The 123,102-nt window shown below is 28.2% G+C and overlaps 10 protein-coding genes and 1 non-coding gene across 16 annotated transcripts; 4 read left to right on the forward strand and 7 right to left on the reverse strand.

Moving 5' to 3' along the window:
* The first annotated feature begins 6,937 nt into the window (after nucleotides 1-6,937).
* LOC149054814 (uncharacterized) lies at nucleotides 6,938-14,604 on the forward strand. Of its 2 annotated transcripts, XM_089228823.1 has the most exons (6): nucleotides 7,130-7,269; nucleotides 8,152-8,339; nucleotides 8,689-8,968; nucleotides 12,090-12,615; nucleotides 13,916-14,029; nucleotides 14,105-14,604. In XM_089228823.1, exons 3-6 carry the CDS (start codon nucleotides 8,698-8,700, stop codon nucleotides 14,217-14,219), a joined length of 1,026 nt encoding a protein of 341 aa, XP_089084949.1. In that variant the 5' UTR covers nucleotides 7,130-7,269; nucleotides 8,152-8,339; nucleotides 8,689-8,697; the 3' UTR covers nucleotides 14,220-14,604. The 2 variants fall into 2 exon arrangements, with proteins under 2 accessions (XP_089084948.1, XP_089084949.1); XM_089228822.1 differs by lacking the exon at nucleotides 8,152-8,339 and having other exon boundaries at nucleotides 6,938-7,269; nucleotides 8,692-8,968.
* Nucleotides 14,605-15,303: 699 nt separating this feature from the next.
* Nucleotides 15,304-19,741, reverse strand: LOC107163693 (ribosomal protein S4). The gene is made up of 6 exons (XM_015511233.2): nucleotides 19,585-19,741; nucleotides 18,917-19,175; nucleotides 17,682-17,779; nucleotides 17,444-17,615; nucleotides 17,236-17,365; nucleotides 15,304-15,493 (listed from the first exon to the last, which is right to left on the reverse strand). Exons 1-6 carry the CDS (start codon nucleotides 19,585-19,587, stop codon nucleotides 15,358-15,360), a joined length of 798 nt encoding a protein of 265 aa, XP_015366719.1. The 5' UTR covers nucleotides 19,588-19,741; the 3' UTR covers nucleotides 15,304-15,357.
* Nucleotides 19,742-21,150: 1,409 nt separating this feature from the next.
* On the reverse strand, nucleotides 21,151-24,097 carry LOC107163688 (sperm-associated antigen 7). The gene is made up of 6 exons (XM_015511228.2): nucleotides 23,665-24,097; nucleotides 23,362-23,429; nucleotides 23,060-23,148; nucleotides 22,825-22,996; nucleotides 21,635-21,809; nucleotides 21,151-21,556 (listed from the first exon to the last, which is right to left on the reverse strand). Exons 1-6 carry the CDS (start codon nucleotides 23,741-23,743, stop codon nucleotides 21,435-21,437), a joined length of 705 nt encoding a protein of 234 aa, XP_015366714.1. The 5' UTR covers nucleotides 23,744-24,097; the 3' UTR covers nucleotides 21,151-21,434.
* A 133-nt stretch (nucleotides 24,098-24,230) lies between these two features.
* On the forward strand, nucleotides 24,231-28,397 carry LOC107163681 (uncharacterized). Of its 2 annotated transcripts, none has more exons than XM_089228687.1 (10): nucleotides 24,231-24,582; nucleotides 24,626-24,919; nucleotides 25,021-25,152; nucleotides 26,188-26,323; nucleotides 26,381-26,504; nucleotides 26,806-27,003; nucleotides 27,075-27,184; nucleotides 27,252-27,461; nucleotides 27,533-27,884; nucleotides 27,951-28,397. In XM_089228687.1, exons 2-10 carry the CDS (start codon nucleotides 24,642-24,644, stop codon nucleotides 28,184-28,186), a joined length of 1,776 nt encoding a protein of 591 aa, XP_089084813.1. In that variant the 5' UTR covers nucleotides 24,231-24,582; nucleotides 24,626-24,641; the 3' UTR covers nucleotides 28,187-28,397. The 2 variants fall into 2 exon arrangements, with proteins under 2 accessions (XP_089084813.1, XP_089084812.1); XM_089228686.1 differs by having other exon boundaries at nucleotides 24,640-24,919.
* A 1,645-nt stretch (nucleotides 28,398-30,042) lies between these two features.
* LOC107163687 (putative ATP synthase subunit f, mitochondrial) lies at nucleotides 30,043-31,548 on the reverse strand. The gene is made up of 2 exons (XM_015511227.2): nucleotides 31,297-31,548; nucleotides 30,043-30,427 (listed from the first exon to the last, which is right to left on the reverse strand). The coding sequence occupies exons 1-2, from the start codon at nucleotides 31,408-31,410 to the stop codon at nucleotides 30,218-30,220; spliced, it is 324 nt and encodes a 107-aa protein (XP_015366713.1). The 5' UTR covers nucleotides 31,411-31,548; the 3' UTR covers nucleotides 30,043-30,217.
* Nucleotides 31,549-44,718: 13,170 nt separating this feature from the next.
* LOC107163683 (uncharacterized) lies at nucleotides 44,719-77,411 on the forward strand. 3 transcript variants are annotated; one of them, XM_089228308.1, is made up of 9 exons: nucleotides 44,719-45,024; nucleotides 50,074-50,174; nucleotides 59,021-59,181; nucleotides 60,152-60,297; nucleotides 60,639-60,841; nucleotides 61,697-61,826; nucleotides 62,281-62,421; nucleotides 68,521-69,088; nucleotides 77,278-77,411. In XM_089228308.1, the coding sequence occupies exons 1-8, from the start codon at nucleotides 44,976-44,978 to the stop codon at nucleotides 69,084-69,086; spliced, it is 1,497 nt and encodes a 498-aa protein (XP_089084434.1). In that variant the 5' UTR covers nucleotides 44,719-44,975; the 3' UTR covers nucleotides 69,087-69,088; nucleotides 77,278-77,411. The 3 variants fall into 3 exon arrangements, with proteins under 3 accessions (XP_089084434.1, XP_089084433.1, XP_089084435.1); XM_089228307.1 differs by lacking the exon at nucleotides 77,278-77,411 and having other exon boundaries at nucleotides 68,521-74,961; XM_089228309.1 differs by lacking the exons at nucleotides 62,281-62,421; nucleotides 77,278-77,411 and having other exon boundaries at nucleotides 68,521-74,961.
* LOC107170751 (TM2 and DnaJ domain-containing protein wurst) lies at nucleotides 73,819-81,990 on the reverse strand. Its single transcript, XM_089228310.1, has 5 exons — nucleotides 81,321-81,990; nucleotides 76,549-76,696; nucleotides 76,063-76,300; nucleotides 75,671-75,938; nucleotides 73,819-74,996 (listed from the first exon to the last, which is right to left on the reverse strand). The coding sequence occupies exons 1-5, from the start codon at nucleotides 81,666-81,668 to the stop codon at nucleotides 74,784-74,786; spliced, it is 1,215 nt and encodes a 404-aa protein (XP_089084436.1). The 5' UTR covers nucleotides 81,669-81,990; the 3' UTR covers nucleotides 73,819-74,783.
* On the reverse strand, nucleotides 77,514-77,821 carry LOC149054815 (RNase MRP). The gene has a single exon (XR_016192244.1).
* Nucleotides 81,991-89,385: 7,395 nt separating the features above from the next.
* On the forward strand, nucleotides 89,386-110,546 carry LOC107170753 (1-phosphatidylinositol 4,5-bisphosphate phosphodiesterase gamma-1-like). 2 transcript variants are annotated; one of them, XM_089228242.1, is made up of 20 exons: nucleotides 89,386-89,759; nucleotides 89,869-90,018; nucleotides 91,527-91,665; nucleotides 91,800-91,962; nucleotides 92,036-92,227; nucleotides 94,121-94,236; nucleotides 94,662-94,868; nucleotides 94,932-95,164; nucleotides 95,227-95,438; nucleotides 96,308-96,477; nucleotides 96,545-96,686; nucleotides 96,779-96,960; nucleotides 97,035-97,212; nucleotides 106,073-106,138; nucleotides 106,810-107,010; nucleotides 107,472-107,693; nucleotides 107,759-108,080; nucleotides 108,143-108,403; nucleotides 108,463-108,602; nucleotides 108,672-110,546. In XM_089228242.1, exons 1-20 carry the CDS (start codon nucleotides 89,555-89,557, stop codon nucleotides 108,825-108,827), a joined length of 3,657 nt encoding a protein of 1,218 aa, XP_089084368.1. In that variant the 5' UTR covers nucleotides 89,386-89,554; the 3' UTR covers nucleotides 108,828-110,546. The 2 variants fall into 2 exon arrangements, with proteins under 2 accessions (XP_089084368.1, XP_089084369.1); XM_089228243.1 differs by having other exon boundaries at nucleotides 89,619-89,778.
* LOC107170752 (adaptor protein complex 2, sigma subunit) lies at nucleotides 92,305-93,293 on the reverse strand. The gene has a single exon (XM_015520943.2). The coding sequence runs from the start codon at nucleotides 93,124-93,126 to the stop codon at nucleotides 92,698-92,700; it is 429 nt and encodes a 142-aa protein (XP_015376429.1). The 5' UTR covers nucleotides 93,127-93,293; the 3' UTR covers nucleotides 92,305-92,697.
* On the reverse strand, nucleotides 97,250-102,440 carry LOC107163692 (uncharacterized). Its single transcript, XM_089228244.1, has 3 exons — nucleotides 102,279-102,440; nucleotides 99,236-99,316; nucleotides 97,250-99,170 (listed from the first exon to the last, which is right to left on the reverse strand). The coding sequence occupies exons 1-3, from the start codon at nucleotides 102,315-102,317 to the stop codon at nucleotides 97,389-97,391; spliced, it is 1,902 nt and encodes a 633-aa protein (XP_089084370.1). The 5' UTR covers nucleotides 102,318-102,440; the 3' UTR covers nucleotides 97,250-97,388.
* Nucleotides 110,547-123,102: the final 12,556 nt, after the last annotated feature.

Here is a 123,102-nt window from a genome sequence, read left to right on the forward strand (position 1 = left end):
GAGTTAAATATAAATATAATAATAATTTATTACTATAAGTATATGTTTGGAGCAATAACCGCATAAATCCATAGGTTTCATAACTTTGAACAACTGTTGTATAAAAAAAAAACTAAATTTTAAGCCCACAGTATTATTTATTTTTTAATCATATTAATAATAGAAAAATTTAACTGTAATAGTTTTAGTAGTTTTAGTATCGATTAATCATGGAATAAAACGGTTTTTATCAGCCCTGAACAGTTTCAAAAGTAGACTTACCTTATTGTATTGTTCCAAGTCCTTCAATTATATGTGATTGACGTGGTTTTTATATTCGTTTTCGGAAGCACGAACGACGACAATCCATATACATACATATGGCTATATTATATATAGAGCTTGTTTGTTAAATTTTTTCAACATCGAAATCACCTTTCAGCATAATAGTAAAACTATAAAACTATATCAAAATGATCGAAAAGCCTGATATAAATAGGTAGGTGCTCCTTATACGACTGCAAGGCACTGGCTACCAGCTATTCGCTTGCGTTAAGGCGACTTCAAATCACTCCGTGAACCGTGATTTCCGGAAAAAAAATTCCGCTATGTGATTGGCTGAATCTAGTGGTTACTAAGCGGTATACGGTAAACCACTATATTTACATGTAAATACCACGTTATATTGCAGATACCAAAAAGTAAGATCTAATCCTACTCAAGTCAAATGTTTACAATTATGTGGTTACATGGTAATGAAAATATAAGAGGAAATTATATTGCGGAAAACGTTTGATAACGGAGAAGTTCGGATTGTCTGTTTGCTAAATGAAACCTAAGACGTTTGCAAATATTGCGAATGCCATAATCCAGCGTTTGGTCTGTTATCTACTATCACGATTAAAGGCGGGTTTCCACAACATACGTTCGCGCAAATACTTTGATATGATTGGGTGGTTGGGTAAGGTTACCACATGATTAACCACTTTACCATGTTGTTGGACATAGCTGAACATTTTACGTGTACATGGCACACGCGTATAGTGGATACCCGCCTTAACATTTTATATCGTAACCACGATTAAACAAAAACAACCGAGGTTAGGTTATACACGCTTATAAATTTAAATTTTACAAACTTTTCTAATTTTCAATAAAAACTGATAACAGGTAATAGGTGATTTTGCGATAACAAGAAACCAGATTACCACTTATAGTGTATTCACGTTCGCTGCAAAAAAACATAATTCAGGGAATTAACAGATTATTTATTTTCCGGAAATCACGGCTCACAATAAGTTGACGGAGCAGTGTGAAGTCGCGCCTTTAGACGTTTGTAAAAATTTCGATTCAACGGTAAGCAAATTTATACCGTGGTATAAACCAATTATATACATGCAATAAGAACCTACATTAAATAATATTATATTATGATTTTACTATACTTATTACAAAATAATATATTGAATTCGTGTTGGTTACCATTATTTTAGCGCTTTAATCATTTATTTATGAATATAAGCGACTGTTTTTCTAAGTTAATGACGTGGATGAATTGATATTTTTCTATCATTTTGTTATTATTTTTTTATTTTTTACTTTCACCGAAACCCTGCCCTTCGTCGCGTATATCCGGTTTCCGGGCGTATATAAACCCTCTTGCCACACAAGGATTTTAAATGCGTGTTCAGCAGCTGTAACAATCCTGTAAAAACTTTTGTCCGTGCTTAAATCCGTTCCGTAAACATTGGTTATGGTTAATCCTCGTTCGAGCACTTGAGCAATACAATTCGCCGCCAGCAACCCTTTCAGGTCTTTTGAACTACCCTGCCAGCAACGATTCTTCGCCGAAACCGTATATGTGTTCTTATATACATTATTATTACTATTATACGTATAGATCTTTATTGATGAATTCGGGTGACATGTCCGCTTTACGATTGCATTTGTTAAGCGATCGAATTTCGTATACATATAAATCCCCTTCCTCGTCAACACCGTTTTTGGGGGTTCGGGTTAATTGTTTCGAACTAAGATTTTCCGTTCAACAATCATTTTTTTAATTTTTTAGGGTGGATTTGTTAAACGAATTATAAACTTTATGTAATGAATACGAAATATAATCGTGGAATTATATAAGGTGGGTTGTATAATGTATATATATTATATAATATTATGTAAGTATAACTACACATAGTTGTACATTTATAATTGTTATTAATTATTATAAGTATGAAATTATGAAACACGTCGAATCCATAATCTCAAATATCAATTAATTTTCCTATCATAAATAAAATGCACGACATTTTATTAATCAGAATAATGACAACTTGTATAAATTTACACTATCGATTAAAATATTAAATAAAATATTGAATTTTAAATTTCTAAGCAACAAATAAATACTTGCATAATTTGATATTGAATTTTTTCCTCGATTTTAAATCTAAATCTACATTATTGTTATTGAAAAATTCTTTCTTTTTTAATTGTAATTATTTGAATATCATCATTAACTGGTATAATAAAAAAAAATCCAATAATACTGTATACATAGTAGAATATCAAAAAAATAAAATAAAATAAAAATAATAATTCTAATACCATATATTAAAAAGTTTTATTAGCTTATTACAATTAAAATGTTCCTAATATATGTACCCTATTTGATGGACTATTAGACATATCCGACATACTCTCTAGTATCTCCTTTAGAATTCCTTCACACAATACCCACAGCCAAGAGCAGTTCAATATACCTGCACCCTCTATATTATGTTATCATATGGCCATAACAACCCTATCCACCGCATACTCCGATCTTTCCACTATTTAAGCACATTTTATTATATTTGTATATATTGAGTACTAAATGCTTCATTTTCCACTATTTTACTATTTTACTATACATATATAATATGTATTGTAATGCCTCACCGGCGTATATTTTATAAATAAATAATTTTAAAAAATGACTACCTATAAGAGTATACCGATGATTTCTAATATTCAAAACATTTTTTCCTCCATCTTTTTTACTATTCAATTAGTTTGGAAGATTTTTTTGTTTTTCGAGTCATATAATATGTAAATTATCTACATGCACTCATGACTCACTAAAAAATCCTCACGACCCGAAACTCGTACCGCACACCAGCGCCTTTGGATTTTTAATCTAAAAATTTAAAATGGTTTTTTCCTTTTAAAATGAATTACTTCAAATTTTTTTATGAAACATTACTTTGTTAATTTACTAAACTTGACTTGTAAACCGCGGTCCCGCTGTAAAATACACTAAGTACGGCTGTGTCAATATAACCTTAAAAACTAGTTTAATATAGTTGAATGTCAATACCCTCTTGGTGTCATGCAATGGCCCATACAACCCCTATACATAGTAAATAAAACCATAGATACATTATACTTGCAGTATTTTAGTCAAAGGTCTGTAAGCATTAGTTAGGAAGAATGATTAAGTTTATTGAAGACACGAGAATTGCACGGATAGCTATAAAATGATTTCAGCACTTTGTGAGGATGTGTAAAAATTATCATTAGGTATACATCTTATTTATTTTAGTCAAGGATGAAAAAAATATATATTTTGGAATGTTTTATAATTATACAATATAGAAACATAAGTAACAAAGCTGCAATATGCACTGCAGTTCCGAAGTCACCTAACGTAGAACAGACTACAGAGTGGGTAAAACATAAAGTTAGACTTTTCGGAACAATCTAAAGGGTCTATATATCTATGTATATCATTATAATTATAATATAAGAAATAATAACAAATTTCATCTACGCATACATGATTCATAACATGTAACGCGTGTTACCACGTCATATCGTGAATGTTTAAAATCTTAAGCGGTCGGTGTGTGGTGTGTGTGTGTATGAATAGGGTGGCGGCGTGTGGTCGCTCAGGCGTGCATCAGCTATATATAATATTATTAAGGGGAGTCGATCGGATTCATTATATTATATTAAACCGAGCGCGGTTGTTGTCACCACACACGTGTGCATTTATGTGTGTGTGTGTGTATGTATGTATATGCATACTTACATATTTTACTATGTATATACGCGCAAAAATCGGTTCAATGGAAATCTAATTGCAGGCATTATATATTATGCGATGAGTCTGCTCGCGGGGGACGAACCTGAGGGATTTTCAAAAAAAAAATGGGCCGCCCGCAACCCCTACTACACATCATATTATATTATTGTACCGAATGTATATAGGAGCTTTTGTGCATGGGGTAGCTCTGTATATACATATATATAATAATGATGTACATGTACTCAAATGTGGCGCGCGCATTATGTTTTTTTGAATTTTATATTTGTCTATTATCATTTTTTTCGCCTTCCCCCCCCTCTTATTTTAGAGCGGTGAGGACGCGCATCGTGTACAAACACATAATAGCTATACGGCGTGTTCTGTCGGACGTGAAAGGATTTACACCTTTGCCGGACTCACAGAACACTTGTCGATCGCTGAAATCACGGGCGGGGCGCGCTGTGTATAGTGTTTGAACGCGTCGAGTACGTCGATGACCGATTTAATATGACATAATAGACGCATTAATATATAGATACCCTACATATGTGGGACTAGCCAAACCCATTGACGATGCAGATGGTCTTCTCTATGTGCTGTCAATTCGATTTTTTTTTTTTTTTTTGAGGACCACTCCGCACTCGTCGACATCCATAAATGCGCGGCGTAATTAATACCATATTATACTTACTTGTATATGTTATACATAATATAGTATATTATTTACACATATTAATATATATTTTATATTAAGGTTAAAATATATATGTAATGATCTACAGGATCCGCATCGTCATCGTACGACCGGATAAACCAACCAGGCTGTGCGCACGCTATTGAATTACCTAGATATACGTATTACCTATTACTGCCCTCCAAAGCCAAAAAGCAGTAAGCAACAATGTAGTAGTTTTGAGAAAAATACCTAACTTTTTCTGAATCATCTTGTTATTTTTATGATATTATAAAAATTAAATAATAAATTGATGATTCTTGAATAACTTTTCCTGTAGAATCCTGCAATAATACACATGGATAAACTTTACTCTAATAGGTATACCTAAATATGGTTATTGGTTATAGCCACCTAAACTATTTATAGCTATTATTAACGCATGTTCTGTTGTTGCCTATACGTGTAAACGCTTATAATTACACTTAAACCTTATAAACATTTTTTTAAATTATGTAAAAATAAAAAACTATAGATTTCCATTATTTTAATACAGAAATAAATCTATAGTTATATGTAACGATAAGACACATGTGAGATTAGATAGACAATCTTATGAAAAATTTATGCACTGGGTAAATGTACAATATCTATAATAATATACTATACTTATACTCAATATTACATATATGTATGTAAAAATAAATATATCTATGTATCGTAAGTAGAATCTATCTCTACAGAATTGGTATCCATGGTTGTGTATTATTCATAATAATTCCATATTATAATAAATTATATATTATTATTTATTGTATTATTAACTTAACGTTGAACCAATTTGAAGTCACTGCGGGTTTTATAGACTACCTATATACTGTTTTTTTACCTTCTATAGGCAATGTATAAGCACCAGTATCTTTTTTTAGGAGTCAACATAGCCAACATCTACGACGTGGTGTTTCCTGGGTTAGCTAGCTGCTGAAGGGGCTAATTTCGAGGAAGTAAAAAATATTTGTTGTTCTCAATTCCAACTACTCAAATCAAATAACTCAATTCAATATTGCCGATGATCATAATAACAATTAATCCACTGCATTGGTTCGTTATAGTTATGCAGCAATCTTGAACACAAATTCATTAGTCATTATTATACAGGAAAAAGTTTACAAACAAAAAAATTCGTAAAAAATAATTTTTTCGTTGCATTGAATTTTTTTGAATTTGAATTTGTTGAGCAAAATATGAATGAGTATAAAGTAACGACTAACAACCATTGGAATCACGCAACTGGTTGAAAACTATATACATACGTTTAATATATTAATATAAATATAACCGAATAGGTTAGCTGGTGACCATTTACACGTATACATATTAATATATTATTATCTACTTTTTTCAATTGGATAGTTACACAATTAAACAGCAAGGACAGTTATACCATGTAATAGTTGATGGCAGAACTCATTAAAGTGTTGGGCGGTTGACTCTCGTGGAATTTTTGAATTTTTCGGTAGAAAATAATACAAACACTAGTCAATTTTCCTCGTACAGCAGTTATTTGACAATTAATACGATTTCGGCAGTTCCCGCAAAAACTATTTTCCTATGATAAAATCAAAAATAATAATTAATTTACGCAATATGCATACATCGAAAATATATTATAATATATTTGGTTGCGAGCTGGTCTGGGTCGGGCCCTCTGCGTGCGATTCCTCCCCCTTCCAGCACGCCGAAACGAGGGTTGACGAATCGCGGGGATCTAGTGGTCCACCATCGCCACCATCGTAAGCCACCTCCACTACCAACGCCACCACCATAACTACCACCTCCACCGTACAAACGATGTATAATTTGAAACGTATATATATATACCAATATATACCTATATATTAAACGCCAAGGGTTGACGAAAAAAAAAATCAAAATTATTATGTCTGGGTGGTGTGGTGAGGAGGTCAGCTGCGACCGTGGCCGATTTGGTGTCGCACGTCATCGCGTTTAAGCATCATACAATACTATAATGTATACCATGTATAATATGTGTATATATATGAAACACGATGACGTCAAGGCGCTTTTCGATCGCCGCAAGGTGTTACACACCCTCAGCAGTGGGTGGGGGTGGTCCGAGGGGCCTTTGCGGTCACAGTCGCTCCACCCCCTACAGAAACGAAAGGGTCCACATGATGTGATGGAGAACAGGTTGTGGTGGCACCGACTGCACTTGCCGACCAGCGACCATCCGCCGAGCAGGTCCTCCACGCCACAACATTTCAATAAAGGAATATACTTATCTTGCATGATTGGAAAGACGCTCGCCGTTTATAGTGACCGCCGGAAAACTACAAGACTGCACATGCAACTGCACCGGGATCACACGCCGTCGGACGGCAGACAGACTTTCGTAGCCGCTTCGTACTTGCCGGCCAACTGCGGTACGGCAACCCTCGATATGGCGGATGTGCTCTGCAGCGGAAGTCTACACTCGTCGCAACCGGAAAATGATGATACATCTTCGTCGACGACCGGAAGTAATACGGTAAACGACTCGTTTATACTTAATAGATACAACTGTGTAGGTGTACACGACCAATGATGGGCATTAACAGTGTAAACATTTCAGGGGGTGGCGGGATAATAATAGTGATCCAAGTAAAGCTATAACCATCAGGACACAAAATCCTTAACATTTTTTAATGTCACACCCTTAATTCTCGACCTGAACTTAAATACTTACCAAATTAATTAAATTAATTAACTTATATAGTCAGTAAATTTATTGACGAGAACGCACACATTACCTACTGCGCTGAAAGTGTACTATATGAATAAAAACATTTTTAAAATGTTTATTTAGCGATTTATATTTTATACACTATATACAATTTTAAACTTTCATGATGATATAGTATAAGTAAAGACATTAAAACTTAAAAAGTATTGTGACTTGCAGTAAGTTTTGACTGGTAAGTATTGGAAACAACTTACGATGATATAGGTACTATAGGAAACTGCATTTCTACTGTTTATAGCAATGTTGATTTTGACAATATGTAGACAATAATATACACAGACTGCAATACCTCTTGCGGGAATTTTTAATGGACTTGAATGAACTTTTTTTCACATTTCTACTTTAGAAATTTAAATAATATACATATATCTGACTTTTCAATTAATAAAAGTTAAACCTCTAGCTTTCAACATAAAGTCAACCCTCTGATTATAATTTGAGTAGATTACCACCTGAACATTTTTCTTTATTTAAAATCTTCTAATATACTTACAGTAATAGGTAGGTACCTATCTAAAAACTTAAATCAAATATAACACCTAAAATTTTAAAATAATTAAATATTATATTATATTTAAATAATCAGAAAACAAAAAGTTTAATCGTAAAAAAATGTTCTAATTCTAGATTAAACATAAAAAAAAACTATTGCGATGATCATGTGTAGAGCCCATTTTCTTAAATTATTTTTAAGAGGACACCACATCCGCATGGCGTTGTCTCCGTCTTACAAACGTATAGAACATAGCAAAACAACTGTTCTCCCTCAGTATTTATAATAGAATTATCAGAATTTCACAACGGATAGCCGATAGGTAAGAACTTTATCTGTGTCATAACGTCATCATTTTGTTGATGGCACAAACCAATAATTTTTAATAATTAAATAATAAAATTGAAAAATATTTTTTTTTCTTAAGTTAATAACTTTAATTAGATATATTTATGTTATCAAAAAAATGACGAAAATATTTGAAGTATTTTAGGTATTAAAAACGATATAACTATAAATATTGGCTCATCACCAAAAATGACGACAATGAACACATGCAATAATATATTAAATTATATTAGATTACCCGATTTTAGTTACTATTATACATATTATAATTCTATGCTATTGATAATCATATTATTATCTATTATTATTGTTTTCCCTTGCAGCAGACGCTCATGGTGTCCGTGGACGACGCGGGACGATTGGTGTGCACGGCCGGCGACCGCTGTCCCGCGGCCGCGGCCGACTGCAGCTGTTGGATACTGTCCGTGCCGCTGGCCGACGACTGTCACGCGTACAACTGCCGGCTGTCGCTCCTGGCCGCCGGCACCTTGGGGCTGCACACCACCGCCGCCGTGATGCCCGGACAGCCGCTCAAGATGTGGTTCCCGCCGGATCTCCAACTAATGTTGCATGTGCCGTTTCTCACGCCCGTCAACATAAGAGGTGAGCGACATGGCGCGCAGCCGCGGGCCTGTACATATTATATTATGGCGCGATCGACGTATTGGCTAAACACGTCATTATCATGTACATAATAACATATGCCTGTACACGTCCGTTCAACGAACGACACTAATATTATTATTATTTCGGATTTTATAACGTGTTTTGCTAATAAATGTCATAGGATAAGTACATAGGCGCAAACAGTGGCGGTCTAACCCCCCCCCCTGGTTAAATATAAAATATAAAATTATTAGATAAAATACATTTTTTATGACTTCTATTTTTGAGTACTTATTGTATTATTTAATGTAAAAAATATTCCCCCCCCCTTGGACTTGTTCAAGGACGCCACTGGGCGCAAATCAACCAAAAACATTAGGGGGGGCTTAAGCACCAACAATGTTTGAGGAAATAGATCAAATTTCACGTTAATATCATAATTTCACAACAATTATTATTATTATATTACCTATGTCCTATATAATATGTTTTATATGTCATTGCAGTTTAATATATCCAGACGTAAACTCGATGACATATTATATTATAAATAATCAAATAAATATAAAACTGTTTCTGAATTTTTAATAAATGTAATTATTACGGAAATATGATGGTAATAGTACTATAAGTTATAACCACGGGATTCGGGGTGCTAGCATTAACATTCAAGGTGCTAAGCACCCTTAACACCCCTGCGATTAACGCCATATGGATAGGTAGCAGGGCCGGCCCAGGGTGTTTTGACGCCCCGGGTGATTTTTTGAAATGCGCCCTTAATCAAATGCTCCATAATACATTTAATACTTTTTATACTTACCTACATATTTTGTTTAAAATTATTCTTATATTTATGGATAGGTAAAGGATTGCAAAACTTATTTGGATACAATTTATAGACGTATCGACATCTGTAACACATACTTTTTTGGTTTTCCCGAGTTAATGATTACCTATTTATATTATTGTATATTATTTTTTAATTATTTGTAATTTAAAATCTATAAAAAAAATATATATATATAACATAATATTCTGTCACAGATAATTTAGTCATTTAGCTATATTATTGTCAATTTGAATAAATATTACGCTAAAATTTATAAAATATTCGTATATTAAAAGCATCCCTAAAAATGTAGCACCCCGGGCAACCGTCCGATTTACCTGTATCATGGGCCGGCTCTGATTAGGTAAATACATAATGCAGATAACAATGGCTGAGTGAGCTAATATACCTATATTTGTTTTGCGCATCGGTGATTCCGAATTTGTAATTTTTAAAACGATTAATAGTTGTGAAAATATATTCTTAAGCTACCTAAAATAATTTTCAAAAACATAAATTTTTAGGTATAAACTTTAAATAACAAAAGTGTCTCGGTTATTAATTTATTAAAATATGTACAATATATCAATGTATACCTATGATGTTTAATATATTGTATACATCGTACCTAACTTTATATGCATAATGCATATAGTTGCATGACGCAGTATGACCTCAAAAGTCCCACATCACCCAAAGTTATGTTCGTGGTAAGTCCATAAATGATATTTTTTTTTTTTAAATATGATGAAGAAATTCAGATTTAACAAAGTGAATTTCAAAACAAATGTAAGTAGGTACTAATAAAAAACTACATCAAAAAATTTGATTTACCACTGAAACATTTTGATGGACTACAATATGGAACTTTTAGACGTATCATATCCGTATGCTACCTACATTAAGTAGACTGCATATAAATTTGCATAGTATACCTACATAGGTCGTAGTATTGACTATGACTAAACTCTATTCATAAATCATAATTCATAATCTATGGTAGTAATAAATTATGTCATAAAATATTAAACGTAAAAAAATTTAATGTTTAGAAAAATATATGATATAATATTACGATTTATTGGCCCCTAGAACATGATAGACACTTAGAATTTGATCTTTTAGACTTCTGAATCAGCTTTTTCCTTTTGATTTGCGGGGCATTAAGAGCGGTGGATTGACTAAAAATGTTAGCTCTGGAAATTACCATGTGAAGGCACACCCAATAATTAATAATAATTTTCCATTCAAATTATTTTTCTTTATAAATTGTTTTCTTTATAATTTAATATAATATATAATATACATTCAGTGGCAGATCCAGGTCCAGATCCCTCCGTTCTCTAAAAAACTTCATATTCATGTAAAATTTATTGTGTATATTAATTATTCATTTTTGGAAACAGCCTCTATATTTACGTCTATGAAATACAACTGCCCCCCGTTATTTTTGGCTGGATCCACCACTGTATACATTTAACATGTAAGTAGGTACGTAGCTTATTTTTATGACCACCTAAATTACCAACTAACGATTCACTCTCCTAAAAGAACTGCAGATGCTGAAATAGAAGTTCAAAGCATTTTTAATAACTTCAAAAGCCAATGACAGTAAGAAAAAAAACACACTATTATAAATTTAAATTTATAAAGTCAATATTATGTTCGCATCGCTACGCGCAGAATAAAAATATATTAAAATACATTTTATAAAAACGCTGACGGTTTAAATTTATTAACGCATGTGTACAGTGTACTATACTAAGTGCAGCCAAAATAACATCCGAAATCATGATATGAGTATATACGACAACAAACTATGATGTATTGATGTACCTATTGGTAACACGTCGAAGTTAAATATCATCAAACAATTTATAATCCAAATAGGTACTTCAGCTCGTAGTCTAATTGATACGAGAATTGGCCAGACAGAAACTAATTTGGTTAGCCAATAGCCAAACCATCGCCAGAAGACAATACCATTATAATTTTAATTTATAATATCTAACCTATGTAAAATTACATAGTACGTAGTAGGTATATTACTTATAATTATATTATGATGTATACGCTGAGTTATGAGTTTATGACAAAAAGCTTAACAACAGACCAAATTTGTAATAAGCTAACATAGGTACAATAAGCACTACTTAATTTTTTCATGACATACCTACTTAGTACCCACAATCATATAATTTGTAAATAATTACAAATATTTGATTATTTGTGCGTATTACAATCACGTTTCTATTTTATATTATAAATTCATTTTTGTTTTGTTTCCAGACGAGAGAAAGTACGTCTGCCACAAGTGCGGTTACACGTGCGAAAAGCCCAATCCGCTGAAGATCCACATGGCGCTGGACTGCGGCAGACGACCGCGCGCCAAACTGTGGTCCAGGCTGGCGGCCGACCACTGCGCAAGCGGCCGGACGATCGAAGCGTCGTTCCGGTTCAGCTTGACGCCGGCCGAGTCGCGGGCGCCCTTGACGTCCGCCTCCGCAGACTCGGCGTTCCGGCCCTACTCGCCCGAGTCGTCGGCCAGCAGTGGCGGCGGTCCGGCGCCCCCGTCGCCACTGCGGCCTCCGCCGCCCACGCGGCTGTCGTCTACGTCCTCGTCGTCCGACCGAACGCCACTGCAGGACGGACCGCTCCGACAGTCGATCGGCGGCAGCGACACGGCGTTCTTCGACCGGCGCTGCGCCGAGATGGAAACCATCGTCAGCAACCTCGGCCACTCCGACCAAGGACACCTGTGCATATACTGCGGAAAAGTCTACTCCAGGAAGTACGGGCTCAAGATTCATATCAGGTACTGTCTACATGACTACATCACCTGTACTTGATTACCTTCCAAAACTTATCTATATTATACAGCAGAGGTGGCCACTTGGCCACGTGTCCAACTATCGACTGGCGTCTTATATTTTAAAAAAAACCAATGTTTATTTATTTACGATAACATTTAAAAAATTATAAATTGTATTTATAAAAATTTTGGCTCATGTTGACCACCACCATTAATTATTATGGAGAGAAAGTGTTTAAGTGTGTATGACGTGAGACAATTCCCGGCAATTCTATCGCTCTCGTGATTTTAAAATTTGGTTCATAGGTTATCCTGTAGGTAGTTTTTGAAAATTCCATGAAATTTAAAACTGTGAAACATTTCAATGTTACCTATAATTTTCATAACTTACCTTCGCTATTGATTAGTGGCGATTTTCTTTGGTCAGGTTATTGATAAATATTCATCATTAATATTTGTATTTGAAAAAATTTCAATATTTCACGATTTTGTAAAATATTTCATACTTCAAACTCTATGTCTCTATCCATAGATACCTGAGCATAATATTTTACACAGGGTTGGATCGTCGAAAAACAATTTTTTTTGTTCGCGCAATTTGAAAATCGGCTTAGAATTATGACAAATGTAGCTTTCAGACGACGCCATTATCGCGTATATTGTCTCAGTCTCACTAACGTACAACTTTACTCCCTTTGTATTTATAGTAGAGTATTATCTACTAAAATTCGCAATGCATAGTGAAGAACTCTATCTGTGTTATATCTCAGTTAGAGAACATTAGTTTTTTTTTCATTTAATTATTAAAAACTATCAGTTAGTACTATCGAAAAAATTAAGTCGCTGCAGTACAGATAAAGTGCTTCCCCAACACGTCGCATCATATAATTTCAGTAATTCTAGTATAAATACAAAGCGTGTTAAAGTTGTCCCGTGCAAAATCGTTGTTGGAATGTTGTACTTCATAAGACTACGGAGACAACATTAGCGGTTGTGGCGTCCTCTTAATGACTTAATATGTATAAATCATAATATATATAATTATAAGCCCGGGTAAGCCCATAATTAATATAAAAGTAAACCTAGCGGCCTGGCCTATCCCCTTTTAAGTACGTCACTGCAATCGTCTTGTGTAGATTTTCACATTTAATTTACACCATTGTATTAATATAATTTAACTGGCATACCTAGGATACTATAATATTATGACTTTGAAAAATTAAGTTATAAATGTTATAATCAATACAAGGGGATAAGAATTAAAACTAAAAGTATTCCATTTTTTTTTTTTTTTTTAATATAGAACTCACACCGGTTTTAAGCCGCTAAAATGCAAGTATTGCTACCGACCATTCGGAGACCCAAGCAATTTAAACAAACACGTACGATTGCACGCCGAAGGAGACACTCCTTATAAGTAAGTTCTTAAAATATTAATTTTTTATCCATCCAATTGAGTGTCATAATCGAAATTTTCGTTTTGTTTATTAAGGTGCGATTGTTGCGGGAAAATCCTGGTGCGCAAGAGAGACCTAGACAGACACATGAAATCAAGACACGCACAAGTTATGCAGAAAAACATTTATAAAATGCACGTACCTGTATGACAACGCACTATTTTTTTTCCTAAACAGTGGTTAATTTATAATTGATTGTTAAAAGGTTTGTGATATTTTATTCTTATAATTAAAATATATAATATTATTCAACATAATATAAAATTTGAAAAGATTCAATGTAATTGTCTATACAATGTTTATCTAGTCATGCTCAATACACCTAAGTTATATAATAAGACATCAAGATTGTTATTTTGTACACATAGTTTAATAAATAATATTATTAGTAGTGCCTGTACAGAAAAGTTTTTTGTAACAAATTTTATAATATAATTCTTACGTGTTTTTATTTTATTTATAAATTTGAGTTTTTATCTTTAAATGTATTTTGAAAATACACATAACCACCACAACCAAAAACAAATTAATAAATTTCAGAAGATACAAGATACAGATTAATCTAATATCCTTAACACATTTTAAGTTTCCAAATTGTGATTCGATTAATTTAAATTGTAAGACTTGGTATCCTTTCATTTAGTTAAGAAATTGTATAATTGAGTTTAATTGGATGAAAATCTGCATTTACCTCTTAGAATTATTACTTGAGTCAGTTATAAAATACAAGTTATAGGACATAATATTAAATATAAAAACAATTTAAAATAGTAGATGCATCAATATTCAATTACTGTTATTTCAGAACTCTTCATAGACATTTAATAGTTAGAGGTTATATATTAGGTCATACTAGATGATTCACGCATTGAACTATGACATATTTCTCATGGTTTATAAATTGTAACTAAGTTTTTGACAAACTATGATGAATATGTATTTAGAAACTGATTTTATAAATGTAGTGTTTTATTTTAAATAGAGGGTAATGGCACTTGTCTTTCTCAAAACTATCTGTTAAAAAATTTAGTAAAAAATGTAAGTAATTAATGAGGGCTAAAAAAGAAATAGTATTCCAGTAAATTTACAAACTGTCACTATAAAAAAACAGTAGTTATATTGAAAAGTATTTAGGTAAATAGGTATGAACCATTATAAACCAGTCACAAAAAATAATTTTATGTATACCATTTAGGATAAATAAGAATAAAATTAAAAATCAATCAAAAACACATTTGTGTTTTATAAGTCATTTATTCAAATCACATAAAAATGCAAAAACAAACTCTTAACGCCTGCTTGACTTGGTCTTGGCAGCCAAACGCTTGTCACGTTCTTCGGCAATAGTCAACTTAACTCCCTTACTCCTTGGTAGAGAAATGTAGTTCTTTTGACCTTTTCCAATAATAAAAACGTTGTTCATCCTATAAAATAAAATAAATTCATTTTAAACATGTACTAGTTTTGTATGAATATTAAATAGAATAAATCAGAAAACACATTTATAAGCTTGACACTATGTATATCATATATGAATAGGTTTCAAGATATGTAATCAAGATTAAGATTCTATAATTTTAACTAAACCAAGTCTTAAATATGAATATTCTAAGGCTGCAACTGATTAAGTTAAGTCTAAGTCTGATCATACCATTAAATAAATCAGTTTTGTTATCAGCTTTTACTAATACTTAAGGTCACATCCAAAAAATTATAACTTGTTAATTTTAGAATACTGAAAACTAGAGAATTGTCAAAATAATAAAGTAACACTTCCAAGAACCCAACACTCAGCAAGTGCTAACTACACTCTTTACTGCCTAAGGCAGCTTATTTTATTTAGATACAGAGTAAAGTGAATATCATCTGTTTAATATTCATTCAAGCATTTTTCTTTTTACTATGTACCATCATCACGGCATACCTTGATATAATATATAGTCTCATGGTATAAAATATTTACAAAAAGGTTACAAATGGATAGTGATTAGAAAATATGTACCAAATTACTGAAATTTTTAAAAATCTAGTGTATAATCATGTAATGGTCTAGATTAATAAATTGAAAATTGGATTTTCACTGGTTATTGCTGTAACTATTTGTATAATGTTGATAGAAAAACTACAAATGAGGAAACATGCATGATAAATTGATAACCATGAAAAGTAAAAAAAAAAAAACAAGTTAAGCAAGCAAGAGCATAATTAAATGTGAGAAAACGTAATATATATATTTTTTTTTTGAAGAACATTTAACAATCTGTACTCATGGTACAATTAGCTTAATAGATATTTGAATTACAATAGTAATAGAATTAATACAAATACAAACGCGACAGCATTCAATTTATATGTAACGCTATTCTTATTTTACATGAAAATCTTGAATTGAAGAGACTGTCGAGCAACAGCACTTTGGCAAGAATTTTTTTTTTTTATAATTAACGTATAGTCCTATGTATTATGCTAACCAGTCTCTGGGCCACTTATGCTGGAGTCTCCTTACCGTATTACCCGGAAGGGAGTGTGATGAAAGATCTTTAATGAGGGGATTGGTGTGGTTTTGTAGCCTGTTGTGGAATTTAAAGTAGTGATTTTTTGCGACTTCTTTGACATACAGTATGTTCAGGTCTGAGTGTAGAGTTTCATTCGAGACATATGGAGGGGCGTTAGTGATGAGACGGAGAGTTTTTGATTGGACTACTTGAATTTTGTTTATGTTTGTTTTTTTAGCAGCTCCATAGCTGAATCCCATACGTCCAGATGGGTTTTATTAGTAGTTTGTACAAGTTAATTTTTGATTTTAGGTTGAGCTTTGAGGTTTTGCCCATAGTACTACGGAGAATAGAGAGTCTTCGATTTAGTTTTAGTTTGGTCATATGAATGTGTTTGGCCCAGTTGAGTTTTTTGTCAAAGTATAATCCTAAATAATTGACTGTGTCCGAATTAGGGATTATTTCATTGTTTAGTGTGATACTGGAGGGGGTTGTTGCATTTTGAGGGAAAATGTGGTATTGATTAAGATTCGTTTATTTTTGTGTGCCATTGGAAGTACCAAGGGGAAAGTAGGTCAAGATGTTTTTGTAGTGATGTCGAGAGTAATAACATATTATAATATTACAATTTGACGATCAAATTAAAAAAAAAAAATTAATAATGAACTTACCGGGTGGCAAAAATATGTTCATTTGCATCCTTAATGTGAACAATATCAAAAGATCCTGGATGTCTTTCCCTGTTGGTAACAATACCAACACGCCCTAAATTGCGACCTCCAGTAATCATGCACAAGTTTCCTATAAAAAATATGAATAGTTATGTCAATTAATATTACACAAACATTATTGTATTTAAAAAAAAAGAATTTAACTTGCCAGTTTCAAAACGAATATGATCCAAAATTTTTGATGAAGCAATATCGTATCTAATAGTATCATTAACCTTGATGTTGGGATCAGGGTAGCGGATAGTACGGCCATCGTGAGTAGTTAAAAATGGCACTCCTTTGGGTCCAGTTTGTACCCTCTTTACTTTACAAAGCTTGTACTAAAATGCAATAAGAAAATAAATAACGAAACAATTAATTTCACTTCAAACTTGTAATTTAATTACTTTTGCTTCTTCTGGAGTAATTCTATGAATGGTGAAACGACCTTTTACATCATAGATCAATCTGAAGTGTTCACTGGTCTTTTGGATAGATATAACATCTGTAAGTATAATATAAATTTTAATTTGATTAAATTATTTACCTTCTTTATTCAACTTATTTACTATTGATTAAAAATGTGTATGGTAAAATACTTTATTTTAAACTATTTACTAGCATGCTTGATTTTAAAATAAGCAAAACCCGACCAGATTGGTTGTTTTCATTTTATAATCATACCAAAACAACAAATTCAGAATGATAAAATATAAGATACCTCATAACATTAAATAATATTCTAATTTTAAAATATTCTTAATTATCCTTATAATATGATTAAAAAATCCATGATATTATGAACTTAATATTTTAACCTCACATTTGAAACAAAGTAACTAGGCACAATTAAAGTTAAAAACTCTTACACATTATGAAACACAGCAAAAAAGCAATGACCCATCTTAAGAACTAAATTTTAGGCTTTTATGACAAAATAAGTGTATATATTAACTTAAAATCATAAATATAAACATAATTTCAAACCAAACTTTAGAAATAGTTATTCTTCAAAGGTTTATAATACTCAATGAATTTAAGGTTTAAAATCATAGAAATAACTACAAATGTGTTGTAGGGCGACAACAATTTAAAATATCACAGGTTTAATTAATAAATTTGTTTTTATTATTTAAAGTCAGTTAATAAATAAAATTGATAGTAGCAGGTGAAAAATATAAAATAATATGCTTATTTTTGATCAGTGAAATTTCTTTAAAAACAGAATTAACAACTAATTATATTCAAAATTGGAAAGAGTAAATAAATAGATAACTAATATATTTCAACAAGAAAATAAAATAAAAGATTTGAAAACAAATTCAAGAATACTAATTTGTATTACAAAATTGACATTTTAAAATTAAAATATACTTCTTTAAATTTGTAAACCATACCTTACTACTCAATACTTTTTACCCACAAGATAAATCTACGGATCATAAATATACTTTTGTCTATAAATAACCATTACAACAAAAACCTTCCTAAAAACGTAATCATGACAAAAAAAAAAAATCAAATCAATCAAATATTAATGCAGCATTCAAGGAAGATATATTAAATGGCTGATTGAAAAATTCAATACATTGGAATACAGCTATTTTAGATCGCACTTAAAAGTATGGAACGAGTCACTTACCCATAAAACCAGCTGGATAGTTAGGGTCGGTACGGACTTTGCCATCAACCTTGATTAATCTTTGCATGACAATCTTGGTGACTTCAGCACCAGTAAGTGCATACTTCAAACGATTACGCAAGAAAATCAATAACGGCAGTGATTCCCGGAGTTTGTGTGGACCGGTGCTTGGACGAGGGGCGAAGACACCTCCCAATTTGTCCAACATCCATGCTTTGGGTGCGTTTAAACGCTTCAAATGTTTCTTCGGACCTCTGGCCTAAAAATGATTTGCATTAGACATAGGATATTATCATTGTATAATAGAAGTAACTAAACAAGCCGTCTAGTCGACACAATGAAAATCAATAGCGGTTTGATGTCCAAACGTAAACATCTTTCAACATCAGAAGATCGTCGAAATAGGAATTATTCTAAAATTATCATTGTTTTAATATTAAAACTGTAACGGAATTCGTTAAGCATCGTTCGATTCAGATTGACGGACGACTATAAATTGTCCCGAAAATCGTATATTACGGTAGAGTTATAATCAGAAGACTTTGGACATAAACTATAATATGTAATATTTTAAACATTTTAATTTGTTTGGAAATTAATAGTGCAAACGTTTTGGCCGATGAGCAGATGGTTGCTTCGATTAAAATGGATAAAAATTAAAAACTTACCATTTTGACGGAAAAGTGTTACTGTACCAGACGCGAAAACTAGAAGAACATTTCAACAGAACACCAACATTCGGAAAGATAGTAGATTTTGATATTATAGGTTAGGTTTTTATAAACAAAATTCAGTCACACGGGAGGATAGATTTCAATTTATGCTCCGATCTCCTTGACTTTCACGTGGAGACTCAAAAACCAGTCTGATATGGTCGAATGTCTGAATACCAGCTGCTGATTAGACCATGGATTAGACAGTGTAATAATTGATCTAATATCACAGAATAGATATCACCATGATAATTGATTATAATTTATAAATTTTAAGTTTATAAACAATCCTATAGCCCATAGGCTATAGGCTATAATCCGATAATCGTGAATATCAATAATATCATTAATGTTAAGAAGGCACATAATACATAAACATTTATTTTTTTTAAACTGAGAAACTCGACACAGTCGACACTCTTTCTGCACTCTACAGTCAAGTTATCTAATTTTGAGTCGTCGACCATCGACTAATACCAAACACTAAAGTTGATATGTCATTTATAGTATTTGCTAATACTCCCCATAGAAGCGTTAGATTATTTGAGTAGGTCATTGACGTATTAAATTTTAATTTATTTAAAATTATAATTAAAAACAATTCAGAGTGATGACAGTGTGTCAGCCTCTATTCTTAAGGATATTTTATAATCATAATATTTACTATAGGTACTCTAATATTACTATTCATCAAATATTTAAATACTGTATTTTGGAATTAGTTATTTCTAATTCTAATTTCTATGTTATATTTCATCATAAACATCACACATTAAATATTAATACATCATATTATTATAAAATATAAATTACAACACAATGGCGGACAGTTTTTGAAGTTCCCTTAAATAACTGAAATTGTTGCAGTAGAAATTTCAGTCTGAATACCAAAAAAAATTTTCAAATAAAACCTTCATATTATGTCATTAAAAATATGTATCTTAAATTTAAGTATTGCCATAAGAAATTAATAAATAACTCATAACTGAAACATTACCTCAAACTTTCTAGCATTTTGGCCACAATTACTAACTTTTATCTCGCTGTTTATCATTGAACTGTATACACTTTCAAGTAATGTGAATTTGTAGATAAAATCAAATTAAGAAAATTAACTGATGCAAATACACAATGATAAACTAATTTCCAGTCTCTTAACAGTCTTAATGGAATATAAATAACACCTTTACACTAAAAGGAAACATCTCACACAGGAAATGTCTAAACTCTACTTACTAAAATTGAAATATTAAATTCAAACTGCAAATCAAGCACCACACAATAAAAACTATATCATTTGAATTTGATATAATCTTATGATATAATTATAACTTTAAGTGTGTGCATTCATGAGATTAATCCTGGTCGTTAACTGTTATTATGAAAATAACTTTTGATGTATTTACTCATACATGGTACTAGGAACACAATTTATTTTAAGATATGATTCTTAATTTGAATCAATAAAAGAAATTTAAAAAATGTTAAATCATAAAATTGCACATAATAAAACACAAACTATTTTTGATTACTTCTACATTTATTTCTAGGCTTACAAATTAACAGCTGATTTAGTTAAATAAATATCAAAAATATAATATTAAGTATTGCTTTCACGAATAATTTAAAACAAAATGAGTATATAATTATGAATAATTGTTCGAATAATACATTTAAATGTAAGAATTTTATTTTTACATTTCATTGTTTTAAGCAATTTTAATATGAGCTGTATTCCTATTTTGTCTGATTTAATCAATTTTTAAACTATACTTCATAAAAATGTGGGCTATAGGTAAGTAAAATTAGTCCATTTTTAAAGATTGACTTTGAGAGTTGTCATTTTCAATTTTCAATCTTTTTTTTTCACGTATGTCTGCTAGTGTTTGCTCGATTGACCTTTGATCTTTTTTATTTTCACTTGGAACTGAAAATAAATTTGTTTTATACAATATTTTATGATTAAATACTTATTGAGCTCAGACTAAAAATCGTTTTAACTTACCAAATCCATAAGATTTATTAGTTTCTGTCTTTCGTGCTGCTTGTTCAGCTGCTTCCAAACCAACAAGATGTTGGAATTTTTCTTTGTAATTATATTTAGGCTTATCTTGGTTAGTTCGCTTTAGCATCATTCGTTTTTCTTCATCTAACATTTTTTCAATTTTAACTTGTTCCCTCTAAACATTAATAAAAACAAATATTTATATTATATTATATTATATTTATAATTGTTAAATTTCTTTGTAATGTGATAATTTTTATTTTTCTGTACATCAAAAAAACTTAGTGCTTACTTATACCTATCATGATCTGATTTACAAAATATCAAAAACCTACTTCTGTATCCCTAAGCTTAAATGATCATTGTCAGGAAAACTTTAGATAGTAATAAATAATATCATATTATATTATATTAACTTTTCATATCTATTGAATACCAAAATGCTGATTTTTTAACACCAAGTGAAATAATACAAACTAAAATTTAAAACAAACACTATAGAAATAATAAAAAGTAGTAAACCATTAAATACTGTATTTAAATAAACTGAAAGGCTAGAAAAGAAAGCTTCATATAAAATCAACTATTCTGACTGCCTCCTTTTACAGAATGAACTTCTTCAATTTAACTTGTATGCAGAATGGTTTATACTTCACTTATAAAGTTATAAAGATATATTCTTATCCAGACTGGGTTTGTTATACACGTCTTTAATATAAAATATGCAATTATAAATACAGAATTATTGCTTCATAAGTTAATTAATATTCAATACCCATTAGAAATATACTATCAACACTTTAAGGGCACAATACTATTAGTATAAGTGTAATTGATAGTATACATGTACATAATAATCATGTTAATAAACTAACATGAGAAATATATAATATTGCTTTGGTTAGCTTTGATATAAGTAGTCATCTATTAATAAGTCACAATTTTTTTTTTTTATTGTTATTTAGAAGGATCGGAAGAGGCATAACTTACTTATCCTCCAATCCTTAAACAGAATTGATCCTAGGCCAGTATAAATGTGGGAGGGTTATGATGATCACAACATCATTTTTGTTTTAAACGTCTGAGCAAGGTTTTCAGGAATGGAAAGTACTACAATATTTTATATTAATGGGTTATTGTTGGAAGTCAACTTTAAAATTTAGTTTGTAGCTTAATAATATATTACAAACTTGTTCTGTTAATCTTTTAGCAATATCATCATTCCATTCTTGACCATTTCGGAGTGCATTTAATTCATCCTCAGAAGGTGGAGAGTCTTTCTTGAATATCATAATATAACGATCAACTTCTTCTTCTCCAAAAGAATAAGCTAACATTCCAGCATCCTCCGCAATTTCATGTCTATTTAAAAATATATTTTCTTAGTTTCCTACAAATAATGATTAAAATAATTAATGTACTCACACAATATTGCGTAGCACTTTATTCAAAGTAGGGAATTTCAAACGAGTCTGATGATCGTCTTGAACAAATGATGTCACTTTCTTCTCAGTCTAAAAATAAAATACCATATTTATTAAATTATATTTATATTTTAATTTAATGAATAAAAAAAAAAAATTAAATACCTAAATATTTAAAATTAATGAAAAAACATTCTTAAGATTATCTATTGTCTTATTTAATAATTTAAATTTTAAATTTATAGCTAACATTGAACAATAAAAACATACAAATCATGAAAATGTATAAATAATTAGAATTACTTCATTGCGGAACTGTATCATTCTTGCTTTTTCCCTATTCTGTTGTTTGATTAACACTTCTTGGGCTTCTAAAATGAAAAATTAAATGGAGATAACATTTATAGTTAATACGTTACCATAATATTATGACAAGGAAATATTGACTATGCTAAATTCATATCAAGTACATTCCTAGACATTTTGTAGACATTTTATATAATTACTATTCAGGCACTAAACGCATAATACAGAATTATTCACTTTACCGATAAACATGTAAAAATTTCAAAAAATAAAAAATAATGACATCCAATTAAGGCTTACTTTTTTGCCTTAGTTTCTCTTTGGTATCCACAGTAGGTGGTTTTTCCATTGATTTCATGATCGACCCAAGTAAATCCATGATTGCGAAATTCGGTAGTGTAAATAAAATGTTAACTCAAATTACATCCAAAAACAACAAAGATTAATTAATAAAACGCACTATTGATTTGATGTTACTGACTGTAGGCACTAGGCAGTAAGCAAAGACGGGCAGATCAATAACGCAATAAAACTTGAAGCCTTGAAGTCGATCGATGTTCAAAATTTAAATTCACAAACGTCAATGGAAAATAAAAAGTCTAAAATCTGTATAGTATAAATTAATAATGATGGCCACGATTGTTGAATGAACATTGGAAAAAATTGAACATCGACGAAATCACAGAACAAAATAATAATATGAAAAATTAAATGGAACACAACAAGACGGCGATATGGATGGACATGGGCTATTCAATTCCTGGCATTCCTGGGCTATCTTTATCTTAAATCGTGGTTTATCACTTATAAAAAACAAAAGTCGTTCTCTCGTTTATATAGTGATAACTATAAACTGATAAAGCAAATATTTCGGTTGACAGCAGCAGCTTAGATCATAATATCATAATATTAATATTAATATCATAATATAGTATATTATGTATAATATGATCTAAGGTAGGTAGCAAACAATTTTCGCAGTTCTGAGCTTCTGCCTTCTTTACCTACTAAACTATTTTTTATCAACTCATTTTTGAATAAATAGCCAAGTTAATAAATTTGTACTATATTTTGTTTTACCTCTCGGTATCTCCTTAAAAACACATTTATAATAATTATTATTCGCTGATAATTTTTTTAGTCATGATTTAAAATTTTTAACATCTAGATTAAATTTAAAGGCTTATAAACATTTTTTTTTTTTTGTGGTATATCACAGTAAGTATGGACATACTGTCAGTTGTGTAAGACCATTAAACAGGTATTATGTTCTAGAAATGGATTTACAAAATTTGGAGAACTATCCTGTGTACATATTAAATGTGATTCCGGAGCTGACTGAAGAAAGCAATGTACAACTACCACAACAAATTAATTCTGGAGAATTGATGTCTTACAACTTCTATGTTCCAAATGTAGACCATCAAGTTCCGACAGTCAGCACTGAGTGTATTCCACCAATAGTTTCTCACACAAATTCTACAAAATCTATCCAAAAAATATCTTATGACAAAACTATACACCACTCAGCAATCAAAAACGATCAATCTACAGAGTTAGTAATTAACCTAAGTATTGCATCTATTTTTGTTTTAGAATTTAAATTTTATAAAAACCAAATGTATTTAAATATTGATTATTATTGAATTATTTTAGACCACACATTATCACTTATTCAGATAAATTTGTTAAAGATGTATCGTTGTTACTTAAAGATGAAGATATGCTTAATGATGATAATAAAGTATTGAAATATGACTCAACAACTGATACTAATGTTATTGTCCAGTAAGTAAATTAAAATTCTTTAAATTTTAAAGACATTTAAATGTTTTATTATGGCTTGGACTTGTTGAATTTGCTTATTTTTATTGAATAGTCCAATAAATTGCCTAGTAAGACAGAAATTTGTTTCAACATGTAGCGAGTTAAAAACACTAAAGAAAAATTGCATTTTTTTAGAATAAACATTTTTTTAAGAATATAACATTCTATATTTTAAGAATATCATAGAATATTTCTTATAATAGCTGTAATAGTTTTCTGTTCATTATTGAAATCAATTACTATTGACAAAGTTCAATAATGATAAGATATTTTAAGAGTACATTTTGGTTTATTTTAAAAATAGTTTCCTATACAGCTTATTAGTATTCTGTTAGCTATACTGTCCATATATGAGTCTCATGCCTTATAGTCTTGTTTGAGTTATCATAATATTTAATTTTCTTTTTTGTGGAAAATTCCAATACATTTTAAATTTAATTTCGTTTTGTATCAAAAATTCCTAAACAAATAACGAATTTTTTAGTTGAAAATATACTACAGAGTTTGGGTTAGATACCGACTATGTATTGTGTTTGTGTATAGACATATGAATACAAATTTTCATTCACATTTTGATTATTTATATAATAATTATACTAATATTATTTATTATTATGTATTATCTATTAAATTCCATTTAAAATTAAAATAATAACTTATAATTATATATTTTAATGCATATAATTTTTTCTACTCTAATGCAGTTTTGCATGCATATTTTTATGATTTTCAATGCAACAACTCCGAGCTCTAGTTATTATTAATTTTTAAACTATTTTCTGTAATTTTTACTAATTAAAAAAATGAAAATGAAATAATTCATTTTATATTTCAACTTATAAGTACTTACTTAGTTACTTCAGCACATTGTAAATACATTTTTGTTGGCATTTATATTTTAAATACTTTCAATTTATTGAAGCTATGCATAAGGCATAACTAATAAATATTTTACACTAAAAAGCATATTATACAAATACATTAATTTTTGTTTAGTTTGGTAAGGCCAACTGATTTAGAAGCAAACTCTATTGAAATAAAAGTGCCTAAAAGAGGACGACCAAGAAAAGTCATGAGTGAATCAAATGAAATAAAACAAGATGAATCTTCAAAACAGTCAAAATCAGAAGATGTAATTCAATATACTTTAATATTTTCTTTTTTCTTAATAATTATTATATTTTTATAGATTATAGAGTATCCTGGAATATCTACAAAGTCTGGTCGCTTGTGTAAACCTCCAAAACATCTTTTAAATGGTGAAAACACAATGGAAACCAAAAAGAACTCATTTTTAATAGTCGACTATAATGGTATATACTTGTTTTCTATATTTAAATTACAAAGAATATATTAATGCATATGATTTATAGTATAAGGTCTAATTTAAATTCATCTATCAGAAAACTGATGATAGATTAGGTTTTAAATTTTGGCAAGCAAAGTGTATTCAATAGTGATTTCCCATGCAACCTATATGATGATTTTAATTTACTTAATCGTCAGAAAATACACTGGTTTGATATTATCAACACTGAATATGTCTAGTGTTATTTGTATATATTTTAAATATTTAAATAAAAACTTTAATAACATTAATATTTATTTTTTCAGACATTGGCAGAAAAAAAGTAAAATACAATGTTAAATCAGATTTTGTCTGTGGAGGATGTGGTAAAACTTATTTAGGACATAAAAGAATGCAAGAACATTTGGAAAGATTTCCTTCTCACAAGATGAATACTGCCAATAAACAAGTGGATTCAGAGTTACAAAATATTTTTCAAAACCTCCACGAAACACCGATGAATAGTAATACAATTTGAATATTTTAGAGAAAGTTAAGATGTTTTATTAAAACATTATATTTTATTATATTTCAGTTGATATAATTAATAGTAAAAAAGAAATTCATACTCAGACAGAAATTGTAAAAAATAGACATTGTGCTTATATAAGGTCTAAAAAAAATTTGCAGTTACATTTGAAACAAGTACAACAATATCATGAAATTCATTTCTGTAATTCAGTTTAATACATTTTTATTTGTATGTTATTAGATAATTAAACATCTGAAAAAAACCAACCTTATGAAATCATTGTCTGGAACAATATCTGTTTGGGATTTACTATCTAGTACACTTGAGAGTGGAGGTCTGCAAGCATTTTCCAAAGAGCTAAATACACTAATTATAAATTTAAGAAGTTTATCGAAATCTTTTAAAATTGTATCAAATTGTGAATCTAATTCCATTGATAACAATCATATTGTAAGATATATCAAATATCTGATCCTGCTAAAATTTAATTCTTTGTCTTAATATTTTATTAAATTCTTTAGTTTATAGATGATTCATTAGGACATTTGATGGGTTTACCAAAAGGCTCTTATACTTTAAGAGACATTCAGAATGATTATGAAATGGAGCCAGAATCTAGTGTTTGGACTATGGACTCTACAAAATCTATTGAACCCAAAGTGACACCTCAAAATTTAAATTGCCACTCTAGTCCTATTCATTTAAATATTTTTGATAGTCAATCATCTAAGGTAGATTTCTTACTGAGCTCTAGTATGGAAGAATCAATATTATGTGATGAAAATCAAGCTGTTTTGGAAAGTGTAGATGGTCTGGTATCTGAAAGGTTACGCTCAATGTCTGATCATTTGCACACAAATGTACCTATAATTGGTAGGTTATAATTATTATTGAGAATATATTTATACCTACTGATGTACAAAAAATAAATATTTTCAGATTATCCAATAGCATCCACATCATCTGCTACGAACGTCTCTCAATCAGATTCCTTTATGGGTCATGGAGTCTATGAAGTCTTCACTAATGAATTGAATCTAGTCCCAACATCTACTGAAGAGTTCATTAAAAGCTTAGAACAGTTTGAACCACTAAATGACACTGATAGCGCACTGAGTACAGAAACGAGAATGTTAGACTTTGAAGATCTTCAACACACGTTTCACACTTCTTAGGTTATTGAGACAAAATACCATCAATAATTGACCAATAGCTAAATCATATCTCAGTAGCTAAGAGAAATATATTTAATATTTATTTTAGTTTTTTTTGACATAAATTTATAGATGTTATTCATCATTGATAGATAAATCTATGGCTTTGAATAAGAATAAATCAGATGTAATTATTGAAAGTAAATACAAAAAATTGCATATTTTGTTAAAATTTTTTGATTTATATCATAGAGATATCAGTTAGGATGACATTTGAAGTCAATGTTTTGACTATATGCATACTCCAACATGAGAATGTTTGTTTTAGTTGATATCCCTATAATTACATTAGCATTGTCAAGGTGTTGTGCATATACAAGTATACCAACAGTACATGGTTCACAACTTGGGAGTCTGATGATAGCTCGAACCGCTAAATAAAGCTTTAGTAGCCAGCTGCCGCTTGTGGATAAGCACCTGACTGATACTTGTCTCCTGGTGTGGACTGGTAAAAAAGGCATGGGATGCTACATAATTTAAAGGGCAAATAAAAAAATTGTTTGAGGCAAATTTAAAATATGTAGATTATGTATAAAATATTGAAAATACTTAAAAATTGTAAATAGGTACCAAATTAAAACAAATATTCAAATGGGTGTTCAAACAAAATTATACAATAATAGATCAAATATATTTTAGGGCAAGAGATGTTGCACCCCAGCCAGTTTGCGCCTGCTTGTCTCCAATTTAACGATGCTTACAAACATTTAATATCTAGTTACGTTCACGTAATGGGAATAGATCTTTACAATGATCTCATCTTCCAATGTCAAATACTTAAAGAAACTCTATTTTATGTCATAGAAAATATTACCTGTCAACTACTATTATTATAGTAACATAAATATTTTTCAATTTTTCTCACATTTTAATAGCTTTAAAAAATTAAAATGTGATACTGTTAATTGATTCAGTTTTTTTTTTATACTTGTACAGTACTTTTTAATTTACAAAAAATAAAAAGTATAGTTTTGAGTGAAAAATAAGATTATTTAAGATAATTTGACTAACTAATTAACTAACTTAAATAATTAAATTGTATTTATGATCAACTACTAAACAAAGAAGATTAAATACAATCATATACATTAAACTGCTATATTTATAAATTATTGTGATAATATTTTGTGTTCCCATCAAAAAAATCAAGAAAAATAATAGTTTAGTTTACTTTTATAGATTCTAAAGCTATGATTCTAAATTATGATATAGGTTTGCGTTTTATATTATTTGTTTTTCATTGAAAATAAACATTTTCATAATACCTATATAAATATATGTATGTATAAAGTATTTTTATTAATTTTGTAAATAATTAAATCACCTATGATAATGCGTATTTTTACACACTTTAGGACTCATGGATTTTATTTGTAACTTTTAAGGGTGCTAATATTATGTTGTGGTCTGGGGGCACAGGTTATATAATTTGTAGATCCGGCACTGTTAGTGATCTATAAATAATACTTTAATTTTCATTCCAATCTAGAATTGTACCTATTAGTTGGTTACTGTGCTAAACTAAAACTAGCATATTTTACTTTTAATTAGTTAAAATTAAAATTTGAATTTAGATGTTATAATGATGGATAGCATTTATGATAACTGAAACAATCATCATAATATTTTTATTTGAAAATAATATCAATTTTAATAAATAGCCAATAAAACTTTTAAACTTTAATACATACCAAAATAAGCGTTAACCCTAAATTTTTAAAATAAATATTGTTATTCCTCTCGCAACTAAAAAGGCTTTGTATGAAATTATTGTTATAATAATCAACTGTACAACACATATAATAATAAATATAAAATTTTTCCTTCAAGTATAATTTTTTAATGTCTATAAATATTACAAATTGATACTAACTAAAAAAAAAAGATATTATGTTTTTTGAAATACATGTATTTTTATTTTATTGTATAAGTGTTTTAAACCATTTTTATTAATCTAATAATATAAATTCTGCTGTTAAATGTTTAACAATATTAATGGTACTTGTAGTTTCTATGATGCACAAATTTGCCATAGTTAATAGTGTAGAAGAACAACATTGAACCAGCAAGAATATGGATTAATGGAGCAACTGTTGTACGTTTTGGTTGAACATATTTATGTGACCAACGCCAATAGGCACGCGAAAATAATCCAGCAATTGCTTTTGGTGATTTGTTACGACGTCCCACCCATTCAGTGACCTGAAAAAATACATGATAAAAATATTGAATAAAAGGGATGATTATGAATAATAATTATTAAATTGAAATATTAAGTAGTTAAAATGTATTTTAGGTAGCTGGTATCTATTGTTACCTATTGAACAAATCAAAACTAATTTTTATATATAAATAACAATTTAACCAATACATTGAATTATACAAATGTAAATTAAGAATATTTTGCATTCATTCATAAAAACATTTAATCAAAAATATATTCATAATTAAAATAGTTTATACATAACTATAAGTAATATTAAATACAATTTTTTATACAAAAATTAAATAGGAATTAATTGTTAAATAATACATTTTCCACTATAAGTCTATAACTGATAATGTATCAAATGTCAAAAGTGTGAAAGTTATAAACAAGTATGAATTTTAATGAAGGACAAAAATTTTTTTCGATTATATTTTTGTTATCAAATATAGTAACACAAGCCATAAGTTTGGACTTAGGAGTAAAGATTAATGATACGAGCCATATTATGTTGGACATTAGTAAAGATAACCTGTGATCGATTTCCAATATTTTTAGAACTACTCGTAGGTCAAAGGCTAGTGGTTAAGTGGTTAACATTTTTTCATGCACCACTCTGAGATCACAACATAACTGTCAAACTTCAATCATCAAAAATTTGATTGTTGTCAGAATGTCAGATACTTAAATCACGGGCTATCGCCATTGACTACTATCCTTTCTACCACGCAACCGTTACACTTATATTATGGTACGTAAAAAAAAAATTCATCTAATGAATCGATTTCACAACAGCAAACATGAAACGTGTTTTCGATTCCTGGTTGCGAAGTTAGGTTAAACCGTCGAGAAAAAAAATAGTTACCTCTCCGAGTTTTAATTGGCTGAAAGGTGTATCGGGTGTTCCGTAGTAACGAGCAGGATCGTACGGTCCATGGACTTTTGGATTATACTCGGCCGGATAGTCACCGATTGCCATCTTGAACGATGCTGTAAAACGGACTGGATGGACCAGAAAAACAGCGATTTCGGTTGTCGCCCAACGATCACGAATGAAAAATCGTACAGCCGTCACCACCCGGTGAAGGTTAAACAGTCGACTTGCAAAGTCGCAAATTTAATAGCTATTATTATTATTATTTATTACGGATTTTTATCAATACCACCCAAACAGCTGATCCAAAACAGTGTGACCAGTTGTTGGCACGTGTACATTCAAAGGGGGAAATTATTATCTAACCTGCTTGCACGCGGGAAGTATAGTTTTCTCAATGGCGGGAAGACCACATTGTGAACCTTTTTTTTCGTAGACCATAGCCTGCTGATCCGACAGACTAATGGACTATAATTCAATTAGTGACTGCTTTTATTACATAATATAAAATACAAACTAAATAGTTCACCGAAAACAGATGAGCAAGACTCAGATCTCAGTTATAGCCAAGATTGAAGACTGAAGAGACAGTAATGGTACAATGTTGCAGTATTAGGTAATACAATTTATTTTGTAGCTTTTATACCACTACTAAGCCATTAAAGTACAAGAGCGCAAATTCGTTGTGTGCTTTTAGGTTATTGAGAAAAAAGTCGATTTGCGCTTTCGGGTTGCACTGTGCGTTGTTTTCGACGTTTTCGCATTATGCACTATAGCCACCACAATTATTATGTACCTGTAGTATAGTTAAGCTTAAGTTAGTAGGTATCCTATAGTAGCCACTAATCACTATATTAAAATATTAAATTATAATTTAATTGTTACCCTCTAGATTGTACCTATAAAATAAGTAGTATTGTCATACTGTAGATTAGCTATATAAAGCTGAGATTTTTCTGAAACTGATGTGCCTTAAAGTCAAGGATGAATTAATATGTATGCACATAATAGGAAAAAGATAATGACTGACTCGTTAATGTAACCGAACATATTTTATTCTATAATTCGATATATTTTACTCGTTATAAGTTATAATCATACTCGTTGTAGACGTACATCTATATTTTAACATGCATTTATATTTCATACCTGAGATGGACTCGTGCTGGGGCCTGGCCTAACGTTTTGATATTTGGTCGTAGTAATAAGCAGTATTTCGTTCTCGTTATAAGCGCTGCTCATCATAGTGATTTATGATTTATCCTATTCCTAGAGCTAAGTTAATTTTCAATATTACAGCGATAATATAAAATTGAAAGGTTTAGTTTTCTAATGATATTGTATTTGCCATCTAGCCATTTTAGGTATTTATGACGTATAAATTAATCGAAAAATATTATTCGATTATATCTTTTGAACATAGAATAATTATTTTTTGTTCCTTTTTGAACCATACTCACACTATAGCCATGAGCTTAAGCGAGTATACCAATACCAATCTTTAAATATCACAGAACAAATTATTCTTTGATAATATTATATTGCATATATGTAATCTCAATTGTATCAATGCGACAATGCATAATATTATGCATAGAGAAGGACCTGCACTGTTCCAAACCAGTAGAGAACTTCTTACAGTCAAGCACCTTCTTGTATACTAACAATTTAGACAATTTATAGTCACATTGTGCGGGAATATTAAGCAAAAATTCAAATCAAATAATTTTGACGATTAAAAACGATCATGCCACACTGACACAGAATAGTCAGATTTTTATCACAATGAAAATACTAAATAGCGTTTGATATTTAGGTATACTGAAGCCCTATTACAATATTGCTAAACTTATTAAAATTCTTGTGGTTCACTGCAGAACGTAAATAAGTATTTTAGATTCTGAGCGGAGCTAGGAATGTATTGATTTTACCATGATGTGTTTTTTTTGTCTGTCATCACGTTTTTAGGGCATTAAAACTGCTTTGATTTTTGACTTCAGTTCCTCGTTCGATTAGAAAGTGAATCTAGTTGGTACTTGGGGGGGGGGGGGGGGTCAAAAGAAAAAATTCTTAATATTTTTTTAAATAATCGGGGTAAAAAATTAAGGGGAAAACGGAAATTTTACGCACAATCAATTTTGGTTTTTGATGTAACTTTAAAAAAAATGACCATAGATACATGCATTTTTCACCGAATGTTTTAGATTCTGAACGAAGTGATGAATGTATTTATAAGTATATTTTATCCACCATACAATTTTCAAAAATGTTCGACTTAAGTTGAACTATTCATAGGCATATGCAATTTTCAATCATTATTATAGTTTTGTTTAAATGAATATCGATAAAAATTTATTTGTTGGGTAGAAAATCTTGAAAATTTAATGCAAGGTTCCTAACATATTGTTAAAATAGCAGTTGAAAAATAAAATAAATTCATAGTCACAATTTTTTTTTATAACCATTCAAAGTTTGAATTTTGACAAAATACGTAAAAATCACGAAAATTCACAAATTATTTTAAGCTAGAAATTCATAAAAAATTTTCTTTTTAAATCTAAGATTTGAAAATTTAGTACAAGATTCCTTACAAGTTAGTCAATCTTTATCCCAAAAAAAAATGTCCACCAGAAATTCAAATTAAATTTTTATGAGCGTTTGAAATTTAAACTTTTACAACATTGAATTTTCACTAACTTTTTCATTTAGCGATTTCCTTATTTTGGTGTAACTCTTAAACAAATGACCGCAGATGGCGCACATACTAAAATATTAAAATTTTCACTGAATGTTTACATAGTCATATTTTTCTATATTTGATAAAATTTTCAAAATATTTTGATTTGTTTTGAGCTGTTTACTGACATTTTAATTTTTCAACTTTTTTAGTTTTTTTTTTCTATAAATACCGATACAAATTTCCGCTCAGAATCGTTTTTCGTATATAATGATAAAATTATGTCATCGGATTCAAATTTAATTCCATACATTAGTCATTACAGTAACCCACTGGTAACCTACTGTAGGTAGGTACAGCAGAGCAACATCTACGACTTACCCGCTTTGTATATATTCAATTCAGTAAATTTAGAAACATAAAAAGAATAGATAATAATAATGAGAATGACAGTATCATACCAAATATAATAAATCACGATGATTAACTTTTGAAAAATCCCGAAGGTTAATTTTAAAATCCTATTATATTAAAACCATTTGGTAACGATGTGGAATTTTGATTACAATTTTAAATTCTAAGAGGAGCAATGCCATTGCTGCAATGGTACTGATTTTACTATGTGTTGGTTTTTCGTGTCTGCATAAAGTAGTCTGCAAATATTTACCACTACAGAAATAGTGTAAAACAACTATAGGTACGATATAATAATATCAGAGATTAGAATGTGTATATTGTATAGGTATTGTATTTTTATATATTTTTTCTTTCATTTTGTTTTTTTCCCGGAGGATTGAACGCTGGCAGACAGGCTGTCGTGCGCGCGCTATGCGAATTTGGCTCAGCTTAAACAATCGCAGTGCCGCCAACTCAGGGAGGGCGCATCGCTTCTCCACGACCTACTCGCCCGCTGCTGAAAATCCGAGATTTTAATTATAATATTATTGATTGTTTGCTTAACAATTGTTATTACTTATTTGTTATTACTTATTAGCACCACATTCATCCGTTGCTAGACGTGTAGCCGCGTTGGCGTAATCGATTCCTTCTTAACTTTTCTAGTCTATTCAGGTTTCGACCGATTCGTCAAGGTCGGACGAACTACGCGCGTGCCAAAATCTCACCGCGTCGGTCCAGTACTAGTATTCGAATAGTGTACTGATCTTTTATCTATCTATCTATGGTCCCATTTTCCAGATTATTTGCACCGATTTCAATACAACGTTGTTATAATATCAAGTGGCTAGTTGAAATCTGTGATTTTTGGTTTTTTTTTTTTTTTTCATTACTCTTCTGCCAAAATACCATTCCGTTTCTCAGACGCCATATCTATCACGAAATATGCGCCGGGTTGGGTCGTTCATGAAATTCATCGTGCGAGCGGCGCGTGCTCGATCAAGTTAGGAAGTAAGCACGGTGACGTGCATCGTAACCGCGGTCGACCACGCGCGTGGCTTACGAAAAGAAGCACCGTGCGCCGCCGCCGCCACATCACTTCCGTCCTGCGCCCTTTGTACGGCGTGTCTGATGACTGATACTCTCTGTCGACTGTTACTCTGACGTAGGACATCGTCCGAGCGATCGCGCGCGGCGTCTGCGTAGTGCGCGCTGCGTCGTATGTTGTCGTCACGTCAACATCCGCCGTTATTCGTTTTTCGGTTTTCCGGACGTCAGCGGCACGACAGACGTCATCGTTTTGGAGTTATTGCGATGGAAACGGGTCCAAAATAAGGTCGCTCGCATCTATTCTTCCGTACTGTAGATCTCACTGACCCCGCATTACGACGTTTATATAATATAATAATAATATTATGGCAGTCACGACATTTACAATATGATCGTATTGTAATAATAATATACTATGGTCGTCTTGACGTAAAAACGGTGTTATATTACAATTTTGTGGTAGCCGTCAAGTTTGAATGCAACTTGCAGTTTGCGGGTCGTATAATTTTCGGTTTTCGATTAGGTCATTAGGTGCGCCAACGCAAAAGTTGTCATCGATTGGAGAGAGGGACAGAGGAAAATATTATAATGTTATTTATCGTTGTATTTGTGCCAAAAATATTTATTTAAAATGTGTTTAAATACGTGTATTATTATATTATTTTGACATTTATAGTACATATTATAGGTATAGTAAACAGATACAACCACATATCCAGAAGATAACGTGTTGGCAGAGTGGTAGGGACTAGAGAGCGTGTGAAGAGGGAAAATGTAGATTCACAATTCTCCCATGGACGTAATTGTATGTGTATGTGATACATTAATATAGTCGAGTCTTGTGTAAAATATAACTTTTAAACAATATCACCTAATTGGCCTAATTACAAACCAAATCAATATACATAAATAACATTTGATAAATTAAATATATTATATTATCTATGTAAAAAATAAAAATGTTAATTAACATTAAATTATTAATAAAAAGTAATAATCATATTCGTAAGTCACAGATCACATTGTAATTAATAATAAATTGCTATACATTTTTTAAATTAATAATGGAATATTTACTATTTAGTTCTATAATCTAGTGTAATATAATTCTAACACTTCTAACTATATCTGGAAATGTTAACAAAATAGTTTTGATATAGCGTTTTAATTTAAAATGGTTATGTAGGTAACTCATTTTTGCAATTTAATTATCTTGTTTTTAATTATAGTGCTGACAAAGCATACTTTTATATGGTTTTCTACTTTTTTACATAGCCCATTCGTGGCTGATATATAAAACTGTAAAAGAAAAATACCTTTATCGATATATAAGTTGTTGTAGAGTTGGTTATTATAAATTTCTGGGATAATTTAGTATAGAGATATTTAAGCCAATGTTGTTGCATTTTACTGTTAGCCAATATTTTAATCCCCACGTGGCCGAAAAAAGTATTTTACACCTTGATGTACACTTGCAAGTTGCAATAATTGAATAAATAAATAATAATCGACTGAATTATTCAATTCTACATTGTATTGACTATTAATATTTGTTTCGAATTAATATTGACATTGACATTTTAAAATTTTTAAACTATTATACCACTCACACGCCGGACACACGATATAATATATTTTATAGAATGTTAATAAACTAAGTAAAGGTAATAGGGACAGTTAAAGAATGCTCTTTTTAAAATCCTTGTGGTATCAATGGAATGCACACCAGAGCTTGAATAAATTAATCGATTTTGTGGAATCATCCTTTAAAGTACTAAAACTACTTATAGTATAATAATAATATTACTTTATACATATATGTGAAATTTATGATTACCTATTTACCAATACAAATTTTCCTCCTCTCCGGGCTCCCCCATCCCCAAGACCGTCAATGTATTACATAAAATATTTCAATAGTCAATACATCATGGTTTTTACTATATTAATTATTAATTGCGATAAATTAAATTAAATTTTATAAAACAGAATTCGTAAAAATATCGGTATAGTGGAATACTGATACGTATTCGATTCATTATTTTTGAGCAAAAGTGGCATAATACTCTGCGACCTATGTGTCTGTTAATTTGATTATCAACATTATGTTAACCAAATTACTAGAATGAATTAGTGTATATTAAGTATTAATATATTATTAAACTAAGGTAAGAATATTATCTATGGGAATTTAAATTCCCATATTGTGATTCTAATTGTGATTAACATTTTAGGTAAAACTGACTTATCGTTGAACGGTGTATAACATAGATTCTGTATACGCATGATATACATCAAATCTACATAGTATACTCGTATATTATAATCTACAAAAAGCAATAGTTTAAAATCATTAAAAATATTTGAAAATCCCATTGCGTGTTGTAAAATATAGTAATAATATACTAATAATATACTTTAAAATGTCAAGTTCCCAGAAATATTTTTAAAAAACAGCAAAAACAACTAAAATCCTTATTTCCTGTTTAAAATATATATATATTCAATTTTTACAAAATTTGAACTTGAAATAATAAAAAACTGTGCTTACACATATTTTAAATTCTGAAAGAAGCGACGAATGTATTGATTTTACAATAATATGTGTTTTATTTTTTTTGTCTGCAGAAACTTTTTAAATATAAAAAACGCTTAGATTTTCAACATCAATATAATCTCATCTAATAGAAAGTAGAAAAGCGAATCTTTTATAGTTGGTATACTTTGGGTGGTCGAAAGACAAAATTAACAATTTTTTTTTTTTAATTAATAATTGAGAAATAAAATGACAATAGGTAGGTTATCGGGAACTTTATACTCAAAACCAATTTTTGACAAAATCCGTTTTCCTACTTTATTGTAGTTCAAAAACGAATATATCGTAGATACTATTGACATTTTTACTTAACCCTTAGGACTCTGACATAATATTATTAGACATAAACATTTCATAATATATTATTTTAAATATTTTGACTTTTTTTTGAAAAATTGTCTAATAATAAAAAGTGGACAATTGGGCATCACTCTATTGTACATTAGGTGCAATATAGGTCACTGTAATGGATGTGTTGAATTTGAATTCAATATTAAACTTAAAATCATTTATAAAAGAAAAAGTATTCGCTGATTGAAGAAGATCTGTTCAATATATCTGTTTCAATAATATTATTATGATTAAATTATTTCTATAAAAATAATTAATTTTAATACTATTATACATCAGTAATACAATAAGTTGAATTCATTTTCACCGGCAAAATGTTATTTTATGTATAATATACAAATCATATACTACTAGCTGAACCCATGCACTTCGTAGCCCGTTAAAAATCCTACATCTTATATGTCTCAAACTGTGTGTGTTAAATTAATTTCCTGTGATATGCTAGCAGTATATTTTTATATATATACTATATAGATAGATAACGGTTAAAATATACTAAGTAATAATCTCACAACGATATTCAATTATGTTTATCATTATGTAATTTTATTCATTTTATCGAGATAAGTCTGACAATTCAAACTAGTCTATTATCTGCTCATAGGTCTAATATATTTCTGTACCTACCTAATTTTGTCAAAATCGGTCCAGTCGTTTAGGAATGCGTAAATAACATACAAACAGACAGACAGACACAATAAAAATAAAAGTTTCAAGTACCCTTGAATAATATTTTTAAAATTACAACAATATCAAATTTATAAACTAAATCGATTTTGTTAAAAACTATTTAGCCTATTTTTTTCCTCCGACGTTTTTAAAAACTACTATAAATTTTTTACTATTGATCCACGGGTGCCCCCCCCTCCACCAAAAAAAGATCAACTAGATTCACTTTCCTAACGGAAAAATATTGAAGTTGAAGTTTGAAGCCATAACTGATCCAAAAGGCGATGACTGATAAGAAAAAAAATATTTCATAGTAAAATCTAAAACCTCAAGATATGTATATCAAAATATGGCACCGAATGTTAAGACTTAACAAACACTTAACCTCCCTCCCCTCTTCACCGCACCATAAATATGTATTTAATAATTAATGAATACCTAATAAATAATTATAATTTTAGTCAGGGTGATTTTGTATTGACGCTAAACTATGATTTGTTATGCTTGAATTATACATTTATTCAAATTCTAAATTTTGGAATTATTGAGAATAGTTTAGAATAGGTACTATTTAAATTAAATTAAAATGACATGGTCAAAAATTCAAAGAATACTAAAATAAATAATAATAATAGGTACTAAAAGCTTTGCTGTATGTAGGTAAACTAATTATGTGCAACAATACACTTAAATATCTTAAAATATCAACTTTTAATTGAACCACTAGACATTTATGTTTAAAGTACCATATACAAGCTCACCAGCACTTAAACCGTTAGTTTCAGCATACTCCTCTCAAAACATTCCTTATGTAGTTAATAAGTGTATAAATGACAGTGGACCTTTTAAAATGATTCCTACTACATCCCATGATTTTCAAAATATTGATCGTCTCTAGGTCATCTAACATCTTATGACATTTTATCACAAAAATATTGTATCACTTATTAACTTCTAGCTCTGCTATATAGCAAGTTCAAGTATGATAATACTATATTTTTTTTTAATTATTAAAAATAAGATTCTTTTCGTACTGTAATATCAAACTATTTATTAGTTTATGTATATCTATTGCTGCTTTATAATTTTCGACATAAATAAAAAAAAAAAATTTCTAGCCTTATCCTAACCTGACCTAACCTAACCTAACGTAACCTTGAATATGAAACATACTATTTGGTATGTATCAATTTTAGAATCTGAGTGAAGCGATTAATGTATTGATTTTTCAATGGTGATTTTTTTTTTCTTGTAGTGTTGTACACGATTTATACTCGTAGCTATTATAGCCGAAGAAATACTTCAATCTTATTCTTTGAGGGTAGTTAATGCTAGTTATACTGATAACAAATTAAATTTAGTTATTTTAATGTCAAAGTTTAAAATCTCAATTGGTACTTGTAAAATAATCGTGGGGTTAGGAAAAACTGTAAGAATTTAATTTTCTTTTTGAACCTTTTGTATGGTTAGTTGAATTTTTTAAATAAATGTTGATGATGGCATTTTCTATGCATTGTATACATTTAAATATATATATATATATTGTCTTATTATTACATCACCTACACGCTAAGCCTATACTGAGTTATTTGCTTACATTGTATCTGCATATTGTTTACAGTACAGTTTTTGCTTATAAACGTTTATATAATTCGATTTCTTCCTTTAAGAAGTTGACAATATATATTATATTTGCTTAGAGGTCGGGTCGTAAAGCTTCTCCTTGTATATGTGATATGTGATGTACCATATTTATGGTATCAAACTACTGAACACTGTAACCCATATTGGCGTATCTTCATAAGTTTCTTATGGGTAGATAATTGAAAAAAAACTTATCCTATAAAAATAAGACCAGCATTTTAAGGGATATATTATAGGGCCTTAAAAAAATCTATTACTCATTAATGCATGGAAAAATAATTTTAGGTAAGACCGAGTCCTCAAAATGCACTGTTTCCAACTATCATTATACTTTTGTTATTTTATATAATATACTTAAAGTTGTTCTTGTGGCTACAGTAAAATATTATAACTTATGAAGAATTATATTATTTTGTATATAATGTGAATGTAAAATATACTTTCCTATAGAGTTTAGTCGTCCTTGAATCGAATTCGTAGCTAATATTGCCACTAATCCTCGCCATGTAGCCTATGTATCTATCATAATTTATAATATTATTTGAAACAACACATTACCTATATAATTAAATAAGTAACGACTGCATTTTTTTATTAATATGAACAACAATTTTATGTTTTCAAGCTTTTTCTAAAACTCGTTATTTCACACTGAACCCTCTCACCACTCACCACATTTGGAATTTCTGATCACGTTCATATATTGTTTGGAATTTGTTTTTTATATTTTCCAGAATGGATTCGACATTATACGCAAGATGGCAGAATCTTGTGGATTTTTTTGTATCGAGGAGATTAAGAAATGTTTCCCCAGGGAGATACCGAAGGTCAAAAATTGTAATACCTATTTCAAACAATTCCTTGAAGACATTAGGGGATTTAGCTTCGTCTGCCCTTAAATATATGTGTTAAATAGAAGCGTAGTGAACCACTCGTTGATTATAAGTAAGTATATAATATCAACGATATGAAAAAAAGTCTAGGAAAATCAAACCGAATAAACGGGAGAAAAGTCCAAGAAAAAGTTATTAATGAATTATATTAAGTAAATAAGATTTCATTTGTAAAAAGGTTGGCAACTCCGCAACTATGCTATTGTCTATCACAATATAAAATAATATAGGTACCTATACTGTTAATCTATTTTATTAAATAATATTATTATGTACAAATAGTACAATATCGTTGATCGCCGGATGATTATCGAAAAAAATTAATTTTTTCATTTGATATATTTTACTATATTTAAATTGTTTTTCACAGTAGTCAGTCAAGCGTATAGTGGTGATGTTTATTTTATTTACCTAAGAAGACTGTAAATACAAGCATCGCGTCTAAATAATAAGATTACATTGAATTACAGCCTTTCCCGCATACAAACCGCCCACAGTTTACTTGTCGCTGATCGCCATTGCCCATTTATAATCGTGATGCTTTTCATCTGCGTATAAATAAAAAAAGGTTGGCTGAAAATATTTTATTATTTTAAAAATGTAATTATTTAGTTTATCTTTAAACATGATGTGATATATAATTAGGTACGTTGCAATACCACCCCATTGAGTATACATGGCATCTAATACAGTGTTTGGAAAGAACGTCGTTCATGAGCGCATGTTCACACGTTCACGTTCATAGTTAGTGAACGATACGCGAACGTGGCTCATTTTTTAAAAATAGAACGTGAACGTGAACGACGTTTATATTTGAATGAATTTGAACGATTTTGAAGACGCTCAATTTATTTACTATTTAATAAATATAATATGTTAATATGTATATAATTTAGATACTTTAGAAAATGTATATGCTCTAAAGTCTAAATTGTTTTTATTTATGGGTTGAGACCTATATGTTAATGTGTTTTTATACAAACTGCTGGTAAACTATTTATAAAAAAAAAATTATAGGAACAACCTTATAAACGCGTTCATTTTTTCAAAGAACGTGAACGTGAACGAGTTCCTTTTTTAATGACTGAACGTGAACGTGAAAGAATTCATTTTTTTAGTGAACGTTCCGAACACTGATCTAATATAATTATTAATTATATATAAAATTAACAACTATATCTATATCATAATATAAGGTATCACATCTATATAATGAAAAATATAACAAATTGAACAAATCTAAAAAATAGTAAGGGCGATTTACCTTATCAAGTTTTTTTTATCGGTGTAAGAAAAGTGTATGAGGAATTTGTTATTTTTGACCAACAAAATTATTTACTATAGATCTAATTTTTACTATAGACACCACCCTAAAAGTTATTTAAAGCATCTTCACCACTGCTCTTAAAAATGTTGTCAAGCCAACAAAAAGAAACCACTTACCTACCAATCAATGTTAATCCTATACAATATACATTCATCGCTCTCGATCCGAACCTAAAATGAAAATGTTTCACTTTAACAATTTGTGTGACGTATTCGTATGTACCTTTAGACATACACTTATTAAACAGATCAACAGATCAACCTTAGCCTACAAAATATGTATGCCAAACACATTTTAGAATGTCAGTAAGTACTTTTTGCCAAAATTTCAGTATTAAATAGTATTTTTAATTTGTACATCTAACATGATAGTGATGAGTAGGTTTAGTAGCTTAACGCGTAACTTATTAGTTTAATCATCACTATCTTAACTTTTGTTGTACAAAGCATGAAAAATAACTTATAATAATATGTGTACTATATATAATATACTTATGCATATATTATTATATAAATATTTTATCTTAACCCAAGTATAATCAACACTATAACGTATAATTTTTTCATATTATTACATATAAACAAATAAATTACACTATATTTTGTATTGTTATATTATTGACGAATGAATATGTACGAGTATTACCATTGATCAGATTTAAAAAAGTGTATAGATTGTAAACGCATTATATGTTATTTTATGAGCATAAATTTATATTAATTATAATATAAAATAGGTTTACTAATTTATTATACGTTCTGTTACCAATACTACACTTGCAGGTCAAATATCGTAATTATATAATATGGAGATCTAACTACCGCATTTTATGAAACATAATATTTTATATATTTAAAAATAAAATAGACTGTAAAGAGTGAGTTAAGAGTTAAGCAGTATGATTATTGTCACACCAAGTCTTACACGGTTAAAAGGAGTTCTAGGTATTTTAGAACACAAATAATTCATTTATTATATTTGCAGTGTTTTCATGATTTTAGTAGATAATTTTCACGGAAAGAAATATTAATTTTAAAAAGGCACGTTCGTGAACATTCATGTTGGTAAATTGCAATTTATTATTCGATCTGAACTTAATGACTATTGGTTAGTATAGTAACGAACATACATTTTATAAAACATATCAAATTATTATTAGGAATTTAGTATAGATATATGTATAACATTATTATTACTATTATTGCTGTAGATGAAATGACGGACCTAATCACACTAAGGCTTTGTAATTATCTTTGTCGATTATACATAATATAATTTTATAATAATTACTCATCCCGTTGAAAAAAGGCTGGTTATATTCTAAGTGTCACTATTGTTTTGTTTTGGAAGTTAAATCCAATATTTCCACGCGTGTATATTGTTGTCCCGTCGTAAAAAATACTCAGGATATTGACGACTTAAGTGGGTTGTGTAGCCTGTGTGTAACGATTTTCATTAGAGGGCTTCACACCCCGTCTTGTTTTAAGCGCATAAACAAAACAGCTCTCAGTTTTAATGCGGCATTTTATATTTTTAATCATATACAACGTTGCGTTTTTAATAAACACCCGTGAACATTGTTTGAAATTGTTTCCTACCCGTCAGTAACGTTTATATATATATATATGTATAATATGTCCTTCCACCGACACCAAAACCCACCCGCACATCGGTCGCCCCCGCCGAGAAACCCACCCCCAGACCGATCGACTGGATAGTGTTAATCACGCAAACGCGGGACGCCGGCCAAGTTCGGAACAAACGCCTATAGTGAAAATATATTTTTCTTCCCATACACACTCAGCTTTTGTCCGGCTCACCAGACACCGCGCTACCACCGCCGACGCCGGTATATGGTCGGTACTTGGTACCTCTATATATTATCATGTGAATTACAAAAGCTATACGCGTAGTTTACAAACGAGATAAAATATTTTCATACCATATTTAGTTTAATATTTAAGAGTTTCAAACTTGAAAAAAAAAATACATCAATAATACCGTTGTGATAAAATATCGCGATTTCATAAAATATGAACTGTGTTAATAGACATTAAATCCTTCAACATGTATGGGTTTACTGCCTATAAACTTCACACGGTTACTCCAAACCCATGTAAGTACATACCAATTCATTTTTTGATAGGTAGCTGTTAACTATTTTATTTTTCTAATAATAATAATATAATAATAAATTATTTATCACTAATCAATCAAAATTAATTATTTTCATTTTTCTCTGGAATATTTATAGATACATGGCGTGTACCTACCTAACTAATACTATTTTGGCTGTTTTAAAATGTTGTACTGAATTAATATAAAGTCATGATTTTAAGAAGATTTTAGTATCTAAATTAATGAATGATTAATTTTATTAATGGTACCTAATTAATTAATTCCATTATATACATAAATAAACAAACTGATAAATAATCAAGTGTCTATAGTTTAGATTTTATAAATTAAAATTTTTATTTATATTTATATTTAATTAAACTTCTAACTTTATAATTCTGAACAATATTGCATGGTGTAACATTATAATGATGTGTTTTGTTTTGGAAATACAGTGTTTGTGTTCCTTTTCAAGTACAAGTACTTCAAAGTTTCACGTAGCTCCCGCATAGCCCTATCTATAAATTGGAATTCTAACACATATGGTACTTTAGAAAGTCTTGCATTTTTGAAATGTTATATACGACAGAAACCCGAAAAAAAATTGTCCGCGCTTTGCTTGGAATAGTTTTCTAGGTACAAACAGTTTTAATTGCTTTAACTTTTATAAATTATAGCATAAAAATTAATTGCACTAAGTATAATTTATCTATTTTGTTCAAAAAAATGTTTTATCTTTTCAAATATTAATATAGTATTAAAATTAGAAATTTCTAGTTATATTGATAAAATTACTGAATTACATTATGTAAATTTATAAATGTATATTTTATAACATCATATTATTTTTGAATGTATGATATTTTTCTATATGCACAATATATATGTCATAGTATTATGATAGTATTATGACAGAATAATACTAACTACCTATATTATATCTTGATCAACACATTTTAATTATTGTATATTAACACTATTCCTGTTACAAAATGTTGTTATTTAATAACAAGGTACTAAGGTAGATAATACAGTATAGGCATAATATATACATTTAAATTCGAGAAATGTATATTAAAAACAATAGCGTCTAAAAAGAACACATAGGTAATAAATAATTATAACACCAATATTCTGAAGAGTCTGAACCCTCATCTATTCGATTGTTCATCATCACTGAATCCAAAACAGTAAATACAGCAAATCTTTAAAAATAAATTTGTTTTTTTAATTAAGACTGATTTTTTTTGCTAAAATAGGGTTATATTATCGAGTTAAATATGACCTAATCTCCAATAAACATTAATAATCAGTTAAAAATCTAACTTACTCGCCATAACCTAGGTATTTCCTTATCTCAGTGGTAAGTATCAAATCAAGTCGTTGAGCTGCCGTAATTATCTTGCGTGAGTAAGACGTTTTTCAATAATTAACCACTTGATTTCGTGATGCCGGATCGGCGAATCGTCATTTTTCAACACTATGAGACTAAATTAAGTATTTAATATAGCCATATAGGTATAGATTATACTGATTATAGTACCTACCTTTATGTATAAGCACTAGGAATTTCATATTATATTATTCAGTATTCTCTCTTGAATTTCTGAAGTTAAAAGACATTTGGATTATTAAAGAAATTAGTATATAATTTGTATAAATATTAAATACGGACAACAACTTTTTATGTTTACCATGGGATGGATCATTGGTTTTAAACCGGGCGAATGTAAGTTCCCACACGAGATATAGCAGGTAAAAATTACCCCTGGATATTCGTACGTAAGTTCCCACACGAAAAAAAATACACTTACACGTAAGTTCCTACACGAAAAAAAATTATACCAAACACCAAGGCTGGGCAAAGAAAAGTAACTTAACTTAATTTAAAGTTAAAATTTTCGTATTTTCAAAATTAAAATTTTAGACACATAACAATGTTTATAATATAAATTGCTTATAATTTTTTAAACTTTTAATTCGTTAATGCTCAGCCTTGCCAAACACAAACTTCCTTCCCACTTTATTCAGATTTAGGACTGACAAATAACTTATATAACTTTTATAACTTAAAAATAATAATTATATATTATTATTATTTTATACCTAAAAAAATTTAATTGGATTTTTTTTATCTAATACAAAAACAAAACAAATTTTAAGTTGTCATTCCTAAGTCTTAATAACTTAACTTTTTCCGTGTGGGAACTTACGTACGGCCGTAATTTTTTTCGAGTGGGAACTTACATATGTACTCACTTACCTGCTATGTTTCGTGTGGGAACTTACCAAGCCCCTTTAAACCAGCGTGTCACGTAGTGTAAAAAATGAATAGGGCACCTAACTTTATAATGCGAGAATGACAAATAACATCAATTATTTACCATTATTTTAAGTAGGTACCTATTTATTTTGAATGAATAAATTTATATTTATATTTTTACTTTTGTGTTTTTAATAAAATAATAAAGAATACAAGTGTGCATTATAAAAACGAAAAAATTAAATTTATAAATATTTTTAAACTGACTATTAAGAAGGTAGGTATACAAAAAAAAAAAGTACCTATTTAAATAGATATTTCTATACTACTTCTCTAATTTCATAAAATCAATTTCGTTTTAATTTTTTAAGTAATTATACAAAATTTTGAACAAATAGAGTAAACCCATAAATAAGTTGTTAGTATATTATAATTTGTATCTTTTATGAATTCATAGGTAGTTATTTATGGTAAATTAAAATAATCTGCATTATTTTCGTAAAATACCTATAATGATAATTGTGTAATTGTAGATTCTCACTTCATTACTTCGTTGTATAATTTTTCATGCAATATACTATGTATATACTGTATTCAAATACATAAATAAATAATGTATATTCTGTGCTACTATACTAAGAAATTAATAAGGATATAAGGGATAGGTTGGAAATATCAACATCAAAACTCTTTTAAGCAAACTTGAACAAAAACAAAATCTCTAAATAAATCTACCTATATACGGGACATTCTTTAAATGATATTCAGTCACTCGGTTGAATTTATATAATTTATTTTATCAGTCTTTTCAAATTTAATTAGTTAATTCTAAATCAGAATATATTTTGTCGAGTTCAAAGAATTTAATATTATTAATCTAATCGCTTTCGCTGGTTAGGTAGTACACATAAATATATTTAATTATTTTAAGTTCATTCATAATGAAGTTCATTATAAAAGGCCGTTGTTGTTACTATATATAGCTGTAAATTCTAATACCCCATCCCTAGAGTTTTCAATGATTCAGAAACAACCATGAATATAATTTTTCTCTTAAGTAAATTATCATGACTTGTGATAGTATGCTTTAATACAACGTTACATTATATTATAATATATTATGCATTATATTATAATATATCATGCATTTATTTAATAGGATTGCACATTGAAACTAATGATTAAAGATTGTATTCTACATTCACGCGTTAATGCATTTTTCATTTGAAAATACAACTTCTTTACATCTAAAATAAATAAATAAATCCTTTAGTAATTTAATTCATACCATATGGGACATGCGTATGCGATTTTTCATTTAAACTATATGATTACATTTTTTTTTTTTTTTTTTTTTTTTACTTCTAACGATATTAAAAATTAGAATTGTGATAACAATTATATTCTGTTAGATAAAAAAATATTTTCAAAAAAAAGTATTTATTTATAATGTAAAATATTTTAGACATATTTAAACAACAAGTTAACAACATGATTAATATATTTTCATGAATTATATTAATTTAACATTATATACTACCAGAATTTATAAAGATAAAAATATAATAAAAAGCAATATATGTATACATATAGGTACTTATAATAATAACTTTTCTTAACAATTAAATGTTTAGTGTTTTTATTTGCTATACAATTATTATAAAACTTATAAATGTTAATTCAAAAATTTTGAAGTCAATGTTCGTAATAATATTACTATTTCCGATAATTTTTATATAAAATCGAAATTGTTTCTGTGTAATAATTATAAACTAATTATTTATAATCATATTTGTTTTTGCAATTGCAGAAGATAATGCATTATAGTTAATTATTAATAAAATAATTTTAAAGCTGGTAAAATAAAAATAATAATATTATGAATTTCTTATGTATTCATATTATCATACAATATTATATACTTAAACTAGTGCATAGTTAAGTAATGTTATACTGATTCAAATAACTATATTATATAATACACAATTTACATATTATGAGGTAGACATTTAATAATACGAAAACACAGCGGCGTAGCCAGGATTTTTTTTCGGGGGGGGGGGGGGGCTGATCAATTTTTAAAATTAGTAAAATACAATTTAAGACTTTTTAATTGAATATTTGTAGACCATTACAATAATTTTTTTAAATTTTATTAACATTTCGGGGGGTGGGGGCTGCAGCCCCCTCAGCCCTCCCCCTGGCTACGCCACTGCGAAAACATAATATTTTCATTGCAGTATAGTGATTTGGGTTTTTTTTTAATGTTACAAGTTATAAAAAATAAATCTTATTTTATCTGTATTTCAGGTTAAAACACATTCTAAAGGATAATTTTTTAAATCCAGACTTTCTAAACATAATTATAATTAAATATAACATTTAAGCTATGCGTACCTATCGCTATCGTAGTTGAATAAATAATAAACATTTTAAGTTTTAAAAAATTACAGCTTTTTGAAATATAGATAAGTTACAAAATAGGACCTAATATTTATAGCAAATCTACTTTTTAATTACATTGTTTCGCACTAGTACGTATATGGTGGTTTTTAATAAATGTTTATACACATTATATGTTTATACTTTTTAACTTTTTATATTATATACGAATAAGTTGAAGTATACCTGCATTTATTATGAGTAGAAAATAGTGGACTTGTGGTTGAAAATATAATAGGTTCTGATTTTAAAATTTGATGTATACCTATGTTTTTTGTTCCTCTAATCTAACCGACAGGCTTATAGTATAATATACCTAATTAGCTTATTAATTTATTTCAGGTCGGTCTTCCGATACCGGACGAAAGACATCTGCAACCGTTCATTTCAATCCGAAAATCCCGTTCAACAGCGCTACGGATCATCCTTACAGAACAAAAGATGTGAGTATAAACAATCATATCTTAATTTTTTATTCATAAATATATTATTATTTAGATATCATTAAGAAGTACACTCAATACTTGTAGGAAATACCTACACAAGTTTCATCAGTACATTTTTGAAATGAAATTCAATTGTATCTTGTTATAAATATGCTGTCTTGTTCATAATGTTTTTTGGTACCTACAGATTTTTCTTTAATAAATAAAAAAAATGTTCTTATGTATACAACACTTCTAAAACCAATGTGGACCTATGGTCTTCAATTGTGGGGTACTGCTAAAGTATCTAATACCAACAAAATCCAACAGTTCCAGAATATTGCTCTTAGAAAAATTACAAATGCTCCACCTTTTGTGTCTAATTAATAATTATACCTTACATAAAGACCTCACAATGAAAACAGTGACAGAAGAAGCTGTAGATTTCTACTAACGCTTTCATAATCGCCAACAAACCCGCCAAAATCCCTTGATAAAGAGCCACTACACCCAAACCATACCGGGAAACCCGGGCGTCGTCTAAAAAGGAACTGGTGCCGTGACTTGTTATAAATAAAAAAAATGGTAAAAAAAAAAATGAATAATAAAAAAAAAAAACAAGTTCTAGACAGCGTAATTCTCAGCCAAGTGTCACCAATGGGTGACTTCTTAATTCAAAATATTCATTATATACTATTATAATATCATATATACTTATTGTGCTATGTTGTACAGATTGCGTATTTCAAATTGTAAAATAAAAATAATAAATAAATAAATAAAAATATCTGTAGGGAGGTATATGAACTATATGTGCTTAACAAATTTTATTCATAAATATTATTTATTTAAAAATAATATGATTATTAAATACTCTTTAAAATTGATATGTTAAGAGTTTTATTAGCCACATATTTACTTAAAGGCAGGTACTTAAAATACGCCATCATTGAAATATATTTTGACATAATATAATATTATTATTAATAATTAGTCGTAAAGATAGTACTAGATAGTTAATCGAGTTACAGCATACAATTATGAATTAATGACCCTGATGTTTAAAACGTTGCTCTGAGATTTTATTTTAAATGCAATTTAATAGCTTTATGACATTTCAAATAATAAATATTATTATTATATTATTTATGTAGCATAATAGTATTATAAAACTTATTAATAAATACTTAACACAGTTACCGATTGCATTTCGTTTAACAGTACCTAAATTATTGACAACAATACTTAATAGCATTTAAATTATAAATCATGTGTAGGTGATGAATGATGATGAATCAAATTAATACAAAATAAAGTATGAATATTAAGGTGTGAATATTTCTATTTTTTTTTTAATGATTTTTATGAGAGAAACATTGTTAAATAATTTTCTATAAAAAATATTATAATGTGCGATACTACACACTGTACGTTTTTATGTACTACAGACGATTATTTAATTTGCATAGTATGATGATGTATATTACAATATATTTGATACTGTACATAGTAATTAGTAATTATTATAGTTTCCCATCGGCTTTGATTGGCTAATAATAATTATACAATCATTATGTAGTATTGTTTAAGATTTCCATCATTTCTTTTGTGGCAAGTGGCAACACGTAGTTTTAATTTAGTATTTTAATGCTGAACGATTTTCTAATAAGTTTTAATTTATAAACATTGAATATTGAAGTAATATTATTTTACATATTCGCCTATAGGCTATATGCAATTTGTAAACTGCAAATCTTTGGCTCTGGTGGCACTACTCCGCTTATTACAAGTACAACCTATTAGTTGTTGAAATTGAAATTTTTTTATTTTTATATAAATATTCAATATAATGTATTGATACTCATATATTGTATAGATTACATTTTAAATTAACGTATTATAATTGACATGGCTATTAATTTTGTTTGTGGTGTCTATATGACTATATATATATGGTATATAATAAAAATACACACAATGTCAAAATTGAGTATGTGCAACGTACCTACTAATAATTTTTTTTGTCTTAAAAAAAATAAAAATATATTTCGACTTGTATGGATGGAAATGTCAAATAACATGTGACCTTTTTCGTACCCTTCTCTCTCCCCAAAGGTCTATTTACGACTTATCGTGCCCTTTGGGTATCTGGTTTTTTCGTCTTCTATCCCTGGATTTATCATCAAGCGCTTCGGGTGTCCTCCATCGAAAACGATTCCCCGGGGTTGGATAAAAAATTATCCTGCCATGACCTCTGTAAAAACAACAAATTTAACTCCAGTTGATTTTTCTGTGATTTGTTGATTGACCTAAATAGAAGAAGAAACATGGCGTAAATATCTATCTTATATTTATATAATATATATAATATTTCGATATTTTTTAAAACTTTTTCATATTTAAATTGTTTTTGAAACCTAGTTAAATATTCGAGTAATCACTAATCATGTATATTAATGGTTTAATAAAAATATAAGAACATAGTGCACACAAATAAAAAAAATATAAAATCTGTTCTTTAAATTAATTCTTTTTTGTTTCACCACCTTAATATTATAATTAATACACGATGACTCTGGAAGCTTTTATATTCATAAGTATTATAATATTGTTTACTTGATTATAAAATGTTTTATAATATTGGGTTGCAATTTTTTCAAATTGCGAGGAAAAATTTACTAAGTATAATATCAACAGGTAGATACTTTACATTTTTAGCATAACTTTATTAATTTGACATAAATATTTTTAAATCAAAATAAGTTACTAAAATCAACAAAGTTGTACTTTCCTACTCATAAATCATAATTTTACTCACTATATAATTAACTGTCAAAAATGGATTAATGTTAAGGAACTCTAAAGATTTTTAATACGTAAACAAGATAAAATAGGTACTGTGTAGGTAGTTTGGATAGATATCATCATTAATTTTACTATACCTACACTGAAATATAATTCAACACAATATATATATATTGGAAAATATTATTAATGATTAATGAATATAAACACACGTCATTAAAATGTACTGATAAACCTGGGGTATTCCAGCAATCAATATACAAATTAGACTTGATTTACTTAATTGTTTATAAATTATAAAATATTACCCTAATAATAATAATTAATAATATATTAACCATTGTACACCAATTTGTATATAAATATAAATTATAATAGTAAATAAAACCATTCAGTAAATTTTTATATAATTAATGTTATATTTTATTATAAAGCATGCTTAAACAATATATATATATATATATAATAGTTTTTATGATCATCCTTTGAATCCTATACAGGGTGATCCATTACGCATTACTCTCAACTCCAGGGATGATTTCCTTTAATAATAAAAAATAAAAATAAAAAGTTCTTATTTTTAGAAAAGTTGATTATATTTATTATTTGAGGATCATATTTTTAGATATTTAGATTTTTTATTGTCCAGTAGACCGTGGCTATACAAACTTGTTGTTTTTTCAAATAACAGCCAACTTTTTTACTAAAAATTGTTAACCGGGTGATTTTTTTTATAAATATTTTTATGCAAATAAATTTCAAGTTTTAATTTTCATGAAAAGTAGTTTTTGAGTTTTCAAAATATATATTCTAAATATAATATAGTTCTTAAAAATATTAAGTATACAATGTTATAAAATATTGATGCCCAGATTAGTATAAATATTACTAAAACATTCAAATAATCATAACCTTTTATATCATTATTATATCTTCCAAACTCATTATTATGGACCTAACCTTAACAAATTATAAAACTCGATTAGGTATCTAGGTACATGAACATTTTCATAAAATTTATCTTTTAATGGTTAGTATAAAAAAGTGATTTTCATTTACATGAAACATTCATTATAAACATTTCATGTTTCATGGACATAAGTAGGTATTATTCACTCTTTGAATTGTTTGAACTATAAAGAATCTAAGTATTTTAAAATATGGTACTAAATAGTATAGGTATTTGAAATTTCTAAAAATCAGAAATTTAACATGATTTATTGTTAATCACATTCATTTGATATTAATGTTTATTAATTCAAATAATAGTTTTAATAATTATAAATTGTTTGAGTTAAAATATTGTTTTTGTCAAACAAATTACAAGGCGAGTGAAAGGAAGCAGAATACAGTGAAGTATTAATGTTATAATAATTAATTATTATAAAATCGAAAGTAATTTTGGTAATATTATCACATTTCAAATTTGGAAAACCATAATTTTGCATAGTTTTATTAAAACTGCGCTGTTAAAATTATTGCAATATTAAAACTACAATTACTATAGTTTTTAGTTGATTCCCCCTTTACAAGTTAAGTTGCTGAGAAAATCGTAAAATGACCTATTTGAAGTACCAAATAGACTCGATTTCCGATCGATAAATAATTATAAGTTACTCGATACTTTTGTTGTACACTAAATTGTGGTTATAGAAAAAAACAACATCAAGCTATAAATTTTTAAAGCTTGCAGGACATCAGATTTCGATAATAATTTAAAATAATATAATCTATCATGATTTTTGTAAGTGAATGAATGTATAATGTATAATTTTTGTTTTTATTTCATTTATTTTAGATTCTGAGCGGAGCGATGAATGTATTGATTTTATCATGATGTGTGTTTTTTTATTTATTTTTTTTTGTGTCTGTCATCACGTTTTTAGGGCATTAAAACTGCTTCGATTTTCGACTTCAGTACCTCGTTCAATTAGAAAGTGAATCTAGTTGGTATTTTGGGGGTCAAAAGTAAAAAATTCTCAATATTTTTTATATAATCGAGAAAAACAAACTAAAAATTAAGGGAAAAACGGGAAATTTTACGCACACTCATTTTTCGACAAAATCGATTTTGGTTTTTGATGTAATTTTAAAACAAATGACCATAGAATTATACATGAATATACATGAATATACATGAATATACATGAATTTTCACCGAATGTTTATATAAGTATATTTTATCCACCATGCAATTTTCAAAAAATGTCGACTTAAGTTGAACTATTCATAGGCATATGCAATTTTCAATCATTATTATAGTTTTGTTTAAATTAATATCGATAAAAATTTATTTGTTGGGTAGAAAAGCTTGAAAATTTATTGCAAGGTTCCTAACATATTGTTAAAATAGCAGTTGAAAAATAAAATTAATTCATAGTCACAATTTTTTTTTATAAGCATTCAAAGTTTGAATTTTGACAAAATATGTACGTAAAAGTCACGAAAATTCTCAAATTATTTTAAGCTAGAAATTCATAAAAAATTTTCTTTTCAAATCTAAGATTTTAAAATGTATTACAAGATTCCTTAAATGTTTTTCAATCTTTATCTCAAATAAAAAGTCCACCGGAAATTCAAATTACATTTTTACAACATTGGATTTTCACTGGATTTCACATTTAGAAATTTTCTTATTTTGGTGTAACTCTAAGTCTAAAACTAATGACCGCAGATACTTGAAATTTTCTCTGAATGTTTATATAGGCATTTTCTATATTTGATAAAATTTTCAAAATATTTAGACTTTTTTTTTATTGATCTTTATAGCTTCGAAATATTTAGATTTTTTTTGAGCTGTTTACTGAAGAAAAGCTTGAAAATTTAATACAAGACTTCTAACACATTTTAACAATAGCAGTTGAAAAATAAAATAAATTCATAGTCACAATTTTTTTTACAATCACTCAAAGTTTGAATTTTTACAACATACGTAAAAATCACGAAAATTCATAAATTATTTTATGCTAGATATTCATAAAAAAATTTCCTTTTATACCTAAGATTTTAAAATTTAATATAAAGCTCCTAACATATTTTTACAATAGCAGGTGAAAAATAAAAGAAAAATATAGTTACAATTTTTTTACAAGCATTCAAAATTTGAATTTTGACAACATATGTAAAAATCTCGAAAATTCGCAAATTATTTTTAACTGGAAATTCATAAAAAAATTTCTTTTTTAATCTAAGATTTGAAAATTTTTAATAATCTATAATATATCCTAGACAGATAAACCGTCTTCGCTCAGAATCGTTTTTCGTATACAATGATATGATATCATTGGATTCAAATTTAATTCCATCCATTACAGTAGCCCACTTGTAACCTAGCTACTGTACAGCAGAGCAACATCCACGACTTACCCGCCTTTTTAAATACTATACTTAAATTCTTTACTATAGTATAGGTTTCCATTGATCTGTATACTCTGTATATATTTTACAACAATTTTTAGCTATTTACTAAAAAAGATATTAAGTTGCTTTAAGCTTGAATATATAATAAATAGTAATTTATACTTTTTAATAGTTTAGTAATGAAATCCATAAATAAATCATTTATACAGATTTAGTAGTTACTAAGAATTCATTATTAAGCTTACTGTGTAAGTACCTTTACAGTTATATACCGTTTGATCTATTTAATGCAAAATCTATTAAAATTTCTGAAAATATTTTAAATACATCATTTTAAATCGTTAAAAACAATATTTTCCCTATTTATAATCATCGTTTTTTAAATTTTATGAAGTACTTCGATGTATAAAAATCCAATTTTGGATGAGTAGAATGAGTCATAATACGTATATAAACATATGTAATTTAAATGTTGATGAGCGAATTTGAGTGGTACAGTCGTACAGGTGTATTCCACAAAATTTGTTTCCACTACTCTGCTAATTTAAATTTTAAATACTTATGACTCATATCTACTTTTCCAAAATTTGATTTTTATAGATTGAAAATACTCCGATTAATGTATTGTGCCAAGATACAAAATTAAATATTTAAGTTCGTAAAAGTAAAAACCTTAAAAATGATTATAATGTTAAAAAGTAACCATTTTAAACAATAGGTAATATTTACTTCCTTAACATGTTTTTTGTGACGACTAAACATTACGTAAAAGAAATACCTATGTCCTATATTAAAAAACATAATTGTTTTCTGAAATGAATGTTATACCTACGTTAAAATGGATCACTAATTTAATTCGTATAAATAACAAATATTACATAATCATTCATAATATAATAAAATTTGCTTATAAAGTTATAACATCTATTTAGTTTTTAAATTTAGATTTAACATTTCACATGAAATTACATGATAATCCCATAATGTGATTGTATATAATATAATTAAGTGATACAAACAAACAGTTATAAATATAATTTTATTATATCCAATAAATAAATATTAAAATATATAATCACAACATTATATTTATCAAGATATTGTTTATTACATAAAAGCATTAAGAACGAGTAAAAAGTATTTTTTGTAAATATATTATGCTCATTAAATGTTTGAAATTTACATTTCTTATTAAAGCCAGAGTTCACAAATTAAGATAAAAACGGCAATGCTTGTAATTGCATTTAATTGTAATACTATAAATATCTAAAAAGAAATTATGTTATAAGTTTGGATGTATATTTTATAATAAATATGTTTTACATTAAAAATGTATGAATAAATAATAAATAAATTAAAGAAGTAAGTAATTTAAAGTATGGTCTTTTCTACTTTATAAATAAAAGTTTAGTTTTCAACCTTCTGTAAAGTTAGACTCCATTAACTGTCGCTGTCATAGCATATGGCAGTGTCGAAATGTTCATTATCCTATTATGACTGAAATGTCTACCTTCCTTCTCTATGCTTCCTCTCCCTTCTCCTAGTTTTATATATAAATCGATTCGTGTCAATCATAATTGACCTATAAGCCTTGAATAAAATAACACCACTGCGATGAAAGTTTAGTGTAACGATTTTAATGGAAATAGCGAAATATTTTGTAGATACAAAAGGAAGTTTTAGGCTTTCAATATCAACTAAAATTATGAATTATAAGAATATACCTATTTATTTATTTATAAGATAATACTCACAAATATTTAATAAATATTTATAATATTACATTTTCTATATTATTACCTATTTACCTATTTATTCACATTTTTATTTAAACAATTTTGTATTCAATAATTTTATCGAGTAGTAGGAGTTTTTAAATGAATCAATTCAGGACGTTGTCCTTTTATAATATTAAAACTGAATGCATACCATAAATCAATATGACACGAGTTTATGACATTATGAATTTTGAATATAATCTAATCTTTATTGTTATCACAAGCTTAAATATTTTATAAGTACCTAATACTTAATATAGGCAGCAAGGAATGTAACCTACCTAAAGTAAATCAAGAAATGTGAAATAGTTTTATAAATATGTTGTTTAAAAAGACTACGATTTGTAAATATTTACATAATATTCTACTGTAGTAAATGTATTTTAAAACCAAAATATTTTGTTATTGATAAAGTTTCAATTTTTAAAAATTATAAATAAAATAAGTATTCAATAATAGATCGAATACTTTTAACCAAAAAATACAAAGGATATAAAAAACTTCTACTGAAGGGTTAAGACATAAAATATTTAACGAATAGTAGGTTGACATCTTAAATTATTTTGAATAATACATCATCTAGTCTACAAATTTAGTGTAACATAACTGTCAAAATTAGTATTGCGGTCTATTCTCAATTTAAAATAATATTAATATTAAAAAGTTCAAAAAGTGTAATGCAAAACATAAATCGATTCCATAAATGGTGTTAATATGGTTTAACATTTAAACCGAAAGTATGAATATAATATATTATACTTCTTACATTTGTAGGAAATATAACATTAAATACAAGTAGGTAGGTTATCTGTATCTTTACATCTGTCATAATATGTGCCCTAATACTCCTTAGTCATTACTCATTGTACATAATATATTGAACTATACAATTATTTATTTATATACTTTTAAAATTTTCAGAGTTTAAAATCTTCAACTGTGTCTTCTTCTACAGTCACGTGTCATAGACGTGGTGCGCCAAGATATGCTTTAGCAGATCAAAATAATACATCATATTTTGGTCGCGGGTCATTTCCAAACGATTACAATGATGACGGCCTTGATGATTATTTAAGTCACAGGTTAGTTATTACAGAGATAAAAATAAACTATAACATATTAAATATTTGTTGAATATTCTATAGACTTAACACAATATGTGTATCTATATTATATTATGATAATTAATAAGGTTATCCAGTATCCACCTCCAATTATACCACTGTTATTTATAATTATTGTTTTGTATTAAGTATAAACATATTTTCATAAATATAAATAAATATCACTATACAATAACACAAATGACGCATTTTTTTGTTCCTTAAATAAAGCTTTTATACAATCCATCTACTATCTACGCATTATATAATACACAACTACAACACTATTCGGATAATAATAAATATATTTCCTATATTCCCACATTCCCACCTGCTATTTTTTTTTTAAATTGCATGGGTACCGAAATTTATAAAAAAAATTATTTACCTGTAGTAGGTATATTATTTTATAAAATATTGTTCCATAAGAGTGGAGCGTGGACTGCAGATAAGAATAAACCTACCAAATTAATATGCCCGCTGCACAGTTAAAACTTTTAATATTCATCAAAACCTAAATCAGGTAGTAGTTGTCTCATCATTTTTTTAAAACGCCCTTGATATATTACTATACCGACTTATATCAACCTTGGACAGAGGTTGACGCATATGTGTGACGTGAGTAGCTTTCGGAAGTCTGTTGTGACTCTGATGCTTCTGTTAAGTAGTGATATTGTTAGTCCGATGTGTGCGCCACCGCTATATACTGTTATATTGTAGACAGTAGGAGTCCACGAACATTATAATTAGACCCACACACACATACGAATATTATTACAAAATAGTCTATCAAACCTCGCGTTATTTCGTGTTAAAATACAGACTATAACCCATTCATATTATTGTACTTTCATTTTAGACACTATACGCATTAATAATTAATAAATAAATAATTTAATATTTATGTATGTATTTATTTATTTATTTATTTTTTTTTTTTTGATGGAAGGCGATACTCAGCAGACGAATGTAGCTTAGATACAGGCAGAAAATTTTTTACGTTCGACTTATACGATAAGAAGTTCTCGGAGAGCATACACGACGTGCAAAAGAAATTTCATGAATTCACTGTATGCGAAAACAGCTCTGTGAAAGGTAAATATTTTTATAGTCATTTTATTAAGAAAAACCCTTTATAAAAATTTTTATTTTAATATAAAAATCTAGTTAATACTTACACAGTTACACTTAATTATTAGATGTACCTTGTATAGAGTGTACATATTATAATGTAATCTAAGTTATTTCTTTAATTTAAATAGTAATTCTTAAAAAATATATATATCTTTTCTATATTTTATGCATACAACAATGAAAATAATAAAAAAAAACGATACGAAAAAATTTGTTATTAGTATCCTCGAAATCATGTATAACGATATAGATTTCTCATTATCATTAAATTGGTAACAAAATATTCTGCAATGCTGTTTCAGAGATGACACCAGAAATACCAGATCCACGAGTGCGAACTCCACCAGAATTATCACGTGTAAATACCGATGACCCAGCCGAATGTGTAAAGCAGATGTTAAAAGCTGCTAGAGATATGGAGTTGGAATCGGTTGTTAAAATTTTAACAAGCCATGATGAAGAATTTTTTAGAAATCATATCAATGACACAGATTCTACTGGTCGAGTATGTATCTACAACTACTAAAATAATTATTTTAAAATGTGTATCTAATAACTGATAGAATACAGTGAAACGTAATTAGAACAAATGACCTTATATCTATATACATAATATATATGTATGAGTAAATAAGAAAAATAGTATATTACCTATACTGTCTTTAGGAGAACATAATGCTTTAAATTTAATCTATGTAGGTGACTTATAACTACAAAAAAAAAAGTAACTGGAAGAATTTTCCGATCTTAAAAAAAGTTGTCGCATAAAACTTTTAAGGCACCCTTCTACTACCATAAATTATAATAATATTGAAAATATATACCTACCTAAGTTGAGTGGTCCATCTAACTTATTACATTGATTTATATCTGTTAATGTTCAACATTTTGTAAAATTTATTTTATAAATTATAAAACTTCATTTTTTTTGTGTATTTTATTTTTCCGATACTTTCGTAGTTTTTAATCTCCGGTAAAAATGTGTATATCGTATTTATAAAATTATTAAAACCTATAAAATTTATGGAATAATGAGTGAATATATTTTTTTATATTTAGGTATAGAAATTTAAGTTTAAAAAAGTAGTGTAGACAGTGTAGTAATTTATAACATACGATTAGTACTAAATATTAATAATAATAATGCTTATAGAGTTACAAATAAGTATATTGTATTTATTTTTATTCATTATATACCTCTTTATATGTAATACTAATATGGTTGCTTAAAAATATTTGTGATCGGTCATCAAAATACTGGAAGAACAACTTATGATTAATTAAGTTTTAATTAATTTGATATTTATAATGTTTACATACTTATGTCTAATAATAATAATATGTATTTCTGTTGTTACAGACGCTATTGAGCTACGTGTCATCGAGTGGCAGCATCGAAATAGTCGAAGAGATATTTAGAGTGCCGGATTTGGATTATAACAAACCGGACAATGAAGACAACACTCCATTACATTTTGCATCGCAAGCAGGTTAGTATAATAGGTAGTTATAGTTTGAGCAATATATTTTTTCAAGAGTTTGTTTGTAAACCGTTTTTTTAAATTGTTTAATTGAAAATGAAAAGAGGAAATAGACTGGCTCAGAGAGACTACATATAATTTAAAATTTAAAATTAACATTGTAAATAGTTATTATTATTACTTTGGCAGTTTGGCTAGGGACTACATTAATTAACGTTATGGTCAATTAAGTTGATAGTAATTACTAATTTAATAATATAATGAAAATAATAAAATGGTTTTATTATTTTATATCATAAACAAGTTTTAAAAAATATTTCCATTGAACATTATTTTTCATATGCCTATTAATATCATGAATGTAAAATGTAGATAAGTATTTACCACATTTGCTGTTTTTTTCATCCAATGTCCAATAATTTTACTATACTTTATAACAGAAATGAACAACATTTACTTTTAGGTCAATCCGAAATTGTGTGTCTGTTATTAAACAACTGTCTAAAACTAGAGATTGATGCCAGAAACTGTTTGGGTTTCACACCACTAATGAAGGCTGCTCTTCAGGGGCGCACGAAATGCGCGAAATTTCTACTCTATGCAGGTATTACACTTAACACTTATTCAATACATAGTAGTTAATATGTTTAGGTTATATTCAATATATTCCAATCTTATGTTACTTTACCTTAAAGATAATGCATGTTAATTCATTGTGTTTCATAGAATAAAAATAATATCCAAAATATTGATAATAGGTTAAAAAAATATTTTTTACAGTGTGGTATTCATAGTTTATTACCAACTCGTAATTACTTTTTTACAGATTGGAAAATAAGAATTTAATATTGATTTATTTGTAAATTTTAAATTAGGTATCATTTAATATTACACTCGGAGAGTTTGGTGTTATATTAGATGCTATTGGATATTAAAATCTTGTTTTTGACTCTTTATGTACCTACACAGATTTAAATAACAATTATTTTGAGTATGAATATGAGCTTCATGGCTGTGTATTAACTCATTTCTTTATAGTAGTTTTAAAAAATATTTTAATGAGAATAAGCGATTGGATTATGTATATTGTAATGTGCATCAAAGGTTAAATAAAAAGTTGTAACTCTACGATTGTAGATATTGAATTGATACAAGGTCACAGGAATCGCATTATAGTTTTTCTTATCCAGTTATGAGGTTAGGATGGCTGATTCGGAGTCTATTAATAATAGTTTGAGAACCTACGCTTGGGAAAAGTAAAATCGTGATTCTGAGTGGAGTAGAACGGCTTAATTTATCTTAACTTACCGTTTGTGTTGTTTATACTGTAGGTATCTCCATTTTTTGTCATTGATTTTCTTTTTAGGTTATATATATAATATATATATAAGGTTTTTCTATTAAAGTGTTTTGTAGGCTCTGTGTTTCTGTATATCTATTTATTTTGTTTTTTGTCGGTTTTCTGTTTATTTTATTTATTTTTACTTTTTTTATGACGATATTGTTGTATCTAATAATCTAGACGAATGATAAAAATAAAAATATGTATGAAATTTCTCTCATTTTATTTGCTAAAATGTCTAATGCAATTAAAGAGTCCAGATATATAATTATTAATTGTTTTCTCATGTTGGGAGCGATTTAAGTTAGGTTGCTTTAGCAGTGTCAATAATTCTACGTCTTTTCTCTTTATATACCTTTAATTATTAATTTAGTATTAGATATACGTATGCCTACTATAAATGCACATATTATATAACAGTATAATGTTTAATCTATGACAATTTATCATTTTAATGTAAGGTAGGTATATCTTATTATTTTTTTTTTTATTTACACAATAATATATACAAACTGTACAATTATGCACAATTAGCATATTTGATAAAGGTTAAAATAATACACGAGTACATGAGTAAGAAGCCACCCACTAATGGCACTTGACTGGAATCTTATTATTTAAATTTTAAATGGTTAAATACTTAAAAACATTATTATTATTATTATATATACTATAATGTACAGTAATATCTAAAATTAATATTTGTTATATTATCCTTATTTTTTATGTATGACCAATTAATTGTTGAGGTATAATTTTTACAATTAACTTTTGGTAAAAAGCTAATAAATTAAAAATGTTTCAAAAAAAGTACTCCGCGGAACAACTATTATTATACTAGAAAAATGTATTTGATATTTCGTTGTTATCTGATATTATGATATTATGACAATTCTGGATCTGACGATGTTTTAGAACCATCTCGGTAAATGTCAGAGTTCGATAGTTTTTATCTTTGAAGGAAATAAATTAAAGATGTATGTGTGCATTGTCAGATGTAATTTTTTTTAAATGTATACTAAAATAAAGTGAATTAATTGATTTGGTATGTATCATGGATTTGATAAGAAATAACTTAATTTAAGTTTTTGGCATTGATATTTGTCTTCTTTATAAAGCTATAGATGTACAATTTCCATTATACTAGGCTGTATGTTGATTTATTCTAAGAATCTTTGTCTTTTTTTCTAGCAACATAAGTAAGTTAATAATGCTGTCAATTGGGCATCTACTGTAAGCTCCAACCGTCATTCTAAAACTTGCATTGTGAATAAATTGGGCCTTGTGTTTTTAGAACTGTCTTTTTGGACCGAGAATAAAATATTGAACCGTTTTCTAAGTTGAAAGGATTAAATCTTTATGAATGCATCTTTGAATAGTTATGTTTTCGTGGTGCTATAATTGGTAGGTACCTAATTAGTTTTATTTTATATTACTAAAGGTTAAAATTAAAGAATTAAGGTTTTAAAAATTACTATAGTAAAATGTAAAAATGGTTCTAAGTAGCTATGTAAGTACCAATTTTGAACTAATAAATTTATTTAGTATGCCTTATTGGATTCTATATAATAACATTTTTAATTTAAAACATAAAAATGCAAATGTTTAAATTACTATACTATTATTTTGTTTATTTTTGCTCTATACTCGTAATCAGATTTGAAACACTTTTTCTTAATTTCAATGGTATCTGTTTAACACGAACTTCGACTATATTAAATTTAGTGAATGCGTTAGAAAATAAGGGCGTCTCTAAGTCTTAGCTTTCTGAATATAAATATCATAAAATATTTTCTATATATTTATCACATGTTGTGCTTTTACGTGTAAGCAAAGAAGCAATGTGATCGAAAGTTACAAACTACTAACATCAAATTTACTTACTAATAAATACAATAATAAAATAAGTTAAAAGAGTTCCAATATACGTATAGTTGGTCTTATAGAATATTACAAACTGTTTATAGTTATAGTTTACTTACTTTTTTATTGCATTATAGTCTAATGACTAATAGTTAAATAACTATGAATATCAATACTACGTACGTTATAACTTTTATTTAATTTAATAGGCAATATGTAAATCGCAAATGTTTATGTTAATATTATGCATTGATTTTCAAAATAAATATATTGGATAGTTCAATAACCTCTATTAGAATTGATTTTGAAAGAGTTTTTGACAGTATTCTAATACTCAAACTGAAATTGAATATTTTGATAAAATATAGGTTTTCTTTGTGGTAACTAACTATATTATTATGTAAAGTTTCATCAATTCCGTAAATTAATTTACAACACCACGAACGCAATGTCTCAATTTTTTTTAGGTAACCTTATTCATTACGATATTATGCGGTCGGCAAAGTGTTGATTATCAACTAGGTAGGTTGTGATTAATGATTAATAATTTTTATTCCACTTATTGTCTGCTTGTTTATCTTATTTAACTTTAATTCGATCTTTTCAAAAATATGACTCCACAGTAGTTTAGTCTACAATATTGTATTATGTGAAAATAGATCATTGGAAAGTTTCCAGAACAGAGTTTTAGATTTTGTTGAGTATACTTTAAAAATAAATCACTCGCCTCTTGTTTGTGAGTCAGTAATGAAAATATTAGACTTGAATATCGGCAAATCCGTTAAAAAGAGATTAGTAAAGACTTTCAAAGGTTTTTTTTTCATATAGCCAATTCAGAAAAGTTCGATATCTATTATACTCCTAACGCATTGAACTAATTGGGCTCTAACAGTAGACTATATAATTATTCAATTTCAAAACATTTCCCATATCCAGATCTAATTTTTTAACAACGATTTCGCACATCGTGTGGTCGCGTTAAGCTCAAAACAGTATAAACGCTATAAATTAGTTTATCTCACAACCGCATTGCTCATCCTATTTATTTTTATTTCAGAGATTCTATTCAGAATTTCTATTTGACTGTTATATTATTTTTTTTAATTCATTTTTATGGTATTATATTTTTTATTAGTGTTATTACTTTTAAATGTTTTTGGTTATTGATAAAATTACGCGTATTTTACACTTCAGTAAATTCACAAAATGACGGTTTGTCGTAATTAAAAATTAATATATACAATTATGTCTGCGGCAAACTGCAGTTGTAGTATGGCAAAAGCATTTTTGGAGAAAGGCCGTTCAAAAATTGTTAAGTATTGTTACGTTCTAAATAGTAAATATATACTTAATTTGATATGTATTAATATTTATTAATATATTATATTATTTATAAATTTATAATGAACTAATTCTAAATTATATCTTTGCAGGATAGGTAAATCATATATGATACTATCATAGTAGATATCTGGGTAATATTATTAAATATTAAAGTATTAATAATTAAAACAACTATTAATTATTGGTATATTTCGTATTTTCGTTTAACTGGCTTGATGTACTATTTTTTATAATATTAAAAAAATATTAATCTTTTTATTTTAAGAATATAATTAGCTCTTTAAAACTAAAGACTAAAATTATACCCGGCATCTAAATGTTGTTATCTTTTTTCTGTGTTGGTATTAAGGTATAACAGCAGTTTATGTAATTTTTTATTAAAAATGTTATCAACCGGCAATGTAAATATTTTAGTGGTATCATTTGTGTAGATTATACTTTTATTTATTTGCATCAGTCATAAACAGTATAAATACGACGTCAAAACTTTTACCTTTTTATAATATTTCGATAAAGCTAAAAAAAAATATAAATAAATTGCCAGGGTTGTGAGTTTATTGCACTAAAACGTCTATACCCCATCTAATATATGCACTCAAAAATAACAAAATATTCAGTAAGAATTTCAAAATATGCAAAATGAATTCACAATTACAGTATAATAGTCTTGGAATGTAGGTTAGGTACTTACTAATAAATAATATAACACTGTAAAAGTCAAGTATTAAAATTGTAAATGAACAAATGTATATTAGGGGGAAAAAAGTAAATAATCTTTAAAATAAAGATAACGCTGAAAGAATTGATGCCGAGTAATTTTTAATTGCGCTAGTGCGCTACCTTGAACATTTTATGAAGAAAGCTGTATTAAATTGTATATATACAAGTACAATGAAAAGGAAAATTGAAATTTCTTTAAAATCTAGAAACCAATTCGGATATATATTTTGAAGAACAAGGGAACGAATTAGGAATTAATTCGAATATTTCAAAAAAAAAAAATCACCCGACATATCTAATATGACTTAAATGCTATGATCCTTGTAATTAGCGGACTGTTAAGGTTTAGTTCTGTATTATTAGTTGTTTTAATGATAATTCCAAATAAATACCAATTACTAACAAGTACTATACAAGCATTATTATAAAGCTAAAGACAAAGTTTTATAATATATCAATAAACTTATCGTTAGAAAGACTTTACTGAAAGAAAAATATTATTGTCATCGTATTCAACACATAATAATTTGAAAGTTCATTGTAAACGTGCAGTGGCCTGACTATAAAATTTTCCGACATCAATTTTAATTAAATATTTGATCAAGTCGTCTGATTTTTAATAGCGGCTCATGAGTAAATACTCAGAGGAGACTTAAATTATAAAACATAAATTCCATATAACAAAGAACCTAGAAAAACCTTTTTATTGAAAAAATAATATGAATAAAACGTGTATAACTATATAATTATACGAAAAACTACACGGCGCAGTGGTATGGCAATATTACTGTCGTGAACCCAGGTTCAATAGCGTCTATGATACGCAGCTTATTCTTCCCGACTCTCTTCGACCTACCAGCCATGCAATTACATGTTACGATTGCAACTTACTGACGAGCTTTAGTTTCACTGAACCGGCGACCGTCGTAATGAGCCGTAATGACTAAAATAGTAATTCTATCAAGTTTTCGATTTTGTGACTTTCAATTTATAATAATAAACAACGAAAACGATATAATATATTTTTAATTCAAATGAAAATATTTCTATACATTATTATTTTTAATTAATTATATTATTTGCAAGCAACTAGTTTATTTTTAAAGGGAGACGCAGTCTCAAAGTCTCCCCTAGTCTCCTGACGAGCCACTCCTTGCTGATTTTTGAAATGTTGATGTAAAATAATATTCACGGATGTATACTCTGTATATAATATATAGTTAGTATCAAATATCCATCTTATTTTTTTTTTAACTGTTTATATTTGTGTTATTTCAACATTATTTTGTATATATCATTATAATATTATCAAAAAATATAATTTAGTGTGTTTTTATATAAAAAGGGTTTATCCCGTTAATTTATGATAAAAATACACTACTATGGCAGGAGCTATATTATTATAAGAAGGTTTGACGTTTATTTACCTTTCAGGCGCATCGCCCACCATGCGGGACACCGGTCGGGGCCTGCGAGCCGAACAGTGGGCCAGATTCTGCGGCCGGTACAATTGCGCGGACGCGATCGAGAAACTAGCGCGCAACCGACTCCTGGAACGGACGACGTCGTATGGCCGGTGGGGCAGCGACCCGGAGTTGGGCCCGCACATGCTGATCAACGGTCGGCTGATGCAGCCGCCGGCCACGTCGGCGGTGGCCACACTCCAGCGCGCGGCCACGCAACACCACCGCTCGATCAAGTCGAAACTGAAGCGTGCGTTCCGCACGTCGTCCAATCCCGACTCGACCGCCGGCACCGCCAACCAGTATTCGCTGGTGTCGCAGCTCACCGGCGCGGCCCTGTGCGCAAGCAGTCCCGCGTTGCCGGTGCACACGCGCGCCAAGCCCATGGTCAAGTCGTTGCTCAGACCGTTGACCGTGCCAAAGGTGACCGTCACCGGAATGCAAGAACCGCTCCAACAGCAGCAGCAAACGCCCGTCCCGTCGTCACCGAACGCCACCGATTCTCGGAGCAAAAAACAGAAGAACAAAAAACGATGATGGTAATAACCGAGTAACCGACAAACGCCGCGGGTTACGGTTTAATATTATTATGATTATTACAATTATTTTTAAATGGTATATGAGTATACAATAAATATCGTGAATAGTGGCGTAGCCAGGGAAACGGCCGAGGGTGCTGCAACCTCCCCCCCCCCCCCCCGAGTTGTTGAGAAAATTTAAAAATTATTAATTTGATGGTCTATGAAAGTCGCTAAGAAAGTCTTAAATTGTATTTTTAAATTATAAAAAGAAAATTCATGGCTATTTTTAGTATTTTTTTCTACATGTTATGCTTATGCTGAAGAACCTAGGTAAACTATTGGTGTGTAAGAATTGATATCAACCCTTCCCCTGGAAGAATAATCCTGGCTACGTCACTGATCGTGAATAACCCAAATTTTTATATATAATGACGACTGAATTTGCTGCAGTATCTATACTATATACAGGATGTAACAGTACTATTTGACAAATATAGTAATATTTGTAATAGAACTCTGTTAAATAGTCTTGTTACACCTTAAATAATATAGTCGTAGACACCGTGTAGATAGATGCCATGATGGGTGGTAGTGGTGGTACTCGAGCTATATAGGCGCAACTAGGGGGTGCTCGGGGGTGCTTCAGCACCCCCAAATCAAAAATACCAAAAATGGAAAAATCATATGAAAAAAGTTTTCTTTGTTATACGTACGATTGTTTTTTATTTGGCGTTTTTGGTGGAAACTCAAATTATTTATGATGATTATAGTTATATAATATGTTGGGCGTATATCGATTGCGCCGAAATGACCTTTTTACCTGTGAAAAATCTATTGATTCCGCCGGCTATCGACTCCGCCGAAGTTTTCTTTTTATTGATTCCGCCGGTTAATATTTGTAAATTATTTATTTTAATGAAAACAAAATATAAAAGGCTTAAATTAATATACAATTAATTTTCAATTCACTAGTAAAAACACTCGTAGTCTTAGAGCATTACCTAAATATATAACTTGAATTTTGAATTCTCCAACTATACTAAACGTCTTAATCTCCCCTAACATATTCTATAATAATATACGTATAGCTATCGCATATTATCGTGTCGGTTTTATCTTAATCAATATAATCTATAAAATTGTATCGAAAAGAGACATATTTTATTACACGTAGGTACATCGGTATTATTAGAAATAAAAGTAAATATTGTACAATATGTTTTGTGTCCAAATGATCAACATTTAGTGACAGTTGTAGTCTTGTTCGCGTGTTGCATTATACATATACCAGATATCTCGACACCTCGTGTTAAAAATGAATTTTGAAATCGTTATTAGTGAAAGAAAAAATCAATTAATATCATATAAAAGTTTTAAATTTTATAACAAAGCGTACTATTACCTATTTATTTTATTTGTACTAAATTATATTATTTTTGCATTTTTGGCGTTTTTAAAATAAATTGTAGAACATTTGATTATTATTTACTATTACCTATTTATTTTATTTGTACTAAATTATATTATTTTTGCTTTTTTGGCGTTAACTAAATAAATTTTATATCATTATTTTACTATTTTAATACATTTTACTTACAAAAATGTTTGAATTATTTTTTGAAATATTTATATTTAAACTTTAAAAAAATTGATTTAAAAATACATAGTCGGTGGAATCGATAGCCGGCGGAATCAATAAATAAAAAAGTTCGGCGGAATCGATAGCCGGCGGAATCAATAAATAAAAAAGCTCGGCGGAGTCGATAGCCGGCGGAATTGATATTAAAACGGCGGAATCGATAAAACCCCAATATGTTTGTATCAAAAATTAGTCATGTAACATTGACATTTTTATCTGTTTATAGGTACTAGGTCATTATATGAATATATAAGTAATATGCCTATAATGTATTTATGAGGTAGATTACTGTTTAGATAGGTACATAAATATTAGTGTGCTTATGTTTTTACAGTGCATTTAAGATTGATTATAGTAATATATAAAATTGAAGAATGGTACTTAGGGGTGTGGGGGCGTAGCCCCCACGGACCTGTTTCATCTACATTAATTTTAGCACCCCCAATGTTTGGCCTCTAGTTGCGCCTATACAGTCGAGCTAACCCATTGAAATATATTTTCCAATAATACAGTGTATACTTTGTATATTGTATTAAATAATAATAGGATAGGCATTTTGTGTCGCGCAGAAATCGTAAATTCAATATTACATACTATACTTTAGTACCTTACCTATTTCATATTTCAGATGTGAGTCCATCACGCATTAACAGGAGCAATTAAATTGTTTCACATATTATAATTTTTTTTTTTCAAAATTAATGCATTTTAATCGAAATTCGAGCGTGGAGTAACTGTGTTATTAAACTTAATGTACTTATTACTAAGGATGATAATTGCGGTTTGTCTAACGACATGAATTATAAAATAGGTGTTTTAATAATTCATATTCTACTAAGGCAATTTTCAAAAATTATTCAATTTTATTAAATTAATATTAATTACTATTAATACATTATCCTGTGTAGGTAAATATTAAGTGATAAATAATATAATTTATTATGAAATAGGATAGTAGGGGAAGAGGTAGCCTACCGACACACTGAATCAGTGCCTGCAATATTTTCCATAATTCATAAAAAACATAAAGACTAAAAGCATTTTTTGTTTTATATTCCTAGCTTCCATTAAAAATAATGCTTAAAATTATGACATATAGTTTTTGTTGATAAAAAAAAAAAAACAGATTTCAAATGTGATTTCCAGTTAAAAATGTTATTATAATTCATTGAAAAGTTCTGTTGCGAAGTTCTAAAGGTATCTACATGAACATTTGAAATATTTAAAATTAGCAAATTGCTAATATAAAATAATTAAAACATGGCAAACAATTAATAACTCAACAACGCGTCAACGCACAAGTAGTATATCAAAATATAATATTAAATAGTTGCTAACGTATCTAAGTAAATTTTTTTAACTAGATTTTAATTTACAGATAATTCTTTTCAGAATCCTGAACCCTGATACATACTTTTGTTAATTTGTAAATCCAAAAAATGATGCATTCACGTATTTGCGAGTTAATAAAAAGAACATTGATCTTTTTATTCAGATTATACTACGTTAAATGTATGAGAAGTACAAAATACATCTCAGTACTTCAGTCAGTCAATGCGTTACAACTTACTTAGCCAGCTAATACTTAGGTACCTATAAAGTAAAAATAACCAGATTTGAGCTTTAGTCACTACAACTACAATTTTTTTTTATGAAGTATGATTAATATCTTCAAAATGAATATTTAAAGCCATTGAGTTTAGATGAATGTAAAATTAGATGCCTTCAAATGTTTTAGTATAAATTTTGAATCGTGTCTTAATTATGAAAAGGCAAATTGGTTTATGATAAATAGATAGGTATCTACTATGTAGAATATGTATTTTTTTTATTTTTCACTAAATAGCGGTAATTATAGAAATGTTGATGTTTAAAATGTTTTTATTGTATTATTTTTTTAATAGTAACTGTATAAATGGCATCTGTTTATTTTCTGAAAACTATGGTTTACTGCCAATTGGTTTTGTATGTTGCTAATTATTTAAGATTTAGCTAACTAGTCTTCTAATTGATTTAGATTGTAGGTACTTTGCTTAAAATATGTATCAATTATGTCACAGAGTCAAATAGTCAATATATTATATAAATGATTTAATAATTAAATTATCTTAAAATAATGTTTAAAAATTAAAGTACACTTATCTTTATACCTGTCACTTGTTCATTATCCAATTTTTTAAGGATATTATGTCATTTATCAGTATTATTAATTATTATGAATTATGATAAGCCGGATTATGTATTTATAGTGACTAGATACCTCCATAATATTATAGGCATTGTCCTTATTTATGATTTTTGCTGTAACATACTGTATTACCTATTATTCATTTATATTCAAAATTAACCAGAATTTAAGTATAATTTTGTGTTCTGTATTTTTTTACAAATTTCTTTATTAAGATAAAATTTTGCTAATTATTAAAATTAAAATGATACTAAATGATATTATTGAAAAAATATTTACTATGGATAACATATTTTATACTTTTGTATTTATTGTTTATGCATTTTTGAAATATTATATTAAATTCCTGTTATTTCTCTTCAGCCAATAGAATACAAATGTATAAATATTGTAACATAAAAATCATAGTGATTGGCCACTGGTAGGTAATATCCTACATCCTTTATTAATTACTTTTCTGAATTTTAAATAATATAGGTATGTTATGATGTTGTGTATCCTAATTATTATTTCTCTATTTTTTTTTTTAACTACCTACACAATATTGCATTAAAATTAGCTTAGTGAAATTAATTTTATCCAAAAATAGGTATAGGATATTTTCTAATATCATAAAAATGGTTATGTAAAATTGTTCAAAAATGTATGAGAGAAAACTATGTAAATAGGATTTTGTTAGTTATTTTAATTGTTATTGAAAAAAAAATGTATTGAATGTTTGATAAAATTGAATTGTACAAAACGACCTATGTGAAAGAATGACTGTTAATATTCTCAATTATTAAGGTGCTCTTCAGATATTGTTTATTAATAATTTTAAATTTAATATGTATATCATTAATATTACCTAATGCTAAATATTTTTTCATTACTGTTTATTTAAACTAAATACTAATTACAAAAGCAAGTCAATAAACCATATCATAGAAATGTTATTATATTTTTTTTACGATTGTTCTAAACAACATATTATAATAATATGTTATGAATTTTATGGACTACCTATCTAACTAATCGTCTGATTAAAAAAAAAAAAAACTTTAGCATTACAGTATTGATAATGGCACCGTATTGTAAAGTTAACTGATAATTACTATGATCTATATTTTAACAATACATACAAACATTACAAACTATTTCCCAACTCCTATAATTAAATTACCTATATCAATATGATATAAATATAAATATATAATTTTTACAGAACAAAATATTTGTTTCTAAAAACACAAGTATAAATATGTTATTCTGAAAGTACAGTCCATGGCTTGAAGCCAATTGGCATTAATAAATTACACTAAATAAATTATGATGACAAATTAAAATAATTTAATTTTAAATAAATAATAAAATCATAAAGGTTGGTGTTATTAGTAAAATACATATTAAAAATAAACTAAACATTGTTATTATTATAATATAGGAACTTCGAGATACTGAAAACTCGAAAACATTACATTATTTATAATTCAAACAAAATATATCAATATAAACTTAGTGTTTAATTTGGCTTACTTATAAATTATATAGATTTATACTTAATGAGCATTTATACAATGTGATTCTAGAGTTGTATTTATTTATCGGACAACATTAATGTATAATAAATGATAATAAATATTTCTAAAATTAAAACACTATCTGATGAAGGCATTCCTTAATAAAAATATAATGTTAATTTAACATAATATAAAGAATTTCAATATTATAATTTTTGTTTCTAAATTAACCATCACATAAGGATTTTATGCCTTGACCAAAGCATTTATGAAAAATAATAACCTTAAATTATGTTAAATTAAACATAAATTTGGTTTTATCACAGTTAATGTATAAACAAATATGATTTGATGGATAGGTACATAACAAAAAAATAATACTGCAACTTAAAGCTCTTCATTAAATTGTTTATTTCTTCTTCGCCTTTTAGCTCTACTATTTGATAGAAGTTCACATGCTTGCTGTACTTCGAAGAATCGATTTTGCACATCTTTCTTAGTTACATCATCTTTAGCTTTATCTGGATGGTATTTAACTGCTAATGTTCGACATTGATTTTTTATTTCAGTTTGTGTAGCTCCTGATCTTAATTCCAGCACCTTAAATTTAAAATTTAAAATAATAAATATGGATTATTATAAATTGTATGAACTATAAGAACACCATTTTAAATTTTTAGCTCCAAACTAATGCTCATGAATAGAATACAGATTTTTATGCACTAAAAAGTATCATAAATAAGCAGTAAATATAAATGAAAATATACAAAAGGAAGTTTGGTAACTTAATTAGGGGGACTTAATGCAATACAAAACTTTCCTGGTTAAATTGCTCAACAAGATTATGAAAAAGGAAGTTAACTTCTGTTAAACATGATAAAATTGATATAGGTTGACCAAAAACAAAAATTTTGTCAATAAATGGTAATACTAAAATTGTCTTCTTGACAATATATTAAATTAAACATTAATTAGATTTTGAAAATAGTAAAAATTTAACTTCACTCATCATTCATTCACTCAAATGTTCATCAAACACCTAAATATTTAAAAAAAATAATTCTCATTAATTTGAAACTATTATGACTTATAAAGAAAACTGACAAAAATCCATCAATGTAAAAAGGAAACAAATATACAATTGCATAAAAATCTGTGCCACATTCATAAATAATAATGTTGTCAAAGTGTATAAAAATTCTACATTTTAAGAATTCATTCAATGTTAGTTTCATACATTTTAAATAAAATTTTATCAAATAGTGTAATCTCACCTTAAAAGCATTTTGTTCACCCGAAGGATCAGATAATGAAACTATTTGTCGCCAAGTCTCCATCCACCCATGTTGTTGTGCAAATTGCCATACATCAATAAATGATTGTTTTACGTCTAACCACCAGGGTGAACTGAAAAAATGACCTAGGGCCTCATGGAATGGTACTTCGTCTCCATCTTCATCAGTCACTTTGGCGTTGAAATATAAATAACTACTCCATAAAGCCATGTATAACAAGCAGCACATACTAATTACAATGATTCGCCTGAAAATTGTATTAGATAAATAAATAAATATTGAACAGATAAATTTGAATATGATTTATACTTTTATTGAATTCCTATTTAATTATAAATTCTTACAATATTATTTTTCATAAAAATGCTTACTTTAAGGTGCCTGGGGTCTTTTGGTTTTTTGGTCTCCACCGTTTTTCCAAGTGATCAAATGACCATGCTGCAGATAATATCATTATGGCGAATGATGTAGATTCATCAATGTCGTAGCCCCATTTATCAAATATAAATGATTTCAATGGATTACCAACCATGGGTATAAAATATGCACATATTAAAGGCCATTTAATGGATCCCGTTTCATGACCAATATTTCCCACAGCCCATACACCTAAAAAATTAATCAACAATATTTAATACTATACATACTTGGTAAAAATGCAATTGATTATTTTAAAAATTTAAGAATTCATATACCTATGGAATCTTATTTCTATGGTTTTAAATGTACTTGTATATCAATTAAATATTACAATAATACTGTATGATGTACTTAGAAATAACAAAAATATATAGTTGTAGAAAAAATCATTAACTCCATGATGTTACTATTTAGAATATAAATTATGAATCACTTACCTAAAGCAGCAGCTAGAGGAGTAAATATTTGTAACCATTGCCAGCTAAGACCTGCGACATTATCTTCAGGTATTGCTAGGGATACAACGGTACTGAAAAGATAAGCCACAACTACCATACCAGTGAATCGGACCGTAGAAAATGGTGGCTGAAATATAATATACAATGTCAGAGATTTTAGTTTAAACTCATAACAATAATTTTATAATAACTATGCAACAACTAATAATTAAATTATAACTTATAATTAGCCATTAATATAAATTATTTTCCATTAGGTTGAGCTATGGCCTGTGATTTGGTAATATATTACCTAATTAGTTTCCTTCTTAGAACTGTAACTAATCTTACAATTTACAACAATGTCAACAAAACATTATACCTACAATAATATATAATAATAATATGTAAATAATAAATATTGTTGTACTAGGTTATAGATGGTAATATTATAGTTGGGATATGCTTTTAAGTTTATTTGTAGTTCATTCTTGATTAGGAGGTATCTTACACATTATTTTTATTTTTTAATGAATAAATATTTTTCTTAAATTATAAAATAATATTATACTATTAAGTTCAAAATATTTTATTAATTTGTATATTATAATAAAATGACTGTCCATAGATTTATGCTATAGATCAATATTTCTATTTTTGTTATATGTATAGATTAATTACATTGTTCTGTATTTCTGTATATTGTGATAATCGATTATTATTTTACAGTTCAAAATCTATCAAATCAGCCATCCTAAAACTACACACTTCATTAGTGCAATAATATTATATTGTTAAGGAATATTTCAAGCAACATTCTCCAACGATTTTTCTGAGAACGACGAGGAATAATATTGCCGTTTCAGTGAATGAGATAAAATAATATGAATGTTGAACAAAAAAAAATACATAAAAGGAATAGTAATTGGAATTTTTTGTTGTTTTAAATGAAAAAATAATGTACCTCTCCACCGTTGGTAAGCCCCATTAAGTCAAGGGCTGCTTGCGCGGCCCTCCCTCGACATACTGTATATCTAGGACCAATCGAAATCGCCCACACACAGCTCTACGGATCACGGACACGTCGAGAGACATGCACCGGTCACATCCGTCAAGTGGACGAGCGAGCGGGGCGGAGTCGAACGGCCGTTAAGCCGGTTGCACTTTCTGCCGCAGGTCCGGGGACTTTCCTCAGGTCGAAATGTGGACATTCGGTAACCGCTTGGTTACCGCGCCATGAGTGTGGACCCGATGGTAAGGTAACGGTGATGAGGTGAAGGGTAAGCGTCTGATGCTACTATATATACTGAGCAGTCACGTCGGACAATCACGAGTGAGAGTGTTTTGGGATCAATAACCGCCATCTAGCGATGAAATCGAACGTCACTAGTTTATTGAACGACCGCAAATCGTCGCTAACGTTATGGTTACACTATTTAATTATTAAATGTCCCTCCTAATCGTTGCGATACCGTTGATCTTGTATAATATTATGCAAAATGTGACCAGTAATATTATCGAAACTGGTTTAACGAAAAGACCGTTATGATATTATGGTTTTAATCACTGAGCTATACATTTAAAATAGCACAATTTAAAATTCAGTGGTTTTAATTTTACGTGTAACCACATACATTTTATTAAATATAATGAATTTTAAGTTTTATTTCAAGCCGAAGGGAAGGGTGCTCACAATCTGTATATTCCGACATTTTCAATAAATATACTAATATTGTGCTCTATATTATTAACGATCTAACCAGAATGCAACTAACACGTCAACACAGTTTAAAAGTAACTATCGACTGTTGGAGATGTTAACAATGACAATAATATTATACACAATACTTCGCGATGATCAATATTTATGGCATTGTGTTGGTGGATACGATTAAACGGTTACAACCTCATTTCGGTAAGCCGATCAGAAAAAAAAAATGTTTTACACGAAATGACGAGTTGTGAACCCTCCTTAAGTATAATAAGTAATGTAATACACTATTTCTAAGAAATAAAGGTGATTAACCTTCACATCGTGTTTGTGTAATATTCTCAAGGTTAAATTCCTCACATGTCCAAGCGTCGAACTCTTCTCGCAGAAGGGTTCGGTTAAGAAATTTGATTTTCCTGAACATGAATTTTGTTTGGCAAAAAGAATACCTATTATATTTATATTTATATTATAGGAGTCGGCGAACCATAATAATATTATAATCTATAGGTTTGTACTCAACACTCAAGTATTTTATCCAAAAAGTCGAATTATATAGGTACTGTTATGTGTTATCTACCCTTTGTTGTTGTTGTTTTCAAAGCAGTAAAAAAAGTCGGAGACAGCAGGGTAGGTTTATTATATTTCAGAATGATCGTAAAATTATGATACTTATGGCAAATGTAATATACTATACATATAGGTAATATATTTTATTTTTACAATATACCCAAATGTAATAAAAAAACATGTACCTATTTATTTGCAATAAGTTTTATAACTTTTAGTAAGTTAAAATATATTTGCGAAGTATGTTATTATTGGTTAGTAAAGTTAGGTTATTAGTTACCTTTTTCTATAACTTAGAAGTTCAAATTATAAATCGTTTTAAACACTTAAATTTTTATTTTTACAAAGTGTAAAAGATTATTTATTGAAAGACAATGGTTAATTTTAATTAGATACCTATTATTATTTACATTACAGCGTTTCATATTATTTTTTAGGATTTTGCTTGTTATTTCATTACAGGTAAACATATGTTAATAAGTATTAGGAACGCGCGTCGTACAATCGTAGGTTAGGTACTAGGTAAGTCATAGATAATATAATAAATATTATACACTTAATATAATTTATTGTAAATGATAATAAACTGTAATAAAATATTGTTGTATGAGTAAAACAAAGATTGAACCATATACAATACATTATAAAATATGTTAACAGCCCACCAATAAAGAATAGGCAAAAAATAAAAGTCAACTCAATTTAGAATTTTTTCAAATCCTAGCCTATATAAGTAGTTGTTATTTATGTTCAGATAAATGTATTGAATAATGATCATAAAATCTATTATAAGAATAAGAATATTAAATGATGATAATTATTGCAGGATTTATGTAGAATAATTATACTTGAATTGCGCGGACCAATAAAAACATTAAGGACAATATACTTCCTACGTCACACAAAACAACACGTATATAAGTAAATAATATATATATGGCAAATGCATTAGGCATAACATGCCAACAGGTATATATATACGATTAAGACCATATGTGTTATAGTTATAACAATAAACATCATGTTATTTCACTTTATTAATTGCTGAACATTGTGGCCCGATAAATATTTGTATGAGTATATTAATGTATATACAATTTTTATTTTATTTATTTGACAATCAGACGCCCCGAAGAGCATTTGATTGAGTTAAGTAAATATAAGTAGGTAATTGATAATAGGTAGTGAAAATAAATAAGTTGAAAAAGGTTAAGTAGTATGACTATAAGGTTGGTTTAACAGATATAACAGTCTGTGAAAATTTCCACTCTTAAGAATGGTTATGACCATACGATGTATATGGTTGACCTATATATATATATATATATATATATATATTGAAAAACATTGAATTCTATCTTGTGAGCCGCTTTATGTCATTGTAGTTATTATTCTGTCCGAAATCTTAAAATGGATAATCTCGGAAAATAATGACGATGGAATTAGTTAATGTATCCGAATTCCAATATAGGCGATGAACAAGAGAAATAATATTATTAATAATATGTCATCGGCAGTTGATGAATCGCTTCGGTGCGTATAATATAATAGGTACATTAATACATTATACAGGTAGGATCGCGTTCCATTTCTTTCGTCTGACACTTTTTTCAAACCGACCGAGACGTTTCCGGCTGCCTCCGCGACACAACGTAAACGCAATGTATAAGTAGTTTTTACTCATTTATAAGTATGTCAACGGAAAGCTACATAGAACGTATTAAATAAATACATATCCACCGGATATAATATTATTTTCATCGACGACGGATTAAACCGTAATACAGGTATCGTTATCGAATGCTCGTGTCGATATTCAAAATAATATTAATACAAATCGTTTATTATTTTAGATGTGCATACCGGAAATCTACAATTTTTTAAAACATTCATGTCGTGTGTTTGTGTGAAGTTACGCTTTTATGTGAGGAAAAAAATCCATACTGTGTATCCACGCGTGGAAAAAAAATGCCAACATTATGACGTGTATCTGTTGCGATTACTTACAGATTAGCGAAAAAACGTAAACATAATAAAATCAAAAATAAGATACGTATAATATAGTATAATAATAGTAATGGTAAGCATATTAATACCTATATTATACCTATAGGTACTTGTACTTGTATTATTATTAAGCGTCACATCTCCATTATTATTATACTAAATACGGTACGCTGATATTATACGTTATACCGCACCTAAAGTGGAAGATTTCTAAAAAACTGATCCAACCCTCACCCCTCCTTAAAAAAGAAAAAGAAAAGAGTTAATATATATATATCCCATATTATACCTACTTATTGTAAAACAATTTTCAATATTCTCGTAAATGCGTTCAAAACCAATACCGTCGTTTTCGTGCGCGCAAAAACCAAAGAGTATCTATATGCATAAAATATTTACACGGTGTGTGCGCAAATGTTAAAAGCCTAATGACATGATCCTACGCGTCACGCCGAGATCATATTACAGTTGGACCAGCGCTCACCTTTTCGTACACGCGGACCATGTAGTCGACTTTTTTCATGTACTTCTCGTCCTTGTTGGCGTCGGCCACGTACTCGCCGATGTAGAACAGGTCCCTGAGCCAACCGAATCCGAAATACCCGCCGAACGTGCACCACCAGAGTACGCCCTGCAGGTCTCTGCCCAGGTAGAAATGGTGCAGGCCGCACACGCCGCCGATCAGCCACAGCAGATACGTGAGCGTTTTGCTCTTGTTGCTCTTGTTGCCGCCGCTGCTGTAGTCGCTGTGGCGGTTCCGATTGTTGCCGCCGCCGCCACTATTCTCCTCTCCGTACACACCTTTGCCCATGACAGCCGGCAAACCGAACATATCACGTGTCAATGCGTGCACAACAGGTACCTAGTTACTATTTTTTAATATTATAATATGAACTGTTGAGCGAGCGATGGTTGTACACGCACCTACAATAATAACTGCGCAAGTGAAATTTCTGTGCCGGCACGACACGTTGACGCGTTACCGATCCGTAATCGTTACTGATGTATAGCTTAGGTATATAAAATAGTAATAATACAATCGCCGGGCCCCTCCGAAAACGTACGTGCACGGCGCTTGGCGTCTGGCGATGGTGCCGAACAAGTGGCACGGGTAACGGGATTCCCGGATGTAGGCCACGCACTACGTACAGTTCAATAGTTGTTGGCCGCGGTCCGCGGTCACGACGATGACGTCACGTGTACGGCGCAAGCGCTCGCGAGGCGTTCAACGCCGAACTGGTTGTCGTGGGCCGTCGCGAAGAAACCGAGATGCGTTCCATTGCTGCGGCAGTACTCGCACATACAATGTCGTATTATATTATGGTGCAATGGTGCCTACCTTGCCCACCTACCCACTACTTGTTGTAGTCTACGTATACCAGGCATTGGCTGAATAGCCTAGGTATATCGTACGATTCACCGATTCAGTCCGTTCAGTCCGACGTATAAGACGCGCCCATCGTCGTCTCCACGTCAGTTAAGTTCGTGTCGGAGGTATACGCATACTTACGAACCATGATCTGCGGTGATCACAGCAATAACTTTGGATTTTAAAACGTGATATACAACCACGAATCGTAATAATAAAATAATTATTTTTGTTTGACATAATTAAATGAAAATATTAATTTCTCGAAAACATCGATAATCATTATATTATGGGTGATAATACGATGCGTATTGTATAATATAGTGTGTAATAGGTATATCTATTGTTGTATTGTGGTACTAAGTTAGTAATTTAGTATATTAAGTTGAAGTAGTAGGAGTACTATATTCACAGCGCTGAGGGGAAAGCTACCTAGCTATTGTCTGTTCTATTTTAATCAAACGTGGTTTTACTCATAAAACTTGTTAATCACTAGGAAAACTTGATTGACCTAATTGCATGTGGAAAAACACAAGTAAACTGCTAAAATATTGAGACTTTGAATATTCTAGTAATTGGCGTAATTGTTCAATGACATTTTCAAATTCAATGTTTTCGACATAAATTAATTCAAACTGTCGTATTACCAATAGTAAAATAAATTACTATTTACTAATACAAATATTTCATAAAATATATAATACTTACCTAGCAGTATAGATGACAGACGTCGAAATCGGCTAAACAGAAAATTCCAACTAAATTTTGGGCTAATAATAAAATTCAAAAATAGTTATATATATATATATATATATATATCACAGGAAAATAATGGAAAAAAAATAGTAAAAATATATACACAATGTTTTGCATTTAGTAATATAAGTATTGTTGATATTTACCATGGCAATACATTTATTAATTTTTTTTCATATAAGCTTCGGCAACTGAGCCCATTATAGCTGTAGGTTGGTACTGTTGAGTTTTGGGACTGTAGGTTTTTGGAACACTTGAGTGCTGAGAAAATTTCTAGTGAACACCCGTAGGTTTCTACCACAACTGGGTGGAGGACGGCAGCACATTTATTAATTATTCAGGAAGTATTATTATTTAACTTTTACATTTTATAATTTATCGGTCAAAATTTATTCAAACAGCCCAAATTTTCACAGGCCCAGGTGGAGATCGCCGGCCCGTCGCCCTAGCCAGTCCACCCCTGCTTTGCTCAGAATCGTTTTACGATTGCAAAGATTTATCATTGGATTAAGATTACCACATACATTACAGTTACTTACTCTTCAGTCCTCAGTGGCGAGGTTAGAACATAGAAGGATGTTTTACTTACATATTTTAAAAATAAACAGTATCCTATTATCATTATTATCACTTATTCGTTTGTGCATCGAATTAAAAGAGCCCATTTAAGACTTAGACTTAGTGCTTTTAATCCTAAAGTCCTCATCCTTTTTGCGACATTGATTACAGTCCCAGTTTAAATAAAATATTTTGGAATCTAGATGGCCTATAGGCGGTCTATAGACGTACATACAAGCAGTGTTGAATCCAGATAATTTTTCTGGGGGGGGCTCACTTTTTTTTCATTGGTGAATGGTGATACGTCATTTTAGTATTATGAATTATATCTATTAATAGGTAATAGTTATTCTTATTACAATTTATAATTTAGACATTTCAAATTTATATAAAACTACAAAACAAATTATTATTTTTAAATTTTTAAATCAATCTAAGGTTGTCACACATTAATCGTATTACCTATTATTATTATTTATTGCAATTCAAAAAATTCTTAATATTTAAAAAGTTATAAAAAAAATTATTAATTTTCAAATTTTTAAATCAATCTAAGGTTAATCTAAGGTCGCCACATATTATAAATTGTATTATTATAATTTATTACAATTCAGAAATTATAAATATTGAAAAAATTACAAAATAAATTAGAAACCTATTAATTATTTATTTTTAAATTAGTATTGTGCATTTAATAAATAGGTACATTTTGTTAAAAGTCAAAAAGTTGTATTTGTCAAGGGGGGGGGCGAAATAAATTTTAGGGGGGCATTCGCCCCCCCCCCCCCCTGTAGTATACATGGATTCAACACTGCATACAAGTGTTCTGTGTTAAAATAGTATCAGTATACCTACATAGACTATAGATCACCGTTTCCAAACTATTATTAGGACTTAGTAGTTAACTGGCTTAATAGTTCTGATAAGTTTTTATAGTATCTACTCCAGTTTAAGTATACATAAATTGGTTTACTAGGTAATTTATATATATATATACATTTATCCTAAGTAGCCTACATATCTATAATCTGCAGTATGACTGATCATTGTATATACTTATAATAATTGCAGTAATAATAACTCATAAATATATAATATATAATTTATAAAAGAATACCGATTTTTATAAAATTGTGTAAAAAACAGTAAACTGTTGAACAGTAATATTAGTAGGTAGGTAAATGCAGCATATGTCACATGAGTAGATAGGGGGGGGGGGTTGTTTAAACACCCTCTATGTTCCACCGTTTAATCCAAAAATATATTAGATACGTAAACATCCGTGTTTATTTATAAAATAATTCTGACTGGCCATACGCGCCTGGTATAATCCGTGTATTAATAGGTAGGTAGTTACAATAATAAAATGTATAAGTTATTTACACATTATAAAGGTAGATATAGCCGTATAGGTGTTTTCTATAAGTTGGTTGTAGTCTCATATTGTACCTAGGTACTTATTAAATACTTATAGTATAATACGTTCTATATTGTTGTAAATTATAAATTATTAATGACATGTTTTCTTTTCTAAATATACCTAGTTAATAGTTGTAAGTTTATCACTATTATTATAACATATTATAATATTATTATGCATCAATATATATGTATATATATATTATATATAATATTATTTTAACATTAAAATAAGTAAAGGTACCTATTGTGATAATGAGTAAAGAGTAATGAACAAGTTAAATAGTGTAGTGCGCAGCTAATGTCTTAATTCTTAAGAGTACGTAACAGTGGTATATTTGTTGTCTTCTTCTTACCAGTGCGTAATATAGCAAATTTACGCTCAGCACAGAACACGTCTTGTAGCTCCTTTAGTTTAAAAATTACAGTGAATCGACCTATTATGAAACTTTATGGTAAGAACATTTTCTGTGTTTGTACGTTGGTTTTTTACGATAATTCAATTTTTAAGTGAGTTATGAGTATATAATGACAGTACATTAAAAATGCTCATAACTCACTTAAAAATTGAATTATCGTAAAAAACCAACGTACAATCACAGAAAATGTTCTTACCATAAAGTTTCATAATAGGTCGATTCACTGTAATTTTTAAACTAAAGGAGCTATAAGTGTTTTGCTGAGCGTAAATTTGCTATTATTATTACGCACTGGTAAGACGGAGACAACAAATTCCACTGTTACGTACTCTTAAGCTCTGCAGAAAGAACTGCAACAACTAACTCTATTAGCGCCGTCGCCTGCCTTTAATCTTTTAATTATAGTCAGTATTTCATAATTCGAATTAGGTATATATAATGATGTGATCATATTATAGGAACCTTGTACCTATTTAATGAATTAATATCGATTTATAGAGTTAAGATTTTGTACCAATTTGTTCAATTGCGAAGTATAATACTGATGCACACTTACTGTTGCATTTTGTAGATTGTAGGTTGTAGGTATAACTTAATCCCACCTTTGTATAACTTATATATAAATATTGGCGAATAAACGATACGGGAATGGGTGGCAGTATTGGGATAAACAGTTCCCACTCGGCACTCGTTCCCGGTTTTTGAATTGAAAAAAAAGCATAACTTCATAAAAAAATATTTTAAAACATAACATATGAGCTAAAAATATTTTTGACCAGAACAACATAATAACCTAAAAGGCTAAAAATAGCGGAGACAATAATATTATAGTAAGACTTGGCCTACCCTGCTGGACTTATAATTCTTCATCCAACTATAAATAATGATGAGGACTAAAGTAATATTAGGTACTATGTAAAATAATGAAATATAAAAAAAAGTTCAAATATCATGTCACAAAATATAAACGTCATTTTTACTGTACATCTATTACAATTTCAACTTTTAAATAATTCTATCTATACATTAATAATTGTGCAATGGAGTTTTCGACAACTTACTCATAATAATTTTTTATACTCGGTTAGTCATCCTACTTGTATTATTATTGTATAATATACGCATGTATTATTTGCGTCGTTATAAATGTTCTTTACGGACTATTAAAGTCTTTTACAAATGAAAACTTTCGAAAATTAGATGACGCAGACGACGCCGTTATTTTCACACGAAGGTCAATTTTATTACATGTTATTATTATTACACATATTACACTAAATATTGAGGTCCAATAAAGTATTAACACGTAAAACGTGTAAAAACGTAAAACTAAATTAAACACTTTACTGGTAATCGATTATCGACCATCTCTATAATTAACACGGATAGCATACTTTAGAGTTAAGGTAACAGTATAATAAATAACAGGTGTGCTAACGTGCTACTCCCACTATTGTTATAGATATGTAAACAAGAATTGATTTTGGTATACATTTTTTAAATATATAAAATGCTTATTGTTTTGTATAACTGTTTTACATAATATATTATAATAATATGATTAAATTATAATCTAAATGTGGTGTTATACGTATAACCATCATTATATAGGTTAGTATTTCAATCGTTTATTATAATTTTTTATTTACAATTCACATTATTAATGCAAATCATACATATTATATTAAATGAGTTAGGTACTCCATAATTAATATAGGCCTTAATATTGAATTGATTAAAATTAAAACAACATATTATTTGTTACGTTTTATGTACCAAATGTCCAAATACATATATGACAGTAGGTACATATTTACATATATATATATATATATATATATATGCAGTATACACCGTACACCTATGTAATCTAATATTGTGATTTGTGAATATAAATAACGTGTGTCATAAATATATTCAATACTTGATAATATTTTTTCTAAGATACCGTTATATTTTTAACGCATAATAACTGTTTAAAAAAGAATACTTCTATTTAATGCAATATATGACATAAGGTAGATAAAATATATTAAATTCAGGTTTTTAACAGTAAAAAAATAACTATTATTGTGATTTAAATGTAACAGGCGCTATCATATAGAATAATATTGTATGTTATACTACTAATGTACATTATAGGTAGATAAATGGCAATACAGTAATACATACCTAATTTCTTTATATATATATATATATATGTGTGTGTATGTGTGTGTAATAATTTAAATATATATACCTTACGACAAACGGAATTCTGTTCCATTCTACTTGGTATAGCCATATTATACACATACTATCATACCAAATAATAATCACTTTAAAACTATATGACTGTAATAATAACAATATACATTTTATAAACCTATATGTATATGGTTATACCGATATGCATACAGTTCACTCGAGTCGATACTGTAGTTAGTATTTTTATTTTAATATCGTTGTATTTTTATTCTGCAGATAATTTCTGGTGTAAAGTATGGTTACAAAAGTAAATTTCTGTAGGCTCACTTCTTAACTTTTTACAACTTTGATCATTTAAAAAAAAATAGATTCGTAATTTTAATTGAAATATATAAAATACTTTTATTATTTTATTGAAATAATCAAAAGTTCAATCCATTTAAGTATCCACTTTGCTACTAGTTTCCATTGCATAGGAAAGTACCTATATTTATAATATTGTAGTTTGAGAATTTAAGAGAATCTATTATTTGATTTTAATTTCAACTAAAGACAGCAGTTTTTTTAAATTAAAAAGTTCAAATATCCTAAAAAAGATAAAATGAGTTGAAATACCTACACGGTTACACTCTTACACTAAACTGTTATAGTAATTTAATAATATTATACGAAATTATCTAGTCATTAATATTTAGGTATATAGAATTTAGATCTTAGATCAATTGCACGCCATTCACAAATCTTAAAATTATTAGATTTGTACATTGTACACACTACCCAACAGGCAGCGACCAAACCTTGAAAAATTCAAGGTAATTCAATAATTGTTAGAATGGTAGTCGTTTGGTAATAGTTTTAACCTAATAATTCTATCGCCCCTATATAATTCATAAATACCGCCGTTTGGGTAAGTGAAATTATGTTTACGCGCATAAGATAAAATCCTGGCGACTGTCAGGCAAATTATTTTAAAAAGAAGATGATTATTAATTATTTTTATGTATCTTGTAAATAACTAATTAAATGATATAAATTAATTTACAAATAAACCAATTCATACTTTTTTTTCTTTATTTAAGAGGCATATTTAAAATCTATACAATTTGTCCATTTTTTTTTTTTTTATTAAGCAAGAGCGTCTCTTTGCCATTTTCTTTTTAACCTCCTCCTCCTTGGAGGGTTTCTGGTGATGGAATTCTTATTTATTCGCCCAAAAGGTATTTTTGATGAATAAACACTCATCCAATCGGAAACCTCAAATGGCTTAACAAATCATTCACCCAAACGGTCTTCTAAATTTTTTTTTTTGTTTGATATAATTTGATATTTTATTGAAAAATTAATATTGTAGTTATTTCATTGCAATTTGAAAATACTATTTGCGAGAACCTAATTAAAATTTTAAATTAAATATTATATTTTATACACACGATGACATTCAAAATGAAATTTTTTTGATTAAAATTAATTTAACACACAATTGTATTACTAGTAAATTAAATTACTGGAAATATACTTTCTAATATAGGATGACTGATAGCCTTCACTCAGTAACGTTTTTCGTATACAAATACACATTGATATAATGTCATTGAAGTCAAATATAACCGATCCATATTCCATTACATTATTACAATAATAATTTAAAGCGAATTATTAGTGATCCACACGGCACCTACCTGTTGTAGCACTATATAGTATATATACTATATATATATGCACCATAGAATTACAGTCTACAGCTGCTGTTGATCGTCAGAGCATTACCCACTTGGCCATCAGCTTATTTGATATCCATTTTTGTAATCATTGATAAGCGTTTGTTTTCTAATATAGTAATATTTATCATTCATTCATGAAAATAAAGTGGATCATAATAGTGTTGATAACACGATCTGAAGAGTGGAAAGACAACACTTTATCCGGATGTTCAAATCATTTTTTTTGTTTTTAAAAACCGACTTGTTTAATGTTTTCATGCAGAATAAACAGTGAACTAATATCTCAAAAATGGCTTGCGGCTCATTACTGACACCAAATGTGTTCATCTCGGAACTTGATCAGATTCTGAACATCTTAGAACGAGGCACAATCGTCACACGATTTTATTTGAAGAAGCGGCCTGAGAAACGAACACTAAAGCTACGCAAGGAAACACGACAGATTCTATGGTCAAGGACAAGCAGTAGCAATAATAAAACCTTTGATGGCTCTTGTAATTGTTATATATTTTAGTTCCGTCTATACGACTATAAATGATTATATATTTCATCATTACCTGTGCAATGAACATTTTATGTGTAATTGATTGTTTTTTTTTTTAGTGGACCTCAAAGATGCCAAAGAAGTACGCTGTGGTAGAAATAGTAAAGAATTTGATAGATGGCCTGATGAATTGAAGAAATTTGAAGCGACCAAATGTTTTGTCATATTTTATGGCAATGAGTTCAAGTTGAAAACTCTGTCTATAGTTGGTATGCTTGCTTACGCTATTATTTAAACTTTTGGAGAAGTTCTATAAAAAAAAGTACCTACTTCGGGCTACGTATTAAATACTATCATTGTTCACATTTGTTTTACAAACGATTTCATTTTGTTATTTTAATTTATAATGATAACAATATTCAGTGCCATTCCCAGGTTTTTTGCCAGGCCCTGGACTTAACAATATTATATGCTAAAATGTTTGGAAATATTTTATTTACACAATATATTATTTTATTGTATAATATGTGCGAGGTCCTTGGAGGCGGGAGGCTTTGGGCGTGTGCTCTATTTGCCTTCCCCTTGGTACAGCACTGACAATATTATGATAATTTAAAATATTTTCTTTATTATTTTGATTATACAAATTCTATCAATATTTACTAATAACAATGAAATACATAGTTATATACCTAAGTAACTTATAACTAACTAAAGTTATAAAATAAAATAAGAAAATCATTAAAGTTATTTATTTCATTCTCAAAATTGTTGCAAATTTTTAGCTCTTATATTCAAATACAACGATTAAAAATATTTAAAAACATTTTCCCTTTTAGATGAAAACTGTATACCTAGGTACTTATTTTTTATTTATTTGTTATTAAGTTGACAATATTGGAAAAAATAATATAATATATAGAAATCAGTTGTTCTATATACATTTTTTTATTTGTGAAATCCTAAAAATATTGAAGATATTAATAATAATATTAACTTTTTTAATGATATTTTAGCTTCATGTAACAAAAATAAATATTGTGACTGTGCAGTACCATTACAAGTAAATTAGAGTTTCTATTTATATAATTTAATTAAAAATTATAAAATCTATTAAAATTAACATAATAGTTTATTTATTATACATAAATGTTATATGAGAATTTGGTAAAAAGGTGTTTTGGTTTTTAAAGGCAATTTTGTTTCTCTTATGAGTTGACAATAATGGTTATTATTTTGTAATAACTAGTTTATCTGTTTTCTCTCATTAATTTTGAAGAGTACTGATAATTTTCTAGTTTTGACCCTCATAATTCCAAATAAGATTTTCTTAGCACTAACTTCTATAAATGTTAAAGATCAGGTAATTTCTTACCGTAAAAAGTTGTGCATATTTTTTTTAACACATTCATTGTTCTGCTTTGAATCTAAAATCGAATATATTTTTATTGAGTTCAATATTTATTTTACTCTTTTCATGTTCGGTGCTAGACTCTTAAATAATAAATATCAAGATATTTTTGAAAGTTAGGTTCTAAGCCGGTAAAATTTAATAAAATACATGTCAAATAATAATAATTGTTGATAAATGAATTGGTAATTTAAGTAAGTAGTTAAAATTTGTGTTTAGGCTAGCTATAGTGCTTTATAATAATTGATCATAATAAGACCAAAACTCCAAATATAAATTTTGTGGTATAACTAAGTGTGCTATATTTATTATTTTTATTGATATTTTACCTGTGTTCATATCTGATTATAATTACCTGTATTATAGCATTATCCGAACAAGAGTGTGAACTATGGATCAAAGGTTTATATCATCTTGTAAACGATACTGTTTGTGCTCCATATCCATTACAAGTTGAAAGATGGCTGCGAAAAGAATTTTATACTATGGAAAATTCAAGGGAAACGTTAGTACAAAAATAAATCAATCACTTAAAACAAAATGTTTCATTTAATTAAAAAATTCTTATAATACCCAATTATAGAAATTAATCTAGTTTGAGTTATAAATAAAATAATTACAATTACTTATATTTTATAGAGTGACATTGAAAGATATAAAATCTTTTTTTCCTCGTGTTCATTGTAAAATTTCTACCAGTAAACTACGAGAGTTGTTTCAAGAAGTTGATACCAGGAAGCGCAACGAGCTTAATTTTGATGAGTTTGTCACTCTCTATAATAAACTTATCTATAATTCAGGGGTAAAAATTATATTTATGAAAAAATTTTCCGCAAAATTATGTCATTATTTAATACCTGTTTGCATTTTCATAGATTTTCAATGAATGTTTTTCAATGTATTGTTCAGCTGATGACACATTCAACGTTCAAAATCTTACAAGGTTTCTGAATGCTGAGCAAGAAAGCTTATGCCTCGAAGAAGAAGTTGTTGCTAAACACATGAAAGAATATTTCAAGTATTGTGGAAAAGATTTAAACGATAAGCTACAATTTACCTCAACTGACGTAAGTTATTTCATATAAATTATCCAAACACTTAATTTGATAACACCAACAGTAAAAATTACACCAAACTTCAACAATTTGTAGCTATCCATTTTATTTTATAACAAAATGTAATTAACACTATAACAATGTATTCGAGATTCCTATAGTAAGTTGTAACTTGTAATATTCATTTATTCAATATTAATTGCAGGACTACTATCTCTAGGGGGCGGATAAAATTAAGGATATCATACTATCTCTTATCACACATAAAATATGTCTTGAGATGAAAATAAATTGGGTGTAATTTATTTTAATTATAATATAATTACACGTTACTCGTAAATAGCATTATATTATTATGTATGTATATATTATATATATAAAAAAAGAATACATTATGGTATAGAGTAATAATAAATTATAAATAGTATTTAGTGTATTGGTAATGTAAAATATTTGCTTATAAGACATAACATCATAATAACTTATTCTAATGAACTCAACATAAGTAGTTGTTTTAAGACTTTAGTTTGACTCGTTTCCCGAATTTCTCCGGCCAAAAACATTTCGTCAACCACGGTGTATACCTTGTAGAAGTTGAACACCAGATCTAGTTCACAGACGTTGTGGAAATATTCGTTGAGGACTTCGACAAAATTATGTATGGCCTCCAGATAACACAGATTGTTATCGCCCACGTCGACGCAGATGCAAAAATATAGACCGGCGTACCTTCGATAAATTATTTTGAAGTTTCGGAATTCTACGAAATTTGTGTGCTTGGCGTCCCTGACTGTTACAACTGCGTGCACTTCTTCGATAAGCTTTTGTTTCTCGTCGTCGTCAAAGTTCATATACCATTTGGCTAGTCTAGTTTTTCCTGCTCTGTTTTGTATTAAAATGAAGCGAATCATTTCGAATTGTTCGATTAACAGCGAAAAAAAAACCAATTAAACGCTTAACGAATTAAATGACAAAAGCCGCGTCAACTAATAATCAATACCAAGTATTAATATTCTGGACGACACCGAACGACCGAACTCGGTAAACGGTGAACATAGTACCAGACACCAGTACCTGATACTGCATTGGGTATCAACATGCATTATCATCTACCACTCGTATACCAAAATATGGCGACTACTGATTACTGATAACAGTTTCCGTTGACCCGTTGTCCGTTTTCAGCTTTGAATTCTATTCCCTTATATTATTCATTTATATTTTATTCAACTCATTCATTCCGTAAATATTGTTAAGTACTATATATCAATAAAATATCAATTAATAATATAAGAACTTAGAAAGTATTTTTCGATTTTAGAATATTTGATTGAGTTGAAAATAGGTAGTATTGATTATCGAATAATAAAGTTCAATAAATTCTCACTATTTTGCGACAATTAGCCATAAATACAGATATTTTACAATATATTTGATATTATAGATTTTATATATACTAAAATATTGTGAAGAATAAATACATTTTTATCTAGTATTTTGCTGTTAGTAATACAATATTATGTACATAAATTTATCATTGAGATTCTATAAAATAATACTGTAGAGGGCCAATCATCTAACATTTTTCTCGTCGTATAAATGTAGAATAAATTAAAATCGGTTCTATATTTTACTTTTTGAGATTATATTATTAAAGTAAGATAAATAAATAAAATTATACTGGTCTGCCATTTTAATGACCGTAATGAAGAATAAATTTAGAATAAAATGATTGTATAGAATTATTTAGTAATTAGTTCTTATTTTTACGTTTAAGAAAGGATAAATGGTTCTTTAAAAAAGATAAAAGACTTCATAAAATATCAGATTAAGCTTCCAAGTTAAATATAATTTTTTATTTGTTTATGTTATAAAATAATATTATAATGGAATTTTTTTTTTTAGTTTATGGATTATTTGTTTTCAAAACAAAATGAGATATGGGATCAATATTATGACAATATATTTCAGGATATGACAAAACCTCTTTCGCATTATTGGATAGCATCTTCTCATAATACGTTAGTATAATTTGTATGTTATCAAGATATTAAAGTTTATAAATGCGTAACAAAGGGCTAACAATTAATATAAATTAGCTTAACAATATCTAATAGAATAGAATATATACTAATTCTACTATAGATACGTATTATATATAATATGTATAAATAAATATTTTTAATTAGATATTAAATTAATTAAATATAAGTTATTAGTTATTATGAACTTTATGTTTTTACTTTAAATACATTTTTATGATCTATAAAATAAAGTGAACAATCTCATTTTATTTATAATATTTTACATACTTATTTAAACTAATAAGAACATATATTTTAATATGCATTAGTCATAAAAATAAATTATTTAATGTAAAAATAGTTATAACATTTGTAAAATATTGATGTTACTTATTAAAAATATGGTTAATAATTTTTTTCAGCTATTTAACTGGTGATCAAGTATCTAGTGAAAGTTCAGTTGAGGCATATGTAAGGTGTTTACGCTGGGGATGTCGCTGTATAGAATTAGATTGTTGGGATGGACCAGATGGATTGCCAATAATATATCATGGACATACATTAACCAGTCGTATAAAATTTTTAGATGTCCTAAAAACGATTAAAGAACATGCTTTTATTGCTTCGCCGTAAGGAAAATTTAAATTTATATAGACATTTATTAATCAATTAATTAATTGCTATAATTTTAGGTATCCAGTTATTTTGTCAATAGAAGACAACTGTTCAATACCACAACAGCGAAATATGGCATCAACTATGATTGACATATTAGGGGATATGTTACTTACACAACCAGTTGACCGGAATGAAACTAAAATGCCTTCACCTGAACAACTTATGTATAAGTTCATAATTAAACATAAAAGACTTCCAGAGAAAGTTAATGGAGACCAAGCTGTCACAATAAGAAATAATGATGATTGTATAAATATTATATATTTTATGTTTCATATTTTTGCTTATTTGCATAACTTTTTCTTTTAGCTAAGGACACTGATTTAAGAAACACGAAAAAAAATGGAGTACTTTATCTTGAAGATTTGCTTGAAAAAGAATGGAGACCTCATTTTTTTGTACTTTCTGGTAACAAACTTTATTATACAGACCTCTGTAAATCAGATATTGATAATGAAGATGAAGCAGATGGAGGAGAGTTGGAAACTAGTGATATATCTAGTGCAAATCGATTGAGAGAAGTTAGTTGAATTTAATACATGTATTAGATAAGTATTATATCATGCACATTGAAGTATAATAAAATATTATAGTTACATTTAATAGTATGCAATAATTTATTTATGGTCAGAATAATTCACAAAAATATTTTGTGGTTCAGACTAAAATTTAAACCCAAAATCATTTTCATGAATTTGGAATTGTGTACTATTATGTATAAATCTGTTGAAATTTATTTTGTATCTTACTCATTATCCAAATTTAATGTATTTGTAACCACTAACTATGAAAATTGTATTTTATTAATATTTGTTTATCGAACAAAAAAGCTTGTTTCTTACCGTGTTAACAAGTAAATTATCATAGATTACCATGCAATGTTATCAGTTCGGTATATTGTTTTTGTTGTATTAAATATTGAAATAATAATATTACATAACTTCAATATATTTTTTAGGTAAACTATGTTTTTAACAATATTTTTAAACGCACAACATTTAAGTACATGACATATTATCACTTAAATAATTTTTCTTTTGTTTAGTCAAAATTACATAAAACCAAATAATATTAGTTTAGGGACTGCATGTTACTAGACTTTACTAGTGATAATTTAAAAAAAAAACCCATGTATGTATTTTGTAATATTCATTATTCTTTCTTATTATCAGTTGGATAACAAAATATATAGTAGTACTAAGATTAGGGTAGTGCTCTAGTATTAAAATACCCATTTTATAATAATATTTATTCAGTTTATAAATTTGTTTCTACTTATCATGTTATCCTTAAATTGCATTATATTTATAATTTAGATACTACACAATTATTTGCACGATACAATATTTTGTTTGTAATAACACATAGTTAAAATATATAAATTTTGTAGGGTATACCTAATGATGAATTACATTTTGGAGAATACTGGTTTCATGGAAAATTAGCTCGTGGTAGAAATGAAGCTGAAGAACTATTGAAGCAATATCAGCATTTGGGAGCTGGTACATTTTTAGTAAGACAAAGTGATACATTCATTGGTGATTATTCCCTTTCATTCTGGTAAATTTATGGAACATATCATTACTTTAACTATAAATCATCAACTTATCTATTTATCAATCAATAGGCATCTAGGTAAAGTAAACCACTGCAGAATACGTTCAAAGCATGACAGAGGACAAATAAAGTATTATTTGATTGACGGTGCTGCATTTGACAGTTTATATAGTTTGATAACTTATTATCGTACATATCCATTACGTATACAAGTAAATATCTATAAATTTAAAATTTCATGTTCAAGTTTAAATTTAAATACATCATATATTCATTACATAAAATAATAATAATTTACTGTTAGGAATGCTATATTATTTTGAACGAACCTGTACCTCAGCCTTTAAAACATGAAGGGATGAATTGGTATCTTCCTCATGTTTGTAGAAGTCGAGCTGAGGCATTATTGCGACGAGTGCCACATGAAGGTGCATTTTTGGTGCGACCATGTGAAAATGACAAACATCTTTATGCTATTTCATTTAGGTAAACTAACAAAAAATATTTGCTGTATTTTTCGTAAACCAATTAGAAATTATTTGTAAATATTTTTATTTTAGAGCTGAAAAGAAGATTAAACACTGCCGCATTAAACTTGAAGGGCGATTGTACACTATTGGTGTAAAACAGTTTGAAAGCCTAGTGGAACTTATTAAATATTATGAACAAAACTACTTATATAAAAAAATAAAGCTGTGTTTTCCTGTAAATGAAGATATTGTTCAAAGAATGGGAACTGTGAGTATAATATACATAATAATATGTTAAAACAATATTTAAAAATTATTATTTATTTATGAAATTAAACTTAGATATATTATAAGATTACAATTATAAAATGTTAATCAGTCATTTTTTACATTTTTTGTTAGTACTTAGTAATTAATTACCTATTAAGTTATTATTTTATATTATTACTTAGAAATTGGAGTGGGCAGGATTAAGTAGTTTAATTTTGAAACAGTTTGCCCATTCCATATTGGCATCACCTGAGGTGCAGCGATTGATTTCTTTTGTTGTACTGCAGCTGGTTTAGTATTAGGTAAACCCAAATATCCCAAAGCTGGCACACAATCTGAACAAAGTGGTATAGGTTGCAGTGGTTTATTTGATTTAACTGTTGGTGTCTTAAGTATTTTACCATTACAGTCAGCTTGTGGTTGTTGACCAATTGTTAGGTGCATTGGGCTTGATGTTAGTGATTTCAAATCTATTGGTGGTTCACCTGGATTCAAATAAAACATTAAAGTTTGTGGTGGTTTTAATTTGTCTTGTGTTTCTAATGGTTTGGATTTGTCATGTGCTCCTAATGGTTTGGATTTGTTTTGTGCTTCTAATGGTTTGGATTTGTCATGTGTTTCTAAGAGTTTGAATTTGTCATGTGTTTCTAATGGTTTTGATTTTTCGAATTTATTATATTCTGGTTTTATTGAGTCTTTTACTGCCATTTGTTGGGAACTTTCTGCCTGTTCTGAACTCTTGTAAAAACTGCCTCCACTTAAAATGTGCATTAAATTAAAACCACTTTTACCAGAATCTGCTTGTTGTTGAGTTGGTCGAGGCTTATTTTCTATTATGGAATAATCATTTTGGATCATATTGGTATATACTGGTAACATAACCATTGAATTTGGATCGTAATAATAGAGTGGTTGTGTTTGTATTTGCAAAGTAGACTTCTGACTTCCTTTGTAACTTCCTGGTTGAGAGGTTAAACTTGGTTGAGAATAGTGAATTCCAGAACTATCATATGCCTGTTGTTTAATATCTCCGTGTGTTCCAAATCCCACAGAATAACCTTGATTAAACATATTTGGTGGCTGTTGAATTTGTGATGGCCCATTATAACTAACTTGTGTATCATATAATGATCCAAAAATTGATGGATTATATCCAATTAATCTCAATGGCTTGTTTGATAACTGTTGGTTTTTGAATTTTGAATATCCGTGACTTGGTTGATGGCTTTCCTGTCGTTCCATTTCAATAGAATCAGTTTCAACTACTTTAAGTGGCTTATCAGATAATGCGCTATTAAAATTTAACCGAGGATCAGACTGCCCATGATCTCCATTGATATTTTGTATCATTTTAACAATATCTTTTTTCATAGCTTCATCGTCATTATATATCAAATCATCTGTATTTATTGGATTTGGTTTTTTAAAAGGAATTGTAAATTCTGTTTGTTTAGTTGTAATTTCCTCGTCTTGGATTAATACTTGATCCGTTGCCTGTTCGTCTTTTACGTCATCTTTACGATCTTCAGTTTCGTTTGTGCCCACATGTTCAGTTAGTTTAGTAGCTTTTTCAGTGCTCTCTGCCGAATTATATTGATCTTTGGAATCCATCTCAATTGGTTTCGATGAAATTGGTTCTTGTGTATTTATGGGTTCTACAACTATTGGTGATGCTTCTGAAGACACAGTTGATTCATTTGAAACATCAGTTTGTGTATCATATGCAGGATTGTTTAAAGATATCTTGAATGGCGAAGCATCATTTTTGGTATTTACATCCGTTTGTAATCCATTAGATTTATCAACACGGTAATTAACAATCCCTAAATCTCCATTAGAATTAGTTTTATAATATGATCCAACTTTTTCTCCATTTTTGTTTTCTTCTTGTGGTAGTTTGTAGTCTACTGCAGGTTTATCATCTTGCACATAATAGTGAAAACGGTATTGTGGAATCTGTAATTTAACCGCATGTCCATGTATTAATAAGTAGTAAAATGCAAATTTAACTTATTTATTACCTCTTGTATTCTGGATAATCCTCTTATTCCTGATATTCTGGTTGATTCTACTTTAGCCATAATTAGAATAATGACGAGTATCTGAAAATTACACTAATTTGAATTAGTTTAAATCAAATTTGTATTATATAATCTTTACAAAACACATAGTCAATAATTATCACTCACAGTGATAAATATTGAGATTTGTTTTACCAAAACAAAAAAAAAAACAATAATAATAATTGTTTACGAAATGGTAGAGGCTACTTAATTCCAAAATCGTATAACCCACAAAAATTAACATTTTAAAATAATATAAAATTTTTTAACAAAGTTGAACCAACTCAAAAAATAATTAAATTTTGAAAATTTTGAAACTTTAACTCAAGATTCTTCATCAGTTGTTCTTATATCGATTCAAAAATATTTAAAAAATATCATATTTTTTTATAATTGTTTGAAGTTAAAATGTGTCAAAATCACGAAAATTAGTAAAATTTTCAATTTTAATACTTTAAGTTTTAAAATGTAAAACTAAAGTTTCTCATATGTTTGATTTGAAAAATATTTAAAAAACATTTATATTTTAACATCATTTCAAGTTCAAATGTTTACGAAATTGTATGTTTATTATTTATGACGAATAACGATATTAGTTATTTTGATGTAATTAAAATAATTAAACAAATATTATTTAGAAGGATTTGATACTTTTAACAAATACTCATATTATTATGCATTATACAAAATAGATTTTAAAAATATTTTGATTAATTTTAAACTATGTATACCTAGAATCTATTCTCTCGCTTTTCTGTGCCACGACCATTAATAACATTGAAGTTAACTACTGTTAGTATATAATATTCTATAATTTGTATTACTTATCGTATGCCACAGTTGTAATCGAAAATGGAAAATGTAATACATTATGTTTGACTGTTTGAAGTAATAGTAAAGTAATTTGTTATTACTTGATCGGTCGAGAAGGTCTAGTATCTTTAATATTCGTGTGTCGGATTTAAATACCTATTCACTATTGCACCCAAATCTACATAGGTAGGTTAGGTTAGGTACTGAACATAGGTATTATATTAATCAAATCTTTGTGAAATAGTCATAATCAGTGTATTTTAAGACTGTTTGATAACCAATAATACCTAGGTACCATTTACTTAATTATTTATCATTTACGTAATATACTTCACTCGCGAAAATTGACTAGGTACTTCTCATAGGTTAACTCATAATAAGTTTTCATCTGTGTTATGAACTTTAATAAATGATGCAACTGATATTACTTATGTTTTCGTCTGTTGTCCTAAGAACTAAGAATTATTGTCTTTTAGAAACAAAATATTTTTATGGTTCACTGGGCACCCTACGTTCCTATGGCTATAAACCACCTGTCTAGTAAAAAAGGCGGGTATCTAAAAAAAAAAATATTTGTAAGCATTATAACCATTCAACAATAGAATTGGTTTTTTATGTTATTCAACTACCTCATGTGGCAGGTAGTCTGTATTTATAATCCTTTTTGATATTATAATTATTTTTAACATTTGATTTTTGACTGCAGTACAATATGTATATGGCACATTGATGTAGGATTAAGCGTCTACCTACTTTATTATTACAATTTGTAAACACCTACTATTTACTTAACATTCCTAATTAAAACATGTCTCAATGTGTTATTTTTATTAGGTAGTTATTATATTATCGTGTGAAATATTAAAATAGTTAGTCTTTTACCGTCGTTAATTTGATACCAAGTGGTAGATCGTGTTATAAATTGTTGAGAAAGGTCAATTTAAATTTGTATATAATTTTTTATAAGTAAATAATGAATAAGTCATATTAAGAATTTATGCATGTACATGAATTAAAAAAATAATATCTTCGATAAGTTATGTTTGTTTTGAATCCAAAATTAATAAGTGCCCTTGTAATTAGCGGCAAAATATAAATTTAAAAATAGTTATTACTATGATCATTAATCGATTATTTCCATAGTTATGATAGTGTAGAATAATAGAATATTAATTATCATACAATTTGATTTAACCACTTATATTCGTAATAATTACTGAAACAATTTAGAATTAAGAATTAAGTTTTCACTATTCAAATTATTATTGTTGTACCAAGATAATTTTATATTTTCCCGGAATTTTTCTGTATTTCTGTATTATGCTATATGTAATTTACTTAAATAATATTTGAGGATATACCTTTGAGAAATACCTTCTAAAGTTTATTACCTATAGTAGATAGACGAGTAATATTTTTTACAGTATATACTGATTAAAAATGTATTACAATAAAGTATGACAAAACTACCCACATTGGTACTATATTGAATAAAAAATATCCTGAAACAGTGTCTATTTGTTATACGTATCCATAAATAGATTTAAATTATTTAAGTTATACACGTTTATTTGCCTATGTAGAATATATTATAATATATACAATTTCAAATTATCATTTATCATTTTTTTTTTTTTTAATTGTTTTATATTTTATTATGTTTTTTCAAACAATCAGTGCTATTATTAAGCATCCTTAAACCCAACCATGATTATAATTAGCACGATAACTGTTATATTTTACAACCGCCCACGACGCATAGCAAAACATTGTTGCTTTAATAATATGGTATTTTTAAAATCTTAATTTTCATCTGTATGCCAGTAATTAAAAATTATAGAGAGAAACTAAGCTAAAAAATTATTTCGATTTAGAATAATATAAACTTTTCGACAGTCTGTTTTAGTAAATCTCTCTGGAATAATGTGCTACGGCAGCCGGTAACCTGAACATTTTTCGTGCGATTGTTGACGAAAGTAAACGCATTAGATTAATATAGGAATATTTAGGTGTATATGATATTATTTTTGATATACAGATGAAATTATAAATGTATAAAATATTGTGTAGGTATATTAGAAATATTTTTAAATGTTGATAGATTCTGTAGATGTAAACATGTAAACAAATTTAAAAATGAACATCCCTAAGGTGTAACAAAAATAATTTAATGGATCGTGTTTCTCACCTGTACGACATTCTTTAACGCAAACTCCATTTTTCTCATTGTTGTAACCGCAGACAGAACCCTGCTGTTTGAATGAAATAATTATACTGATGCGTGTAGCTCGTCATCAACCCCCTTTTATAATCTTCAGCCTTGACTTCTTCACTGCCACCACCTCCCGGAATACCTGGTTGTCCTGAGCCACTAGAAATATTCCATTAGGGTTTCTCATGTGATGTGAATGATGCGATGTTTATTTAAATGTGTGTATTATCACGGTGGACGAATTATCTAGTCTCAAGACTATTTTCTCAATTTATTGGTTTGTTATAAGTTGTGTAGACAAAGTGCTTATTCATTTTTAAGATAATTAGTTAAATTACAAAAATACTGTTATCGAAACGAGTTTCCCAAGTAAGTGCACGAATGGAAAAAGTTTAGTGTATAGTTTAGTACACCTTGATTATTTCGGTATGTTGTGCATCCCCCCTCGTGCCATGAATATTTTTAGGTATTATTCTGTATACTGGTCTCTGGTACATCTAGTTTTCCAGTGGATTACTGCCACTGCATCTAAACATGACATGCTATATATACTATATAGTAATATTAGAACGAGTTTTATCTTTATTTCTTCAATAAATATACCTAGTTGGAATAACAATATGGTTTAAAAGAATTTAAGAATAATATTATTTTCAGATACTTACAGTTTCTGTACTTTTGATCTCAATTTTTTTTTAAATTTAATGCAACACATTTAACTTTAAAAAAAAGCACGAAATATAATTTATTTATTTTTCACTTATTTATCTTTTAAATTATGAGTGAATCGAATAATCAATAAATGTATTTATGTAGGCTATAGTTTGCTAAAATTAAATTACTTATAGTAAACATTAATTTTTAGTAATTGAAAAATGTATTATTAAATAAATAAAAAGCAATATATGTAAATATTTAAAAATAGACAAAATGTACATGTTCATTATAATTTAAACTATTCTTTTATTCGTTTCACTATTTAGTGATTTACGTGTTTTAACTATTTATTGTGGGCAGGTACATCATCTCTACCAAATAGGGCATCTAACATCATACATTATTTAAAAAACAAAATAATCCATTTTAAAAGTAAATAATCATTAATTATTGACTTTTGTGCTCAGTATGTATATTTTTTCAAAAACTGTTCTTAAATAATACACTTTTTTAAATTTTGTAAGTATATGTATAAATATTTTATTTATTTAAATTTATAAAAAAGCTGGTAATAGGTACATAATTTTAAGGATGAAATGTATAATACTATACTGATATTCAGAAAAGAATTTAATTAAAACCTTAAAAGGGTACTCTACTAGGTAACGCGTACGGCGTACATTCCTATCAATGAAGTATTTTTTATAATTATATCTCGTGAATCTTGTTATATAATTTGGACTTTGCGGATGGTGAATGTGAATCCTCTCACAATTTATAGAAAACATTATATTTAATAAGGAAAACTAGAAATAATGATTATTTGTTGAAGATGCTTTCAAATATTATAATAATACATTAACTCGTTCACCACCGATACCCATCAGTTTTAACTTCAACAAATGATGATAATATTTCAATTAAATACCTAGTTGGAGTATCTACTTAATTAGTCTAAAATTTTTTACAAATAATCGATCGGATGATGTTGAAACTTAACGTTTTCTTCCACTTCAGGTTTTGAATTGCCAACAAATTTGCGATTTTAACGAATTTAAATATTGAACTAAATAGTAAATATTATGCTAATTCGTGTGAAATACAAATGAATAGTTATGTAAGATAATACATACAACAAAATAATTAAAACATACAACTAATTTTCCAAAGTATCTTCTATCATAGTTATTTCATACAGTTTTCAATATAATTTTGTTACTAGTTCATATGTTAATACCCACTCGACTTAAGTCATAAGTACTATAAATTATTACTATACTTCAAGAATAATAAACATTTATTTTCATGGGATAAAAATAATATCGCACGCGACAAAGTTAATCATGATTTCAAGAGTTGGGCCCCAGTCTACTGCCGAAGATTTTCACTAGTGCATATTATTATTATTTAAAATATGCCAATAAATAATATTCGGCTATAGGGGCACTGCTTTATGTTTTATCGTGGCCATTCACTGTTCAATAAATACTTTTCAGTCGGTTTTTGTTTCCCGCTTTTTTCGTATCTTTTTATCGTCCTGCGTATGTTATTAGCAGATACGTGGCGTGTATGACACCACTACACCAGATTAGAATTATAGGTGTAGCGGTGAACATGTTTTAACACACTAAAAAATAATATTAATCTTTATTTTTTACACTATATATTATACAGAACATTATATTTTTTCTTTTTTACATCTTTAGAAAATAATTATATTTCATAATAATATAATTTTTTTCTCACCTTTCCGATCTTTGGCATATGACTTGTATCCTTTGTAGACTTGTAGTTTTTATGAGCTACTTGTATTTGTGTCGGGTTATTGTAACTATCATTATTAAAAAAAAAAATACCTAGACGTCTTGTGGTTTCACCCTCAGACATTATATTATGTTTGTTATTATATGTGAATCACATAATATTATCCAGCCATCCTCCTGGAGATACATCGTGGGAGATGAAAACGTTAAGCTACCACCATAACCGGTTTAGGCATAAATAACAAAATCTCTGTACCCCGTCACCTATTGAGGCAACATAATTTAAAAATTCCAAGATCAGGTTTCTGGGATACTAAATAATAACGAAAAAAAGAGTTCTAATGACGTATTGTTACGAAAAGTATATAGGTATATTAAAACATTCGACCCTTATTGAAGGTTCATCGAACTTAAAATGACCTCTCTAATTTGAAGTTTTTAATCTTTTTAGAGTCTATGTTGAGTTAAAATTTTTAGATAAAATAATTTATACTATTGTCTATTTATAATATTATATTGCATGCAACGCCGGAATGAAATGGACTGAAATATGTTTACATTTAAGAGGACGTTGTAGTGTCGAAGTTACTTGAAATGACTTATAGATTATAAATCTGTCCCCAAATGAATATGATTAGGTAGTGATTAGTAGGGCTAGGATTTGTACGCAACAGCATGTTTTTTTTTGCGACTTCTAATTATTGATTTTGTCAGTAATGTCCACGAATCACCTCATGATGAGATAAATGGTGGTGTTTTTATTTTGTATGTTTTTGCATATTTTGAATAAAATTAATATTATTGCATATTTCGATTATATAAGAAGGCGAAAAATGCATGTTTTATAGTATATTTCGTATTTAATTCTAGCTCTGCTGATTAAAGTATAAAACTTGGTTATTTTGTCAAACACAAATTTTATTTCTATAAATACAATCCTGTGATAGGTTATGCAATTAAAGATTGAATAGTTTGACGGAGAAAGATAAACACAATTAATGAAAGTATGTCGGTCAATATAAAATCTATGATAGAAATTAAAATGCATATTTTACAATTTTTTATTGCATACAAATCCTAGCCCTGGTGATTAGTGATTACATACCAGTTATGATTTAATTTTGTCAATATGAAAGTTTGAAACAATAATATTGTAATATAATTATTGGTCTTTAAGATTTTTATTTTGTTTCTATCTTACCTAAACATTGAAAAATAAAATATTCTTTGATTATAATATTTACCATATACTAGTAGTTTATTCATGTAAAATGTCAATAGCATATTTAATAATTGTATTTAAGTTATTTTGTTTGCGTGATTAAGTAAATTAACTCTTTATGTTTTCAGGATATTGATGATTCTTCAATTTCATGTACACCTGGTTATATGGATCCGAGTAGTTTCATAAAGAAGGTAACTAAAATTAACTTTGTTAATTAGAATGGCCACCTTAGAAGTTGGGTGGGTTATTATCATTTTTAGTATGTTTTAACTATAAATGATTTTTAAATTATCATTTATTTTATTGCTTCCAGTAAAAGAAATTTTTAAAAATGGTTTATTAATTATTTAGAATACCTTTGTAAAACAACATCTGAATAACATTGAATATAATTTAATAATTAAAACAATAACAACAAATTTCGGTGCTTATATTTTCCTTATTCGATGGTATCGAAATTTTCGGGTAAATTGTATTAACTAATATTAACCACTTGTCTATCCACTGTTGGTATTTGTTTTGAAAATCAGTACTTACTGGTTAAATTCAAAACAGTTAACTATTTTCATTTTCGATTTGGCTTATAATTTTGAAATGATTAAATTCTTCCATAAAAAGCTATTCAGATTACAAAAAAAAAGTCGAATAGTTTTAACTTATTAACCACTCTTTCCTCAAATAAATATACATAATTTTAAATTTAAAGGAATAATTCTGAAGTGTTCAAATTAATATATATTTTTATACCTATGCTATTAGTATTATAACTGTAAAAGTATTTATTAGGTATTAGGTATTATGAGATACCTATGTATTTTTATCAAAAAATAAATGTACAATAATATTTTTTTATGATTGATAGGTTACTGTGAAAGCAACATTTGATTATGAGAGCCGACAAGATGATGAATTATCATTTTGCAAGCATGCTGTAATTACAAATGTAGTGAAACAGGACAGTGGTTGGTGGCGTGGTGATTATGGTGGAAAACGGCAACATTGGTTTCCCAGTAATCACGTAGAAGAATTACAAGAGGCACACATAGAAAAATCTGACAGTGGGGTAAGCATAAAGACTTAAGCAAACTAGAATAAATATCAGTTTATTTTAACTATGTATTATGTTCATATATTTATGTTCAGCAATTACTGATTATAATTACAATTACAACATTATACAGAGTGTCTAACAGTCTCACCATGTCAATAACTATTGTATAATTAATGTTTTTGAAAATTATGAGTGTGATTAAGAGTCACACTTGTTATAATATAATATATTAAGTATAATTTTATAAATCAAAATGTTCGATTTATTTGATTGAATATGCATTATAAACCTAAGATGGTTAATTTATAAAGCTTATTTATATAATATTATTCTATACTTAAAAAGTTGAGAAATCAGGTGAGATGAAATCATAAGACATATGTCAACATATGTCAAAAAATGTTTCCCTGATCTAATTAAATAATTGATAATATTAATAATATTATATTTGTTTTTATTTAAATATGTTCTAGTCAACAGAATCTATGTTTTTGGGGAATTCACAAAAAGGAAGTTTAGACTTAACTGGTGCTTTAGTCGAGATCGGCAAATTAAATCAACTGAAACTTGAGTGGATGATCAAAATACAAACCTCTAATGCATGCACCCCATTCGTTGTAGGTGCAGTGTCACGAGAACAAGCAGAAGAATGGAGAAATCTTATTATTGAAACTGCCCATAATGCCAGTGCAAGAGTAATAAAAGCAAATAATATAATTTTAATCTAATATTAATGCTATTTATTGTTATTTTTATTAAGGAAACTGAAAATAAAAAAATGGAAAGACAGTTGAAAATTGCCAAAGAAATATCTGATCTTATTATTTATTGTCGATCAGTGGCTTTTTGTCTAGAAACACAAAGAGAACGTGGATTTGTACACAATGAAATGTCTTCGTTTCCCGAAAATAAAGCGGAAAAACTTATGTGTCATCAAGAAAGCGTATTCTTCTTTCGTTATCATCAAGTTCAATTTAGTAGAGTGTTTCCAAAAGGACAACGTATTGACTCCTCTAATTATTCACCAATAGCTATATGGAATACAGGATGTCAAATGGCTGCTCTAAATTACCAGTCACCAGGTATACAATTCTATTATTTTTTGGCAATTAAGTTTTATAATAATTTCATTTTTGGGTTTTAGATAAAGCAATGCAGTTAAATCAAGCCAAATTTCGTTTAAATGGTGGTTGTGGATATGTTTTAAAACCAGATTATATGTTAGATGAAAGTGATAAACTCTCGACTAATTGGATGGAAGAGACATTATCACTAACTGTTTGTATTATTGCTGGTCGACATGTTGGTAGACCAGGTCGCAACGGAATTTCTAATCCATTCGTTATTGTTGAAGTGTATGGAGCTGAATACGATTCAGGATTGAAACTAAATACACGCACAATACGTATGTTTATTATTGTGTTAGGACTGAATTATGCATGTAACAATTTTATTTTTTTATAGCTGATAATGGATTTAATCCAGTTTGGAATGAAACTTCTGAGTTTGAAATTGCAAATCCTGCAGTTGCATTTATTAGGTTTGTTGTGAATGATGAAGACATGTTTGGTGATTCGAATTTCATAGGACAAGGAACTTATTCGGTATGTTTCTTTACATCTTGTTTTTCAATATTAATTTATTACTTATATAGACATAATTTATTGTTTCAGATAATTTCATTGAGGTCAGGTTATAGAAGCGTTCCACTAAAAAATGGCTATTCTGAAGATATTCCTTTGGCGTCTCTCTTAGTACATATCACAATTAGAAGTAATACTGTTAGTAAACCAAATAATAACTTTTTTTTTAAATCTATTCAAAGTTAATTATTTTGAGCCTAATATACTAAGTGATGATTTCTAGTTGTATTTATAAACTCTTTCATTTAAATTAATAATAAAAATTTATCACTTTCATTGTAAGCATAATATTTTACATATATAAATTCAGTAAACGAGATGCAATTTTTCCAATGTTTTAAAACAGAAATTATTGTTTATTATTATAGTCAAAATTGTTGATTAAAAATATTATTTTATTGTAAATAAATAGATAAAATATCAGTACAACTTAAAATTAACAACAATTTATATACTACAATTTTACAAAGAAAATGAAATATTAAAATAATTTAAGGGGTTTTATATAGGCAATTTTATGAACTTAAATGTTTAAAAAACTTTAATCAAAAACTAGTTTATTAGGTATATTTTTATAGATATTTCGGTTATAAGTTAGTATCACTTGATTATTATGTTATCTAAAAATATGTATATTTTATCGGTTGTAACTTTAGTATGAATTGTTGTTAGCCTATATATTTTTTTATTTGATTGAATTTTATCAATGTTATTTATTTAAATGTGTTTTGTGTTAGAAATAAAAATAACAATGACAATATTTTTAATACAAATCATTTATTTTAAAAACTGTATAATATGTAAGACAAATGAGACAAGTAAAGAAATCACATATTAATATTATTCAACTTAAACCATTCTAGTATGCTCTACATCTGACAAAAATGATACTGCGTTCATCAGTTTAACTATTATTTCACATGTAGTTACAAAAATATAATAATCCAACTAGTTTTTTTAAAATGATGCACAGTATGTATGTAAAACCTTGCAGTGTACATATATTATATATTTATATCACATATTTTACTTCTCAATTATATTTATAATTTTATGTTTTGGCTTATATTTATTTTATATTGTATATTATTTAAATGATTTAGTTTACTCAAGTTTTTATAATGTTTTATAGTTTTTGGTATTTTTTATAAAAAATAAGAGGCCTTACCAAAATATATGTTTAATAATGTTTATATAATGTATCAAATATTATATTGATTATTATGATCTGTTAAACAAAAAGTATACTTGAAATATATTTTATATTATGATTGAATATATTGAGCCTATTTCTTCCAAATTGTATTTTATGTAAACAGTTTATGTTTTAAGTTTATACTAAATGTTGACTATAAATCAAAATAAATAGAAATTTAACCGTAGTATTACTTTATTTTTTTAAGCATATTTATTTAAACAAGTATGGGCAAAACAAATCATAAAAAAATATATGTTGTTAAGTATTATTTTGTGTTTTGTTTCCCTATTGCAGTAATAACATTTTAAATGTATTCTGTTGTATTAATATTAATGTATTGTAATAAAACTTTTATCTTTCTAGTGAAATATATTGTATAGTCCATGGCAGGTACAGAATTTAAATAATATTTGTCTTTGAATAATAAAACCACTTTACTCTTGTTATGAGTGTTGCTGCAAAGAGCAGAGCAAGTTATTGTTTCAACATTTTTTTTTCAATTACCTAGGTAAGGTTACTCATTTTCTTTGTGTAACTAAAATCTTTAGAACTCTTGCAGCAACTCTCTATGCATATATGTTACAGGGAATGTGTCATGTTAGTGCATTACCTAGTTCATCTCTATATTTTGCCCAATTTTTTTTGTCCATTAGAATATTATTTTTCCTAATCAATTGGTCAATAAATATATATGTATGTTGCATGTAGTTAAATTGGCATTTCATAAAACAAAAATTATTATAAATTGTACTTGATTAAATTACCAACTTAAAACATATAAGCACAATGTTTCCTTTCAATTTTGAATTTAGTATGTGTTTGTTGGCATCACTTATATATTAGAGTTGAGAACAATAATAAATTATATAAATGTATATACTATTGTTCTTCAGGTTTTTAAAAGGCCATTAAGGCTCAATGGACATGCTTAGGTTACCATAAATGGTCTTATAATTGCTGTGTTTAGAGAGCATTTCATTTGTATAGTAGAGCTATGATTTAATAGAGAGGGGGGGGGGAGGTACAGTATTCGCAGCCTAAGTTAATGTGTATTTTCCACCTTAGTTTTTCATTGAGGTGTAGGCCTGGTTATTTTACTGAATCGTCTTTGTTGTTCCAATCGATTTCTTGATTGTTAAATTGCAGTAAAGTTGGATTTATACATTTTCTAGGCGTAGCCCCCCCTCCCTCATTAATAATTAAAAAAAAAAATTTTAATTTTACATTTAAATAATTTTACTGAACAACTGAACGAAATATTTTGAATAAAATGGCTGTCTAATTATTTTTTTCATATTTAAAATTTAATAATATAATCTTACATAACAAATAATAATATAGTTTAGGTACTGTAGAAAATAAATAGGTACTATAAAGTATTTGTCTTAAATGTTTTATTTCAAAACCATCATCCATGAGGATTTAGAAAATTCATTTAAAATACATTCAGTATCCATATTTTTTGTTACATCTTTCTCTATATTATGTAGAATAGAAAGATTTGTAAAACGTTCTTGATACATAGAACTTCTCTCCCAAGTCTTTATTCTTCGCAAAGCCGAAAAAGATCGCTCAACATTTTTAACTGAAATGTACAATATATAGTTAAAAAAATGTTTCTTAATATTTTTTACCGAACCGTACAATATTTTTATAATATGGCAAACATTTTAGAGGGGGCTTTGAGGCTATCAGGGGGGGGCTAAGCCCGCAAAACCCCCCCGGATATCCGCCAATGATTGTTTTTCGTTTTGAATGCTATTTCGAGGTAATTCACTTCTATGTATTTATATCTCATTTACCGAATTAATGTGTTGAATTATTTCAGAAAGACTGAACGACTGAAAACAATCAGTTGGGGCTGCTACAACTGAAACGCAATTTTAAGTAATCGTAATAATACATTATAATATCATGTTCGTAATAATTGTCAAGAGTGTTTGAAATAAATACTATTTTGAGGTTCATTCGTTATGTGTTTGAATTTCATTTGAGATTTGCTAAACTGACGGTACCTATCTATACCCATGTTGAATTATTTCAGAAACAACGTAATAGAATCGTATGGAAGTTATCGGAAAAAATTTACTACATTAGTCAGAAGCTCACGAAATATCTTGTCGATTGAAATGGTGTGTGCAATATTTTAAACGGCAGCCAATCATCATATTATCACAAAAATAAATCCGAATTAAAATCGTGAAAAGTTTGTAAGTAAAAAAATTTCATAGGGATGATTATTAATGGATGATTGATTTCCAACTCACACCCCAACTACATATTTTTTTTTATTCTGCTAAGAAATTTTGTCTTCCCATTTATAGCTTTTGTGTTTGCATTAAATTAAGAGTCATACAGACACCAGCTGTTTGGTAGGAATCATTGTTTTTTTTAATCACCGCACGAGGTGTAGACAGCACCACGGTGGATGCCGTTGGCTAATCCAACCCGTACTGCCTATGGCCACCACATCCGACACTGTTTGTTATACCGACACAATGTCGTGAATACTGGGGATATTTATCAACTTTATATATTAAGCAGACGTGTCGGCGACACGACTGGGAAGACGGTGGTGTAGCAGTTCGTGGTTTAGTCGTCGACACCCGAAAACAGTAGAGGCAAACAACCAGAGGGCGCAGTGTTTATGTACGCCGTCCGTATAAATACTATAGTTGCTACCATAAAAAAAAGAATTTTGTAACATTTTTTCAAAAAAAAAACAGTTTCGTATTTTTCGATTCTATTTTCCTGAAATTTATTTCTGCGGTCTCGCCATATAGATTTAGAATCTCACCATTTTATTTGCCGCGTTATCCTTATAGTAGGGCTTATTGTATCACAATATTAGGTAAGTCCCCTATATAGTGTTAGATTCTTCTCTTGATTTTTTCTTTTTTGTCTTACATTATTAGCCGTGAGATACTAAAACATTTATTATTAGGCACACAATATCTATGGATTTTAAATTGATAGTTATGAGGTTATGACTTATACCGCATTGGCGATATACTCATGCCATAGCAGATGGCACAAGTCTCTCTTGGTATAGGCGGGAGTAGGAAACACGTGTCATCATTCACTGATATTAATTTACGACAGCAAATTTCTTATTTAATAAAAACATATTTAGTTAGAGGTTAGGTTAGAGAACCGAGTTTCAAGACGAATGGATCTTCGCAGGAAAAAATGTTTTGTGTCCGTATATAATATTGCCTACATTTAGCCCCTTTTTTGCAGCTATCAAAATGTGATAACATCATCTTCATTATAAATTATAATACAATATTTTATTATAATATTAGATTTAATGATTTTATATATTGCTAAATTAAAATTAAAATAGTTAAATGCATTTAATAATACACAATTCGTTGCGAATACTTCAAGCGAAAATATAATACAAATGTTATAATTAGGCTATATTTTGTATTTTTATTTTTTAAATGCAAAATCATCTTGTCCAGTATTTCAAATACAAAATTGGATTATAAATACATTTTACTAACTATTTGGCCCATAATTGAACACTCATAGTATAAGCGTTTCAATGTTGTTCCTTCCACAGAATCTTGAACGTCATTTAATACTCTTTGAATAGGAACCCAGCGGCGTATTTAAGGGAGGGGCACATGGGGCCCGTGCCTCCCTCATTCACAGTATTTTATACTTATTTTTATTATATGAGAAATTTTATAACTCTACGCCCCATGTACGCAAATTTGAACTTTTTGTTTGTGCCCCCCCCCCTTAAGACATTTCTAAACACGCCCCTGTAAGAACCAGTATAGATGGTACTACAGAATTATATGAAATAAAATAATATAGCTACCTGCCAATTTTTCTCTATCAGCTAAAAAATATTTCAAAACATTGCAATAAAATTAGTGAATCACATACAAACGAATCAAAACCTATGCAAACTGAGGATATGAATACAATTAACATAAAAAAATAAAAATAAAAATAAAAAAAATTGAAAAACAAACACGTTTCTTCACTAAAAATAATATAAACGATGTTTTAAATGTTCATTCATATGACGATCATTCTTATAGCGTTAAAACAAAATTAGTTTCTTACTTGTTGAATGGTACCTTTTAAATGACGACAGTAAGTGAATATTGTGTTTTTTTCGAATTGTGTATTATTAAATTTATTTAACTATCTGAAATTGAATTTAGCAATATATAAAACCATTAAATCTTATTGTAATAAAATATAACATTATAATTTATAATGAAAATGATGTTATCACATTTTGATAGCTGCAAAAAGGGGGCTAAATGTAGGCAATATTATATACGGACACAAAACATTTTTTCCTGCGAAGATCCATTCGGGTTTCAAGGGATTAATTATTAATACAGGTTAGGTAGTCTACAGGAGAAGCAGTTGCATAGTCTGCCCCCCCCCCATCTGTAGTACTACCTATATCTTATATAATAGTTTAAAAAGTTTGATGTACTTAAAGGTTATAAATTATTTATAACTCTAATTTATATTTTTTACTTTATGATGGGAGAATATTAAAATTGATGTGCTATTTGAAATTAAAATGTTTATGTTTAAATTTATTTTTATAAAGATTATAGTTATATATTTTTTAGTTCATTCAATGGTTTCTCTAAGGCACGTTGTGCCTATGTAAATCCCATTTAGGACACAACTCGACATAATATCACCATCGATGTCTTTGGTCAAAATACCACTCTACAAATGTGGCATGACCGTTTGTTTTTGATTTACAACGAATAGCATTTTTACAGCCTGTTATCATGGCATTTTTAAATTTCAACTGAACCTATGAGTTATCTAATTATATATATAGGTTATATATAAGTATTATGTGAAATTAAAATAGTTACAATTCATATATGTATCGGCTGAACATCACTTGTGCAGGAATTAAAGTTTTAAAAGAATTTGTTGGTAGTTCAACGAGTTGTGAATAGTTTCAAAAACACATTCTAGGTATATAGTAGTAACCAATAAATATATATTTTATGGCTTATCTTTTTATCCTAAAAATGTAAATCATAAAATTGAATACAATTTTAAAAAAAATACCATGATTATTTTCTTACCATTTAGTATGAATAAAAATGTACGACCACACAGGTTGCATATCAATTCTAAAATATATAGTCTACACTTAGATCATATTATACAATATTATTATTAATCTCTTTTCTATGGTTGCCGGTATCTATCATAATGCCTGAGCAGTATTGTCCGATAAGACCACTTTGCAATATTAGGTATATATTTACATATATAAGCATGCTTTAATCTTATAAAATGTATTGTTACTTATAAGATATATACTTAATTTAAAAAATGTAACCAATTTACTTATTGTGCCCTTGAATGTTGTTTAATTGCATGCAGATAAAACCTTTAGTTTAATCTTACTAGTTATTTACTTCAATATTTACTTATTAATTTGATTTAAAATGAAAATTCAATACAACAAAAGTATTCATATGTTTTTCACACTTTGAAAAAATAATAATTTTTTAATATTTACATAAGAAGTTATCGAGTGGGTAGATATCAGTGTTTTTTTTTATATCTTAGAACCACAGACATTCTATCTATATTTTTGCGGTAGAGATACTGTCAATTTGAAGGATGAATAATTGTTATCAGTAAATGCAGATAATATAATAAAAATTACTATATTAAGTACATCCTAATATTGTGTGTATTGTATTTTTCCACAAATATTATAAAATTATTATCATATTTACTTTTTAAAAGAGTAGGTATATGTAGGTACATAATACTTGATAAAGTTTAATAATACATACTATTTATGAAGTAACTTTTCTCTCTGATTTATTTCAAACCTTGTTTAAATTGAGATTAATTATAAAATGTTAAAATGCATTCAAATTGTTCGATATATTTTTTTTATTATAAGTTTTCTGATCTGTTTTAATATTACATTTTATTCCTAATTTACAGATATATATCTACATATATGTAGATAGATGGTTACTATTTTTTGTCTTTTCATATTGTATACATTTGCCTAATTTATTGGTAAATGGTAATTATACATAGTTATATAGATATATAATACGCGATTGCACTGTAAAATATTAGTAGGTTAACCTACCTATTGGCCATAGGCTATTATATATTGTACTACATATTTATTCTTTTATTTCAATTATATACTTATATCAACCCGGTAAAATACGATTGCGCGAATTTTACCTTTTTCATAATACGTAGTGCTTCAATGAACATCCAAATATTTGGATGCTGAGTTCTTACTAAAGTTTTAAATTTATTATTGAAACCTTCACTTATATTATTTGTTCTACCTGTGTTTTTCTTTATAGCATTATGCGTACATTCCCTAAATAAGGAGGAAATACTATTATTTAATATAAAAATAATATTTTATTAAAAAAAAAATAATTTCATATTAAACAATAAATTATATTATATTATTTAATAATAAACTTAAAAAAAAAAATGGGGGGAAAATGTCCGCATCGAAAATATATTGAGGGGAAAATGTCCTACTACGCCAAAAACAATCGGGGGGAAATTGTCCGGATACCTAGATGTAGGTACGTACTATCTTATTATACATTTTAATAATTCGTATTTTTTCTCGTTTTTAATGATATTTACATATACGTATACCCTGTACCTAAAGTTTAAACATTTCGACTGTCGACATCGAGGCTAGGTACCTACATTTAGATATTATGTTTTAATTATTATTCGTTTTTTGGCTCTTTGACCATAATAATCGAACTATCTTTTAAATTATCGCATCACTTTATTACTGATGTCTGTCTGTTAGAGTCAATTATATTTAAGCTCAAAATATTTATATATCAATAGTGATTTCTTAATTTTTTTGTTACTTATATACCGTTGATCCGTTTATCATCATTCGTTATCGGTTAATCATAAAAACAATATATAGAATATAGGTAATATAAGAAGGTAAATAAATATAAATAACAAATAATAATATAAATCATAATCTTAAATATTATGTTATTATACAAATGAAAAAAAAAATGCGCACTTGTAATTTTCTGTAATCTCATCGTAATAATCGTTCCTTTAGTGTATATTTTATAATCAATTTCATCTGTCCAAAGTCTTGTCTAATTATCACTATTATTATTTAACCATATATAATATTATATGATAGGTATATGCACATATTTATTTATCGTAAAGCGTCAATATAACCGACCGGAAGTCGATTATCATAAATTATTATTTATTATTGCGTAGGTACATTTTCGAAAACTTGAAATAAAAACCGTTTTGTCGGCGGGAACCTCTTTTAGGTTTGCCGTGCTGCCGCCATCGTCGGCAAGATGTCATCATACTACGCTTTTGTCGATCGATACTTTTATTTTATGAATGAGATGATGCAATTGCAACGGTTGGTAACGTCATGTCTCACGCTCGAATCTAGGCCGTCGCCGCCGCGGTGCGTAACCCAGACTATATATATACACACACACACACACACACACACACACACACACACACACACACACACACACACACACACACGCACATATAATAGTATATTGTACGAGACCTGTACGAAATCGGTAGCGACTATTTTTGACCTGGTACGATAATATGTCGGTTAAATTCTTATAGGAATTCAGTTTTTTTTTTAAAACTAATTTCAAATTGGAGTAAGAATTACTATGGTATTTTTTTACCATTTCATCGTCATCCTTCGTATACAAATAAATAATAATAGAAATATAGGTAGGCGCCTGGTACAGTGTAGATTACAAGTGGGTTACTGTAATGGATGGAATTAAATTTGAATCCAATGATATTATATCATTGTATACGAAAAACGATCTGAGCGAAGACGGTTTATCTGTCTAGGACATATTATAGATTATTAACAATTTTCAAATCATAGATTTAAAAAGAAAATTTTTTATGAATTTCTAGTTTGAAATAATTTGCAAATTTTCGTGATTTTTACATATGTTGTCAAAATTCAAACTTTGCATGCTTGTAAAAAAAAATTGTGACTACGCATTTCTTTTATTTTTCAATTGCTATTGTAAAAATATGATAGGAGCCATGTATTACATTTTCAAATCTTAGATATAAAAGGAACATTTTTTATGAATTTCTAGCATAAAATAATTTACGAATTTTCGTGATTTTTACATAATATGTTGTCAAAATTCAAACTTTGAATGCTTATAAAAAAAAAATTGTGACTATGTATTTCTTTTATTTTTCAACTGCTACTGTAAAAATATGTTAGGAGCCTTGTATTTAATTTTCAAATCTTAGAATTAAAAAGAAAAACTTTTATGAATTTCTATCTAAGATAATTTGAACATTGCCGTAATTTTTACGTATTTAGTCAAAATTTGAACTTTAAATGCTTATAAAAAAAACTAGTGCCTACGTATTTTTAATATTTTTTAACTGCTATTGTTACAAGTTGTTAGAAGCCTTGTATTAAATTTTCAAGCTTTTCTACAGAACAAATAATTTTTTATCGATATTTATAGAAAAAAAAACTAAAAAAGTTGAAAAATTAAAATGTCAGTATACAGCTCAAAACAAATCTTAATATTTTGAAAATTTTATCAAATATATAAAATGCCTATATAAACATTCAGTCAAAATTTCAAGTATTTGTGGTGATTTGTTTTAGAGTTACACCAAAATAAGGAAATTGCTAAAAGTGAAAATCCAATGTTGTAAAAATTTAAATTTTAAACGCTCATGATGAAAATTTAATTTGAATTTCCGGTGGACTTATTATTTATGATAAAGATTGAAAAACTTGTAAGGAATCTTGTATTAAATTTTCAAATCTTAGATATAAAAGGAAAATTTTTTATGAATTTCTAGCATAAAATAATTTGTGAATTTTACGTATTTTGTCAAAATTCAAACTTTGAAAGCTTATAAAAAAGAATTGTGACTATCAATTTCATTTATTTTTCAACTGCTATTGTAACAATATGTTAAGAGCCTTGTATTAAATTTTTAAGCTTTTCTGCCTAACAAATAAATTTTTATCAATATTAATTTAAAAAAAACTAATAATGATCGAAAATTTGAAATGCCTATGAATAGTTCAACTTAAGTCAAACATTTTTGAAAATTACATGGTGGATAGAATATACTTATATAAACATTCGGTGAAAATTTCATGTATCTATGGCCATTCGTTTTAAAGTTACATCAAACACCAAAATCGATTTTGTCGAAAAATGAGTGTACGTAAATTTTCCCGTTTTTCCCTTAATTTTTTGTTTGTTTTTCTCAATTCTTTAGAAAAGTATTAAAAAATTTTCACTTTTGACCCCCCCCCCCCCCCCAAAGTACCAACTAGATTCACTTGCGTGACTGCTTAGTATTTTTGTTAGTGATTCGGGAAGGTTTTGTGTTGTTCGAATATTGTGATATGTTCGGTATTCGGTGAGAATGTGGCTGGTGGTGACTTGGACACCGCATGTTGGGCACATTGGAGGTTATTCCTAAATTGTATATAATATATTATATACCTATGAACTAGGTATCATTATTTTATTTTATATAAGAGGATAATTTGTGTCGAAAAATAAAAAAAATAGTTTGCTATTGGCCATTAAATGTTTAAATTATAACATATTTTATTAAATAGGTATACCGTACACAATATCATTAAAAAATTATAACGGATAAATAGCATGTTATAGAAGATAAAACTAAAAAATTATATTAAGTATATCATATTAATTATAATTTATATACTTCACTCTAGTATTGTAAAATATAAGTACCTACGCTTATAAAAGACGATCTAAAATTAAATGTATGAAATATTTATAATTTGTGTGTGTATATATATACATATATCAAATTAGTAGATAATAATGTGTTGGAATTATTATTACTATAAATCAATTACTGTGTATATTATTATTATTCAGTGAAGATCAATTTATTAAAACATAATTATATTTTAATTTGCAATTAAAAATTAAACATTTGATTAAACTTGACCTTTGATTGAATAATTTCAATGTCGTTATATATACAATTATTATAGTTATATACAGCTTAATAGGAATATTGATTTACCAATCGAGACATTTTATTTGGTAATCGCCAATATTGCATTATACATAAAATATGCACCTACCCATCGACTTTCTTAGAAATAAGTACTTAACTGTAAAATTAATTTATTAAGATGAGCAATTATTAATTTTAAAACTAAATTTCATTGTTACGTCAAGATATCTGTTTAACGTGCAATAAATAATATAGGTAGGTTTGTTTTTGTCGTAAGTATTTATGACTTTTAAATTTTTTTATTATGATCAGTTTATAAACTAGATAGGGTATAGCCGGTATAGGACTATATAAGTACCGTTCATGTGGTATTGTACTATTATAAAAATATTGCGTAGCCACCGCAAACACGTGTTTGGCATACTAAATAATTATCATAGCAGGTTAATGAATAATGATGATTGTGTAGTTTGAAACATTAATGCATTTTTATACAATTTAAAATACAATATTATTATACATTATACAAGTTCAGCTACGTAATCTGCTTGAAAATTGAAATATTTACCTTTCAAGATTTCGGTGACGGCAGAAAACAAATTAGTTTTTTTCGAGAGAGGATATGATATAATGGTGTGGAGATTTTAAATATTTTCAAACAAACTATTCAAATATTTTTTTTTCGAACCGATATATAATTCAGTGGATTTTATCTGCTAAAAGGGACGGAGTGACGTGTTTTTCGTTGTAATTTTGAATTTCTTGTCAAGACCAAATCGTATATTCGTATTTATTTTCATTGCTATAATATAATACTCATATTTTATTAAGATTTAAATGATACTTATTTTTTTTTTAACTAAGCGTCCATGTGTCATATTAAAAACGACTTGGTTAATACGGGGCCGCTCCTTCTTCCTCCGCCGACCGTTTTGGTTATATTATAATTATTTAGATAGGTATAATATTATACATTATACAACGTTTCGATTTTGAGGGTCCTATTAATTAAATCCGTTGTAATATATTATTTCCCAATCCGGCAATAGCTATATGTATAATACCAAACGATCAAGAGCGTGCAGTGTCCAGGATGGCACAACTAATTACACGTTGATGTTTCTATAATCGCAAATTTGGGAAGGTCGTACTTAACTGCAACAAAACAAATGTCCATTGTCTCTCCGTCCATTACACGTCGCGCATCAGTGGAAAATAGCGTGGGTCGTCAAATGTCTAAATACATATTATATTATTATAGAAATCGTGGATCTGGCCAAAAAATAAATTAGAAATCGACCTACAATATAGTATAATCCGGGTGTGTAGCCCAAAAAAAAAAAAAAACGAACAATAATTCACCAACGCAGAAAACATTTTTGGCGTAGTGTAAATATAACGATGATAGCTGTGCGGCGATTTGTTCACATCGAATAACCCACGAAAAAAATGATTTAAATTTATTGATTGAGAAGAGATTGCATATTTTTTTAAATAATGTTTTGTATAAATTTCAATCGGTTTTTTTTGGAATTAATCGTTTGCGTTTCATCTCCCTAAGTAGAAGTATCGGCCAGTTGCTATAGATTAATAGAAGGCTATAGGTAATAATTATATGAAAGTAGTAAATAAAATATAAAATATAATTTTCAAATTTGACAAAATTATGATAAATTTGAATTTTCGGCTCTACATGACATCACCACTGATACTGGGTCACTTCCTCAAATGTAAACATGACTACGAAAAATGAAGAATTTAAGATTAGCTGTAATATTCTTTATAAATTAATTGCACGAGTCTTACGAAACTTATAATAAAGTATATAGGCCAAAAGGTCGACCCTGCACGTTCGTCGTACTGACGATGTAATATCGCATATAATTTAGTTAGAATTTTTTTAGGCATTTAACACTATTAATTGCAATTTTTGCATAATATTTTCATTACCTATATCAAACGTTTTATCTTACGTTTATTCCTCGCACCGCATTTACAACGTGTAGGTTGTTTAACATTTAGTTTAAAATCATTCTTGTTTTCTTCTTTCCGTAACGTAGGTACTTAGTAAATATGTAAATGTATCGAAAATCGTATATCTATATTCTGTTTGATATGATTAAGCGTGTTTGTTTACTTCGCAGTAGTACCTATACCCATGTCAGACGTCTTTATTTATGTGCATGACGTCTGATCCAAGTTTTTGTGAGATTTTTTTTTATTTATTTAAGCCTCAACAACTAAGGTTATTGGCTATAATATTAACATCAATAAAGACACATTGATACATTATATAAGGTTGTAAAGTTTAGTTTTTTGTATAAATGTTATAATGTTGCTGTAGTTTTCAAAACTGTGTCCAAGTGCTTCATATATAGATGATCCGGAATGTTTAGAGATGTTCTGGCATCGGCGTAGTTGCGGCAGTGTAAAAGAATGTGTTTAACAGTAAGGTCCAGTGGCGAAATTACGTGGGGGATTTGGGTGTCGTATCCCCCCCCGTGACCTTTTTTTTTAAGACTGGTTAACTACATTCACCTATGTACTTCTTTATCTAATAATATTATAATTTTTTTTATATATATATATATTGAAATCAAATACCTCGGTGAATTAATATTATTATAAATAGTCCATTTTATACTTTATAGAAATAATACAAAAAAAAAAAAACAAATCCTTTATGCTAGTTGTACATAAATACTTCGTATAGATACCTAGTTGGTTTAAATGCAGCCACGCAAGTTTATAAGTATCACTATTGCAATATGTATTGTGTATGTTTTGAGTTTGTTTATGCATTGTGTAGTGGTACAAAAATAAACCACCGAGCAGTGAAGTATTATTTTATCGTGGATCGACGACGCTCGACGATTATCAGAATATTTTATCTAGATTAAAGACTATTGTCATATCTATCCTATCTTATCCTATCCTACTATTTTTCCGTAGTCCTATTGAACTAAAAATAACTAATCGATTTGTATTTGTATTTATTCCATATTTCCATGTCTCATGTGTACATAAATATATTGCTCTGAATTCTGAAAGGTGCTTACTGCTTATAATAAATACTTTTTATTTTTTTTTTTCATGGGGGGTATAGGTAAAATGTTATAACATTTTATCCCCCCCCCCACAAACATGGCCAAATTACGCCACTGAAGAATCAGTGAAGACCTTCCCCACAGGTTAAGCAATGGGCATTTTATTATATTTATAGAC

The sequence above is a fragment of the Diuraphis noxia genome, unplaced genomic scaffold, assembly GCF_037042655.1.
Source record: "Diuraphis noxia isolate RWA-SAM2 unplaced genomic scaffold, SU_Dnox_SAM2 contig0005, whole genome shotgun sequence".
NCBI lineage: Eukaryota > Metazoa > Arthropoda > Insecta > Hemiptera > Aphididae > Diuraphis > Diuraphis noxia.

What these genes read in the sequence shown, in the direction of transcription:
- LOC149054814 (XM_089228822.1), top strand. Translation starts at nt 7,030, where the DNA reads ATGATTGGAAAGACGCTCGCCGTTTATAGTGACCGCCGGAAAACTACA. An exon ending in GGGCTCAAGATTCATATCAG is followed by an intron (nt 12,616 to 13,915) that starts GTACTGTCTACA and finishes TTTTTAATATAG; the next exon opens with AACTCACACCGGTTTTAAGC. An exon ending in GAAGGAGACACTCCTTATAA is followed by an intron (nt 14,030 to 14,104) that starts GTAAGTTCTTAA and finishes TTGTTTATTAAG; the next exon opens with GTGCGATTGTTGCGGGAAAA.
- LOC107163693 (XM_015511233.2), bottom strand. An exon ending in CTATCCAGCTGGTTTTATGG is followed by an intron (nt 17,780 to 18,916) that starts GTAAGTGACTCG and finishes TTATACTTACAG; the next exon opens with ATGTTATATCTATCCAAAAG. An exon ending in TCATATTCGTTTTGAAACTG is followed by an intron (nt 17,366 to 17,443) that starts GCAAGTTAAATT and finishes TATTTTTTATAG; the next exon opens with GAAACTTGTGCATGATTACT.
- LOC107163688 (XM_015511228.2), bottom strand. Translation starts at nt 23,743, where the DNA reads ATGGATTTACTTGGGTCGATCATGAAATCAATGGAAAAACCACCTACT. An exon ending in AGAGAAACTAAGGCAAAAAA is followed by an intron (nt 23,430 to 23,664) that starts GTAAGCCTTAAT and finishes TTTTCATTTTAG; the next exon opens with AAGCCCAAGAAGTGTTAATC. An exon ending in CTAAAAGATTAACAGAACAA is followed by an intron (nt 21,810 to 22,824) that starts GTTTGTAATATA and finishes ATTAATGTTTAG; the next exon opens with AGGGAACAAGTTAAAATTGA.
- LOC107163681 (XM_089228687.1), top strand. Translation starts at nt 24,642, where the DNA reads ATGGATTTACAAAATTTGGAGAACTATCCTGTGTACATATTAAATGTG. An exon ending in GATACTAATGTTATTGTCCA is followed by an intron (nt 25,153 to 26,187) that starts GTAAGTAAATTA and finishes ATTTTTGTTTAG; the next exon opens with TTTGGTAAGGCCAACTGATT. An exon ending in TTTAATAGTCGACTATAATG is followed by an intron (nt 26,505 to 26,805) that starts GTATATACTTGT and finishes TTATTTTTTCAG; the next exon opens with ACATTGGCAGAAAAAAAGTA.
- LOC107163687 (XM_015511227.2), bottom strand. Translation starts at nt 31,410, where the DNA reads ATGGCAATCGGTGACTATCCGGCCGAGTATAATCCAAAAGTCCATGGA. An exon ending in GCCAATTAAAACTCGGAGAG is followed by an intron (nt 30,428 to 31,296) that starts GTAACTATTTTT and finishes GTATTTTTTCAG; the next exon opens with GTCACTGAATGGGTGGGACG.
- LOC107163683 (XM_089228308.1), top strand. Translation starts at nt 44,976, where the DNA reads ATGTATGGGTTTACTGCCTATAAACTTCACACGGTTACTCCAAACCCA. An exon ending in CACGGTTACTCCAAACCCAT is followed by an intron (nt 45,025 to 50,073) that starts GTAAGTACATAC and finishes AATTTATTTCAG; the next exon opens with GTCGGTCTTCCGATACCGGA. An exon ending in GATGATTATTTAAGTCACAG is followed by an intron (nt 59,182 to 60,151) that starts GTTAGTTATTAC and finishes TTTTGATGGAAG; the next exon opens with GCGATACTCAGCAGACGAAT.
- LOC107170751 (XM_089228310.1), bottom strand. Translation starts at nt 81,668, where the DNA reads ATGTTCGGTTTGCCGGCTGTCATGGGCAAAGGTGTGTACGGAGAGGAG. An exon ending in TCCTCTAGCTGCTGCTTTAG is followed by an intron (nt 76,301 to 76,548) that starts GTAAGTGATTCA and finishes TTAATTTTTTAG; the next exon opens with GTGTATGGGCTGTGGGAAAT. An exon ending in GTGAACAAAATGCTTTTAAG is followed by an intron (nt 74,997 to 75,670) that starts GTGAGATTACAC and finishes TTTAAATTTAAG; the next exon opens with GTGCTGGAATTAAGATCAGG.
- LOC107170753 (XM_089228242.1), top strand. Translation starts at nt 89,555, where the DNA reads ATGGCTTGCGGCTCATTACTGACACCAAATGTGTTCATCTCGGAACTT. An exon ending in TACAATTTACCTCAACTGAC is followed by an intron (nt 92,228 to 94,120) that starts GTAAGTTATTTC and finishes TTTTTTTTTTAG; the next exon opens with TTTATGGATTATTTGTTTTC. An exon ending in TAGAAAAATCTGACAGTGGG is followed by an intron (nt 107,011 to 107,471) that starts GTAAGCATAAAG and finishes AATATGTTCTAG; the next exon opens with TCAACAGAATCTATGTTTTT.
- LOC107170752 (XM_015520943.2), bottom strand. Translation starts at nt 93,126, where the DNA reads ATGATTCGCTTCATTTTAATACAAAACAGAGCAGGAAAAACTAGACTA.
- LOC107163692 (XM_089228244.1), bottom strand. Translation starts at nt 102,317, where the DNA reads ATGAGAAAAATGGAGTTTGCGTTAAAGAATGTCGTACAG. An exon ending in CGTTAAAGAATGTCGTACAG is followed by an intron (nt 99,317 to 102,278) that starts GTGAGAAACACG and finishes TGTAATTTTCAG; the next exon opens with ATACTCGTCATTATTCTAAT. An exon ending in GATTATCCAGAATACAAGAG is followed by an intron (nt 99,171 to 99,235) that starts GTAATAAATAAG and finishes GTTAAATTACAG; the next exon opens with ATTCCACAATACCGTTTTCA.